General features: G+C 33.6%; 2 protein-coding genes and 1 pseudogene across 6 annotated transcripts; 2 read left to right on the top strand and 1 right to left on the bottom strand.

Moving 5' to 3' along the window:
- Positions 1-6,186: 6,186 nt before the first annotated feature.
- LOC118183368 (uncharacterized) lies at positions 6,187-78,179 on the bottom strand. 4 transcript variants are annotated; one of them, XR_015038702.1, is made up of 3 exons: positions 65,998-66,135; positions 13,673-13,879; positions 6,187-6,603 (listed from the first exon to the last, which is right to left on the bottom strand). XR_015038702.1 is itself a non-coding variant. In XM_085808096.1 (3 exons), exons 1-3 carry the CDS (start codon positions 78,136-78,138, stop codon positions 6,422-6,424), a joined length of 447 nt encoding a protein of 148 aa, XP_085664222.1. In that variant the 5' UTR covers positions 78,139-78,179; the 3' UTR covers positions 6,187-6,421. The 4 variants fall into 4 exon arrangements, 2 of the variants coding, with proteins under 2 accessions (XP_085664222.1, XP_035208771.2); XR_015038701.1 differs by lacking the exon at positions 65,998-66,135 and adding an exon at positions 36,922-37,127; XM_085808096.1 differs by lacking the exon at positions 65,998-66,135 and adding an exon at positions 78,081-78,179.
- Positions 24,854-67,278, top strand: LOC118183367 (cytochrome P450 18a1-like; annotated as a pseudogene). Its single transcript, XR_015038689.1, has 8 exons — positions 24,854-25,150; positions 28,612-28,736; positions 33,549-33,655; positions 37,764-38,065; positions 43,028-43,149; positions 46,077-46,332; positions 58,414-58,607; positions 62,925-67,278. The product of XR_015038689.1 is annotated as a cytochrome P450 18a1-like (transcript).
- LOC118187969 (lisH domain-containing protein ARMC9-like) lies at positions 71,904-119,855 on the top strand. The gene is made up of 23 exons (XM_035358285.2): positions 71,904-72,196; positions 74,688-74,813; positions 77,078-77,245; positions 80,831-80,986; positions 82,941-83,045; positions 85,812-85,836; positions 86,414-86,505; positions 86,663-86,737; positions 86,830-86,960; positions 88,753-88,861; positions 90,834-90,932; positions 91,035-91,125; positions 95,843-95,969; positions 99,347-99,486; positions 100,772-100,848; positions 103,524-103,598; positions 107,642-107,732; positions 109,076-109,122; positions 110,074-110,184; positions 113,822-113,880; positions 115,599-115,690; positions 115,803-115,917; positions 118,639-119,855. The coding sequence occupies exons 1-23, from the start codon at positions 72,143-72,145 to the stop codon at positions 118,805-118,807; spliced, it is 2,334 nt and encodes a 777-aa protein (XP_035214176.1). The 5' UTR covers positions 71,904-72,142; the 3' UTR covers positions 118,808-119,855.
- Positions 119,856-121,896: the final 2,041 nt, after the last annotated feature.

Genomic DNA, 121,896 nt, shown 5'->3' with positions numbered 1-121,896 from the left:
CTTTAAGACCTCAGAAAAACTACTTTTTCTTTTTTAAAGTTTCGACACCTCTTTAAGGTGTTGATTGTTTTCATTTAGCGGTTTTCGAGTTTTGGTAAAACAGCAAATACTGCTAATTGTAAGAAGTACTTTTTAAATATATGAATAATCCTCAAACTATTGGGTCAGCCCATAAATTCGTGCGCATTTTTTGGTTAATTTTTAAATAATATAAAAAAACACAATTTAACATTTTAATCAATTACATATTTTCCTCCATTATCTAGAATATCTCGCCATCTTACAGGCAGCTTTTTCATGCCATTGCTGTAGAAAAACTATGGCTTTGATGCAAAAAACTTGAAAGTTCTTTGTGCACATCCTGTTTAGAATTTAATTTTTTTCCCAGTAAAAAAATTTTTAAGGCAAGAAATAAGTGAAAATCACTAGGGGCAATATCTGGGGACTACGCAGGATGTGGCGAAAGCTCCCAATTAAATTCACTAATTTTTTGCAGCGTTGTTTGAGCCGTATGCGGTCTAGCGTTAGCATGATGAAACAACACTTTCTTGATATTCACCAATCGTGGGCATTTTTTTATCAATTCTGAGTTTAGACGGCAAAGTTGTTCACTATAAACTTCTGAATGAATCGTTTGATTTGGTTCTAACAGTTCAAAACGTCCTGAATGGGGTTCATCATCCATGGTGCTTTTTCCAACTTTAAATTTTTTAAACCATTTCTGGGCAGTCCTTACACTAATAGTGTGTTCACCATGTGCACTATTAATTTTTATCGCTGCAAACCTGTCAGATTCACCACAAGAAAATAAAAAATGTACCACAGCACGTTTGTACTGATTATCTATATTCATATTCTATGGATGCTAAAATGCGTTCGATATTTACGAAAGTTGGAGATGAACTGAATAATATGTTAGTCAAACGATGACAAGTTTCAACAGGTTCAAAATTGTATTGTTTTAGTAAATGCGTCATAGTGAATTCCACGCATACTCTTAATGCGCACGAACTTATGGACTGACCCGATAGTAAGCTAATCGTGGTGTTTACAGAATTAAATTGGAATCAATATACAAAATCAGGCTGTTATTTTTATTTATTATTATTTTTTGTAACTTTTATATCTTTAAAATTTCTAAATACACTGGTTATCATAAATTAAAGAAAAATCACGATTACTGAAAAAGTTACATGTAGAATTTAATGAAACTTACCCACAACATACAACACATAGTAAGGTATCAAATAACATAAAAAGAAATTACTAGACAAATATGGTAGTACAAAAATTAGCACATGCATAAAATGAACAAATCAAAGGTGTCAGATTGCTATAGGAAACGTACCTTCAATATGGAATATAATCGCCTCTAGAAGCAATACAGCACATACAGTGATGTGTGATGCTTTCAATTATGCGGTCTATCAATTCCATTGGAAGCGAGAGCCATTGCTCTTGCAAAGCAGTTGCAAGCGCGACAAGGGTCTGAGGGGGCGGATTGAAAGCAGCTAGACGTCTCCCTAAAGCATCCCAAACGTGCTCGATAGGAATTAACTCCGGGGATCGAGCTGGCCACTCTATGCGCATAATTGTTTCCTGTTGAAGATAATCATATACGATGCGAGTCCTGTGTGGTCTTGCATTTCGTCCTGTAACAGGAAAGCATCACCTATTGCCCCGGCATATGGGCGCACATAAGCATCAAGGATGTCATCTCTATAAACATGAGCATTCACGGTTCCCCTTGGAAAAATATGTAGGTCTGTGCGTCCACCCAAAGAGATGCCACCCCAAACACAGATACTACCTCTTCCGTATGCATCACTTTCACGAATGTTTGGCGGATGATAATGGGTTCTAGGTTCTCTCCATATCAAATAACGCCTACTGTCGCTTTCTAGACTAAACCTGGACTCATCCGTAAAGAGAACCGCCCTCCATTGATCAGGCGTCCAGTGGACATGTTGTCGTCCCCACTGAAAAATGTCCCTCCTATGGCGTGACGTGAGCGGTACACAAATGGCTGGTCGCCTCACATACAGACCACCTTCGTGAAGCCTTATACGCACAGTTGACATTGACACGAATCTTCCGGTGGCTGCAGCAAGGGAGGATCTAAGAAGAGTCGGAGTAGCGGTTCTATTCCTGCGTGCACATAATGTCAAATATCGGACATCGGCGCTCGTCGTAGCAGTTGGCCGTCCTAGGCTGAACCTCCTAGATGCCGAATCTGTGATTTGAAATTGCCTCCAAAGTCTATGAACCACAGAAGGACTCATATTTAGCCATCTGGCCACTTCTGTTTGATTTTGTCCTGCCTCTAGTCTTCCAATGTTTCTCCATCGCAGTTCTGCAGGCAAATGATGCCTGGAGGTCATAGTTACGAATTGGCTATCTCAGATTTCTGATGTCACTATCACAGTGAAATATGTGGGCTTGCTCTCAAACATGGACTTTTATGCTCCTCGCAGGTGACGTATTCTGAAAGCAGCACCACTAATTTGCATATCGCAGTTTTACTCAGCTACTCTTACTTGGCAACATATTCAAATTTTACACGGTTTGGCTTATTTTTGAGGGAGTTATTGCTATTTTTGTGATTTTCCCTTAATTTATGATAACCAATGTATCTTGTTAACGTTTTAGAATTTTATGAGGCTTTGTTCAAGTAGACATTATTTCCGAAGTATCCTATACTCGATCTACCAGAGTATGTAAATAAAAGCAATTTTAAATAGGTCTGTTAAGAGAGTAGATTAGCAGCTTCAGCCAGCTGTTGTGGGACTCTTCTGTTGTTGACCAGCATGCGCGTTATCGAGTGAGTGACTGTTGTTTTCACCTTCAAAGTTTCGTTACGAAGTTCTGCAAAAAGCCGAGCCAGTGATTTAGGCTCTAAATTTAAACATTTCATGTAACCTTTGCTGAAGTAAAAGCAAATCTCTAACCGTTGCATTTAAAAAAAATGATGATTTAAAATTGTCCGCATATAGACTTTCGGTAGGAGAAGCTCTAAATGTTCCATAATATATCCTCAAAGCCTGATGATTAATAGGATCTAGTTTCAGTAACACAGGAAACAGGGCTGAACCATAAACCATTGAGCCAACGTCCAGTTTAGAGCGGACTAGACTCCTGCAAACATGTAGAGTAGCGCAACAATCTGTACCCCAGTAGGTACTAAGACTTTATTTAATGTTTGTAAGTATTATTTCCTCAAGTATAGCACATGTGAAAGGAAGATCAGTTTTGGTTCGAATGGTTTCTCCTAGGAATTCCATTTCAGAATCAACAGGAATCAGTGATCCACGAGTATGCAGTTCAGGCTCAGGATGAATTCACTTTCTAAAAAAGTGTACGTAAACGATCTTCTGTCTTCGAAAACTGAAACAATGCTGGTTTGATCAGTTTAGGATCCTGTAATTGCGATCTGCAGTTGTTCTCTACATCCTCATATCCACACCTAACAACTTATCTGGAGGTAATTAATGCAGAATACACCTGAAACAGAATAAATTCTTTCAAAGAAAAATTTATTTTAAGGCTGAAAGACGTTACACTTACAAGATGCACCCACTTCTTTGTAAAAGATATTGGACAGCACAGAACCAATCCTCATTTAAAATGGCATATCTCCAATTCTTGCCATAAGCCGCCTTAGTATAAAAAATACTAAAACTAAGTGGTTTCTTTTCACGAAGGCTGAAGGATATATGTTTCTAGATGAAACATGTTGTCTACAGTTGGCCTACCCTTACAGAAACTATTCTGATTGCAGAGATTATGCTATTTTTCTCCAGATAGTAGACAAGGCAACAATTTATCATTTCTCAAACAGTTTTTAATGCAACTAGTAAATGCGATTAGTTGATATTTTGAGGAATTTTTGGGGTTCTTACATAACTTAGCAATTTGGATAGTCTCTTTCCACACTATATTGAACAAGAAAAGAAAGACATTCAATAACTTACCAGAAAGGTGCCTTATCTTATTGTAGTCAATTGCACCAGACCTGGCTTAGATCTATGTGTCTTCAGTTCAGCTCTTTTTCAGCTCAAACAGGGTAAAGTCAACGTTATAAGACTCTGAGTTTAGAGAATTAAACATTATAAAACGTTTCTCGGATGGAAAGAAATGAAGGTGGGTAAGTGCTGCTTCCAGATACGGCAGCAAAATACTCATAGAAATTTTTCTTTTGTGTTGCTTATCACTCGGACATCTTTACCCGGAATGGAAAATGAGTGCTTATTATACATTTCGGATGCTTTCTTTACTCTTCCCAGTGCTTTTGCTTGGTGTAGGGGATGTAATTTATGTAATACATACGATATCCAAGAATCCCTCTGGCTCCGCCTTCGTACACTTCGTGTATATGTATCCTCGAGCTTTCCATTGCAGTCTTTGAGGCTCTTGACACTGCCAGCTTCATGGTTTGGGGTATTTTGTAATTTTGTTGACGACACAGGGATGTAGAGGCTATCTGCCTGGATAATAACCTCAGTAAAGGCTTCCACTGAATTATCTGTAGATGCATCGTTCACCATTTCTTCAGTGAGCTCGGTATAAAAGTGAAAAGCGGAAATCTACAAATGAGCTTATGTCTTTATCTGAAAAGGTAATAAAAACAGGAAAATGGTTGTTGTTATGCAGATCTTTTCCGATATTAAACTTGTAAATTGGAAGCAGATATGGTAAACAAGTAGCTAGGTAAATTCTGTGAAAGGTCGGCGTAAAAATCTATAGAAGTATGTTTGTTCTTCATTAAGGAGGCAATGAGAATGGCTATTGATCATTTGCTCAATATGCCTGCAACAGGAGTTGCATGCAACGTAACTTATAAAGTTAAAAGAAAAAGCAGAAACGAGAATTCCATTCCGCGTTTCAGATCACTTTCTCTTCCATCACAATTTTTTAAAAATAAAACATGAAAATGATAATTTTATTTCATGTATTAGTTGCAATGGTTAGACAGAAATAATCATTGGACCAGGAGAATTTCAAAATACAATTATCTGCGTACAAGTGAATTATCTGTATACTGAAGGACAGGCATAAGACATGCTTCTTTTCCCTACCACCAGCATCTCAAGGGAACTTTTGGCTTTATCATATTTTAAGTGCCCACATACCACAAAGACACTTTGCACTCACAAACAACAATACCTTCTCTATAATTCGAACTCGGGTGGAGCGCTGTGATTGCTAGCAGAGTTAACTACCATGCCGATCAAAGACAGCCGCACTTTTACCTTAAGCAATGAAACCTAAGGAAAATATTTATTCCTGTTGCAAGAATCAAAGTATTCTAAAGTGCGAAATAGGATAGTGCTCTCCGTAATTAGACGCTAACTAGTCAATAGGAAATCTGATTTATTTTTCAAAACAAATATTATCTACTACCCAGTAGGGACGAATTTTTATTGTTTTTGTGATTTATCAAACAAGCTTGTGACAGAGTGTAACTTTTGCTACTTTCGAATGTTCATTTTATTCTTTTTCCCCTCACTATCACTGCATTTCTCCAGCTATTTTTTATTTGTCTACTTAAAAAATGAAGTACTTAAAAATTGTCATAAAATCAGCGAGAAGTTAGTTCACAAAGACAATTCACATATCAGAACATATCATATCATTCACATATCATATATTTCAACACATTTTTGAGTTCGAAAACTCTAAAATTTCTAAATAAGTTGATTTCCAAAAAATTAGTTATAAGGTATTTTCTCTCTCCTTTCCGTATGCCCTCGCGATGTAATGGAAAGCGTACTCGACGTGTATTCAAGAGGGCCAGGGTTCGAGTTCCGACAAAGACACTGCACAGTTTTCTTGACTCCAAAAACCCTAATGATTTTTCAAGTGGCGCCCGAACTATAAGGAAGTGAACGTTCCCAGTCGCCCTTTAAGGAGAGTATGTAAGGTATTTTCTCACTCCTTTTTACATGCTTCTGTGGTGTAATTGAAAGCATACTCGACGCGTGGTCGAGAGGTCCAGTGTTGGAGTCCCGATGAGAGCACTTCATATTTTTCATATCTCCTTTCCTTCAAAATAACCTAATGACTCTACAAATATTTTTCTAAATTGTTGGATAATGAACCGTACGCTTTAGCATCTTAGAAGCCAAAAGTGTTTACATTTTAGTTTTAAATATTACATTTTTAAAAGAAAGAATCAAGAATCATGTGTTAAGTGAACTTAGTTTATTTGGCTACAGTTCTTCAATTTCTTAAACATAACAAAAGAGTAAATGAATCATTGCCTCCTTCTTGCTATTCCACATTTTAGACAAATAATTTTAAATACTACTTCCGAAAGAGCACATTTTTGAGAAAATTTTACATTAAAATTTTTCACAACCGTTTCACGCCGTGAAAAATATACTTACTAATCATAGAAGGAAGGATAAGAAATGTTATTATGTTACACAGGAGAACAGAAAGGCAAAAAGTAAATCATCCTGCAGAGGTTTCTTTGCATCCATGGCATAGAATTCTCGGCAGCATTTTTTTTAAAAATCCAGAAGTATAGAAGAACTACTGTCATCCATAACGTACACAGCAGAGCATGTTTCCAGAATCTTGACATGAATCCCTTAATTTTTGCTGTGAAATAAAAATATGTATTTAAACAGCTGACATTCATATTTGCACTTTTTTTGAAAACTGAATTGTTAGTCTAACATTTTAGAGCTCCACGTATCTTTCTTGATTCTTTTCTGATGATACGTTACATTAAACCAATTATGTCAGAAAGATCAACTTCCGAAAATTAGCCCCAGAGTAATATTTGGAAACTTCGGCTTTCAGATATCCTCCGAGGAAAAAATCACGAATTTTGCTATCGTCTCGAAATATTTATTTTAACTAACATTTTTTTGGTTGATGTTAATATCTATTCAATATTCCTAATGTTTCGTTTACTTCATCAGGATACATAAATGAGAGATGTTTTAAACAGATTAAGAATTTAAATTAAAGAAGAAGGTCTGACAATGTGAAGCTAGACTTTAAAAACCTCGTCAATAATATTTTCTCTTAATTGATGAATTTGTCCTTTGCAGTACAATATTAGTTAATGAGCTCGCGAAATGTTACCGAGCCAGATACTAGCATATAATTTAGTTTGTAAACTGTAAATAATTTGATTTTTTACGTTGTTTGTTACTCCCTCGAAAAGTGATTTATGTTCAGTAGTTTTAGTTTCGTACTACAAATTGAAGGTACAGTAAAGTTTAGTTGTTATTTTTACTTCCTTGTACGAAGTAAAGGAAGTATTGTAGTCACGAAAAATTCCAGGTACCATATTTCAACGAAAATATCCATTTGACAGCTATCGAATGCAATTTAACGATGTTTTTGCGTAATATCTGCACGTAAGGACAGAATAAAATTTTCCTCCAAAAAAATTATAAAACTGCTTTAAAATGAATTCTGAAGAGAATTTTTCGCGGCGTCTGTACGTACGTACGTATCTCGCATAACTCAAAAACGAGTAGCCTCAGAATGTTGAAATTTTGTACATAGGACTACTATAGCATGTAGTTGTGCATCTCCCCTTGTGCACCTTTTGGTTGCAATCGCTCGCACTGAATCTATATAAATATATGTAAGATATAACAAAATACGATGGCTGCGCTAAGAAACGAGGCGACCTCAAAAATTGGCTATTCTAGATTTTGAGTTCTCCCCCTAAATTCATGTGTTAGCCCAAATTCGAGATCTTACCACGTTACATAACGACATAAAATTAACCAATAGCAGCTTAGTTATACTTATGCACCTACCTAGTATAAATAGCTATTAACTGCGTAACCTCTCTTTCGCTTCTTCACCTGCCTGTCGCTCAGCCTCTGCTAGCTATTCGCCATTATATATATAAAAGGTAATTGCATATCTAAATTTATGGAGCGCGTTTTAGCATCCTTAATTTTCTACCAGTTATAAATGTATGTGCTAAGAAATTCGTCATCCAAAAATAAATTATGTTTAACTATCAAGCTGGTCGTACGTCTTCTAAAGTTCCATCAGATCATTCCACTGTGCCCCAATTTTAAATCATCTACGCAGCAGTATTTTCGGCCGTAACTAGAACGTGAACAGTTTTTATCTTTCGCAAAATGTAAATCATTACACATATATACTAATCGCTACGCGGCCGTTCTTCATCTGGTTTTTAAATGTATCAGAAAAATGCCAAAAGGGAACACCAAACATTAAATTTAAAAATTGCATAGATTTTCGCCTTCATTTTTCCGAGTGGCAACAGTGCTGATATCAGCAACAACGGCTGCGTGCCATTGTTGCTATTGAATTATCGATTTGATGCGATTTCCTCAAGAAACAGAAAATAATAATAATAATAATAAACTCAGTTCGAATTTTGAAAAAAATCGCTTCTAGGTGCCCTGGCTCTTGTCTAGATGCACCTATGCACCAAATTTTGTAGTCCTGGGTCTATAAGCTTACGCGCAGCACGAACGAAAGACACATACACAAACAGACAGACTCTTCCTTATATATCTTATATATATGCGGCTTACGTGTCTGTTTCTCACCGATAGTTTATTGGTTGCTTGCATAACCGTACTAGCCAATGGGGTGAAGTTGTTCATATACGCTGATATATACATTCAAATGTACACATATACATTCGATATACACGTTCAAATAGCCCATATACACTGATACCGTACATGCAGTTTTCATTGTTTTAATTAAATTATCGTGGTATTTAAGAACATTTAAATATTTTTAATTCATACAATTGTTGCTTATTATGCATTTAACTATATTTACATATGAATTACCTAGAAACTTGCAAATATTGAGAAACTAAAGGAGACGAAACCAACTAACGAGTTCTGCGTAGTATATCTCATCAGGTAGGTTTACCCAAATTACCAGGTAGTTCTGATACATTTCCTATGCTAAATATCCTTTCGCGTAAATAGTTTAAAATTTTGCCCGATTTTACTCCCACATTGTATTTTAACCTGAATTTTCAGCTGAACGCAAATTGACCTTATCAGGGGGAACGTGAACATTTGTTTGCATTAGCAATCATCTGTTTTTAATATGGTTTACAACTGAACGCAAGAGTTCGTGAGCTCCTGTTCAAGAGTTCGTGAAAGAACGGACGTAAAATTAAAAATAATGGATGGTCCTCTCCAAGGCGAGCTTAAAAATGATGGAAAGATCTACACAACAAATGTTGTGCACAGAGAGATCTTTGACATGTGAATTAATATTTTATTATTTAAATCACTTTTATTTATTGAGCTAGCGGCGACTCTTAAGAAATGTACCGCCAGGGGTTTCCTTCATTGCATTCTACTTTAAGCAATTAAGCAAGTAGAAGGGGGAAATCCAGTGGGGCAGTAAGCAAAGGGGCTTTCTCGCTGCCTGCCCTGGGTAATTCAGTTTGAATTAGCAAACACCTTTGCACAAGCCATTTTAATTACAATTTATAATATATATAGAACAGCGGTCATTTCGTATGACCGCCGGAGCCGCTAAGCGGCCATCCTTCATCTGGCTTTTAAATATATCGGAAAAATGCCTAAAGGGAACAACACCAAGCATTAAATTTAAAAATTTCACAGGATTTTATTTTGCTCAACAAATTTATCCTTCCCCCCCCCGAAAAAAAAGGGGGGGTCTGAAAGGTTTTAAATTTTACATTACTTCCAAAGGGGCGTTTTTTTAGCATTTTGTGTTTTATCTTTATTTCTTAAATATCATGTTGTTCGCCCTTAAACCATAAAATTCAGTTCAAGAGTAATATCGCAAAATCATTTAAAATATAATAGAGTAATATAGCAAAAATTAGCATATCTTTAGAATTAATGTACAACTTTCCCATTGTTCACATTAAAATCCTTCATATTGTTAATCAAAATTTCGTTAAAAGTTTTACAAAATATGAAATTGATAAAACAAATTCCAAATTTCAAATTTGAGATAAAAATGATTTTCTGTAAAACGTTGCTATTGTTTCACTTTAAAATCCTTCAGATTGTTAATCAAAAATTCGTTAAAAGTTCTACAAAATATGAAATCGATAAAACAAATTCCAAATCTCAAATTTGGCCTTCCGAATGCCCATATTCGCAGGAGGATTACGTTATTCAAAATTTGATGGCTCTAGGTACCGTTGTTGTACCCCAATGCGAGAAACATACATACATTTATGCAGAGTTTTCATTATTTAATTTCTTTAAATATAATACAGGGCGATAATATTTGATGGCAACACTTTGATAAGTGAAACAACGCTTGTAGTGAATCAACGCAAAATGCTAAAACGAAATTAATAGCCCTTCTGGACAAATTGTCCCTTTGGACTAAAAAACCCAAATTTCAATAAAAATGCATTACATATAAAAAATACAATGATATAAGCAATATCCCTTAATACAAATATTCATTATTCTAATAAATAAATAAACAAACTTCCCGTTGCCTTGCCTCGACAAACGTCCAGTATCCAAGAGAACATTGAATTTAAAAACTGCACGGCATTATCTCCCTCATTTTTCCGGGTGGGAACAGTGCTGATACCAGCAATAATAGCAACAGTGATATATCAGCAACAATGGCTGCGTGCCATTGTTGCTGATATAATGACAGGTACCGATTTGTTGCGATTTCATCAAAAAGCATAAAATAAAAAAAAACTCATTCGAATTTTGAAAAAATCACTTCTAGGTGCACTCGCTCTTATCTAGATGCAACCTATCTTCCAAATTTCGTAGCCCTGGGTCTATTAGCTTGCTCACAGCACAAACGAATGACACACACACACACACACACTCTTCCTTATATATATATTTAAAAAATGTTAAAACCAAAATTTTTAAACAAGCAATACCCCAATTAAAAAAATTTAATGAAATTTAAAGAAAAAAGAACATAACAGAGGAGAAACTCGGTCAACTTCAATGGCACTTAATCAAGGGGAAGGAACATTGAAATCAATTGGAATCTCTCTTCTACAAAAATCCTTCCTTTTCTATATCCAGTATTAGCCGACGAACCGTTCCAATGTACTTTAATTATGATAGTTCACTCGAAAATGCTGGCCCTTCCACAAAGCAAGGTAAAAAACAAAGTAAATTCTAATAGAATCTTGTACCTTAATTAAAGAGAATTTTATTTTATTTAAAGAACTGAAAGTGAAATGATAAAACACTTAAGTGAAAAATGTAAATCAAAATTTTACCTTTAAACACATAAATTTAAAACGTTAGTGAAACTATAAAACTTAGGTTGAAAGACTTAATCTTTTCACCTATATATATATATATATATATATATATAAATTGTAGTAAGCTCGCCTAAAAGTTACCAAGAGCTGCTGCTCCAAAAGGTTCAACACGTTTTCAAAAAAATTAATACACATGAAAATCAAATCATTAGACATTTAAAACATTAAAAAAATATTAAAAAACAGAAAAAGTTAAAAGGTAAGCGGAAAATGGTAAATTAGCCCAATTCGATTTCCAAACAGGCTTTTCAAGGGAAATTTCATTTATTTGAACGTCGAATCAATCTAACCCCATTACGCGTTTCGCCGAAACAGACAATTGAAACTTTTTCGCTAAAATTTTTTTTAAAATTTAGACAAAGTGTCTTGGAAATTTTAATAGTCTCAATTCTCTGTTCCAATTTCCCGACGCGTCCGCACAGAATGACACATTAAGGTGTTAAAATATGTTAATCAAAACCTAAACTTCCTAAATCTAGACTAAAATTAAAATTAAAATCAAAAACGAAAATAAATAGCGATGAGCTATTAGTCCTAAAAATACAAAAACATACGGGCTGAGCCTGCAAGCTTAAAGATTAACAATTTAATTTTTAAATAATAGATTTTAGAAAACTGTAATGAAAACCTGTAATTAATATAAAATAAAACAAAAATTAAGAAGAGAACAAACTAAGTGGGTCTTGCTAAGACCAAGAAAAAGTTGTAACAAAAGAAACAAAAACTGACCTTTGGCGATGCAAAGCTGTCCCTCTTAAAACTTTGAAAACTTAAACCTTTGAAAACGTGTTGAACCTTTTGGAGCAGCAGCTCTTGGTAACTTTTAGGCGAGCTTACTACAATTTTTATATTTTACTTATTTTGCAGTATATTGCGCAAGATGTTTTCTAGACCAAAATTGGTTTTTTTAAAAATTGTTATTACTGCTTTGCTTGATAAATTATATATATATATATATACACGCTGTTACTCGGCTCCGTGAGCTCAGTTTTTTTATTCTTATATGTTTGTAAATTGAGCATTTTTTGCTTTAAAAATGATTGAATTATGTTGTTCTTATCTTCCGGATAAGGTTTTTATGCCTTTAGTTAATCTGCATACAATAGTTGTAGAATTATCAATAATTTAAAAGTTGTTTAAGCGCGGCAAATCTAACTTTTTCTAACCATAGCAGCCATATTTGTTTACATTTGAAACATAGCAGACTAGTGAAGTCAATTTGTGCATTTTCAATGTCTTTTTGCCGAGTGGGAGCAAAACGCAACTTAATTTTGTGCACCGAAAAATTTGCCATTTTGCCTGCTGACCGAATTGCTTTTTTTTTTTTTTTTTTTAATTGCACAGAAATTTTAATTTTAATTCTAAAAATTGTTTTTCTTAATTGTTTTAACTGTATTTGGTGTTTTGTGTTTTTCTATAAAGGACTGGTAAAGAGGACGTGACTGTATTGATGCTGTATCTAGTCTTTGTGTTCTCTACACCAGTGTAAACGGTTCTTCTGTTGGGCTGCTATCAATGGTACGCAGCGTTCAGGAAGGCCGGCAAATAGGCCACCTTTCCGAAATTGTCTGGCCACAATAAATCGGAACACCTGTCGTCCAGTTGCCGTGGGAAAGTTCTGAGCAATGCTTCATACTCTCTGGTTTCGATTTTTTTTTTTTTTTTTCCATTTGCACGGCGATTTATCGGTGATCATTCATCAATGTTCAATCAAAACCACATCATTTCCTCTGATATACCCTTTGACGTCATGGTGTTGATATCTGCATATGCATCACTTTTCTACTGAGCTGGTGTTTCATTGTACTGATCGCAAAAAGCCCTTATTATAATTTTGTGATTTCATGTTTAAAAATAAATTTGTTGCTTAAGGTTTGCACATTAGGGAAATTACAAGGAATCAAAAGCTTAAACCCAGATACATTCAGTGCAATACTATGGCAGGTAAAATCTGGGAGTTACAATTTTCCTGACAGAAGTTACCAACACTCCTTCACTCAACTTAGATATTCGCTTGTTATTTGAACTCACTCACTCTGCATTTTTGGTAGAGTAGACAACAAACAAAGATTTATCTTAAGAAGTAAGATTTATCTGAAGAAATAATTTGTTAATTAAAATAAATTTTACAGTTGCGTTGAATAAGTATTTCAATTTTGGCGAAATCTGTTTGTTTGAGATTGCGTCTTCTGGACAGAGGTTTAAGTAATTTTAATTATCTGATTAACAAAGAAATAAATGATTTTATTAAGATCATTAAAGGATGTATTACATGCGTTACACAAGTTAGTTTTATTTTAGTTCTTTTGTCTTTCATTCTGAGTGTGATTTATGCACGCAAATTTTCAATCAGGCCCTTGCAATCTTAATTTGTTCATTCAAAGAGAATAATCAAACAAATCTTACCAGCCATTAAAAGAATTATGCATGCTCCATTAAAGGCGGGAAATGAAAGCTGAACAGTTGTTGTGTGTACGTCATGTCTCGGAAACTTTGTCCAACAGGAACACTCATTAGAGGGCTCATGCTTAGCATCAGTCACAAGGATACCCAGTTCTCCATCCAGTTTTCCTATTTGCTGACGCAAAATCCTAAGCTTCTTATGGCCATACGCTAATGAATATTGTACACATATATAAATATAAACAAAAATATTTTTGAAAACTTATCTTTATAATTAAAATGCATAAAATTTAAAACCATCTGTATTTATTTTTAAAAAAATCCAAATTGTGCACACCGACAAGAAAATATTTTAAAACTAAATATGTAACTTTTATTTTACCACATTATAACTTATTTAATTAATTAAGAGGTAAAATAAGTTTTGATCTAGCAATAATTAGATACATTTTAATTAAAAGATACAAGCTTAATTATATTATTAAGCCAAGTACCACACAAAAATAAATAAATAAATGTTTTCCTCCAAGTTTCCGATATAAAGAGCCATTTTATGTGCACTTATGACAACTTTTAAAGCGAAAGTCTCCGCTGTGAACTTACGTATGCGTTAAAAGAGTTTTTTTTTTTTCCGTGTCGCAGCTTTCCTTGCAGATAGACCAGGGTGAATGTAGTTCAAAAGTCTTAATCGGAACCGTAGTAGTGAGCATCGAATGAAAAACATCGGAGCTGGGCTCTTGGAGCTGAATCAGCTGTTGGCGAAAGTTTGATGGTAAAATTGGCCACTGTAGACTAGTTTGTCGAAATACTTATCCAAATGGTAAGGCGCAACTGAAAGATTAAACGCATTACTATCGGCTAGAAAAAATTACATTTCCCATGAGATTCAAATGAATTATGGATTCGTTAAATTTATAAAATTTTATTCTACAACTACTGTCCATTCAAGTAAATTGTTGTCTTTGTAATATATTTAAGGTTAGACTTCTCAAGTAGAGACACATTTAAATTAATTTAGCTTAATTCGGTGTTTGTGTCTAAATGAACTTTGCACTTCACTCCCTTCACGAAAACTCGTGGCACGAAATTTATTTGGTCCCTGTTATAACTTACGCATAGGCATAAAGTGATCTGGTTACACTCAAGTACTTCAAATTTAACATAAGTGTCATAAATCTCCCAAATTATATCTCAATAATAAACATTCTGCAGCTGTAGGGGAATTTCAGCATTTTTAATACATTCTAAATTTGAACTGATTTCACAAAACACTGTACTTTAACGTTTCTAGCATTCAGTTACTTTAGCACTCAGCCACTGCGGGGTCTTGTTGCCAATGGATATCCATCTGGCCCGCAGAACGCAGTTTTGGTTATGATTCCGCGGGTAATAAATTTTTCTGACCACTACATATCAGTAGAGGTGAAGTTAGCTGATTTTAGGTAAGAATTCAAGGTTAAAATTTGAAACTAATATAGAATAAGGAGATTAACATACAGCCAAGAAAATAACGTAGAAATTTCTTTCCAAACAATTCCTTTTATATGCTAAATGAAATCTGAAAGATTTCTTTGAAAAATGAGGGTCTTCAAAAATTAAACATGGCTAAAATATATAGCAGGGTTGGCCAAACTTCATGCCAGTAAGAGCCACGCGTTTGAATTGAGGGATGTTCGAGAGCCGCATCTAGATTTTCTAAAAGCCACAAGTTCATATTTACATCGTTATAGAAGTAGTGGAGGAGGTTTTAAATAGAAAAATATCCTTGATAACTTTGTAAAATGAGTCTACACTAATTAAGTACTTCCTTTTGGACACTGAATAGTTTTAGTTTACCATATTTCATACATATATTTTAGATGCATGAGCCTCGCACAAATTCCCTGCGAGAGCCGTATCAGGCTCGCAAGACGCGCTTTGGCCACCCCTGATATATAGACTGTTTTGTGTTGTGCTGCCATATAGTAGAAATAAAGAAGGTTCAGAGTAACCTATGGTAACCTATACATCTTTTTTCATTCAATTTTTCTGTATGTACAGAGGAAAATTTTTAGGTGGGCCCAGACTCGGCACACCATGCCGCAAAGAGTTAAAGCCCAGGAAACGGGCTGCCTGCATGGGAGTTTTGGTAGTTTTCTTCTTGTGTAACGGGATTAAAGGCTATTTTTTTCCCTTAAAAAATTCTCTACAAAGGCATCTTCCCTTAGGCAGATAGCCCTCGCTTGCTTTATTAGAATCTAAATCTAAATAATCTTCAGCTTAATGTCTGCGCTCTTTTCCAAACTCCATAAATCGAAACAGTTAAACAATCTTCAGTGTAACTCTATGCATAACTATATAAGCAAGTCAAAATTTACGTGATATTTAAATATGATTAAAAAATTTCACCCTTTATTCTTCCGTCTCCAGGGCTGCAGCTGAAAGTTTCCGGTTGAGGTAGCATGCATTGAAATTCTAGAGCTCTACTTGTTTTGTTCGTTAATTGGATAACATACGATTCATCATTTTTCTTTAACGAAAACTCTAACGGAAAATTACTTAAAGGCATGTTACTTTCATAAGAAGACATCTTTATAATGAAATTATTTATGAGAACGTGGTTCAAACTTCTCGCGTTTCTTCAAATGAATTCAAGTGCATTTTCTAGATATTATATGATCACGTTTCTAAGAAATTTCACTTTGTATTACAAGTAAAATGGATCTACTGCGCTAATATAAAGCATTATCTTTTCGTTAGGAACTTCCTTATTAAAACAACCATTGCATCAGCCTTTGGTGATATTTGCATGTTATAAAAGGGTTATTAAATTCGCCCATTTTGGCAATTATGCGCTTTGACCGCTTTGTATTAGGTCATATATACTAATAAAAAATAAAGATATTTCCTTGTATATCTTTAGTTTTTATAAGGCATAGTGATTACAGAATCTAATGTAACAAGCCATTATAATACGTTGCAGCATATCACTACGCATAATTTAAGAATAATGTATTCATTCCAGTTCAAAATCACCAAACTAGCGTTAATTTGACAAACATAAAATGATTTTTCAATAAATATTTGACAAATTTTCGGATATTGTAATCCTTTAATTGTTCTTCATATATAGAATATATTGTAATAGCTTGTTATTTAATAAATAATTATATTTATTGTTGAAGTGGCAACGCCATATTTGTATTATGTAAACGTTGCTCAGCAACGTGAGAAATGATTAAAAATTTATAACTCTGAAGTTTTTACCACCTAGTACTAGTATGAAATTTTTGCCACTAAGAATTTTCTTCAAATTATCTACCTCCATGAATTAGAAATAAAATTTATGTTCTAATAAGAAGATTGCCTGTTTTTTCAATTACTGCAAAATACATTACAGTCTAATTTAATTGGAAGTTCCATCGAGATACTGGAAATTAGGAGTGCAATTATCAATTTCGATGGTGCTGGTCTCCTAATCCCAGAAATTTGCTGAATTTTTTAGAACACGATTGCCGAGTTTGTTTATTTCAAGGACAAACGGCCAGATTTGAAGAGGATCATTCAAAGGTTATCTTCTGTGCTTCTATAACTTACGTCTGAGAAAAAAAAGAAAAAAAAAATATTGTCAAATTAGGATACTGCTGATCTCCGAAGATAAGATTAACTTTTGGTTTTCATAAAAAAGTATTTATTGAAAAGTATTGAAAGTATTCTTTATTAGTATTTCATTTCAGAATTGTATTTAAATAGTAAAAGTTTCTGTGTAAAATAACTAATACTAAAAATATTAGGAGGAATTTTTAATTGATATTTGTGGTAGAAAAGTATTATTTAGCCTTTACTGTTATATGTATTGAATTTTTTTGTTGATAATTGATATATGGACACCATCCCGGCATTTATATAAAAAAAGATCTGCTAGCTGAGTTTTTGAATTTGTTGCCAAGCAGGCGTGTGGAAAATAAGTAGTAACGTCAAACGGACGTAGTGTGATTTGATTATACTGCAGAATTGGCAAAAGATTTTTCTTAGTTCTCGCCATCCAGGCGTGTAGTAGATAGTAACGTCATCTCGAAGTATTACGGATTGTATGTTGCAAAAATTGTTTTTGTTATCGTCAACCAGGAGTGGAGATAGATAGTAAAATCGTCAAACTGACGTGTGTAAAATTCCATTGTATTGCCTAACTGACAAAAGTGCTTATATAGTTATATAGCTAACGAGGCTTGTGAATAGTGAGTTAAAACATCGACTCGACGTAATATTATATTATTTTGTGCCAACCTGGCAAAGTTGTTTAAATAATTCTCTCCAATTGGTTAGTGTGAATTTCGTATTTGAGAAATTAAGTCTCGCCAGAAATTATACATTTGTAATACAAGTACGATCTTTTAGATTCAATTTCAAAAGGAAGCCTAATAAAGGTAACTTGTGTCAACATATCATTCTTAGCTAGGAGTAAAAAACAGGGTTTAAAAGTACTAGCAGAAGAGTTAGGTTTAACGGTGAAACCTGAATTTAAGATTGCTCAGTTGCATAAACTGATTATTGAAAGTCCCGGTTATGATGAGGAGTTTACTCGAGAACTACTGGCTGCAATTAGAGAAGAAAGGGGAAGAAAAGAAGAACGCGAAAAAGAAGAAAGAGAAAAAGAGCGCGAAATAGAAGAAAGAGAAAAGAAATGCGAAATAGAAGAAAGAGAAAAGGAACGCGAAAGAGAAGAAAGAAAAGAAGAGCTTGAAAGAGAAGAGCGAATTAGAGCCTTTGATCTACAGAAACTTCAGTTGGAAGCAATGGCTGCAACAGCACAGTCGGTAGAAACTACTAAAGATTATAAAATAAGTTTATTTCTGGTGTTATTTGAGCGTCAAGCTAAAATAATGAATATACCCGCTGAAAATCAAGTGACTCAACTTATTTCATTGCTGCCTCCTGACATTGTTCAGCTTATTGATAGAGAACCAGGACGCGAAAAAGTATGAATATGTAAAACCTTTACTGTTACAATGATTTAAATTGAGTGCGGAAAAATTTCGACAACTGTTTAATAAACACTAAAAATCTACTGAAAGTACTTGGTATGATTTCTACTATGAATTAAAGAATTATTTAGAAGGATGGCTTAACAGATTAAACATTAAAACTTTTGAAGAGCTAAAAGATCTCCTGCTAGTTGTTAAAATTAAAAAGCGTACTTCTCCTGATTTCAAAGAACATTTTATGGATGAATGGACTACCATAATTTCATCTACTGAGATGGTTAAGAAAATTGAAAATTTTGAAGATGTGAGTAAAACAATAAAACAGAAATTTTCTGCCAGTCAAACTGAGAGATTTTACAAAGCATCATTTAAACTTCGTTCCGATAATTTTGTGAAAACAATAGAACATCCGCCTCCTTTTAAGCATTCTGATAAATGGGTTGATTCAAAATACCAGAAAGAGCAACGACAAAACAATCAGTTCCAAAACAAAAACCAAGAAAATTTATACAACAAAAGATATCGACTACGTTGTTTCGAGTGTGGGTCATACGAACGTTTTAAGCCTCAGTGCCCTCGCTTAAAACCAAATGAAAAGGCAAATTGCGTATTTTCGAATGATGATTTGTTAAAGACATATACAATTAACGGTTTAGTTAATGGGTATGAAATGCTTATTCTTCGAGACACAGGAGCCACAGGAGATGTTATTTCTCGAAAATACATAGATAACGCAAAAATGACTGGAGAACATGTCTGGGTGCAATATCTTTTAAATGACCATGTAGTGTGTCTACCGTTAGCGGAAGTTGAAATTAATTGCGAACTTGGTCATATAAAGACAAAGGCAGCTGTTGGTACAAATGATCCTGGCAAATATGTATTGGGTAACAAAACTGCTCAGTTGTTCAAAGATAAACAATTCTTAAATTTAGAAAAAATAAATGCAGTTTTGACATGATCTAAAGTAAAAAGCTCTAATGAAGAAGATCGAAGCAGAGAAACCGAAATGGAGAAACTAGAAGAACTGACGTTTATTGAGAGTGACGAAGATATTTTACCGCAAGCTGTTGAGGAAGACAAGGAAATTAAGAAAATGATTAATGTTAATTCAAAGGAGTTAACTGAATCTCAGCATCAAAGAAGAGATTGCGTCATTGCTGAACGAAGCTAAAAATGAAAATTCCAGCGAGACAAATGATTTCAAAGTAAAGAAGAACAGGCTGTTGATGAAAAAGAAATGAAATAAAAATGAAAATGAAAGGGAATTAATTGTTATTTCTGAAAAATATAGGGATCAAATGCAGAAGTACACAACTTTGATGCTGAACCAAGCAAATAATAGTGCTAAAACTCAGGGTAATTTGGTTAATACTCACCCTCCTAAAGGTCAAGTTTGTGTCAATGATTCACAAAAGTCTGATAAACAATCTAAACGTTCATCTCCTGATGAGAAAACTGAAGTTATTGATATGGAAGTTGGCTCACTTTATTTACCTGCTGATTCATCTTCTGTAGATATAGTGTATATGATTATTCCTCTACAAGTTCCCCAGTTCCTTCTTCTCCAAAAGGAAACATGTGTTTGACAGTTTGTTAACAGCAGATAAAAGAGCTTCTGTTAAAAGAACTCATGAAGGTGCTTCTAAAGTTAAGAAATTAAACATACGTTCAGGATCTATGCACGCGTCAGAAAACTTAGCAAAGAGGCACAAACATGATGAAGGATACTCAAAGTTGCCATATTCAATGAGAGTGCAAGTAGCAGATAAGAAAAACGAATCGGTGAATCTGGATTATAGTAACTTGGCGATTTTTTGGCGACCAACCCTGCTACAGCAACCTGCTAGTTTTTTTTTTTTTTTTTTTTTTTTTTTTTAAGTCAACATTTTTTCCAACAATCTGCTAGCCGAATTGCGCTTATGCTAGAACTTTTATGGAACAAAAGTGCTTAATCATGACGAAGATTACGTGCGAAATTGTTTCTAAGTGCTTGTTAGCTAAAATCACGTGGGAAAGTGCAGAATCACTCACTACTTGTCGCGTTTTTAAGAATTGCACATGCTCGGTATCCGTGTACACGTCGACATATTTTCACTTAAAAAAACATCCCAGAATTGCACAAAATGGCATTGCGCATACTCTTGACTTTATCCATGTACACATCGACCTATTGTCACTTAATAAGTCAAAGAAAATTGACAAAAGTCCAATTCTTCCTACTTTTGTAAAAAGCGGCAAACAAATAAGTGGGCGATTCTGCACTTTAGCCAAATCACGATCGGAATTTTCCGGAAAGTAGTGGAACAAACGTGCACAGAAATGTTTTTTACAGGGCAAATTTGGAACTGTGTACTTCTCAGATTATTGCTCGTAACCATTATCGCCTTACCAAAATGTCGCCAAACTACCTGTTATCATATTCCAAAGATTAGCCAAAGATTCATCTCGCAAAAAGCAAAAACTATCTGACAAGAAAGAATTGACAAAAATTAAACGATTCTCAGTTAAAAGTTCTAGATGAATTGCCAAGTTCTGGAGTTGAGATGCAAGTCAAGGAGAAGTTTTTAAAGAAACTAAATAGACCAGAGCGTGTTGTTGAAGAAGCAAACCTACTACAAAACACAAAGCAAGCACACTCACTTGATTTCAATAAGGAGTTTATTTTGCAAATTGATGTTTCAGACTCTGTGTGTCATTTTAGCTCAAAAAGATGAACGAGACATTGAACATCTAGTATTATACATCAGTAAGAAGTTTACAGGAACTGAAAAAAAGTACTCTACCACAGAAAAGGAATGCGCCGCCATAATATTTGCTGTAAAGAAACTTCAATGCTACTTAGAAGGGCATACTAAATTCCTCATCATGACCGATCATAATCTCCTAGTTTGGCTCAAAAATAATGTGAGTCTAAATCCACGATTTATGAGATGGGCACTAGTACTATACAACCCTACAATTACACGGTCGTTTCTCGAAGTGGTAAAATCTATAAAAATGTAGACGCATTAATTCGTACTCCCTGGCCTGATTAAATAATCTCTTTCTCTATATAGATAAAAAAAAATATTTTGTTCCTTCCTCTCTTCCTCAGTGTATGTTATTATGTTATTTCTTGTATTTCAATTCTATATTGTGCTGATATTGCTGTTTTGAAAAAAAAAAAAAAAAAAAAAAAAAAACGTAAAGAAGAAGAGGAAGAATGACCTTGATTGTTTGCATTAGCTGTACATAAGTCATGTGATCTCTGAGGTCATCTGCATTGTTTGTTTACAAAAAGGTATACATAAGTCACGTGATCAATGAGGTCATCGGAATGTATCTCATTCTGAAGTTTTTACCAGCTAGTAGTAGTATGAAATTTTTGCCACTAAGAATTTTCTTCAAATTATCTATCTCCGTGAATTAGAAATAAAATTTATGTTCTAATAAGAAGATTGCCTGTTTTGTCAATTACTGCAAAATACATCACAATATAAAGAAGGAACTCTTCTGCAAGTTTTTCTTTTCTCCAAGGAAAGGCCGTTAATACAGGTATTTCATAAAAGTAAAAAGCTATCCGTTTCCACCTTTCAGTGTCCAATTAATCTATTCTCATCTTTCAATGTAAGTATTCAATTGAAGTATCATTTGGAAATTCAGTATAAATGATAAACAGATTTTTCAGACTTTTTTGTAATTCTTGAAAATAAAAGCATGAGGGAGGAAAAATTAATTCTATACAGTTTAATATATAAATGAAAAAACATAATCCAATTATTTTTAGAGTGTTAATGTAAAGTAAGTGCAAAGAGTGAATATATATACATATATATATATATAAAAATTTTAGATATATATTCGTACATAAAACCTAAAATTTTTAATTTTATTGTTATTGTTATTTCGATGAAGTAATGGGCTTTAATTTTTTGTTCCTTTGGAGATCTGAAATCGCGTTGGGGTATATATTTGACTCTAAGAATGAGGAATAAAAAATTATAAACACTTTTATTGCGTATTTAATTTTTTTCTTGTGTGTGTTTTTGTTCATTAAAATAGTCAAGAAGAACGAAGAGCGTTTTCAGATCTCTTCAGTTGTTCGTATTTTAATGTTTTAAATATATTATAGGCAAAATAGTAAGAAATCCATAACCAAATTCCAGATACATATTGCGTGGTAATAATATTGAGGTATTTTTTTATATAAAAAAATTGTAATACTGTTTATATACACTGCTCGACATTGTAAATGCAACACCAAGAAGGAGTGGTCAGAAAGTGATGAAATTTGGAAAAAAGACAGAGACAGCAGGCAGCAATAAGTGATCTTTATTTTCAAAATGATAGTCAGAGGCGTTATCCTACTGAAAAATTGCATTAGGCAGCCCCTGAAGGTAGGGGATTGCCACCGACCGCAGTACATTATCTAAGTATCGTTGGGCCGTCATAGCGCTCTGAATACGAACTAGAGGTGACCTGGAATCGTAGGCAATGGCGACCCAAACCATTATGCCACGTTGTCGCGCGGTGGGGCGTTCCACAGTTACTGCCGGATTAGATCTGTCTCCACGTCGACGCGACACACGTATGCGGTGACTGTCGCTGGATAAACAGAAGCGTGACTCATCTGAGTACACGACGTTTCGCCATTCTGTCATCCACATCGCTCCTGTCCAGCACCATTCTAAACGTTGGCGTTAATACTGTGGGTCAATGACAATCTTAACGGATGCCGTGAGTGCAGGCCACGTTCAACCAATCGACGGGAAATGCTTTTGGTCGACACGGGAATATCCAGGGTATCTTGCACACGCTGCAGAATGGCGGTGCAAGTGACTTGCGGGACCACCACAGCTTGTTGGCGGATGCTTCGATTTACGCCGAGGCCTACGTGATATACGTATCACGTAGGCCTCAATTTACGCGTGCTGACGTCACTCTGCTGCACCTGTACCCCTCCTTATTCCCACATTTCCTTGTTCCAACCATGTTCGCCATAGCCGATGTACTGTGCTCGCATCCATGTGGGTATCAGCTGCGATTTGACGTAAGGAGCAACCCGCTCTTCTTAGTCCGATCACCATACCCCTCGTAAAATCTTCGATAATTCTTCTGGCAGAAATAACGACACGAATATTGCGCATTCTGTACGTTCTTTCTCTTATATCTTACTTCAAGTGCGGCGGAGAGTTGCGCATTTCGCATCATTCGCATAACTCAGTGACGTGCGTCTACTCTAAAATTAGCATAAATTTCTGACCACTTCTTCTTGGTGTAGCATTTTCAATGTCGAACAATGTATATACAGAGAAAGAGATACAGATATAGATAAACACCCCTACTCCAAAACTCAGCAACAAAGATAAAACGAAAACTATTTAATAGATATGCGTGAAACTGATCCAAGAGGTTGGTGTGGCATTATGAGACCATACAGAAAACAAAAAAGCAAAGACGTACAAAAACCATATGTAATACGACCATCACATCGCGAAGGACCAAATGGGTCGGTAGAATGTGCAAAGGAAACATCACGCTAATAACGGGTATCATACTTTCTAGCTGATATGCAAGCTTGACAACGGCGGGCAAGCTGGCAGATACGGAATAAATTACTTGATATTTGTACTGCTTATTTAAAATTATATACTTAATAGATGCAAGGATGGGTTTTGCAAAATACTGAAAAAAAAAATTATTGGAAGGGAAAATGTAATTGAAATCATAATATTTTCAGTTTTTACATAAAAATGGTCTTTTACATTTTTTCTCAAAAGCTAATTCATTAATTGAAAAATCGATCCTTTAAAGTTATTAAGAACATTTTAATAAATACAATAAAATTTTGGAGCGAAACGTTGAAATTGTAGGGAAAGAAAAACATTTTAAATGCTCAATTTTTCTTCAAAAAATATTAATTTAAAAAATATTGCAGCAAAAATTTTTTTCAGCTTAAAATCATTTTGTTTTACAACACTATTTAATAATATTCATAAAAATAAACCTTTAAAAGTCCTTAAATAAAAAAAAGTTCTTAAATAAAAAAGTCCTTAAATAAAAAAAGTTCAAAAGGGGTCGAGTCCTAGGCTTTACACTTGATTGAAAAATTTTTGCTTGTAATCATAAAACTAAGCAATGAAATTAGAAATAAATCCGATAAAATATCATGATACAGCGTTCTCGTTATCTGTTCATTTTCCAGAAGCCTTGGCTCTCACTTCGTGCAATTGTTATACGTTTGTTCTCTTATCAATGAAATGATACTCTGTAGTATATATATATGCTAAATTTTGCTCTTTTAGATCGCTTTATTGTAGTATAGGATGGAATACTTAAAGGATTTAAACGTTACACCTATTCTTATAGGAATTCTGTTATCTGTTGCCACACTGTATTGGTGGTGCAGCAGACGCAGTTATAAACTTCCGCCTGGCCCCGTTGGTCTCCCTCTTGTAGGGTATCTACCATTCCTTGATAAAGAATCTTTCAAATCATTTAAGAAATTGACTGAAAAATACGGAAATATATTCAGGTCTGTAATTTTTTTATTTTGTGTTTATTATTAAGAAATGAAGTATGTGTGAGACAATTTGTCGCATTTTAGAAAAACGATGGTACTTAAAGACATCAAATTTCGAATACACGTAATTCTGCACAAAGATCAAATTTTAAATATTTTATTTTATTTTTTATCTTTTTATTTTATATTTTGAGCTAATTTAATGAATTATATATTTAAAAAGAGTCATAAAATCTTCATGTGTTATTTCAGCACTCATATACTTACAAATATGCACACGCCTTTTATGATTTCCAGCATAAAAAATTAAAATTTGAAAACTGAATAAAATAAAAATATGAAATAGCAAAAAAAATATAGTTTAAAGAAGAGAAAAGATCTTTGAGTAGTTCGTTAAGTAAAACAGAATCTCTCCTTTTAAATATCTTTTGTTTATTTGCGATAATTTACAAATATTATTTCAGCTACACTATTTTATTTTTCAGTGTATGAAAGAATCTAATTATTTCTATAACTGTTTACTACTGTTATTATTATTACTATTTATATTTCTGTCACTATTTCATTATTTCTTTGTCCACCAGCAGCCGAGCGGTAATGTCGCTGAACACTGGTAGTTCCGTCCGAGGTTCGAATCCCGCGAACGGGCTGGCTGCATGGGTGTTTTCGTGGTTTTCCCCATGTCTAACGTGTATACAAGCTAGTTCCCCTTAGAAAGTCCTCCACGAAGGCATCCCTCCCCTCAGACAGATAGCCCTCGAGGCTTTGCCGTAATTAAATAACCTAACCTACTAAAGATATGATCAACTTAAAACTATTTTGCGATATTGCTCTTGAATATAATTTTACGGTTTAAGTGCGAAGAACGTGATATTTAATCAATAAAGTTAACACGCAAAATGTTAAATAAGCGCCCCTTTGGACGTAATTTAAAATCTGAAACCTTTCAGATTTTTTTTTTATTTATTTATATAATTATTTTGAGTTGCTTGTATGTGAGATATATTTTCGTAATGAAGACATCGTTCGCTAGCCAATGAACCTAGGTATTGTCATTATGAGCATGCTAGATTATAAACAATGCTTTCCCATGTTGTTTCCTTGTATCTCGAAATACTTATCTAAGAATGCGGCATTCCAAAGAATGCGTAGCGATTAAAGAAAGTGCGGGTATGAATTACGGAAAACGATAAGATTTCCGGATAATTCAAACAGTCATTGTTTATAAAAATGCTACTTTAAATTGTTATTTTACCTTTCAGTTTTAATCTACAATCTAAAATTTTCATTTCCGACAAGAATTTGATTTATGAAAGTATTGATAAGCTTTCCGTTCATCCAGATAACAATCAAGTCACTTAAGCCTTATCAACCCAGATGATAAAAAAACTCTAAATTATATTTGCCATCTTTGTTGTAGAAATGTACTAATTAACATTGCAAAAACCTTCTATAGCTTGAATACAAAGTAATATTACAAAACTATGTTAATAAAAAATCCGATGCGGGCACCAGATGACTTTCTTCAATGGCATATTAAATTATACACATTTTTGATGCATTTCATTTAAACTTTTTTTTCATTATAGATGTATTGACCCCACTCGGCAAAAAGATATTGAAGGTGCAAAATCTGAATTAAATATTTTATTGAGTTTCAAATGTAAACAAATGGCGGTTCGTTAGACTTAATTCGCCACTTGTAAATGGATGATAATTCTACAACTATTGCATACAGAAAATCTAAAGGCTTAAAAGTCTTAACAGGAACATAAAAACCACATAATTCAATCACTTTTAAGCAAAAAATGCACAATTTACCAACAAATAACAATTAAAAAAGACTAAGCTCACCGAGCCAGGTAACAGAGTGGGTCTGTATATATATATGTGTGTGTGTGTGTGTGTGTGTGAGCGTGATTGGTGCATCCGATTGCAACGAAAAAGGGAAGTGCACAACTACATGTTATAGCAGTCCCATATACAAAATTTCAACATTCTACGGCTACTCGTTCTTGTCTAGTTGCAGAAGTGTTCATTTTATACTAATTTCTATAACACCATAATTGTCTAGTAAGGTGATTTCTTTTCATTTCCGTGTTATTTTACACCTTAGTAAGTATCGTATATTGTGGGTCAGTTTCATTAAATTCTGCATGTAACTTTTAGAGCAATCGTCATTTTTGTAATTTTTTCTTAAATAATGATAATCAGTGTACTTACGTACGTACCTACAGACGTCATAAAAAAGTCCTTTTAAATTCATTTTACAATCCATTACGGAAAATAGAATCATCTATTCTGTTCGTATGTACATTGCACTGGAGAAAGAACACAGATCTAGCTTTTAACACGAACACGAGTTACACTCCAACTGCAGAGGTGAGGCCGAAACCTCCAAAGACCACCCTTACAATTCAATATGTAGCGAACTCACATCCCGAGACAGACTTGCCAATAACCTTACAGTCCCTGTCAAGCCTGACTAGACCCACCGTAAAAGACGCGCTTTTAGGTCAGTGAACGCAGCTAATCTTCCTCATACTATCCACTCCCAACAAATGGACCCTACGAGTGGGTTGTCCATACCTACTAGAGACATAACGGGGAAAAAAAAAAAAAAAAAAAAAAAAAAAGATATTTTGGTTGAAACATGATACCCGAAATTTCTCTCGATTACAATGCATCTTTTACTTCGTACAAAGAAGTAAAAAAGCTGTCTGCTAGTTGAGAGCCCTAAAATACTACAGGGTTTAATCAGTATTAAATAAAACCAATCGTTCAGGCAAAGTCTTTTTAAGATTAACAATTACATCATAATTATTTAACACTTAATTACAGTGAATAAGGGTATTTAAAAAAGCCACGATTATTATTTTGTGTGATAACTGTATTTTTTCGGCTTTAGCCGTTTACAGGCGTTGGCCACTACTAAAGCCAAAAGCGGTGGTCTCTTTTTTCTGGAGGCACCTAATATGTGTTCTACTGTTGCCTCCTATGAAGGGACGGACTAATAACATGCATGCCGTCTCTGGGATTCGAACTCGATCCCTTCGGTATGGCAGTCAGAGTTACTAACCACTTCCCCGTCTGGGCGGCATTCTTTATTTCAATAAAGCATCAATTTCCTCCTCATCTGCCATAATTATTAATAAATTATATAATCCGGCATAGTTATTAATAAATTATAATGATTATTAAAGATATCTCCATGAAGCAGTAGCCCGCAAAAATATCAAATATTCATATGCATTATATGAAGTATAACACTTTTTTTAGGTATCTGAAAAACTAGCAAATAAATAAATTTATAACCTACCTACTATACCTAACCTTCCTAATATAACAAACCTTCCTAACCTACAAATTATTATTCATCATAATATCATTACAAATTGTTTTTCATTCCAATATCTTTGCTATTTATTATAATATCATTACAAAGTATTATATAGGTTTTTCTTTCTCCCCAGTCTATATCTTGGGAGGAATTTTACAGTTGTGCTCAACGACTACAAACTCATAAAAGAGGCTTTCAACCAACAGGCTCTTCTGGACCGGCCACCACATATATTTGATTTCCATCCTGATGGTTTCGGTAAGTTAGATTAACGTTCAAAGAAAATTATAAGCTTAGATTAGTAAAACAATGCTTTGGCTGTCTTTATCTTAATGCTATCTGTAGCTGTAACTTACTATTGTATAATCTGCAAACAAGTACTTTGACCACTGCCTAACAGAAACAGTAATTTTCTACGCTTATAATTTCGTTCAAATTTTAGCAGGCTGAATATGCTATATTAAACAGCACCTAATATTTTCATATTCCATGTGAACTGCATATCGGATTTCGATTGATTGAACAATGACAGTAATGTATAAAAGAACATACATTACTATTGACAACAGACAGTAGCCAATGTAGGAAGTCAAGATTTCCAATAGTCTTGAACAACTTAAAGAGCATAAAACCGAAAACGGATATAGCCACCAAAAAGGGTTTAGGGCTAACTTCATATAAAATCGAAAGGCGAAGATCAAAACATTTTTATTATTAAAAGCCTCCAATATGTAATTCTTATAATTCTACGCGTTCACACAACATAATGTTTGGCACATTCATACAACCGACTGACTTCTTCGTAAAGCCTATTTTAGGAATATTATTTAAGTTTTTGGTTACAGTCTTCTAAATCGCTTTAATGGTAAAACTAACGAATTTTCAGGTGGCACTTTACAACAGGCAAGATAATATGAGCCTATTAATCGTTAAAAAAGGCCCGGTGGCACAGTAGCTAGCGCATCGCGCAGCAGCACCACAGGTCAGGGGTTCGAACCCCAGGCTGGGCAAGTTCGACTCAGCCTTTCATCCCTTGATTTCCATCCCTTGGGTCGATAAAATGAGTACCAAGTTCGCTTGAGGACTAAACACTGGGGGTCCTGCGACCAGGCTGACCACTTGTTCAGGGCATATGCTTACGCACGCCGGGGCCCACGGTCAAGAAAGCAGATTTCGGGGCACTGCAGACCTTGGCCCATTAGGGCTGTTTGCGCCACTGAGTTTAGTTTAATCGTTAAAATCTTTCCTATCCGCTTTTTGCTTTAGTGTATGTACTGTATGTACTGTGTATAAAAAAAAAATTAAAACTAAAAAAAGATTATAAAATATATATAGATATAGCGGGATTCGAATGTATAAACGTTATATATTTTCATGCAGGTATGGGTAGAAGTGTGTGGAATACCAGAAGTTCACCATTGGTAGTACAAGTACACTACGAAAAAAAAAATTGGGACAGTTCCTATATCTTTCGTTCTAGTGGACCGATTGACGAAATTCAGCTTGCGTTTTTCATGTCTCGAAAGAACGATTTATATATAGCATTGTTCTAATACAGGTATTTTGACACAAAACCGTCCTTTTCCTGAAATAACATGCGCATGTTTTTCCATATTTCGATTCTGCGACTCAAATAATGCCAAACTGCCAAGTTTTGTAAAAATCGCACGAGTAGTTTTTAAAAAAGTACCTCGCAAACTTTTGGCTCCTCAATGTTAATTGAATTTGATACATATTTATTAATATCTCATTTTTTATTAAACTTTTTTTATTCTTCCTTTCATATTTTGGAATTCAGGTTCATTCCAAATAAAACTTGCCTATTTTTTTATGATTTATTTTTAAATTTTGTATTTTTAAATGATTTTTATAGATTTTTCAAAAAATATTTTGAATAGTAACCTATAAACATTTTGGCATTATATTAAAGTAGATATATTTCTAAATATACCTGGAAAAAATTAGAGTTTTTTATTCAAAATTTCCTAAGGTAAATGTAAATTTACATTTTGGCGTATTTTGAAATTTGCCGTATTTATCATAAACGATAATAACGAAAATGTGTTTTACGCACATTTTTGTTAAAATTATTTGGAAATATGAACGATAACTTTTTTCCGCTCGTGAACGATGAAGAAAAAGGAAAGAAAAATAGATTGCCATAAATTAAGAAGTTCGCCAAGTGAATTATTCTTGGCGCAAACTGAAGAAAAATTGCCAAAATAAATTTTTAAATTTCTCCGTAAACTTCTCACCAAAAATTACAAAATTTAATATCCAGGCATTATTTGAGTCATAGAATGGAAATATGTAAAAAAAAAAAAAAAAATAAACTGGCATGTCATTACAGAAAAAATCCGATTTTGTGCAAAATACCTATGTGAGAATAATGCTATATATAAATCTAATATATATCCTAAGTAGCGCTTTCGAGACATGAAGAACGCAAAGTTGAATTTCGTCAATCGGCGCAGTAGAACGGAAGATATAAAACTTTTTTTTTTTTTTTTCCTCCCGCAGTGTATAGTCCAAACTTACTAACTGTACAAATTCGCTCTAATTTTGAAAAAGAATATTTCAGAAGGAAGCAATCCGATGATCTTCCACTCCTTTTTTCCCTACCAGCAACCTATCTAGAGCAGCGGTCGTCAACCCTTAGAACTTCACGGACCATTACATATAATTTTATATTTGGTGAACCACTAATATGAATTAAAAAAACATCTTAAATCAGACCTTAAAAACAACATATTAATACGCAAAAACACCCTGATTATGGGTAACAATTAAAACACTATTAACATCTCACAAAAGCAAGAACAAATCGGCAAACGCAAAGCAATATCAATAAACTGAAAGTGTTATGCTACCAATTTTTAATTATTGTAAGCATAATAATATCGCTTACTCAGCAATGGCGCCATCGATCAACAGTCAGAAAAAACAAAAACGGAAACTTCCAGTGATGCAATTATAAACAAGAATGCAGATGGATCTCTTAAAAATCCATCAAGTTGTCTATTGACACGGAGAAAAACTGTATTATTAACAACTACAATAGCATATGTTTGAATTCAAAAGGAAAGGGAATTCTAGTTTGCGCTATTATTGATAACAGCAGCATGTCCATGGATGCCAACTCTCACTTTCAAATGTCGCTAGATACACCTGCAAAAGAAGCTAAATTCAGAAGGAATTTCGCTAAAAATAATAGCTAAATTTTAAAAAAAGTATAATCCACATTCCATAATTACTCGTCATTTTTTAAACTGAACTTCATAAAAATATGAATAATGCCTCAATTTTTCTGCAGACCATCAAAACGTTTTCACGAACCACCGGTTGGCGACCGCTGAACTAGAGGATCTTCTGCTCACGGTGTATTTTGAGTGCTCCCTTGCCGCACAGATACCATACGAACGTCAAACATGTTGTTTTCTCCGGGATTCGATCCTGCAGCCATCGGTACTTTGTATCCCAGGTCATCGTTGAGAAAGCATCACTAATCACTATATCATTATATAATCTAAATATTAAGAATAGATTATTTATGTTTCTATTTATTTAAATATATTTTATAACAAAAACAATTTTTTTACAAAACTGAGCGACAATTTAGGAATAATTGTAAAGTTTATGTTAATTAACCCTCTGTCTTATTATTTTACATTTACTATCTCTTCTGCTTTCGTCAGCTCCCCACCAGGATGCAAATTAGCTCGTAGCTGGGAATATTTCAGAAAATTTACTAAAAACACAAACACCCGACTTGCAAAAGTCACGCATCGGTGGCTAAATCTACACATGTCGAAGCAAATCCTCAACCAAACGATAATATCAGAAAAATACCTCTATTACAAACGCCCTCAATTTAAGTAAAAATCCTACGAAAAATTTTATCACTAAAGACCTTAAAATTATTTCAGATCTTCTACATCTTTTTTAACAAATCCGAGAAATTTTTTATTCTTTATTGAGCACATTGATCAGACGAACTGTGACTGTTAATTCATCTTTAGTTTCTATTCGAAAATAAAAGTGAAAATATTATCAAATGAAAGGGCACTTTTGGAACTAATAGCACTTTTGGAATTAATTCTTTCTCAATTCTATTACGAGAATTCAAGTTCCTTTAGAAAGTCCTCCACGAAGACATTCCTTTCCTTAGGCAGATAGCTCTCGAGTGCTTTGACGTAATCAAATAAACAAAACCTGTTCTCAATTCTGTCAAATTTAGGGCATGCACGTCATTTGGCTCTTTCGTAATAATATGGCGAATTTTACTTCGGCTCTGAACTGTGATAACCGTTCTGAAGCAATCACAGGATTTTCTTCGCTGAATTGAGCTACTTCTTTTACGAGTAAAATGCAGTTCTTCACTTCTGGTAGACTCTAAAAGATGCCCGGTCAAAAGTGGGCAGCACACTCTACTAGTTTCAAACTTAAAATTATCACTTTTGTTGAATTCTGTAAACGGAACTGAAGATATTATTAGCTGCAACAGTGGAAGTGGGTGATAAAAATGTCACGCGCAAGTAGACAACTGGCCTTCACCTGCTTCTGGCAGAAAGAGACATCTAAGAATTGCTAGAAAAATTTTAATCGGGCCCGATGTTGAACAATTTAGTTAATGTATATTAAGATTTAATTAAATAAAAATTATACTTTTCCAATTACAACTTATATCTTTTCTTCTTCTTTTTTTTTCCCATCATTTTGTAAATTATTTTGTAATCACTTTGAACATGCGTATAATTTTACTTTCAAGCTGCTGCAGTTAAAAAAGGCAAGTTAAATTTACAGCTTATACACGGAAATATAAAGTAAATGAAAAATTTACCCTCTATGATGGCTATGGTAGACAATACTTCTCATGATAACATTAAGTTAGGCCTTTGATTTAAGTATCTTAAATCAGCAGACAGTGGTGTTCACACAATCTTTCATTTTTCATTTAAAATGCCAAAAGTTAAAATACGATTATAGTATGCAAGATATGGTCATCGATGACATTAAACATACAATATCTACAGCCTAAACAGTTCGCAATCCTTTTTTTATAATTCCCAGGTTTTGTAGGAACCAACGGTGAAGAATGGACAGACCAAAGAAGATATACTATGAAGATTATGAGGGATATTGGACTCGGGAAGAGCCAGTGGGAAAATTTGTTAATGGTAATTAAATATTTTTCAAAAAGTTCGAGTACAATTTGCAGTAAATTTATTAGTGTGTGTGTATGTCTCTATTAAAACTGTTAAATTGTTGTGTCTAGAACCTTCAGAAATATGATACAAGACATTCATATTCATCTGTGTCCTTCAAAAGTCAACCTAACTAGCAGCGGTGTTCATTTTTGTCTAATTCTTCGTTCAAGCAAGTTGATGCGTTCCTTATTATACATATGTTTAAAAACTTAAATTTGCAATCCATTTCTAAGGTTGAATTGCCCTTAACAAAATGCAGAAATTAATTTGAAATAAATATATGCATAAAAGTCTGTATCAGTATTAAACTACAATTCTTAAATGTGCTTCTGAAGAACGCTCCTTTTACACTCATGTCCATAAATTAAGGATAATTCGGAGTCACGCGGAAATCGAACTCTAAAATAAATACATCACCTGTAAAATCACTACACACATCTTCAAGAATCATATGCAAATTTCAGGAAGTAACTAGATGACACCGATGGTACGTCACAATGACGAGAGTGTAAGAGAGTGATATATAAGGAATACAGGCAAAGAAGTAAAATTGTTCGCAGGCGCTTTATAAGCATTTCAGTGCAATAACCGAATAGTTATGACACAAAGGACGCATTTGGATGATTTTTTACGTGGTAGAATTATCGGCCGTTTGGAATATGAGCGTACTCAACTGGAGGTAACAGACAAACTTGGAATTGCCCAGAGTGTCATCTCCAGGCTTTGGCAACGATTCCAAGATGACGGTTATGTGAGTAGACGTTACAGCACAGGTCGCCCCAGAGTTACAACGCCGAATGAGGACCGGTATTTGGCAGTTACTGCCAAAAGAAACAGGCGGAGCACAGCCTCAGACCTGTCTCGTCAGCTCTCTTCAGCCACTGGTACGACAATTTCAAGGCAGACCGTGTACAGACGCTTAGGGCAGACTGGTCTATATGCTCGTAGAGTCAGATGCGTTCCATTTACTGCAACTCACTGTCTCCTGTCACTGTCACTGACTTACTGTCTCCTGCGGTTAGTCTGGAGTAGAGAGCATGCATTGTGGACACCGCAACAGTGGGCTTGTGTGATATTTTCCGACGAGTCCAGGTTTAGCTTGCAGTCTGATTCTCGCCGGACTTTTATATGGAGAGCTCCAGGTACCCATTACCACCAAGAAAACATCATTGAACGACACCGTTACGGTGGTGCAGGAGTGCTCGTTTGGGGTGGAATTATTCTGGGTTCCAGACCTGACCTGCAAGTTCAAATTGGAACCATGACAAGCCAAATCTATCGGGACGTCTTTCTGGAACAACATGTACGTTTGTTTCGAGACGCCACGGGCGCATAATTTGTGTTTATGGATGACAATGCCCGTCCTCACCGTGCAAACATCGTAAGCGAATGCCTTCAATCTGAGGATATCACCCGTATGGACTGGCCAACATTCTCACCGGACTTGAATCCAGTAGAGCACGTGTGGGACATGCTTGGTCGACGAGTTGCAACCCATCAACCTCCTCCTACATGTCTACCGGAACTTCGGAGAGCATTGCTTTTTGAGTGGTGTCATATTCCCCAAGATCAGATCGATAATTTGATACTCAGCATGCCTAGGCGTTGTACGGACTGTATTGCATCGTCTGGGAGACATACAATGTATTAACAATCATACCAACCATGTAATATTGGTTTTTTGTAAATAGGTGTTTTTTGTAATTTGCTCCAGGGAGAAAAAAATCGCTAATTTTTTTAATAATATCAAACATATACCATCATTTTTTGCTCTTTACCTTTTGTTTAATAAATAATCTTTGCAAATAAGTTAAACTCTTCCTTTGCCTGATTTCGCATTATCCTTAATTTATGGACATGAGTGTAGATTTAAAAGGGTATACTCAGTTTGTCTTACAATTAAAAAGTAGTCTAACCCAGAGTTTCAACTGTTTCAACTGTGGGTCGCGACCCACAGTTTAATGACACCATCCCCATGGGGGTCGCGGGACCTGCAGCAGTGGTTCGTCAAACATTTTAGCCATTTTGATAATTTTTTAACTTATTATAATAATTTTACAATTGCAATATGTTTTTGCGCCATGTATCGGAAAATTGAAAAAGATAAGACAATAAAGATAAAGAAAAAACGAAAACGTTTACGATACATTCTTTTTATAATATAAACGTTCGTTTTACTTGCTTTGCACGTGACACTGTCATTTCGTCTGTTACTTATTTAAAATTTTCACACTGTTCTATATTTCAAAATTAGAAATGAAAGTTAATGACCTAAAACTGCAATTTTTTAACCGGTATTTCCAAAACTCAAGACAGGGTAGGTGCAGGGTTTGCAATTATTATCAATAATGTTGTTACAGAATATCAATTAGACTTAACGATATTTCTTGAGTCTTTCAAGTCAAATTAGTTGCAATAAAAGAAGCTTTCAACTAGATAATAAATAATCTGTAATATTTTAAGATAATGATGCTATTAAATTTTTAGTCGAAGAGTTTTTCAAAATTTGCCATTGTATGCAAATAGAATCTGCAATATTTCGTAGCTTAAAATATTTTTTGCTTCAAAAAACCGATGTAAAATTATTCTAGATTCATGATCATTGTGACATTTGCGGTAATGAGATGTTTGATTTTTTTCTTATATATGCAACTGTTTCGACTGATATCCTTATTACCACTCCTTTTTCAGAGAGAATCATCAGAAGTTTGTTAAAAAAGAATTCAAAGAAAACTACAATGAAGAATAGGTTAATGGATCTACAAGGCAAAAAGTATAAAACATAATATCATAAGTTTCAGAATCTCTATTATGATGAGGTTTTTAATTGGCTCAAGCTGTTACATGACTGCAATTCTTAAAAGTGCCTGTGAAGAACGCTTCTTTTAGATTTACAAAGATATACTCAATTTGTCTTACAGCTAAAGAGTAGCCTTTTACACTGCCAGATAAATTCTCGTCCGTTTTTACAAAAATGCAAAGATTGGCTTTGGTAATAAAGCCAATCTTTGCATTTTTGACCAAAGCCTATAATACTCATTTGCTCAAAGTGACTATACAATGTAAATGCGGAAAACTAAATCAAGAGGACGGAATTATAGTCAGAAATATTACATTATTATATTATCAGAAATATTACAATATAAACATTATATTCAGAAATGTCCAATTACGTTAACATTTAGAAGAGAGTTCTCTAATAAAATATCTTCTTATAACAGTAAATTATTATTTACCTCTCCCAAAGTACGCAGATTAATGGAGTACTTTACTGGCGCAGATACATAGAACGCAATGATAGCATAGAACGTAGAATGTTGAATCCGTAGTGAAGAACAAACTTTGCAGCCGAGGCAGACTGAAAAATTAACTTTTTTTTTAATATACTGTTGCGACAGGACGAGAGCACAGTGAAATAGCGTGTTTACAGGAAGGGAGGTAGAAGCGAAAGTGCTCAGTCATCCAATACGGAAGCTCACCAAGAGAAAAGTTTCAGTTCACGAAATTTTCAGTTCATGTTTTAAATTAGCTATAACATCAGCGTTATTCAGGTCATATGGATTGATCTAGAAATTATTTAAATCAACAGCGTCTTGATTTTTATAAAATGGTTTTTCAGGTAATTTATACAAAACACCTTCCTTCTGATTATTTATTATTGTTTGTCTGTCTTAGTGAACTTTCTGTTTTTTCTTGTCATGTAAATAAGTTTTTTATCAGATGTATACAAATTTATAAGTTCTTACCTAATTTTTAAAGATTTAATAAGATATGGAAATAATTTATAAGTACTTTATACTTAGATAACTCCAAAATTCTTGTCTTTATAAAAAATCACGTTAGGTTTGTCAAAGATGTTAAGAAAAATATAAACGTTGTTACATGAAAACCCTTGTAAATATTTCTACGATCTCTGTAGTTGTTACAGTGATTTCAACGGCCAGAACTTGCACTGCAAAAGTTATCTATTTTATTTTATTTATTTTATTTATTTTATTTTATTTCATTTTATTTATTATTTATTTATTTATTTATTTATTTTGTCGAAAGTAAGTACTAAATTAATTTCTATTTGCAGGCAGAAGTGGAGGAATTCAGAGACTAGCTCAAGACCCATGATGGAAAACCTGTAAATATCTATAGATTCCTTTCTGCAAGTGTCTCTAACAATATGACGACTTTGGTCTTTGGGAAACGTCTCCCAGCTGGCGATCCTGCGAGAATTCTAGTGGATAAAAACGTGGAAGTCAGCGCTCGAGTGTTTTTGCAATCTGGATTCGTCAGCTTCTTTCCAAAACTATTATCATTAATTGCTAAGATTAGATTCACACAACTTGGGAAAGACAGAAAATTTTTGGTACAGTTTAGCAGTTTTTTGAAGTAAGTTAGAAAATATTGCCCTTTTTTATTTATTTCTGTACATTTCAGAATTCATGTTCCCTCTTTCTCCTCATTATGCAATATTTGTTCATAGATCATAAAAAGGGCGACATAAAAATTAAAAAAAAATTAAATAATTTTAAAGAAGGTCATTAAAAAAGGAAGAAACTAAAATACAAAATTTTAAATTTTGTTTCCATTTCTGATTTTACACTTTTAAAAACAAGAAATGAAAGCAATATGTTAAATTTTACATATTTAAAATTCTGTAGAAGAAATTGGAGCCCTCTTGAAAGTGGAACTCTAGGGCCTATTTTCCCTTGCGGAAATCAGGCTCCAAAGAAATGAAAAATAAATATTGAACTAAAAACCATAGATTTGTAAAATGTGTCATCACTGCGTAATAACTTACAGAACTAATAATAACGCCTAAAATGTTCGTCCGATCTGTATGAGTCATAAATAACGTACAATATAGAGATCACTAATCTTTATATAAAATTGAATAAAACGTTGAAACTTTGAGTCTGAAGTGTTACTTCTTGATTTATCAAAACTTACGTAGGAAAAATGATTAGATTTATGTGGCAAACAAGCTTTAATATGTTTCCTAACTGGCACTTTTTGCTTCAAACACTAAAGAGTAGGAAGCCTCACAGAACATTGATTTGTCGCTTTCGATGCGAGAAGTTGGATTAAATTGTTCGGAAAATCGAAACTGCTCTAAGGTTATTTAATTAAAAGAAGAAGACTTTGTAGAGGATTTTTCTGAGGACAAGTGGCTCATATTGGCTTTACATATGGAGAAAACCACGAAATGTTTCATGGAACAAGCCTGTACTCTGGGTTTAACGCGGGTGAAATACCAAAGTTCACCGGTCTCAGTACTCACTGGCGGTCTGAATGCAAGCAACTAAGCTGTTGTAATTCCTTTTATAAACTAAACTATATGTATTTTAACGCTTTATGCGTCTTACTTTATCCTTTTAACCGAATATTTCTTAACTTGATCTGAAAAAAAAAAAAAAAAAAAAATAAGGGAAAGCACTTAGTTATACAGCAGATTTTTTTTTTTTTTTTTTTTTTTTTTTTTTTTTTTTTTTTTTTTTTAAGTTCAGTAAAAAATCGTACATACGAAAACGATTTTTATTATTTACCATGTTTAGTTATACTTATATGCGTATCGACATTAGAAACGTCTATAGCTTGGGTGCTTCCATTTTTATTTTTTATATTTTTTAATAGTTTATGAGCGCAACTACGTATTTATCGTTCGTAAGGTTTAATGAATGCTCACGTTCCACGAGGTATGAGAACTTTCGTTTATCATTTGTGCGTGCTGGTAAATGACTTGCTTTCAGTTTTCTTTGCTTTATTTGGTTTTGACAAATAATACGAAGGCTGTCTGCCTAAGGGAAGGGATGCTCTCATAGAGGAATTTCTGAGGGAAACTGGCTTATATCCACGTTACGCATGGGAAAAAAACACAAAAAGTAGTACAAATGCAGTTAGTAATTCGGTCTTTTATCGAAATTAGATTGAACTACCAGTGTTCTGCGACCACCCGGCCGCTGGTGTTAATTTTGGTGTAATTTATTTATTAGAATAATTAATATTTGTATTAAGGGATATTGCTTATTTCATTGTAAGTTTGTTATATGTGATACATTTTTTTTTTTTTAATTTGTGGTTTTTTACTCCAAAGCAGCTATGTCCCTGATGGACTATTGTTTTCGTTTTGCGATTTTGCGTTGGTTCACTATAAATGCCCGTTTCACCTTTCAAACTGTTGCCACCAAATTTTAGAGTCCTGCATTATATTTGAAGAAATTAAATAATGAAAAATCTGCATAAATGTATGTCTATTTCTCGCATTGTGATAAAACAACGGTACATAGAGCCATCGAATTTTGAATGAAGTAATCGTACTGCGAATATGGGCATGTGGAAGACCAAATTTGAAATTTGGAATTTGTTTTATGATCAATTTCATATTTTGTAAAACTTGAACGAATTTTTGATTAACAAATTCAAGGATTTCAAAACGAGTCATGGCAACGTTGTACAGAAGAAACATTTTTTATTTCCAGCGCGGGAGACTCTGTATCGGAAATTCTAAAGATATGCTCAATTTAAAAGTATTTTGCAATATTGCTCTTGAACTGAATTTTATGGTTTAAGCAGACAAATGTTAAAAAAAAATGCTCTTTTGGACGTAATTTAAAATCTGAAACCTTTCAGATTTTTATTTTATTTTTGATGAAGTTGTTCTACAGAGTAAAATTCTGCGCAGTTTTTAGAGTTTTTTTAGTTAGGTATTCCCTTCAGCCATTTTTCCGGTACATTTAAAAAGCCAGACGAACGCTGCTAGTTATAAATATTATGGAGTTACGTATAATAACTGATTCAGACAACTCTCACGTCGTTGACAGAAGAAAAGAAAAAAGAAAAAAGCTCGCAATTACAGAAATGATTTGCAGAATCAATCTATTAGGGAAACACTACGTGGTTTGTACGTTGATGGAAAAAAAGACGACACAACGGTAATTAAAAAAAAATAATTCAAAGCTTTTCGAAGAACTGGAACACAGGACTATATTCTATCGTACAAGAACCAGGCTCAAAATATATCGGCCACGTTTCTCTCTCCGCAGGACTTGCTATTGAATAAGATTTTTCAACTTTTGTTGTAAATGCTGTTATTTAATGTCATTTAGAATTTTTTTCTCTTTATTCTTCATTCTTCCTTTACTCACTAGGGTTGTACGATCCGCTTGCGAACTGATTCAAAGAATCGATTCACTTTATTAAGTGAGTGATCGGCGATTCCACAAAACTAAGCGGTATCTCACTTGAGACTTCTCCGTGTAAGCGTGCCAGATTCTCATTTTAAAGAAGAAATGAATGCTGTCTTCTAAATGGAGAATGAGTTTACTTTTTGAAACTTCCCAATCTTTTTTATCATCCAGAATTTTACGTTATTTCTATGTAGAAAGGAGGTTTCTATGAAATCTCGAAACTACCTTGCACGAAACCTATCCAAGCAGTTAGCGGTTCAATTGAGTACATTCTTCCAATCCCACTCTTCGTTTGATTCTTTTAGCTGTTAGCTCCATTTTCACTCACCGCTCTTGATTCACTTAACGTTCACAATCTTGTTCAGGAATGTTGGTGTTAGTGAGCGGTGAGTCATAAAAAATTATTCATTTGAGTGAGCTAATGGTTTTGATCTGATCCCTTAAAGGAGCGGTTTTGTCCACCTTTATTTACTCACTATGTGATATGTTCGTTTTGAATACTGATTTAATTTACGCAAAGAACGAACTTATTCTCCAGTTTAAAGTGGTTTAAAATAGACGTGATAAGCTGTTAATAGTATTTTTCTGTCCATTATAATATGGGTTTTTCTTCTTCTTCTTTTTTTTTTTTTTTTTTTTTTTTTTCTAAGCTGTGACTCTGATTAATTATGAATGAGTTAATGGCGTCTTCACGTCGGTTAATGATGAGTTTACTTATGGAGCGTGCCTGTACAGTAAACAGATAGTAAGTAAAAATTATACTTACTATCAGGATATTGATCGCTACTTCACCCAAAACTACTAGGAATCTCTTCCAAAGCAGTATATTTTCAGAAACCCCGGTAGAGAAACACTGTGCTGGATTAAGTCATAAAACCCCATAGTAACATAAATGGGTGAAATATTCTAGCCTATTTAAATTTATTCATGTAATTTTAAACTAATGAAACCTGTTTTGAATCTTCTTTCTTTGAATGAAAAATATAGCTTGACCACTTAACTTTCTCTTATACATGTGAAACAAAAGTCAATACACATGTTATCAGTACATATTGGTGGGTTTCTGAAATGTGTTTACTCGTTCTTTAAGTGCAAGGAGTATAACAAACAGAACAATTTTCATTCTTCTCGACAAATACGGAATACATGATGAAATAAATATGCAAAAATGTCAGAAGGACACGCCAATTACGTTGACTTTAATTGTAGAACTGTAATTAATTGTATGTAAGTAAGTATTAATTGTATGTATGTAATTGTATGTAAGGCTTACATAAGCAACTGAGTTAAATAGGATAATTCTGTGTAATGTTCTTAACTAGGAATTTATTAAGTGTTGTAAGTTATTCAGAAGAAAAATTACCAAGTCTCATTTTATCTCATTTGAGGCACGAAAAATCATAATACACAGTTTAGTACTGATAGTGTGTCAGGACTTTGTGACAGTTCTGAAGGTAGATATTGCTGTTGCGAACTGAAAGAACAGTAAAAAGAAACAATTTGGGTTTTGACCTCGTATGATTTACAGGTAAAAAAATGGCCTTTCAGTAGATTGAGATAACAAATTAAGCCATAAATGTAGCTTTAAAGTTTCTTCGTACTGACAAAGAGCAGCCGGTGCTAATCCACTGATATCTGGAACATTGATGGTTGCCCAGAAAATTTTCAAGAGACTGTCGTCTATTCATACTGACATCATGTCCTCTATCAACACCACGATGGTTCTCATGTCCTATGTTCACACTATGCTCTCAAGTCCTCTATTCGTACTCACACTGAGAGATACTTCCTGAAGGAATTTCCTTTGGAATTGTTGCAATATCTAAATATCCTTCAATCTTCAGACTCTGCGTAAATATTTCAGAACAGTCACTTCTGAAGTCTTTATATTTGATAGATTGAAGAAATACCAGTGTGCTTTGAATTTGTCAATCATTCAATACATAAACCCATAATCTCTAAGCAACACACAGGCCTTTACAAGCAAAGAATGGAAAGGTTGGCTGTTCACTAGAAAGGCCTTTAATAACCATTGCTATTGTTTTTAATACACTGACAGTATAAAAATCTTGTATAATTCGATATAATTTCATTTATATGCTCCTTGTATTTAAATATTTAAAAATTATTATAAGTTTTATGTCGTAATTTTTATTCTTTTTAGAAGACAGATAGAAAGTCGCAAGAAAGCCCTGATGGTTGAAGACAGCGAAGACGTATTCATAGACGGTTATTTGAAAGAAATTGAAAAGAATAAACAAAGACATATCAAAAACACATTTAATGGTAATAACTCTAAAATATTTTTAAAAATTCTACCTCTTATTAAAATTAGAGCACTAAATGAAATATAATGTTTCCTAACAATATTTCTGTAAATTATAAGAAAAACTCTTAATATCTTTCGATTTTTATTGTTAGTTTATTCCATTTTAATTAAAAATCTGTATTTTAAAATTTGTCATCTCAAGTATTTTATCACTAATGTAACACTCAACCAATTAATTGGAAATATTCCGTATTTTAATCTAAAAACATTTTTTAAGACAGATATGATTTTATCCTTCCATATGAATTACAATTTTATCAAATAAGTTTTTAATTTTGTTTAAATATGAATACGTGTTTTCTGTATTGAATATTTTTCCATTTTAAATTCTATATTTACTTTGTACAAACTGTTTGTTATATCATTTCTGTTTCCATATCACAACATTATTTTGTGGTTTTTATTCGTATTTTTAGTTACCGATATTTATCATGTATTTGACTTATGAATAGCCTTTTCAGGTTATGTGCCAATAAATTACTAGCACTGCATTTTGTCCATGATCAAATTCTCTGGTGCAACCTTTGACATGATTATGTTGTGATAATCATTTGTAAGTTTTATTAATAGTTAAATATAATTTACAGATATTCCCTATGTTTTCTTTGATTCATATCACTGCTACATATATTAAGACCAGAAATTTATGCAGATTGGAAACATGCGAAGGAGAATTCAGTGTTAGTTAAATTAACTGCCGCTTATACCTTGCACAGTAACAGGCGCCGCACTGCTTACAAATATTTTTATAATTATTATTATTTATTACGTGCTCCGCCTTTTGACGTTACGCGTAAGTGGAAGGATGTCCCGTGGAGGACTTTTTAAGAGCAACTGGCACGTAGCACTTTACACATGGGGAAACCACGAAAACGCCCATGCAGCTGGCCTGTTCGTTGAGACTCGAACCTCGGAACGAACTATCACTCTTCCAAATGCTGTCTGAAGTTGGCAAGTGACTTTATTGTGTTTAACTTGTACAGACATTAGGTTATTGCGAAGCAGGAAACATGAAAAATGAGCAATGCCTTCGCCAGGACTTGAACCTCGGACATCTGGAATACGCGCCGAGTGTACTGATTATTACACCAAGAAAGCATGCAGAAAGGAGAGAGAAAATACCCTATAAACTTGGAGAAATAAACAAGTGTCTTGTTTATAGCCTGACTATAAACAATCCACCTTGTTTAAGAGAATTTTGATAACTGCAATCCTCCAAAACAGATCACCAAACTTTTCAATGCTGTTGCTGAGAGGAACTCGAAATTTTTGTTTCACACTTCTGGTTTCAGTTGTAACCCATCAGAAGAGGACATGGTTTTTGTTTAATTTTTAATTATGTGTTTCTATGCACGCTGATCGTAACCAAGGCGTTGACGATTCGCAGACAATAAGAATTAGCTCTGGGTATCATAGGTAAGCATACTTAAGTTCATTTAATTAATTCGTAAACGGAGACGGGCTGGTTGCATGGGCGTTTTCGTGTTTTTTCCCATGTGTAATGTGTATACGAGCCAGTTTCCCTTAGAAAGTCCTCCCCGAAGGCATACCTCCCCTTAGGCAGATAGCCCTCGAGGCTTTGCCATAATCACACACAACATAAACGGAGCTGTCCGAGAGTCTACTATCCCTCTTCTCCTACTATCAATCTCTCGAGAGGATATATGGTTCGACAGTATTTTTAGAGTTTCCATACCACACGATCACTATGCACTTACAAACATTCATACCTTCTCCGGGGTTCGAATTTGGACCCGGCTAGCCATGTAATTTGAATGCCCTCTTACCACACAGACACTATATGCTTTAAGAACATCGATGATTTTTTCGGGATTAGAACCCGGTCCCATCGGTACGGCAGCGTCGCTAACCACTATACCAGCTGTGTGGCATTAAATTTAAGCAGCCGGGTTATAACGTTCCCGTATTTTTTTTCCGATGTTTAAAGATCTGCTCTTTCAATATCCATTTTCAGCATATCATCTAATATGGCATCATACTACTTTACATGTTACTATCAAATCGTGTATATAAAGCGAAACTACGGTAAGATTCTGTGCTGCGTACTTTTAAGTTACAGTTGAAGTTGAAGAATCTTAAGAAATGGTAAGCGGATAATCGCTTGAATTCGTGAGACAGAAAATGAAACTTGGGAAGAGTTAAATACACTTTATTATTCCAAGTTAAATTCACAAAACTCATTCTTGGAGTTTTACAATAAAACCTCTAATCGGGCTGAAACTCAGGAACTAAGAAATGAAACCTAACTAATCTTAACTAAAAAGATATAGCCGAAGCTATCAAGATCCTAACAGAGTTGGCCCCTTAACGCTAAATAACGGCGAAGCTATCAAGGGCCTAAAGTACGGCCGAGCTTAATAATAACTTAATAGAGAATAGCCTAAAAAGGCGAACGCGAGCTAGTCAGAATCACTGGTTCAGCAGAACTTCACAGTTAAATACTTCTCCTCATTTGCATTCAAACGCGATTCTAAAAATACGTTCTCGTGGGAAGTTGTAAGCTTGAAATTTAGAAAGGATAGGAAAGTAACTTTAACTCAAAATTAACTGTTAGATAAATTAACATAATCCTTACACTACTATAAAAAGTTAAAATAACATAGTCGTTTAATAAGTTTAAATAGCTAGAAGATTTTGGTTTTTTATATTTTGGATTTTGGTCTGAGGAAGTAATCGATTTAAAGCCTCTCTGCATGCAATTATCTCTGGCCGTCTGCTGCGCCTGCACCAATTCATCTGCACAGGGAAATATATCGCGAGCGCATGAAATGCATATCTGGGGCGACTGCGCTAGGAGTCGTTATCACTGACCATGAGAAGAATGTTGCTGGAGACATATTTGGACTTTCTTATTTATTTTCAGAAAAAAATCTAATTGGCAGTTGCCAAGCAATGGTTAGTGCAGGTAGTGAGACCACACGGACCGCGATTTTGTGGCTGCTACTGGCGATGGTCACATATCCTGTAGTTCAGAAGAAAGTGCACGAGGAACTAGACACGGTTTTACGGAAGGATGGAAAAATCACGTGGAAGGAGCGCTCTAAATTGCCGTATGTCAGTGCGACTATAATGGAATCCCTAAGGTGGAAGACTGTGGCCCCCTTAAACATTTTACATTAGTAAGTCTAGCGTTAATTATGTTTAATGTTTTTCTAAGGCATCAAATATGTTCTCAGATTTGTTCATATGTTTTTTTTTTTTTCTTTTTTTTTATTGTTACAATTTGCAGTGTACTGTATGTTGACAAGTAAAATGATGTCGAGTTTGTTTGAAGCCTTGTAATATTGTTATTAAAAGGAAAATGTTATTTTTTTACTTATGCATCATATTTTGCAATCTCAATGTGTTAATTTTGTGGTAAAATTTATGGTAATTTGCAAAGCAATAGTTAACAGTCTAAATTTAAGTGATATATACAGTAACTGAATAATGCTTTCAATAATATGAAGAATATTGCTCAAACTAAGGGCTGAAGTTCGGTTCGGATTTTTCAAATCTTTAGGGCTATATTATAAATTGTGTGGTGAGAAAATAATTTAAAAAACCTATTCTTAGCACATATCAGCTATTTACAGAAGTTAATTTAATATTTGGCATGTTATGATTGAGTCTGTAACTGCTTAATTGTCATAGTTAAACAGTACGCTAACTCCTTTGACTATATCAAGTTTCTTAATTTCTTCCTGCTTCTTCAGAAAAATACAAATCATCGATGTTAAAGTCTTCGCCAATTCTATCACTCTTGCACCACTCTTGTTTATTTATGATTTGTTCCCTAATTTCAACAGCCGTAGCTCCCTTTTTTTTTTCTTTGCAGCGCTATCTGAGGCAACAATCCTCTTGAGAGGCATCGTCAAATAATTATTTTTACGTTAAATGTAATGAATAATTGACTCAAAGCGCACAAACACGTAGATCAAAGAACAGCAAGTGATCTGACGAGGGTGTTCCACGAGTGGAGCCGGATAGGAAAATGGCGCCACGCATACCAACAGCCTGGCTCATTGTTCGTTACTCGAGTCAATGCTGGTATTTAGAGACACATTTTTCGTTCATACTTTCCTCGTATATCGAATTTCTCGTATAAAGAGGTGCTCGTATCTCGAGATTCCACTGTATATACGTTTTGGTTCTGCCGATTAAAATAAAAAATCTGATGTATACACCACATGACTTCCTTGTACGGAATATTAAATTATACTCATTTTTTCTTGCATATTTGTTTAAGATAGCGACACTCTGGCCCTAGGTGGTTAAATTAACAGCGTTACATTTCATTCATTTTAGCACAATCATAATCATAATAATCTCTGGTATACTGGTACACAATCACATTAGGATTTTAACCAGTTCATTTGGTCAACTGCGTATGTAAATAAATCAAGGTGCCAACGCACCCACCCGAAGGCGAAGATACTGCGGCCGTGGAAGGGCAGTCAAGGTTTCGTGAAAACAATTAAGCTGCATGAGGATCATTTTTTAACTCAGAATGCACAAAATTTATAACATCTTAAGAATTATCTAATCGTTGCCACAGAGACGCCGGAGCATGCAACGAGGAAGCACGCCATCACGCCGAGCTCTTGGTTTTTGCCCAATTTTCAGTGGAAGTTTTTGAGTGCGACGTGTGTATTATATATCAAAATGTGCGTGAATATCTCCTGCATCCTTGGATACATCGTTTAAGTGTGTGTGAGTGATATTTCTCCAGATTTTTGTGTTTTAGTGCTTCTAACAAAAGAAAATAGGCAGTCGCAATTTACCGTGTTTTTGTTCACCACTTCTGCCGCTACAGCAACGGAAGGGTCCCGCCTACCTGCCACGTGGTTCCCCTGGTAGGCCTAGGAAATCGGCCAAATATTCCATGTCCAGAAATTAATTTTTAATTAAAATATATGTATATATCTTCGGATCTATTGCAACCAGGAATTTCAAGAACTGGTATGTTTATTTTTTTTTCAAAATGTTTAACATTTTTACAGGATTTGCATAGTGTTTTTAATTCCATCGTTTTCATCTTCAGTTTCGACATTATAGCTCTCGTCGTCGAATAACTTTTCGATAACTTTGAACACTATTTGACAAACTCTAAAAATTTAGTTTTAAAGCTCTAGTTGCGTGCTTTTGATGTGTTTTACATGAGAACTGATCTTTATGCACTCTGTATTTTACCTTTAATTACTTGAAATGTTTATTTAATCTTTTAATTACTGTATTAATTGCTGTATTTTAATTACTTGTATTTTTATGTTTCTACTTGCACTTAAAAATCAGTCAGTTTGATTGTATTTAGAGAATTTTTAGTCATAGTTCATCTGTTAATTATGTTTAGTATCTTACTTATTCTACTACATGTTTTAATTACTGTAATTTCTTGTTACTGGGTGTGAAAGGGACCTATTGTTACCAAATTTTATCATATATTGGTTGTTATACAGCAATAAGCAATAGCTATTTTACGTTAAGTATTTGATAAAGAGTTACACTACGAGTGTGATAATTTGCAACTCTGAGAAAGTTCTTGGACAGCATGTCCTGTCAATCAGTGATTCCAACTGACGGTGATTCCGCGCATTCACAAAGTGACGTAGACGCCACTAATTTATTGACCTCTGATTTGCCTTACGCAGAGAAAGTAGCTATTTTGTGTGAGGATATTAGACAGGTAGCGGCCAGCACCAGAAGTACTAAATATCTTTTACCTACAGTTCTTCGCACCAGACTATTAGACATCCTGGTTGCGTTGCAGACGCTGGCCTTACAAGGTGCAGAATTAGCAGCCAAGCCAACAAAGATAGGCACAGGTGTTAATACATCAACAGTGCTTTGCTGTGAATTGGCTCGCTCTCAGCCTCTACCGATAGCACAACAACCACCTGATTTACAGGCACCTCCACCTTTGCCAACAGCTTCTCGACCAACTTTTGCAGAGATTATAAAGAAACATAAGAATCCAAGTCTATACATACGTCCCAAAGCGGACGTCACAGAGACTGAGCTAAAGGCGCAGCTAAACGCTAAAGTACCACTTTCCAAGCTACAGGCAGGTATAGAAAGAATTTCTAAGCTCAACAAAGGAGGTTTCGAGGTTGTCTGTAAATCCACTGAAGATGTCGAAATCATCGAACAACAGCTTCAACAACAAGATATCCCAGCGGAAGTCACCCGTCCATGGAAACGTAAGCCAAGATGCACCGTCCATGACTTGCCGGTATCCACACAATCAGAAGAAGTACTCGCAGAACTCAGCGGCGTCACTGGAATGCCTAGCACTACCTTTAAACCCCTATTCCGATTACAAGAACGTCGTAAAGGCAAAATCAAGTGGGTTTTTGAGTGTGAGCCGACAGGCTTTGCAGCCATCATGCAGCACAGAAAAATCTTCCTCGGCTCGCAGGCTCATAGAGTCTCAGAGCATATTGGCCTCCAGCGATGTTTTAGATGCCAGCAATATGGGCATAAGCAAGCTGACTGCAGAAGTAGAAAACAATATTGCTCCTACTGTGCAGAAGAACATGGGAACCGTGATTGCACAGCCCAACAACCACAGTGTATCAACTGTGGTGAGGCCAACTCCCGCTATGGCACCAAATACAGCTACTTCCATCCAGCCTATGCTCCAGAATGCCCACAATACCAGCGCAAGGTACAGTCAATCCGAGATAATACAGAATACTGCTAATCTTGATTTATCAAACATCATAAATAAAGATACAATATGCAGTACATTATCTATCAAATGTATACAAATAAATTTACAGCGAGCAAAAGCAGCAGTTGCTCAACTAGCACAATTTGCAGCAGAATTTGGTGCTGACCTGATAATGGCTCAGGAACCTTACACGCGAGACGGAATTGCAGTGGGATTTCCATTGCAATGGACAATTTATCAACAAGGAAATGTAGAATATCCTCCTAGGGCCATTATTATTAACTGCAACAAAAAATGGTCTCCGGCTATCGTAGCAATTGAACGCGATAATGTTGCAATCATTATAGAAGCACAAGAAGCATCTTTACTGTTTATCTCACAATACTCTCCTCCTTCTGCAGATATTTTGGCTACTACACAGTTTCTTACAGATACCCTGCAAAAGATTAAAATTCCTCTTAAAATAATTACAGGCGATTATAATGCCCACAACACGGTTTGGGGGTATGCTTCTACGAATGACAAAGGAAGCCTTCTGGAGGATTTTCTGTCTGCTAATCATCTTGTTTTACATAACACAGCAGACGCTCCTCCGACATATGACAGAATCTACGCACAAGGCTGGACTGATTTGACGGTCAGCTCAGCCTCAGCTGCGCCATTAATACAAAACTGGAGGGTTAATGATGAAATTAGCTTAAGCGACCATCGTTACATTACTTTCTCAATAGAGCAACCGACGACAATTAATATTATTCGTCGTTACAACCTACCTGGTAGGCGTAAACGTGCTTTTACTACCAGAGTCAAGAATTTGTTTGAAGGTATTGAACAACAGCTAACTCAAGCGAACTCTAGAGACGAATTGGAGAATTTCACAGTGACTCTACAAAAGTGTATACAGCAAGCGTGTGATGACATATTGCCACAGCGTAGTACTAAAAAACTGACTACGATCAATTGGTGGAGTAGTGAACTACGTATTCAGCAGAGGCAATGTCGCGCATTACGTCGAAGGTTAAAGACTGAGCGTAGACTAAACCTTCCAGCTAAGACCCTCCCAATTTATCAACAGGCAAGAGCGAAGTACAAACGTTCAATTTTGCAGGCTAAAATCAATTCATGGCATGCTTTTTGTACAGAGTCACAAAACATCTATGGTATTCATCATAAGATTATGACTGGAAAGCTGTTTAGGCCTGCCCAGTTACACATCGCTACACGAATAAATGTTACTCAGGACTACACAAGGGAAACATTAATACAGATCCTGGATTCCGTCTTCAGTCAGGATGACCCAACCGAAGATTCTAAGCAACAAGCAACTATACGTACAGAACAGATGTCTACCAACGTGCCACCGGATAGGGATATTACATTGAAAGAACTAAAACATATATTAGCGCATTTGCCAAAGAAAAAGGCCCCTGGCCCTGATGGCATTGATTATGCAATCGTTAAAACAGTCGTTTTGGCCAAGCCAACAATCTTTGTTAGCTTTTTCAATAAATTGCTAGCTACGGGTACATTCCCGAAATCGTTTAAAATCGGACAAGTGGTGTTGTTTTTGAAAAAAGATCGCAATCCAGCGGAACCCACATCTTTCCGACCAATCTGTTTACTTCCGGCTCTTGGTAAACTGTTTGAAAAACTCCTTATGACCAGACTACGCTATTATCTACACGTTAATAATATCCTCAGTCCCAGGCAATATGGATTTAGGCCAGGAACTTCCACTTTACACGCTTTGCATGATATCAAAGAGGCTATCATGGACAACAAATATCACGGTCTCCATACAGCACTCATCAGCTTAGACCTGAAGAGTGCATTTGACAACTTATGGTGGCCAGCGATCTTGCAGGCTCTAAGAAGTTCTGGCTGCCCAAGCAATATCTTTAATACTATAAATCATTATCTACAGGATCGAAGAATAATGATTATACATTCAGCGGGAATTATTGAAAAGTCACAGACGAGAGGATGCCCGCAGGGTTCCTGTGCAGGTCCTCAACTCTGGAATTTAACCTTCAATAAGCTACTCAATGCTTCCTGGCCTGCGCATACGAACATTTTTGCCTATGCCGATGACGCGGCCTTGGTTGTCAAGGGACATTCTCGTGAAGAATTGCAAAAGAACTGCAATGAGGCCTGTCAAATTTTCCAGCGAAATTGTGACGAACTGAAATTAGTCATAGCAGAAAATAAGTGTCAAATTTTACTGGTGCCTAAGAAGGGAGGCTCTTTGGCAAGGAGACCGCGTATTGTACTCAATGGTCAGAGGCTCAAAATTGTAAAAGAATTAAAATATCTTGGTGTTACCTTTGATGAAAAACTTACGTGGATTCCTCATGTTCTCTCTATTAAAAAGCGTACCCTGGCCATCGCCAAACAACTAAGACAATTTTATGGATACAAGTGGGGTTTGAACCACCACATTCAAAAGATCTTATACACAACGGTTGTAGAAAAGTTAGTAACTTATGCAGCAGCAATTTGGGCTCTCCCTATGCAGAGGAGAAAAATCAAGCATCTCTCTACTATTCAGCGCCCTTTTGCCTTAGGAATAACTCGGGCATATATTACTACTTCCACTGATGCAATAAATGTCTTGGCTGGTTTGCTCCCACTGCATATTAGAACTGAGGAGGAAGCAGCACGACAAATGTTAATACAGCTACACAAGCCAATAGCATTTGCTGAAGAAAATTTTACTTCGGAGGAATATGAAACCAAACTAACATCTGACAGCATTCACCCTGCGGATTATGGTGTTGGCATTAGACTACATGTCCCGCTTACAGAATACCGTAGCCCCTCGAGTATAGTAATTTATACGGATGGATCTAAAATTGAAGGAAATGTGGGGAGCGCATTTGCTGTCTTACAAAAAAATAGTGTCATTGCACAATGGAAGGGCCATTTGGCTAACAATAACAGTGTCTTTCAAGGGGAAGCAGTAGCAATAGCGCAAGCTATTCGCTACTTGCTAACCCACCAAATCCTAAAGGCTACTATAAAGTCTGATAGCCTTTCAGCTATTTATGCGATTAGTAATCCAGAACACCCATCCAAAATCATTAGAGATATTCAACAAGACCTTAGAAAACATCAACGCCATGACATCCACTTAGCTTGGATAAAGGCACATATGGGTGAATATGGAAACGAAGTTGCAGATACTCTCGCCAAGGAGGCCGCTTTTGGAATTGCTGCTGAACAAATTCACATACCTTGGCCGCATTCACATTTAAAATCTGTATTACATCTCAAAGCAATCAGTAAGTGGCAAGTAGAATGGGATTATAGTACCACTGGTCGTCGTACTTATTACCATATTTCTTACGTTACACAAGATAGATGCTGTGGAAATCCCCATCTGACACGTTATATTTCAGGGCATGGCCCTTTTCCTCTTTATTTTGAGAGATTTAAAATAAGCGATTCCAGCTTTTGCACCTGCGGAGAGTTAGGCTCTCCGGAGCATTACCTTGAAAAATGCCCTCTTACAGAAGGCTTACATATCAGATTCCCTTCGCAAAATCGTCAAGCCTTTTGCAAATTTCTAATCAAGCAGAGGCACTTGATTAATAAAATTAACAAGGTTATGGAAAAGGTTACAGGTCTTGGAATAGACCTGTGCCAGGTGTAGCATTCATAGGCATAATGCATTGATGCAAAGTACATAATCTTCGTGGTAAACTCTGGTTTAATGCTACATTTATAAATTTTAGTGATATTCTTATAACGGACTGATCTAATGAAATGATCATTGTACTGTATCTTATGCACCCCCTATGAAAAACAATAGGTTTACTTTGCTTATTAGTTACCACAGTCTTAACGTACCCTTTCAAATAGTCACTCAGTACAAATTCTATCAAATTTTGTGTCTCTGAAATGTAAAAGTAAAATATTTCATAAGAAATTACTGTACCAGTGTAGTGTATTGTAGCAAATATGAGGGTACACCATTATTGGTTTTTGTTGTTCCAGAATGCTTACATTTGTATGAATGATACTTATGGCTGAATTTGTGAAGCACATTAAGTATGTACTTTTCAATGATCCTCACGACTTGATCCTGTATTTGTATGATCCTATATTCCACATTCTGCTCCTAATTATGTGTATTATTTTGTATGGCATATTCTATGTATATATATATACAGCGCATTATTTATTTACTTATTTTTATTTATTTATTTATTTATTTTATTTTTTTATTTATTTTTTTTGAATGTTTTTATGTATGAATAATATAATAATATTTAATCATATAATTAATTGATACTTAGTATTTTGCATTTTAACCTTTTGCATTTTAACTGTACACGCACCAGCATTATGTTTTAATAATCCTGTTTGATTATATACTGTATCATGCATATGTAGGATATTGTATTTTTTTTTTTTTTAATTTTCTTTCTTTACTTTTTTAAAATTTTTTTTAAGGTTTTTATGGATGAATAATATAATATTATTTAGTCATATAACTTAAATCGATACTTAGTATTTTACATCTTAACTTTTGCATTTTAACTGTATACGCACCAGCATTATGCTTTAATAATCCTGTTTGATTATATACTGTATCATGCATATGTAGGAAATTGTATGGTTTATTTATATTGTACGATATCGTAAGTGCTGTAAAGTATGACCTGTAGTCCCACTAGTCTCTAGATAAGGGTGGACGTGGTGCTATTACCAATTAACCATAACGGTAAAGGGATGGTGCCCACGTCCTCCGTCACTAAACTAAACACTAAACTAATCGTTGCCACATGTTCTATTCAAATACTATAATAACTCTAAAACCATATATGAAAGAAATTAAGCAAACAACAAAAAAGCAAACAATTTTTCACAGACGATTCAGTATTTCTCATTCAATTAATTCAGTTTTCTCTTCGCGACAAGGCAAAAATACATAAAAACGCAAAATATCTGTATTGAAAATTATGAAATAAATCTTAAACACTTATTTCCTTGAATAAATTCCAGAATGGATTCAGCATGATTTAATTCGCAATAATAAAAGAAGACGTTATCTTTGTTATTGCGATGCTTACCTTCTCTAGATTGACAATAAATTTATTATTCTGCTGTTTCAAATGTAAACAAGCAATGACCGTCATGGCAAAAATAATTAGGCTTAACCGTACTTAAACAACTTTTAAATTGTTGATAATTCTAAAAATATTGCATCCAGATTTACTAAAGGCATCAAAACCTTAACCGGAAGATAAGAACAACATAATTCAATCATTTTTAAAGCAAAAAATGCTTAATTTACAAACATATAAGAATAAAGAAACTGAGATTACTGAGCCGAGTAACAGAGTGAATATATATACACATATATTTATATACTTTTGGCGCGGCCGATTGCAACCAGAATACGAGATGCACATCTACATATTATAGCAGTCCCTATATACAAACTTTCAACGTTCTGAGGCTACTCGTTTTTGAGTTGTGCGAGATACGTACGTACGCACAGACGCCACGAAAATTTCTCTTCGGAATTCATTTTAAATCAGTTTTATAATTTTTTGGGATAAAACAGTCCTTTATTCTGTCCTTATGTACGGATAATATCACTAAATTGCATTTGATAGCGATCAAGATGGATATTTTCGTTGAAATATGATGCCTGAAGCTTTTCGCGATTACAATAGTTCCTTTTTACTTCGTACAAGGAAGTAAAAAGGGAGATGCTCAACTAGATGTTATAGAAAGCCCCTACACAAAATTTTAACATTTTACGACTAATCGTTTATGATTTATGCAAGATACATACCATACTACATACATTCGTACAGATATCACGAAAAAAAAAAAACTCATCCGAATCCATTTTGCAATCGGTTTTAGATAAGTGTCCTTTATTCTGTATGCAAAGGAATCTTTCAAATGGATTCGAGAACGGTCAAAATGATTATTTCCGCTGAACTATTATACCCGAAATTGTTTGCGAATTTAATACTTCCTTTACTTCGTGCAAGGAATGAAAACGACCTCCTCTCGTACAAAAACGTGTACAAAATAAAAAGTACCTAGATTTGAAATGGATATCTAACTTCTTAAATAACTTACCCAAGTGCGCCTAAATTTCTTGGTACCTTTCTTGCAATTATTGCATTCGAACTTTCACAGACAATGTGGTAGGAAGAGGATGGATGTCCTCTAGGCTAACGGTAAAGATTAACATTCTAATTTTAAACTATGCCACCTGCCATTCAGTTTGCATGAACTTCTGGTATAAGCGAATATCATGACAAGCCAAGAAGAATAGCCTAGATTTTAACTTTAATCTAACTCTTAGTAAAACAAAAGAATAATTGTCCCAAAGTAATATCAAACATAAACAGGAATTATTACAAATGTAACGAAGTCCCAACCCTTTCACAGAGAAGTCTCCCGAAATCTCCGTGCGTTCAGAAATCGGCAAGTATAAAAAGTGAATCAACGCAGAAAGTGAAACAACGCAAAATGCCGTTTTGAGACTAATAGCCCTTTGGATCTAACGCCCCTTTGAGCTAATAAACTAAACAATTTTTTCAGTTATTACAAAAACTAATTAAATATTTTTAAAATAATTGTTGGATCAAATAAAATGATTATGAAAAGTCATCGGAAGGTTAGCAAGAGGAATCAAAAGACGTGTCGTTAAACAATGTCCTTTCTGGCCCTTATTGTCATCGTATATGATTGTTATAGCAAATTCTATAAAAATATCTGCAGTATTTTGCTCCTTTATAATGCAGATATAGTAACTGGAAGATATTTATAATGTTAAGAGATTTTTTATCATTTCCTACACACAGAATCGGAAATATATACATAACAATCACTATAGGTAAAAAACAAAATTCGAGAAAGAAAATCTTGCAAAAATTTAGCAATTTTAAAGTTGCACAAGCAGTAAAAAAACTGCAAAAAATAAAATGTACAAGCGATTAAGAATATGTTTTGTGGCTTATGCTTGTCTTCAAATTTTATTTTTTCAGATTTACGTGTACAAATCCTTTGTAGTGCTAATTTCAGTTTATTTTTGCTTTCAGTTAAAATGGTAACTTCATTAACTCCTAGAAGAATTTTATGGAACATCTTCAGTTAAAAATCCAAATTTACAACCGACTTTTGACATGCTTACTGTTCAAACTTCTTTGCATTTACTAAATTTCAAAATGCTAGTGTTTGATTTTATGTTTTCGAGATAAAATTCTTTCCCCGAAATATATGAATGAAAATACGTCATAAGGGCAAATTAAAAGCTGTTCAAGCTATTTACTGTTCTTTCAGTCTAGTTTTTTGTAGTATCTTGGCTGAACATCAGTAATTTTCTCACTTTCTGTTTCGTTGTTCTTTAATCTTCTTGGTATATTTATCATTATTTATTACTATTTAACCTACAAATATACTTATTATTAATTTATTATTATTTAGCATTTATTTTTATATTTTACTTTAATTGCTTACACACTGCTTGAGAAGAAATTGTCTGGGGATTTGGAGGGAAATAATTTACACAACTTTCCACAGATCGAAAATTTTAATTCAAAATTAGTCTCTGAAGGCAAGACAGAATCCGGATTTAGAAAGCGAGAAAAATTAAAAACTGACAAATTATAGATTAATCTCTAGATGATTGTGGGAGAAGCTTATTACTGCTGTTTCGCTTCGGTCTTTTACTCGTGACGTCACTGACCAGTCAGCATGAATCTTATAAGGTCCATGTCAGTCAGCCGCTCGTACTCGGGCCTTATTCTTCGAGACGGTGTTGCACTATGGCGCGGCGGGGCACATTTGAGAACTACTAGTCTGTGTGTTTTGGTGTTATTTAAACTCTCATTGGATGATGTGTGGAATTTAGTTAGATTTCAGAAACGCACAAAATACTAGTCATATTTTATACAGAACGATATATATCTATATATGAAGGTATTATGGCTGTGTTAGTAGTATTCCCAAACGGGTGAAGGTAATAATTGCAGTTTTCATCATTTACAGTTTCAGTGTATGTTCTTTAGCTAACGCTAATGATTTTTGGAGAAATTAGGCAGGAATTAAATATAAATATAACGCTAAAATTATTCAAATGTACACTAAATTTCGCTTAACCTTCAGATGGTAGTGTTTCTAAAGCTTTTCTAAGCGTAAAGGCTCATCAAAACTGATAGTTTTCAAGTCACATTGCTTATAATTGCATAAATAAGTATAATTTGCTTTCTATCGATTTAATTTTTATATTCATTTATTAATACCACCACTTTATTTTACTGCGATTACCTAACACGGATTTGCATTCTAAATACAAGCTTTTAATACAGAAATTCGCAAAAAAAAACAATAAAAAATAATTTTCTTAATATTTTTAATTTTTAGAAAATAATGGCAAAATAATAGTACAAAAATAATTTTTTTGTGGTAGAATCGGGTGTTTTGCTAAAGGTAACATCTTTATTTCTCTCATAGCAAAGTATAAGATATTTTAATAGCTAGTGACTATAGTAAATACATCATGATTTTATCCTAATAGTGCAAATGCAGATGTCGTCGTTAGTGGATATGATATTCCGAAGGGATCTGTGGTCGTTTCTAATTTATGGGAGGTTCATAATGATCCTGAATACTGGAAAGATCCTGAGAAGTTCCTTCCAGAGAGATTCCTTGTTGAAGAAGATGGGAAATTAACGACGATTAAACCTGATGGATTTATTCCATTCTCCATTGGTAAGTCTAGTTGTGTATCAAAACACGTGTAATGAAATTTTTTCTGGTTTGTAGAATCTAGAAGAAAGTTTCGATGATTAATAATATGCAAACGTTTCCTACGTTTTAGCTCTTGCTTTTCGATTGCCAGTTCTATAATTTTGAGTTATAACCCAACACCATACATTCATACATTCAGCGTCGCCTGGAATAACCACCGACTTTGTTGTAAAACTCTTACATTATTAATAGTCATAGTAGAAGGGAATATTTCTTCCATATATAAATATTACATGGACATAGAAGGCCTGTGTATAAGCATGGATACGTTAATTACAAGCATTGTCTTGTACACAGTTATGTGAGATACTTAGATATATTCATGTCGATTATGTGTACATTTAAACATTATCTAATTTCATACTTACAATACTGTTACTGAGATAATCACAGTAAACTTGTAATTCAGTAACACATTGACTAAAGTTTCTTTGTTATTTTAACTGTTTTACAACATTATTGTTAATAAGTGCATACAAAATGCATAGCATTAAGCTTACATTGGAATAGTTTGTGCTCTTAGAATCCAGTTACTATTCTACGGGGGGAGCTATTTTTTGTAATGTTGATTTTCAATTGCTGTAATTGAAATTGTCTGGCTTAGTCTGGGTAGGGAGTTACGTGACTCAGTTTTCTGGTACTTTAGCTAATTTGCTTGGAATTGTTGTAAGTGCTATTATATAGTTGTAGTACCTCTCAAGGAAGTATCTTTGTTATTGCTCAATTACTTGGGTATTAGCATTCATATACTGATGACCATTAAAAATATAATATCATGAAGGAAGCATTCGATCAAAGTAAAATTTGCGTAATAGTTAAAACAAATTAGGACATAAAAGTGATTATCAATGTAGCGCATTTGTAAATTATAAGCGCTTGTAACACCACCTAGAATTAGTGTAAAGCAAAACAGAAAATGAATGTTCCTATAGGATTCGTGTTTCTTTCTGGTTTTTAGTTGGAAGTGTAGAGTATACCAAGAATAAGTAGACGGAACGTATGCAGTTTGTGCTTAGAAATGATAGCTGGAAAGTAATAGAGTATTATTTTAGTTTATCATATCATTAAACTACTGTTCGCATGCGTCGAAATTCGATTCACTGCCGTGCGAATACGAAGTAGAGAGGTCCACGAAGAGCGGGAGACGGGACATGTAAACTCACAATGATTTCGGCCCTCCAGGGCATCTTATGTGAAACGGGCATCTTATGTGAAAAGCCCTCACGGATCGTGCAACCTCATCACGCACCTTAAGACAAAAATGAGGTAAATGGCATAATAAGAAGTATTCGCGCATTAGGTTATAACTTTTTTTGGAGGATGAAGGGCTGTTTTCCCGAATGTGGTTGCTTAATACGGCACAGCATCTGCGATTGCAGCGGTATTTCAAACGACGCATGTAGACGTACGAGTTGAGCAACCTTGTTTTTCAGACGAATTGGGCTTCTGCATGCAACATCTTGATGAAGGTGTGCGTGCACGGGACTATCAAGAAAAGCGTCTTCTTTGGAATCTTGCTCAAACCCACAAACTAGATATGAACACCGTTTGCATCTGGTACGCATATCTAATACTCTGATCAATCAGCAATACATTACAAATATGTTAAAAGACATCTGTGCATGCCGTATATCTTCAAGTACATTCTAGAGAAACCTTCAAAAGGACAGTTTTTAAACATACTTAACATTCATCATCGGTTACTTCCTCGACACACCACAGGTTATGGTTCTAATGTGGCCAACGCATTCACTAGATAATTCGCTGAATAAAAACGACCGTGACGTCATGCACACTGGCATGATAGGGACCTCTTACCACAGTGATGATCGCTGGTAATGAATTGAAATATCCTACCCAGCAATATCCTAGATTTCCATTCAAACTAATCTGCAGAATAATGATCATCAGGGTTTCAACATATGGGTATGAATTACAACTTCCTAGGCTGCACTATCTCAAAATATCAAGTTTGTCCGATTATATGTCTCAGTGTATGGCATCAGGTATTAATTGTTGATTTTGTTCAGCCCATTTGGAAATAATCACAGAATATTAGAGATTAGAATTGATAGACATTTAGATCATAGAAATTTAGATATAAAATTTTAGAGATTTCATTTCTGTATTAATTTTAGAGATTTCATTTCTGTATTATACAATTGTCAAAAATTAAATTGTGTTGTCTTCTATTCTTGTTAGGGTTGCAGTTTTCATATCTAGCAATGTATTTTGCGAACTTTTACAACTTAAGTCACATATTCGATCAGGTAAACGTGTCATTATTAGAAATGTTATGTAACATTTGTCTAAGACCCTGTACCAAATGACAATTAGCATTTAACTGACCTTTCTTCGATTCTAGTGACAGCAGCAATTCGCCATGGTATAAACTATTCAAATCTGTGGATGATGTTAATATTGAAGCCATTCCTCCATCAGTCGGTCCCAAATTTCGATAAAATTTCTAGAATGACTTTGGCTTCTCTTGACTTTCGTTCTAGGTGATCCCATGGATTTTCGGCAGGAACAAGTCGGAAACTTTGCTGGCGAACAATGTTACTCGGAGTGTCTCTTTCTTGGAATCCTTACGGAGTTAGCTGGTGACAATTTAGGCCTGATACATTTTGCAGATATCATCTTTTAAAACTGTTTTTTCCTTAATTGGGTTATTTAAAAGATAACAAACAAAAAGCAGTACTTCTTCACACAAAATCTGAATATGCTTTTGATGGTTCAAGCACACGCGTCAACGGTGACAAGGAAGCCTAGTTTAAAACTCATGAGATAGTCTCGCAACATGAAGGACTGACTTTCAACACAGTCATTATTTTAACACCACACTTCGTTGAACACAGTCTTGATTGAAAATTTGCACTATACATTTGGCATCATTACTGTAAAAGCAGAATTGAGAATCAGCAGACTTAAAGACTCGTTTCCGTTCTTTTACAAACCGATTTTATTGAAGCTTAGTCCATTGTAACCCTACCCCTTAGGCATTCGCACTGGTATTTTCAGAAGCAACCTAGCCCGTATATGTATAGCATTGATTCTAAAATTAAAATATGTAATCTGTTATTGATTTTTCTACAACTATTTTATTGTTACCAGGTCATCATGTGACAATCTCCGGTGATCGCGATTAATGATCGGTACTTGAGTATTTTCCCGTAAACTATGAAACTATAGCCAAGCAGCGCGAGTTGTTGATAAGAGTGACGTCACAATACACTCATAACGTCTAGTAGTCAGATATGTATATAACTGTATGTTATAATATATTTATACTATATATTAATGATCTTTATCTTCACACATATATATATATACACGCACATATATATATATATATATACTTGATATATATTATATATCAAGTATATAATATATAGTATAAGTATATAATATCAAGTATATTAATATATAGTATAAATATAGTATAACATACAGTTATATACATATCTGACTACTACACAACTATATAAATATATACTGTATAAATATAGACAATTGTATATATATATATATATATTTGCTTCTGCTTTTGTTGCTACTAATACTCTGCCGCGCTGCTTTATTCCTATCGCAACAGTATCAAATAAGGATAAACAAAGGTAAATGTTAAGGATAAGGAGAATCGTCAAGTTACGGGATTACCACAGATAGTACGGTCCTGGCACCTTACGCTTGCAAGTACGGATCTCCTTATATGTTTGCTTGACTGTTACATACAGTGATCTCTTATGGGGCAAAATAGAACTGTTATGCATCATCTACGAAAGGTTTAGTGTTTCAAGTACAGCTAATGTCAAAGCCTTCCAAAAAATTGTTTTTTCCAGCCATTCTTCTCTTTTTTCCATTTCGTCAACTTCTTACTTTACGCAACAGACAAAATAAAAACCTCTTGCTCTGAATAAGAGATAGAACAAAACTTCTTACTCCGATTAAGAGACATTTTAAAGCTGTCGTGCCATTACACATAGCATGGCCTCTTTAATTCTAATTATTATTAGTCATATTTTTTTATGATTCGCTTATTCTAGGTTTTTATTAGTTTCAATTTACAAGATTCCAGATTTTTATTCCGTATACATTGTGTAAAATAGATAAGGAAAAAATGCTAAGATTATTCATCAAAATTTTCCAAATTCTTTCACTTTGAAATTTTGTAATTTATGTATATTTATTGTATACTGTATCCAATATTAGAATAGATTGCAATTTTATTTTTAAGCTATTTGAACTCCAAAACTTTTGTTTTGTGCTCATTTATAGGTAGACGTAACTGCCCTGGGGAACAGGTTGCTATGATTGAAATTTTGCACTACTTTGTGACGATCATGCAAAACTTCCAACTGTTGCCAGAATTCGATGGAAAACTACCGGATTTAAGTGGAAACCTAGGAATTACCTATCAGTGCAAACCACAGAAATTACGTTTCGTTCCAAGAGACTAGACGATACGAAAGATGATTCCATTATTTTCATTATTATGTCAATCATCCTTATTTTTACTGTCTGTTTTCTGTAAATAATCTTTATAAAAAGTCACAGAAGAATGATAAATATTCCATATAGAACTTAGAATACCATTCACTTTTTGATTATCTTCTTCTTACTAACTCCTCTGATCTGAATCAGATCAGATCCACAGTTCAGTCGCCATCATAACTTCCGTCACAAAATTAGGTATCCTCAGCAGGTTTTCACGCACCAAGGCAACACAACTAAATAGACGTCTCGCAGTAGCTTCATGGTTTTTACATTTGGCTCAAGTGAGAAAGGTTTTAGTACCACGAGAATATCTGAGAGTCCTTAAATTGTCTTGAAGTCAACAAAGCCTGCCACCCTTGAAACCAATACGTTTTTATTATATATTTATCAGTCATCGTTCAATCAAATCTCTGATATTTGCAAGTAAAAATCTTCGTATTTGAAACTCAATTTTGAAACATTTTTTAAGGCTTTCTAATTCCTTTCTTAAAAAATAAGTTTTGGAAAAAGTTCACAGCTTTATATTTTCAATATAACCAAATGATTATGTTACATCTGAGTTTTAATGTAGTGCATTAAAATTTTTAAAGTAAATTTAACGACCTATTATTAATCCTATTACAGATAAAAGATTAAACTGCAGTTGATTCAAACTAGCCTAGAGTGCTTCAAGTATGGCAGACCAATTTTGGTCCTAGCTCCTACTACAATCCCAGAATACTACAATGAACGGAATAATTATTATAGTGTGGGGTTTTATTTAATTTTATGAATAGTACATTTATTTTATTTCGGAAGCAACCTTTCCTACAAACACTCGTTTTCAACCCACGCTTTCTATCCAGACTGTAAATGTAAGATTCTAGCTAATTTAAAATTACTTGAAAGGCTAGATCAAGATTAATCATTCGTTAAAATCGTAGCTTCACAGTTATAATTTTTGATTTCAAACCTTTATTTCCCCTTTCATAACTCTTATTTAACTTTTCATTAATGTGTTTCATGATATTATTTTCAGCCCCTTGTAATGGGATGATTTATCATTTGATGTCTCATATAAACCTAATCCATTAATAGAATGCATTAAGCCATAATATAACTATCCAAAAATTATATAAGTATGAAATACTGATTCTATCTCTGTTTAAATATTAAATACTTAAAATCGTTAATCCGTTTGCTATGATTTGGATGTCAGTTGAACTACCAGCAAACATATCCACTTTATCAATGGCGAGCAAATAAATCTTTCATTACATTTAATTTGTGTTGTTTCAAGAATTTTAGTCATTACTGACTATTTCTGTAACTTAATTTCTATTTTAATAAAAATTTTAATAAAGAAAAGCTTCTTTTAAATTTTTTTTTATTTAAGATTTTTTTTACTTCGTATTATAGTTACTTTAATAAAATAGCATTTATTTACTACATAATAGAATAGTTTGTTCTGATTCTTCCATAAGAAAATTCGAAATTTTAAACATTTTTGTTTCTTTGATAATAAATCATTAATTTTTCTTATACATTACAATAATAGCTCCAAAAAGAAAACATACGTCTTTTCACATTCCAGGCTTAATAAAAAATTAAAGTAATAAATGAATTCGTTTAATTAGTCTAGTACCAACAGTAAATATTCCAGGAATAATCAGAAATACTTCTGATGAAAATTAAATATGCGTATAACAGAACAAAAACTTATAATATATATTTTGCTCCAATGTGAATATTATAACGAGGAATGAATCAAGGCAAACTTTGTATAGTTAGTATAACTTTTTTCCCTCCAAATGTCGGGCACTTGCCTATAACGGCATTGGCCACTAGTAAAGCCGGAAGTGGTGGCCATTTTATTGTGGAGGCACCTAATAGGCGGCCACCGTTACCTCCTATGAAGAGACAGACAATTTTTACATCCAAATGCCTTCCCCGAGATTCGAACTTGGACCATTCGGTATTACAGTCAGGCTTCCCTAACCACTATACAGTGTGGGCGGCTAGTTAGTATAACTTTATACAAGAAAAATAGATAAAGAGACTGATAATAGTTAATATAATTTTATACAGAAAAAATAGATAAAGAGACTGATAACTGTATATATAACTTTAAACAAGAAAAATAGATAAGGAAACAGACAATAGTTAATATAACTGTATGCAGTAAAAACAGAATAGTTAGTATAACTTTAAATAAGAAAAAAACGAATAGTTCATATAACTTAGAAATAATAAGAAAAAAAGAATAGTTAATATAACTTTATATCAGAAAACTAGATAAATATACTAATAAAAATTAATGTAACCTTATGCAGAAAAAATAGATAAAGGGACGGGTAATACTTAATATAATTTTATACAGGAAAAATAGATAAAGAGACTGATAATGATTAATATATCTTGATACAGGAAAAATAGATAAAGAGATTGATCTCAGTTAATATAACATTATGCAAGAAAGATGGATAAAGAGACTGATAATAATTAATGTAACTTTATGCAGAAAAAACAGAATAGTTAATATGACTTTATACAGAAAAAAATAGATAAAGAGACTGACAGAAGTTAATATAACTTTATGCAGAAAAAAAGATAAAGAGACTGATAACAATTAATATAAATTTATACAGGGAAAATAGATAAAGTCACTGATAATAGGTAATATATCTTTATATAGGAAAAATAGATAAGAATACTGATAACAGTTAATGTAATGTTTCAAATAATGTTAAATAATATCAAATAATGTTAAATAATTTATTTAAATAATGTTAATTAATAATTATGTTTCAATTAAAGTTTTCTTTAAATAAATGTATAATTTTCCATAGTTTATTTGGTGCTGCTAATTGCAAACCTGAGGGAATGAGACGCTTGCCTCTTCCTTTGTATAGCCTTTGCAGTTCATGTTGTGTACAACCAGTGGATTGTTGTAGTGTTGCTGGCGATGTCAGTTCTCAGTTAACTTATAGCTTCATAGTCTATTCATCAAACTAAAATTTTGAAACAAAAGCCGACTGCTTGCAATCTTAATACAATTATTAGTGTATACACACTTCATAGAAACAAAGATAGAATTATTAGTGTAGAATATTACAATAACAATTATTAGTATATACACACTTCGCTTAGTTCACTTAATACAATTATTAGTGTATACACACTTCATAGAAACAAAGGTAAAGCTAGAATTATTAGTGTACAATAACAATACAATTATTAGTGTATACACACTTCACTAATACACTTTATACAATTATTAGTATATACACACTTCATAGAGACAAAGGTAAAGAGTCTGCCCTCTCAGTGTAAGGTCAGACTGAAATTCTAGCAACGTATGGTACTAAAAAGCAAAGGTCTTCCACCCTTGATTTCTCAGTTTTCTCAGAAAAATATATATGAATGAACTCATTGCGATGTATGTACGTAATATTAAAAGGATTTTACACACGTAATAGTAAAAGATACGTACACGTAATAGTTATCTTTCACGTAATAGTAAAAAGATCAGCTGCTAATATTCTGAAGAGCATTTTTTAAATGCTAAATGGGGCACATTTGATTGTCAATGCTGAACTTTCTGACGAATTTGATAATTTTTCAGTTTTCTGGCGAAATTTTTAAAATTTTCTGAAACCTCCAAACAGAGTTAGATTTGTAAATTTTCAGTTTCTTATTCACATCTATCTTTAACATTATGCACTATCTTGTGTACTGTTTATTTTTCAAAATTTTCAGTGTTTTTTTGAAAACGTTTCTTTGGTACTTATCAGTGAGCTTTAAAAGAATTGGGGGAAAAGAATGCATAGGATTCCACACTTTCAAAAAGAAAATTAACAGATCAGTTGAGCTAAAGCTAACAGAGCTGGAGGTCTGTAATTATAATTAAAATATCTTTATACACTCTAATCGAATGGAAATGCTTTCGATAAATGCCTTGTTGATGTGTGCTATTATATGTCAATTTTAATTCACGTTTAATTCCATATCTTGTTGATTTGTGCTGTTATATATCAATTTTTATTCATGTTTAACCCTATTAAGGAAAAAAAATATGATATCCGAAGCTATTTGATGTCAAACAAAGTGTAATGTGAAACATATGCAATATGAATAAAATGAAATATTTCTTAACAAATTATTCAATATACTTTATTCTTACACTGAGATTATAAAAATCTCTGTTTTATGTAATCTCTGTCAGACTTACTAATTATTTTATATTGGTTAATTTTTTGGGCCCAGTTATTCTCAACTAAGAGCAAAGCTAAACCGGCTAGCCTATCTTGTCAAATACTTCGCAAAGAGCTTTTTTATTAATTTCTATTTTGAGAATTATAATTCAGCCTTAGTTGCAGTCACAGAAACCGTTAAGTATAGGATGCATGTTATACGTACATCAGAAAAACTCTATGAAAGTGAACTCTGGTGTATCTTCATTAATTCTCCTAATCTTTTGATATTAATATTTTAAGCTTCTCTTTAAATGATAACTTAACCAGTGTTTCTCAAACTTTTCTCATTGAGGAGCACTTTTTTTAGTTCTAAACTTCATAAGAAACATCAGATAAATTTGGGTTTTATTTATAAGAAATGATAACACTGGTGCATAATATTGAAAAAAGTCATATATGTGTATATAAACTCATTTCGTCTTAATCAAAGATCAACTTTTAGATGAAGTCAGATTGAAGTCCTCGATGAAAGCTATGAAAATATAATTGACATATGACTAGAATGGTGACCTCTGGACAACGCTAAATCAGCTTTTGTGAAAATTTTTAAGTCGCAAATCCTCTTGGGATTTCAAAACCAGAAGTTATGGATTCCACTGGCTTTCATCCTCAGGATTACAAATAAGTCATAATGATAGATTATATTATGGTTTTGTTTTCTTTTATCCTTCATTTTGTTATGGGCGTACAGGTTCGTAATGACCTGAATAAGCACAAAACCGATGATAGCTTGATAAAATTGACCTTTTCAAAAGCAACACTTTACAGTTCTGGAGCTTTTCACAACAATACGCGGATTGCTCATCACAGAGTTACTAATTCAAAAAATTGCTGTCTCCGAAATTGGCGAAATTTTTAGTACCTCCGATTTCTCGAAATTGCTGGAAGGCATATATACAGTTACATAGGGCAGGATACAGTTACAGTTACATATGGAAGGACAAGTTACAGTTATACAGAGATCGGGTTAAAATGTCGCCATATAATATACCATTGAAGACTTCTGGCGAATTCTCATCATAGCCAAGTTGGCACCTTTTCGGCAATTTAGGAAAATAGCCATATATCTCAATGTTAAATGTATTTGCCCCTGTAGTCTTACTTTTTCGGCAAAGCGTCACTCTTTTCAGGCTTTCATGTTACATTATGCAAGAGATACTTACAAGTAATTTAATTAAAATTATTTACATTTACATGAAATTCGTAACAATATTTCATTTTATTTAGATGAATTGTTATTTTTATTTTCGAATAAACCTTGCACAATATCTGACACACATGTCGTTCAAACTTCGGTTTACAATTGATCAAATCCAGCCTTACGGTTTATTATGTGTGACAGCATGTTTGCTGTTGCCACCTCCAAATCTATCACATAATCAATTACCAAATATAATTATGTAGTTTCTCCTCTTCCACCAGATGCAGCGTCAATAGTTCGGAGATTTACTTATGAAATCAAACCTTACTGCCCGTTATACAAAATTCAAAGCTGAATTAATAAACCGATTGAAGGGAATTCTTTCCAGCAAGAGATCTCTGACATTTATCACCTGGAGAGGATCTGATGGCTCTCGAGAAACCTTACGATTTACTTAGGAACATGAAAAGATGATCAGATTCCTTAAATGTTCTCGATAACTTAATGTTAGAATTATTCCCTCAGCGTTTGCCTTCAGCCTTTTAGTTTAATTTACCCGCGGTTTCTGTTTAACCAAAATTAAACAAACCTGTATTGATCGTACCCTTCCGTATGTATATTGATCGTATCCACAACATTGATGAAACAAACGTTTATTGAAAGCTTACTGAAACAAATGTATATTGATCACCTCGTTCGTTGTGGTCATTCGCCATATTGTGAAATAGCAATAAATCTCGATAAAGAAGCAGTTCCAAAACAAAAAAACAGATTAACCTATTTGCGGGTGTAGTACGCATTCTGGGAAAACTATAGAGAAGACAAATGCACCAAACCTTTGTTTACGGGAGGCAAAAACGAGACCATCAAAAGAACGCAGGCGACTTATTCTTTGCCTTCAATGATCGAAACGGCTTTCGACATCTGGCTGTTGGGCTGTTTAAGCCCTACCCCCAATAAAACCCAATTAAAAATTTCGAAATTTTGTATGTTAACTTTAAAGGTATATTAAATATAGGAGAAGAAAAAAATCAACTTGCAGCTACGTACGTAAATTATTTGAATATTATTAAATAATAATAATGTTCAAACGTAAATTATTTGAACAGAAAGCCATCGGTGACTAAACAGTAATAAGGTAAGTTCAAATTAAATCGTGCCAATAGCAAAATAATAAGAAAGAAAAACAATTAAAGGAATTATGGAAATTAAAATCCTTCTAGTCAGAGTAGCAAAGGAGTAGGGGTGACATCGGGCCTGGTTCCAAGCATAGGTGATATAGGTAGCTGCATAAGGCGCTCCAAAGTTAATCGTGTTCAAAAATCTCGCCCACGGTTTCTGTGGTTAATGAAAATCTTAGTCTGAATTCTTAAAAATTCTGAATTCCTCGTGTGAAATCTTAGTCTGAATTCCAAAAGACGTGGATGTTTGACTTTTTATAGGAATAGTGGATTTAAAAACCGTTTGAGCTTTCATATTCATCAGAAACGATAGATATTAAACATGCACTATTAAAGAAAGAAAGTAAACACGTAAATGATTCTATAAACATTTCGATAACTCTTCAGTGCATCCGTAAAAGCCGTTCCAGCTCAGCAATGATTAGAGCTGTTCAACATAGTGAAAGTACATTACTCATTGATTTATGGTCTTAAAAATTTCGATATGCCTTGATTAGTGAGAAATTACGAAAATCTACAGCGTGCTTTAATTGAAGGTAGAGTAAGTAGCCATCAGTCTGATGATAATTCTCAAGAGATGACTATAGAATTGTATACTTACAGAATCTCATTTTCAAAGTAGCAAAAATTCCAAAACAAGTTGTTTCCTATATTCCTATGTACTGTTTACAATCTTAGCCTATGGGTTGTGGTATGAAATGTTTTGACAGTTTAGGTATCAGCAGCTGCAGCGGAAAGCAATTTTTCTAAGCTGTAATAGATCAAAATTTATTTCAGGTCATGTTTTCAGAAGAGTTGAATTTCCTTGCATTTTTATCTATAAAAAAATCATACGCCTTACGAAATGCATCTAGATTTATTTAAGTTGCATTTGTAAACAGATTGTAAACTTTAAAAAGGTTGTACATTTAATTAATTAAATAAAAGCATGTTATGGTTTGAAGTATTAATAGAATTAATTTCTAGAAGATGCCAAATGTACTGTTCGCCTAGGGCTCCAAAAATGATACAACTAGACCTGCTTAACCTTATCGTTTTCCAAGATTTTCCAGTCTATTTGATGTAAGATTGCACCGAATTCGGTAAAAGTTTACAATTGGGTGCCCCTTGTTTCTTGGCGATTCTTTTTTGACGCCAAGATTGGCGCCAGGAAGGCACAACTTCAAGATGGCCACTACAGAAAACCAAATTAAGAAGTCAAAGAATTGCACAAACTCTGTGTCCATGTACACATCGATCTGTTTTCACTTAAAAGAACATCCTAGAATTGCACAAACTAGGCATTGCGCACTGCCTTAAATTTGTCCATGTACACATCAATATATTTTCATTTAAATAAAATCAGGAAGTTAAAATAAAGTTAAAACTATCATGGTAACGAGAAGTGAGGTTTCATCGCCAAAATTTTTTAAAAAATGTCGCTAACCGAAGGGGCACCCAATTCTACACTACAGCCCCGAATTCAATTAAATTGTTCGATTTACAAAACTGATCTCAAGTAAACTCATTGTGCTGCTAATAATACAATATTAGATCATTTGATTAGCAGCTGGACATTAACTAAAAAACATCGAGTAAGTTTAAAAAATGTTTACATAATTTTTTAACATTAAAACAAAATTAAGATGATTTGATAAATTACCCTAAAATGTTATAAAATCTTCATTTGGCCCATTATTTTTTGATTTGTCAGATCTTATAAGGATAGAAATTCTTATCATTACTTTAACTATAAAGGAAGGATTATGTGAACAACACTACATAAAAATAAAGCTTCTTTTTTTAAATTTTAATAAAATTTCTGTATAATATTCTATTATCATCAGAAATACTCCCGTGTAAAAAATTTTGAGAAACTTATATCGGTTAAAGAGCATCAGATATTAATTTTAAATTTTATCTATACAGGTCAGCAGTGAAACCAGGTTAAATAAAACCATGATAAAAAGGGCTTTTGAGCCAAAATTTATCGCTATAATACGGGTTCTTTTCATTATGGATTATGAAATGTTCCATAATAAAAGATTACATTATGATTAAAAGAGAATTTTTGTAATCAGCGAGTTCTTTCCATGCATTGAAATAGAACATATAATAATGTTTTCGAATCACTTTCACTTTCTGACTTGAAGTTCGTTCGCCTTCTCCGACACAAGCGCCATTAATCAAGCTGCCTATCCTCATCCCCCTCTTTTTCTGTTGTTTTGTCTCCATGGCTACCTGATACAAGGTGCAAAGAAACATAAAGCATGAGGGTTGCGTTATGATAGCAGACGAAATATGTAGCCCTACAATGGCGTTCTATAGAATATAGATGACACGTTTTAATTATTGAAAATGTTTAACATTTGGAGAACTCTTTGGGGTTAAAATGCCCTCATATTGCAGAACCAAATGTTGTATAATCCGAACAGTGATGTGACATATTGCCTTTTATAGAAAATGTCGGGATCTGTTTCTTCTGTAGAAGGTGAATTAAATGCCATAATTAAAGAGGTATGTATAATATTAATGTAGCTGAAACACAGATATGCATTCTTTTTTTCTTAATAGACAGTAAATTCCTGTTTTTTTGTTTAAAATAAAATCTTAAATATGAAAAAAAATTAAGCAACTATGTTTTTGTTACGTTTGTATCTATAAAAATTACAAACATATACAAAATTTGAAGTAATGTATAATTAGCTATTTTATGATCAATTTAAATTTAAAGTATATTTTTGTTTTGAAATTATTTTAACATTAAATAAAAAAATTATTTCTTATAAAGTGACTGAATTTTTTTAAAATTTTAATAAAATTTCCCCTCTAATTTGTATCTCAAAACTTCATTTTAAAAATGCGTCAAGCATTTTGAAATGATTTATATGCTTGCGTATGAAATACATTTTAATAAAACTATTGATTAATGGCAGGTTTTATAAAATAAAGGCAATATTTGCTCTATCTGGTCTTCAGTTATTTTATTCAAAACATTTTCTCAAAAGATTAAATAGTATATATCTAAATTTGTATAAGAAAAGCTGGAAAAATTCATGTATAATTAATTCTGATTTACAATTGTACGCATCAGAGTTTTTCTTTAGTATATACATAATCAGATGATTGTTAATATTACTATCATTCAAGGCTTAATTTCATTAACAACGCTTGGAATCTGTCTTCGGTATTTCCTCATTTCAAATGAAAATCATATTAATTATCACAGTTCTCATTTACATCCTGGGAATTATTTTGCATAAGTTTTAATTACTAGAGTTTTCATTTTAATCAGTTGCAATGCCTTATCATTTTACATTCAAATCATTCAAAAATCATACGAAATTGTACGCATTTTTTAAAATCTGTAAAAATGTTACTCATACGTTACTGAAAATTAAGAGAAAAACAGCAATTCTGCGACTTTTTGGTAAGAAGAAATTATTCCCAAACTAAAAATAAATAAGTATATGCATTTAAATTTAGAACACAGTCACCAGGATAGTTGGAAACAAAAATACTATTGGACTCAATGAAACAATTAAAGGCACACCTGAAAGTAATATCTAAAGAATTTTCTATCAACTTTCATATTTTATATTCTCAGAAATTTTATAATGAAAAAAACAGAGTTTTTTAAGTACAATAGTGTATGTTTTAAAGTAAATGCTTTTAATATATATGCTCTTAAGTTATAAACGTAAACCTGATGCAAAATGTAATCGTTTCAGTATCATGATTTATCTTTAATTCCCCTTCTTTTTTTGTAAACAAAAGCGGATGAATCCAAAATTTTCATGAATCCGATTCAGAAATGTTCTCTGATCCTTCATATAAAAATAATAATAAGTATAAAGAAATCTGCATTTAATATTAAAAATCTTTTAATTTAAAAAAATCAGAATGCCCATTTTAATTTAAAATACACGTTTAAAAATATCCTCATATTTATATAGAAATATAAATAAAGTGCCTAATTAAAACTCTTTAATCTTGACATTCATTTTCTCAACATAGTTTGAAAAACATTTTGAGTAGCCGTTAAATCAGGTCTTCATACAGTAAAAATAAAAATATACTGGCCAAATTATGCTACAAGATATTTTTTGACTTTTCAGTTTTTCAAGAAACAATGTTTGCCATTTTGGTTAAACTGCTTTAAATAAACTATTACGTAGGCATAATACACTGTAAAAAACTTATTATACTACTCTATATGTAAATGTGTAATAATAATTAAAACTTCAAAAAGTTAAAAGTAAAACGAAGAAAAACTTATCAATATTTCTTAGATGATGTTAAAGTTAAAACATTATGCGGATTTGCAAGAAACTGGTTTACTATTTCTGGTTTGAATTTGATGATGTATATATATATAAATTACAAAACAATTCTTTTGAAAACAGCAAATGATTTTACTACATGTCATTAATACTAATTTTGCAAAAGTTAGAGTTAAAACGGTTGATAGTTCTTAGCTTAAGATTAGAGAGATTCGAATGGCGAAAAAAGCTCAAAGATTTCAGTTTTCGAATCTTGAACTTTTTTCAATATTCATGGGATTTCGAAAATTATAATATACCATCCCTCTTAAAAGTGTATTTATATTTTATACTTAATTTTTACAAACCAGTTTTTTTATTATTTTAATTTCTGAATGACTAGCTTACACATTTATTTTAGAAATTCAGTCCTGCTCTGGTTTTCTGATGTAATTAACTGAATTTCTTTGTCATTTATCTCGCATTAAAACAAAAGTTAATATGATTAATTTTTCTTCAGAGTAAAGGATTAGATAATTTACTGAATATTAATAAAATTATATATGGAACATATATCAACAATTTTAATTCGCATTCACAGATGTATAACAAAAGATAACCAATTATCTTGTGTTTTACATCATAACAAAAAGTATCCTTCGTAAAATATATGTACAAAATCGTAACACAGGAATTTTTTATTTTGTTTTTAGATTTTAGATGATTTTCTTAAATTTTGTTTTTAGTTTTTAGAATATTCTAAGTTGAGTAAAACACTTGCAACATTTGAAGAGGAATGCCGAAAACTTGGCAAGCCTATACAGGACCATGCTGGAAAGAACAGGAAGGATGAGAGGATTTCAAAAATTAAAGTGAGTCATGTTTCATATTTTTATGATTATTTAGTATATAATAAAAACTAACATTTTTATGCAACATGCATATTCTTATAACTTTAAAGAGAATATGCTCTAAAATTTCCTTTTAAGTCTATAATCCAACAAAATATATGGGAAATTAATTGTTTCATGCCGTGAAAGCTTATCACAGTTACTGAAAAGTAGATAAATTAGTTTCCTAGGGGTTATTAACAATGTTGGTGAAATGCTGGGAAGAATAATCTAAAAATGAACAAGACGCAAATTTTTCAGATGGGAGGGAAACCATTGCGTCGAGGTCGGTATTGCGATAAATATTTAAATAATTCTAAAAATATTTTGAAAAGAAAAACTTACCGCTAAAACTTCATAGAGATATCCTTAAATACCTAAGCCAAGTGAACAGGAAGAACTTGAAACTTCCCTAAGATAAATCCCAGCTCATGCACAAGATCAAAAGCTATAAATAGCCCAAGTTTAAAAAAAAATAGAGAATAGAGAAAAAATTTTAACACCCAAAGAATATGGTAGAGCAAAGTGTAAAGCGTATTCGCGAACAAAAGCTTAACAATGTAAACTCACTGTAGACACATTAGGTTATTTAGAAACAGGAGAGATGAAAAATGAATGAAACAGGAGAAATGGTTTACGTGCTTTGGTTAAAACTATTTCAGAGATACAAAGATGCACTTTTTTTTCAGCTCGTACACAGTTAAATGGAAAGAAAAATAGGTTAGCGTAAATTAAGAATTGGGTGAATTATTCTCGGTTCAAACTGAAGAAAGTACGCCAAGATAACTTCTTAAATTTCTCGGAAAATTCCTAACCAAATTTTAAAAATTTAACATTTAGGCGTAATTAGAATGTAGAATCGAAATTTGGAAAAAAAATTGGTATGTCATTTCAGAAAAAGTCTTGATTGGTGTCAAAATACCTATATTAGAACAACGCTATGTATAAATCTAATATATATCCTAAGTCACGCTTTTGAGAAACAAAAAGTGTAAATTAAATTTCATCGATCGGTCTAGTAGAATGAGAGATATAGAACTGTCCTTTTTTTCCGCAGAGTTATTTGGAAATCATAAAATGTGTAAGATCTATCTCTACTTGTCCACATACACTAACTTAGATCCTACAATGAACCTGGCGAATTCTCGCACAGGTGTGATTAAATACCATCACAGAAGAAGGGTTAAAAATAACTCTTTATTAAATCAAACTAATTTAACAGAAAGCACGGACTTCGGAAGTTACAAAACACCGTTCACTTGCGACGGTAACTAAACGTAGACTATAATACAAATCCAATTCTGAAAAATAAACGAGTGCAAGAACGCACTTCAAAATTACTCCTAAGAAATGGAATCATAGAAATCTAACCGGCGTGATACTAAACTGATATGGCCAAGAGGCTTACTAGCGTGACCGCGAAATAACAATAACAACGAAACGTGCGCTTGGCTAGCGAAACACGCTCTGAATAAATTGAGATAATCACACGTTTAAATAGCACTTCACTTAATTTTAAATTTATATCCTGACGAGAGAATGTGAGGGGAAGTTGAGAACAGGAAAACTTAAAAGAAATTTGTTATGCAGAATAAGAAAAACCCTACAAGTGTTTATGTAAAGATTTAGTTCATATCAAATAGTTTTCTTTTTTCTTTTCTTTTTGGTGTGTATGTGTGTGTGCGTGTTTGCGTGTGCGTGAAAATTGTGTACCGATTGTTTTAATAGAATCAATGCTATTAAATACTGCATTCCTGCAAAAGTTTTGTTTCAATTTCTTTCCTTCCAAACAGATCTCACAAACGCTTATTTTAAAATTGAATTTAAGACAGAAAAGTACCATGATTTATTAATAAAAACAGTTAGAACTCAGATTAGAAGAAAAAGAAAGCAAAAGATAAAGACATTGCTTATTAAAACTGGAAAATTGTTATGGACTCCATTGCACAATGGCCCAAAAAATTTTTACGCTTAACATGGTTGCCAAACTTTGGCAGTTTGAATGATTGATGATTCTACTGTAAATGTATGTCGTATTAATGGTTGTATTAATTCGTAAATAAATAAATTATATTTTGATAATTTCAAAGTGAAAATTTTGCATGTATCATACATTTGCATCCGTAAGGTTGACTGATTTTCTTTTAGATGGATATCTGAAAAATTACTTTCTCTCGTGAGGTGAAATTTTAATGTCGCACATTAAAAATTAATTCTGTTGTATACATGTGTATTTCTTTTTCTAGAATGAATTACTTCAGCATTTTGACAATGGAAGGCGAACTGAATTTTTCTCTGAATGGGAAACACATATCAATCCTGAAAGTAGGGGAAATAACTTGTTTTGCCAAAAATTAGAGTTTAACTTACAGATACATTTTGCTGTTTTGCCAATGAGAAAAGTGGATCATTGGGTAAGAGTATTTTATAAATTATCAGAAAATCATGCATCACATTTAATAATATACTTGCAATTTTAAAATAATCAATCTTTAGACAACTTTATAAGCCCTTATTATAATTATTATTATAATAAGGGCTTATATATTATATATATATTATAATTATTATTTTCTTTGGCGTAATTTCTGCATTTTTCTAATTATTATTTTTGATTCTAAAAAATCGTAATTTATGCTATGGAAGTTACATTTTTGTAAATGTAGTTATTAATATCTATATAGAACATTATTTGCTAAAATAATTTATTAATTTTATTACCAATTTAGAAAAAGGTTCCTGATTTCACTAGATTCAGTAGCTAGCATTACCATGCAGACTGGTAAAAAGTTTTCATAGATAGAAATTTTTTAGAAAAAGAATTTCTTATTCACAGAATCTTACAGAATTCGTGGTCTGTAAAACACAGTAAGCTCTAGATATTGGTAACGGTTAACTCGTAACATTATTTGCATAAATTAAAAATGAAAATTACTTTAGAGTAATTTGAGCAATAGCGATTTTTTGTATGGTTATTAGATTGTAAAGCTAAAAGCTTACGTTGCAAGATATCCGTCCGTTTGAAACAAAAGCAAGATTTAAATAAAAAATTAACTATAGATTTTGCTCGGAATACTTAAAATAAAAACTTTCGTGTCAAAAAAGATTTTATTATACAGTATGTCCATGCTGTATAATAATTTTTTATATTACTATAAACTATTTTTATACTTTATTTCTTTTTTTAAAGAAATAAATTGTATGTGAATATTTTGAAGTGTTTTTAGCATTTGAAAATTTTTAAATTACCTGTGTGAAAAGCTTCCGTTATACCTGATGTAAGAAACAGTAAATTATAGAACAACATGCCAAATGGCCAACTTCAGGTCAGTAAGAGCTGCATGTTGGAATTCAAGAAAATTCAAGAGACGAAAAGAGATTTTCCAAAAGCTACAAGGCCATATTTAAATAATTTTAAAAGTAGTGAAACAGGTTTCAAATGGAAAGAAACGTCTGATAAATTTGTAGAAAAGAATGAAATAAATTCATTACTTTTTTTTTTACAATGAGTAATGTTAGTTTACCATATTTTGCACATGTATTGCATTTATGCACATGTACCACTAGCCTGCGAGAGCCGCATGCGTCCCGTGAATCGCGTTACGCCCACTCCTGTTATAGAATGTTACATACTAGCGGTTTCCTAAGGAATATCACTGAACAGCATACAACGTGGAAAAAAATCAAACATGAATTATTATTATTTACGTATAAACCGATCTCTCAAGAAAAGCTGAATCTGACAGTGAAAATTCTAAACAAAAAAGAAAAAAAAAATTAATGTTGAAATTAATATTTCGGCTAATTTTTAATTTTGCGTTAAAAAGTTAGACTTCGAATTTTTCCAAAGGCGATTTTTTTTTAATTTTAAACTACGTAACATGAAGATTTGAGTCATTTAAAGTACTTTTGCATTTGGAAGTATGTTGGTATTCAAATTTAAGAAATTTTTTACATTTCATCGATTATCCATAAAACTGATGGATAGATTTGAATGAAATGTTTCATATAATACAAAAATGTATCATGACACAGTTATAATTCACACATATTATGATGCGTAAGGCATCTCAGCGCAAGAAAGTCTAAAACAGAGACTGCAAGATCGAGCTAAATAGAAAGCTAATAGGGAGTATGGTTCCTCCCTAATATAGGAACGCTATGAAAGCTATCCCTAATATAGCTTTCATAGTGCGATTTCATGCTGGAAGTGAAACAGTTTTTTTTAATCCCTGCTAGTCGATCTCATTCTTATAGTAATGCTGTTTTCAGATCGTAGATGGTTCTGAGAGCAGGAAAGGAAAGTGAGTTGCAGCTGCTACGAAGGACCAGACACGCTTTAATTAGCTTCGGAGATCTGCCTGGTCCATATATTTAGTTAATATCTTTATTTTTCAGAAAAATGTGCACCAGATTTACCCTCTGAGGACGAGAGTTGACATCCATAAAAATGAGTTGGAAGCCAACTGCAGCCCTGAAAAGGGGAACATAGGCCTGTAAGATCTCTTCACTATATTTCTCAGCAGTCACAGAGCTTCTCTCAAAGGCATGATGTTCTTTGCACACATACAACTCGACGCCTGCGGAGACTATTGCTATGCTAGCCATTTTTTTTTTTTTTTCGAATATTGGAAGACAGATAGCGGGTCCTTGGTTCTCTCCAGGTGAAGGTACTTTGAGAATCAGCGCATAGGTTGAATCGAACTCCTTTGTGAAGAGAATAATCCTACATTTTTTCTTAGTCAAACTTTGATGTTCTGTGTAGAATGTTAAACGGGCTGTCTTGTGAGTGGGACACAGACAGCAAAATCGCTTCTTGCAAATGAGCGATATCTTACAACCCTACATTTCCCTTTTCAGGGGAACGTTGGCCTTCAGTTCATTTTTATGTATAACAGTACTCGTCCATATAGTGCTTATACGGTGGATAATTTTCTGTAAAGTGAGAATATCACCTGGACGAAGTGGTCATTTAGATCTCCAGAACACTATAGTTCATGTTTGGGACGCTCTTAAGAAAGCATTTGCAACTATCTTTTTCATTTCTCAAAGCTGTCAGGACTTAAAAGTGCTTACCACAGGAATGAGACTGATTGCTACAGGGATCCATAAAGTGCCTCAGCCTCATTTACTGTACAAACTGACGTTGTGACACCTTACGGCTGTTAGAAGAGATCACACCCCCATTAGCCTCCTTTTTGTTTGATCCTGAAACCTCTGTTTTAGACCTTCTCGCACTGAAGAACTTTACGCGTCATGCATCTGCCTCATGACTGTTGCATGATATATGTTTTTGCATTATATCAATCTATGCTGATATCAAATTTCATCTGGAGGTAATTAAAAGAAGCGAAATTTTTTTAAATGAACACCTGCCTTCAATGATTGCAAAAGTAGAGGCTGCCTAAGGATTTCTCTGAACATGCTGTATAATGCAGTAATGTAATATATTTATATTACTATTTGAAGCTGCATTTTTTTTAATTAACTGTGAGTAATTTTCAGAGTAATTTTTTAATCTCTAGAGAGTCGCTTTAGGCATTCAGTTAAGTTGCCACTCAGCTCAAATTAAATTCAATAATAACTCAAAGAAAATTTCATCAAGGAAAATCTTACAATACATTTCCATCAGTATCCCATAATTGTGAAAATATACAGTGCATTCCCAGTCAGATATCCCGAAAATCTGGATAAGCCTTCATCAAAAAGCATGAAATCAAGATTCTTCTTTCCTAGTCTAATCTGAATCCTATAGGACAGCGGAAAGATCTCGCTGATTAATAAAATGCACGAGTGTTTCAACATGGACTTTGATTGTTTATTTAACCACACTCGATGGATTATTACAAATACATTTTCTGGTCAGAATGCTTAATTAAATGGAATGATTTTAGAGTTCTCTTTCACTATTACTTGATATTTAAATTAATTTTACTTTTATATTTACATTTTTTTTTTATCTTCTCTCCTTTATGATAAAACTTCATTCCTCATTCTAGTGTAAAGAAGAGGTTGATGAGGCAATGCTTCACTTCCATTATTATCTGGAAAGTAAAGGATCGGTTCTGAGTGACTGTGCAGAACTTCTACCGTATTACGCTTTACCCTATGTACCCCGCCCAAACACGCATCCGTCATTTGCGGAGTTGTTCCAGGTATATATCGATGCATACTTTTTAATTATCGTCCTGGTCTGCTGCTGATTTTTTTCTGGTATTTACAAATATGAAATAAAATTTCGCGATTCTAATCAGTACTCTTAAACGGTCCGTTTCAGGCCTTTTTATAAAATAAAATCTCAAGAAATTTGATTATAATTTTTATGTGTAAAATTAACATGATAAATAATTAACGAAAAGAACCTAAAAGTTGCCGCCCAACCGGGATGGTGGTTAGCAACGCTTACTGCCGTACCAAAAGGCCCGGGCTCGAATCCTAGAGAAGGCATGGATGCTTGTCAATGTATAGTGCGGAATAGGGGCACTCTAAATATGGGACGAACCAAAAGTTCTTTCAAGGGGTTGGTAAGGGAAAACGGTCGGAATTGAGCAAAGTCGTACTGAATGTGGTTTAATACAGAAATTTGAAATCAGGCTTACTATAGAAGTCTTTTGCTGTTTTGTATATGTTAATTAAAAAATAAGAAGAAGAAAAGGATGAGGGAGAAAAGGTTTTGCATTTAATATTCATTTTAATTTATTAATCTCATTTTTCCTGTCAAATTTACTACATAAAACAATATAGATTAACTGCCGGCCATTTGCAATGGAATCTGCCGTACCATTTATGATTTTTTCCATTATGCACACTTTTAAAAGCTCATTTTAAAAAAATGTTTTATCGTGATACATAATATTACATTTTTCACTTTGGGCTTTATATATCGAAAAATGCATCTATTATGAAATTTTGAAAATTTCTCAAACGAAGTAGTTTAGGTAAATGTGAAGAGTGTCATAAAACAAAATCTTCGCCTTCTTTTAAAATAATAATAAAAATGTATTAATTAAGTGATTTTCTAGATTTTTTTTAACTAATCGTTTAAGCGGCAACCTCCAATCTAGCACGCTTAACTTGCCAGGCCCAATGCATGCCAGACTGCCGGCTGGCACAACACCTCGTGCTTCTCAAAGTTTATATTTTCCTACGAGAGTCAATGTACATTTTAGGAGCATGAAATTAATATTCTTTCTAAAAGAAATAACAACGTTTAGAAAACACTTACTGTATGGAATTGGCGAAGTAATTAATTATTTTTTTAGTTTTATCTAAAAACCATTGCGTTCATTCGTAGTGACCCGTTCTATATTTTTTGCGGAGCCAGGAAAACCACTAAACGGATTGTGTCATCGCCAGGATTTCGAATGATGGATCTTTCAGCTGCTGCCTGAACACCCCAGAAACATGCATGAGAGAATGCGATCATTTTTTATATAATAAAAGCAAAAGGTAAAGTTCTCTAAGCATTCGTTTTTTTTATCCGCCCCTGGAGTTACTGTTACTGGAGTTGTTTACTGTACTGGTGTCGTCTCATATACAGACAGCTTTCCCTCCTTCATCTGGTTTCAAAGGGGATGAGTTCCCCCTTCAACATGGTGCAATAACAGTTGGATGAGATCAGTACTTTGACGACTCTGGATGTTAAATATACTAAACTAAGTTTCCTGTAACCTGAGGGAGTGGGGTAAAGCCTAGAACTTTTTTAATTCGGGGGCTCACATATGGGTTGATGTCGAAAGTCCACTTGGCAGGAGGGAAATTAGACGACCAGTCTAGCTCTAGTTTCACAGGTTGCACATCATCCGCGTTGTGACTGAAGAATTATTTAATCCGCCGCCCAGAGGCTGGGATGCGTAGAACGTGCGGTGTAGTTTTGCTTTCGAAATTCGAGCTTTGCTAAGATCGCGTCTCCTATCTATGGAGAGCACCAAAAGGTAGACCGTGTAGTGCGGTCAAATAGACACACAAGACAAGTATACAATTTACTTTACTTTACTTACTTGCTTTATAAAGGCAGAGAAATGTACGATCGCGGTGCTTACTTTTAACCTGTTTTGTAATTTCATTTAAGTAAAAATTTTTATTAACATTTATGAAAATTTTTTACAGGAATCTTGGGTGAAGAAACTGAGAAACAATTTAGAAGCCTTTTTATTTGAAGGTTTGAGAGGGAAAGACGATGAACTGCAGGAACCTAGATTAATAGAATTATATGTATCCTTCACCTTTAATAAATGTGATACGATATTCAAAATAAATATACAGAAGGTATTTATACACTTTTAGAACGATTTCTCATTTAATTAATATTTAAAGAGTAAAGAGTGTTTTTTTAAATATTCAATGGCATAGTCTTTTTTCTGGGTTTATCTGCTTTGTGATTTTGATGATAGAAGAGCTTTTCATAAAATTTCCAGGGTTATTGATTTGTATTCCTCTTCTACTACTTTTTACAGTGTTCCGATCTTGGTGGCTATCCAGCTGGATAAGGATCTTTTCAAGAATCTAAAAGTTTAGTAGGTGAAACGTTAGTGGCCTTCTCAGGAATAAGTTGAAAAGTTAAATATGCAGTACCTATATCAGTCTTCATTTTTTAAGGAGTAAAGTGGTACTTTCCAAAGAATGACTTGTTGCTTTGTCTTGATGAACTTTCACTCTATGAAAGTAATTGGTATAAAGAACTAGAATTTCTTCTGCAAATATCGCACTTAAACTTTTCTATTGATAGTACATTGAGTTGATTTTAACACTTTTTTTAACTTTTCTTGTTTTTAATTTCCCTCTGTAAGAGAATCTTGTGACAGTTATAAATCTCTTACTGAAACTTTCTGTACACTGACAGAACTAGGTTTGTACATTTTTCTTCTGTCGCTTTCTGATAATAAATACCCTTCTTTGGTTGCAATCATTTGAATAAATCCGTTCTTTGTTAACGGTTACGATGTATTTTTATTTATTTCTCTCTAAATAGTTTTCATATGGAATTCTACAAATTGCTCTGCGTTGAGCCACATGCCTTGGCCAAATCTGGTGAACATTATTTTTTTTTAACCTTTAAGTTGTAAATCTTCGTGTTCCGGCCTCTCGATAGACAGTGTCGTAGTGACCTTAGTCACCATTTTCCTACCCTCGGAGTTTGATTTACTTTTTGAATCTGGCAACACAAAATCGTAAGAATGAAATGTTTATGCTTAGAACAGTTGCATGTATAATAACGAAAATAAAATGCGTAAGGCAATTACTTGGTTTATTATTTCATTTATTGTTGTTACAGACGTACTTAAAAAGACTTTACAATGGATTTCTGCGTCGGCGGATTTTCTGTTGTTACCAATGGCTTCATTTTCGAAACATTACAAACAGTGTGTACCTTTTTCAGGTATTCATTTGGAAGTTTATTTCCACGTAAAAGTAATGGATGAAGGGTTTTTTTTTTTTTTTTTTCCCTTTCCGATTATGCTGATTTTGCACATAAAAATATTAATAGCATGCATTTCGCAACATTTTTGAGTTATGCAATGGGGATATTTCTCATCGGGGGGGGGGGGAAGCACAAAAATTTGTCTTTTAATCCTCAGCTTGCTTACATGCGACAGTTTGAGAGAAGAATAAATTTAAAAGTAACAGGTGATATTTCTCATTTCAAACACTTAGCTTTCCAATTTTTTTTTATTCTAAGATATTTGCTTTATTTAATTCTTTATCGAAATCGTTCTAAAAATGTATAAACACTATATATATATATATATATATATATGTAAGATATAACAAAATATGATAGCTGTTTCAAAAAAAATAATTGACGACCTCAAAATTAACATTTTAAATTTGGTAATCTGCCCCTAAATTCATCTCTTCTCACAGGTTCCAGACTTTTCTATCTTATGTAACGTTTTAATGCAGATGCCTCTCGTCCAATCAAATTAATTCTAAACCAAAACTGTGAACTGAAACTTCAGCCTTCTTGCTATGAAAGTACTATAACCTTGCCCTTTTTTCCGCGTTAGCTCTCCTGCTGTTAAGACGCTTTTCATCCATGCTGCTGCCGCTTACTTGCGTAAGATGACGTCGTACTTCAAAATGAGAGTTATTCTATTCAAATATTATTAAGAAGTATCTTGTCCGAAAAAGGATGATTTGATATGCATGGAAAAAGTAAAGATTGTGATTTTTCAAGATATGTTGTGCTAAATTGCGTCATCATGCCACCTTCAAACCACAGTTTCATTACATATATATACACAAAATGTTGAGAAATTTCAAATTAAAATGATGCTTTTGATTTATTCCTGGTTCTTACCGGACAATTCATGTTATTACCCTTTTCAAATGTTTATCATTTTTATTGTGGAGTCGCCTCTGAGCAGGCTATTTCTTGATGATTAATTAAATTAAAATGTGTCTAAAAGTTTTCTTTCATTCAATTTTAAACCACTTTAATTATTTTAATTTTATCTAATCTTAGTTGGCATTTTCTTTTAATTTTATTAACTGACATTTTCTTTTACTTTTGATAATTGGCATTTGCTTTTATTTTTTTTTAATGTTTCCAATGTTAACAATTGCCTAGATATAATTCGAAAATGTGGCTCTGTTGAAATTTCTTGGACATCTTAAAAAAAGACTAAGGAATTTTCAACAGTGTTTTATATTTTTTTATCATTTTAATAATTTTATTGAATTGTTTTGTTTCATTCTGAAGTATTTATATTTTTGTTTTAATTCTGATATGTGCAATTCCTGTTAGAGGTTGCCCCATCTTTTATGATCTAATTTTGATTTAATAATTATCTCTTGATTATATGTATATTTTAGGTTGTTTCTTGATTTTCTTATGCTATATGACTAACGGATTGCAAGAACAACTTCGAATTATTTTTATGTTTTTAGATATTAAATTCTTTATTGAAGAATTAATAATTATCAACTATAAGTACTATTTTCAAGGATCCCAAAAAATTCCTTGACTTCTTATCATAGCATAATAGAGATTTAGATTTGCAAGGTATGCACATCACATTTATCTTTTAAATTTTAATTTTCAAGTACAGGAGATAGATCTAGGTCACTCCATCTTTTCTATTTTTCTTTTTTAATGCATTTGAATTACAAATATTTGAACTTTTCGCAACTAGTAAGAATATTTATCTCAAGAACAAAATTAGTCATAACAGAACTTCTCGAAGCGACCACTTCTCTTATATGACCACTTTAAAATGTAACCAGTATTTCTGATAATAAAAATATACATCAGTATTGAACATAAGCTCTCTATGACGACCACCTGCATAAAAGACCAATATCGCTTGTTATCTTCTAAAGCTAAACTTTCTTCTAAAATAACTAGTTTTTGCATAAACTAGTTTTTGAATAAAGTTACGCCACCACCTTATCACATGACTGCAATATGGCTTCACAAGACACGTCCCTATCATGGACCTTATAAGAATATCTTAGGGTCCATGGTCCCTATTCTATGACCTCACTTCCGCCGATTAAGGAGCTGAGCTTACTTCTTATATAGCTAACGTCAAATTGTTTTCAATAAAGCTGCGAATTATCACATACGCATTCTTTTCCAGATGCTCGTAAAGAATTACAGTATTTGGAAAGGCACATTGAGGAATCTGAAAAAAGATCTGTTCTTCACGCAAAAAAATGTGAGAAATTGCAGGTAAGTAACATTTACGTGCGATGTATCAGGCTTCAAATTACTTTTACAATTTTTCTATTCTTATTTCATTCTGGCAATTATATATTTTTCATATGCAAATTTGATACGTCCCTTTAAACTTCTGAAATGTCGTCTTTTGTTTTAATGTTTGTTACAGGAAGAATGCAGACAATTGATGGCTGTAGCTTCACTTTTAGTTACAGCTCTGGAAAATGCTGTCAAAGGGAATCTGGTTAGACTATTTTTGTGAACTTCAAAATTACAACTAAATTCTTGCTATTAAAAATTGGAATTTTAAAAATACCGATTGCATAATTCTTATAGGTAGATATGGATTGTGTTTTAGCTGCATGCACTACTCATCTTCCTGATTTAGGAAAACTTAGAAGTGAATCACCCAATTCAGTCGACCAAGGAAGTGAATCTCATATTTCCACAAAAATACCTATAGATAAGTTAGTAATGAACTCGATAAATTAATAAATTAAAATATTGATAATAACTCATAAATCAATTTGAATGAGTTTGTCTTATAGGTTAAAATGAATCATTTTGTTAATTTGTCTCAATTTAAATGTTGTCTGTATTCATAAATTTTTCTGAATTTAATTTTCCATTAAGTTTCCTCTTCCTCCAAGAATATGACTTTTTAAAAAATTCATTCGTTTATGAAATAGATATAAAAGAGTTTTTCTCGCTTATAGGGAGTCATTTCATAAATTCATCAAAGTTTTCGAAATAGATTAAATTTCACTTTCATTAATTTCTCTATTCCCTCATGTTCGTCTTGATTTCAAAAACTAACTTCATTTAACCATGAATCTTTATGAAGGAATTTCAATGACGTCATTTTAGTTTCAAATGAATCGTTTAATGAATTTGTCGCAATTTAATCTAATTTATGGATTTGTTTGATTTTTTGTTAGTGTTAGTTTCTCTTTTCCTCCACGAATTTTCCTTAGTTTTGTAGAGATATTAGGTATTTTTGTTTTTGGAAGCAAGCAAGATGAAAAATATGCAACGCATTCGCCGGCAATTGAACCACGGACTTATCAATTACGCGCTGAGCGTGCAGACCACCACACCACGAAGGCATGCCAAGAAGGCGGGAGAAATACCTTATAGTTTTTCTAGTTCATGAGTTTTTTATGAGCGAATTTAAAGAAATAAATCTTAGCTTCAAGTGAAGAAATAAATCTTAGTTTCATTTCAGAAAATTGTCACAATCTAATTTGGTTTCGGAATTTTTTTGAATTCCAGATCGTTATAAGGTATTTTCTCCCTCTTTCCAACATGCCTTTGTGGTGTAACTGTATGACACGCGGCGCGTATTCGAGATGTCCAGGTCCGAGTCCCGGCGAGGGCATTGCACATTTTTCACATCTCCAGTTTCAAAAAATCCTAATGACTATAGCATTAGTTTCCCCTTTTATCCCATAAATATATATTTTGTGTAAAAACTTCACTTACTCATGAATTTTCACCAATGAATTCCAATAGACTTAGCTTCAAGAGAACTATTTCATGAAATTATGACATTCTAGTTGTGGTCCTTGATTTTGTTTGAATTCTAGTTAGCATTAGTTTTCTTTTAGCCTATGAATTTGTTTTGGTTTCACTCGTTGATAGACAGGTATGAGTGAATTTCAATGAATACCTTAGCTTCAAGTGAATCATTTCATGCATTTGTCCTAATTCATTCTTGTTTTATGAATTTGCTTGAATTTCAATGTGCTTTCGTTTTCTCCTCTTCCGTGCCTCTCCCCCCCCCTTTCTCGTGAATTTGCCTTGGTTTCAAAAATTCACTTATTCATGACATTTTATAAAAGAATTTGAATGAATTTTTCTGAATTTCAATAGAAACATTTCATGTACTTTTCGCAATTTAGTCTTAGTTTGAATTAAGTTCCTTCTTTCCCGATGAATTTACCTTCGTTTCAAAAAATTCCTTCAATGACTGAAATCATAGCTTGAAATGAATCAGTCTTTTCATTTGTCACAATTTAATTTTAATTCATGAATTTGACGTAATTTATTCTTTGTTCATGAATTTTTCAAAATATTATAATCTTGATTCATGGTTGAGTTTCATTTTGCATAAGTTTCTTTCTTTTCCCATTAATTTATCTTGGTTTAACAAATTCCCTCATTCATGAATTTGTTTTTCCAAGTAAGCAAATTTTCATAAAATATATTGCTTATCACTTATTACCTGATTTAACTTTTTCAATGTGTATTAAATTTTAGGAAACAGAAAATCTCAGAAACAGAAAAACTCAATTTTGAAAGACTGAAACAAGATTTAAGAGGTGCTGAAGATTATAAAAGATCACTTCTTTTACAGGCTCTTCGATGGGTAAGCATAATTTTTCGCCTTTATTATCAAAACGAAATGAATATGCAGTGGTGACTCCGCATACGTCCACTTCGAAATACGACCAACTTGGTATACGTGCTGTGTGGACTCGAATTTCGGGCATTATATTTCAGCTGGAAATACCTATTTTGACCTCTCTCGAATCCATTTAAACATTTTTTTGCGTTAAATGTATACGTACAGACAGAATAAAGAACTATTTTTTTTTTCCAAAATGGATTGTAAAATGGATTTTAAATGGATTCAGACAGAAAAAGATTTTTTTTTCCATATGACGTCTGTACTAACATATGCAAGCATGTATGTACACTGCAAAAAAAAAGGGGGCGAACAGTTCTATGTCTCCCGTTCTACTGGGCCGATTAACGAAATTCAAATTGCGTTTTTCATGTCTCGAAAGCGGGACTTAGGATATATATTAGATTTACATATAGCATTGTTCTGCCATAGTTATTTTGACACAAAATCGGACTTTTTCTGAAATAACATGCCACTTCTGTGAAGTGTGGTTCCTTCCAGAATCAGTAGCCAGAGTAGCCGCCATTGTTGGAGATCACCGCTGCCACACGCCTCGGCATTGATTCAGAGAGACTTTGGATGTGTTCTTGGGGTGCAGCAGACCAAGCAGCTTCCACATATTGCCAAAGTTGATCTGGTGTGGCAGCTTGGGATGTAATCTGAGTCAATGTTTAGCAACCATGGACCACAAGTTTTCTATCGGCAAAAGATTCGGAGAGCTAGCCGTCCAGGGAAGCAATCGCGCATTATCGTGTTGAAATATATATGGCTGTGGGCAAGGCCTGAAGGTAAGGAAGGACAACTGGCTCCAACACCTCGGAGATGTAGCACAGGCTGTTTAAAGTACCGACAATGCGTACTAGAGGAGTGCGAGAGTTATGATATCCAATACCGCCCCATACCATAATACCCGGTGTACGACCAGTGTGGCGGTGCATAACGCAGCTGTTCAGCATCATCTCTCCGCGGTATCTCCAGACTCGAATCCGACCATCAGACAGAAGCGCGTATCTGTTGCAGACAGAAGCGTGACTCGTCAGTAAAGACAATTTCATTCCATTCTGCCATCCACATCCTTCTTTCATCGCACCATTGGCGGCGGAGACGTCTGTGTTTCTGTGTGAAGGGTAGACAAAGCAATGGACGTCTTGCGGACAGACCACTCTGCTGTAAACGGCGTGGAACTGTACGCGCAGACACTGGATGATGCGTTACAGACTGAATATGCTGTGCTATGGTTCGTGATGTGACTGGCGATCCGTCACTGCCATGTGCACAATGTTCCTGTCATCACGTGAAGGGGTGCACTGAGGTGGATGCGATCGAACTCGTCGGTCCCTCGTACCCTCCTGCATCCAACGGTCACATATCCGCATTACAGTTGTTTGGCTTCGTCCAACACGACTACCGATTTCCCTGAAAGATAACCCACATTCTCGATAAGCCACTATCCTTCCTCTGTCGAACTCGGATACTTGATCAAACGATGATCGCTGTTTACTACGAGGCATAATTGATCGGTTTCTTTTTTCTTTTCTTTTTTTTTTTTTTTTTTTCTTTTTTGAAAAAAACCACAAGAAAAATACAATTGTCGAACTTGAAATCTTCGAAAACTCCAAGCCTTAAATAGCGCTTTGAGGTGGCGGCACAGGCGCGCGTGATATGTGTGCGTCTGCGCTGAAATTCTAATCAATTGCATACCTCACCTCCGCTAATGCATGTTGTAAATTTCATGTTATTTGCATGCTTCCTTCAGGGTGTCGCATTTAGGTGGCCAGCAGTGTATATGTAGAGACTGGTATACGTCCAAGTATCTGGAACGGATGTATACCGAGATACCACTGCATTAGTTAACAACAGTGTGAACAGTGTGAATAGTGAAATTTAGTAAGAATGTTTTGGAATGATTTTTTTTTTTTTTTTTTTTTTAAAGAGATTGACTAAAGCAAGTAACTGGCAAAAGAAGGAAGAAGCTGTTCTTGAATATGTGGATAACGATTTACTTGATTTGCATTCTACAACTACGGAACCGGTACCAGTGAAAATTTTTTAATAATGTTTTAATATTATTTTTTATGAATTAGGAGATAAACTAATAATATATTATTTTTCTTGTGTTGATTTGCTTTACCAGGTGAAAGTTTTAATGCTGATACGATCAAATGATAGTCTACTCATAGAAAGTTTTACCCGCTTCCTAAATGCATTATCTTCCTTTGTTTTAGGTACAGATATTTCTCTTTCTGTTCTCTTTTCATAGAAAATATAAAAGTATATACTGTATTTTTAATATTTTATATATTTTAAATCGTTGATATTTTACAGCTGATGCAAAATCACCTTACGTATGCCTTTAATAACATTTAAATTATCTTAATGTCAAAAACTTTTATTAAACATTATAGAAATGCAGCATTGTGTCAAATTGAATCGGTAACGTAATGAATTATGAATAAAAATAAATACACTGAACATATGAATAAATTTAAATACATTAACTACATATATAAGTATAAATACATTGAATATACGAATAAATGTAAATTCATTAAATTTATGAATATATTAAATAATACTTCATGTATACAAATCAGACTTATCGCATGACTATATTAATCTTATTATAAATATTAAAGTAACAAATGAAAGAATTAAGCGCAAACTAATGTATGACTTAAAAAACGCGCTAAAAATTGAAGTAAATTTAATAGGAAAAATACAATAAAGAAAAAAATGTAATATTTTTTATTTTTATTATTTATTAATTATTAATAGCTAGAAAAATAAAACGAAAACATGGCTATTCTGTCATATCATCTAGTTACGCCGATGTCCCGAAAAGAAGCTACAAGAAATGTTTTATTTGTTTATGTATTTATCTTAATTTTCATATAAATACTTTGATATATCGAGTTCTTGTTTTAATCTTTACTTTTTAGTTTGTTGTTCTTTCCCTGTTTACTTTATAGCAGTGGTCTTCAAACTTTGTTGACTCATGGAACCCTTAACACAATAAGGTTTTTTTGGGGGGGAGGGGGAACGTCCAACCCATCCTTAGAAAGATATATCTTAAAATAGTATCAAAAGTATATAATATGTTACAGATATTTTATGTAAAGACAACTGAAGAAATGTATTGTAGTTCTTATTAAAAAATTTAACATAAAATTAATGTAATTTACTCATTAATAGCATTAACTCGTGCTCCAGGTGATACTTATCTCCGCATTATATTTAGCGATTGAGGTGTGCTTGCATATTTTTTGCACAAACTATCGAACTCTGTAGTTCTCTTAACCCCTTCGCGCCGACTGTCACGTATACGTGCCAGCAACGAACACACTTATCTACCGGCCGACACGCAGGCGTGCCAGAGCATTGTTGCGTTTACTACCGACTGTCACGTATTTGTGCCAGTACCTTGGAACGTTTTTCAAACTATAATTTCTGCCACAAGATGGCACTGTATGTCCATATGGTTTCAGATACATGTACATTAGACCTTCTACTCGAAATGAGAGAAGCATGACTCACATACACGTGTTTTTGATTATATAAACAAACGGGGAACTAAATGTTTCCGAATGGCGTGATTTATGACGTCTCTTTAAATCGCACTTTATTCGCACGTGGTAGTTGTTTATTGTGAGTAGAAGTTTTATATGCGCTAAAGCGTTGAGTATTTCGGTTTACAGTTCAGTTTTTAGAAAATAATTAGATCTTGTTAGACGTGAATTCTTTCTGTTTTTACCGTTTCAATGTCGAAGCGTCGAAAATGTTTAACAGAGCATGAAATAGCAGAAATGATGCAAAATATTTCAGATATTGATTCTGAAATTCTGATATTCTGATATTGATTCTGAAAGATTAACTGAAAGACATTTTCCAAAACTTTGTTCAGAAGAGACTGATAAGAAAATGAGACGACGATGCTTCGTTTGTTCACATTCCCGGAAAAATCCTCCAAAACGGCAAATGAGTTATTACGAGTTCAAGGAATGTAACGTAGGACTGTGTGTAGATCCCTGTTTTAAAATTTTTTATACAAAAAGAGAATTTTAAGTAATATATTTAGTTTTCAGATGTATAATGTTAAAAGTTATAAAATGGTGAGTAATTAAAATAAAATGTGTAAAATATGCATTTAAACAAGAAATAAGGTAATTAAAGTATATATATAAAAAATATTTATAAAGCATAAGCCGTTTAAATACTCTAAAGAGCATTATTAAACAATGCGTTGATACTTCGGAAATTTCATGGATTTAGGCTTAGTAGCAAAAAAGCCCCCGGCCCTGGAGAGACGCTCGCGGAAGAAACTGCCGGCCTCCGCGATAAGCGCGCGTTTTCGCTACCCGGCTTGAAGGGGTTTTAATGTTATCTGCAGTCATATTTCATATTCTGCATTTAATTTGTTTCTATACTTTGTTTTTTTTGCCACGTACGTTGACAAACATTTTCCCCCTAAATACATTGCCCCGAATGGCATGAAAATATTTACAGTTGTATGAGAAATTTTTGGGTGTTCTGCATGAATCTCTAACTAAACCTTTAGGAGCTGCTCTTGCTTAAATTTAGATTTTAATGTCGAATCTGTTGGTATGTAAATAAGTTCCTTCATTGGCAAACCTTCTAATTTAGCGTAGTACTCGAACGAATTTTTATCCAGTGGTACTTAGTTTTTCCTTCTGGGAAATATTCTTTTATAGCTTTCTTCAAATGAAAAGAGTGCTCCATTGTACACTGGTGAAATAAATTAAGAGAATTTGCACATTTTATCGAATTGCATGAAAAGAACCGAATTGAAGAAAAAACCACCGCTTCTAGATAAAAATGCAAATTTTGTACGGCAAATATTTAAGCGTACACGTGTATATAGGCGGAGTCAGCAGAAAAACAGACTTTATAAGCGCGTGAAAGGTAAGACGAATTGTGTTCACTAGCACACCTCGGCGAATTTCTTGGTGTTATCTTGCAGCAATCCGTTAAATTCACATCAGAACAGTAAAAATGAGTAACCACCAACATTTAGATGATGGAATGATGTGGAGAATTGTGGGGAGGCTAGAGGCAGGCAAATTGCAAGTCCAGATATGCAGAGAGTTTAATTTAACTCCCAGCGTTGTGTGCAACCTATGGAAACAGTTCCAGAATCCTGGATCCATCGAGCGAAAGCCTGGGCAAGGTCGTCCAAGAGAAGATCGCTATTTGTCCATTTTAGCGAGGCGTAACAGAGGGGCTACAGCTTCTCAGCTCTCTCGGGACCTGTATGCAGCCACAGAAACCCGAGTAACAAGGGTGACTGTATCCAAAAGACTGAATGAGAGAGGGTTATTTGCCAAAAGACCGGCTGTTTGCGTCCTGCTCACATCTACGGACAGAAGAATCCGATTTTCATGGTGCAGGTAGCATAGTGATTGGAGTACGGAGCAATGGGCGACCGTTTTGTTCACCGACGAGTCCCGTTTTAGCCTAAACATCGATTCTCGCCATACTTTCATATGGAGAGAGCCAGGGACCCGCTGTCTACGCTCCAATGTTCGCGAAATCAACAATTACGGCGGTGGCGGTGTAATGGTCTGGACAGGCATCATGTTAGATGGCCGCACATATCTCCACGTCTTTGACAGAGGCTCTGTAACTGGTGTGAGGTATAGAGATGAGATCTTGGAGCTCTATGTTCGCCTTTTCCGAGGTGCAGTGGGCGCCCAATTCATCTTACAGGACGATAACGCGAGGCCACATAGAGCTCTTTTGGTCGAAGAACTTCTTGAGAGTAAGGATATTCGCCGGATGGATTGTCCAGCCTGGTCTCCAGAGTTCAACCCTATACAGCATGTCTGGGACGCTTTGGGGAGGGCAATTGCAACTCGAAACCCCCCCTTCCTAGAACCTATTAACCCATTTCTTTTCTGTCTTCTGCAACTGCTGTTTCAGACCTCCAGAGTCCCATGAGTGTTACACACGAACATATGTGTCTAATATAACTGTTGAATGTTTATTTTGTTTATATTATATCAACTTATGTTCACACCAACTTTTATTAAAATCTCTCCAGTAGTTCTAGTTCTGGAGATCGTAGATCAAATATGCAAATTCTCTTAACTTATTTCACCAGTGTAAAATGTTTAATACCGACATCTAAACTCAATTTATTTTCCACTAAAAAATTGTTCAGATTTGCAAAGCATTGCACGTCAGTCTCTTTCTCATAGTATGTCGAATTTATAATTTGATTAGTGGAACCCCTGGGTTTGACTCGCGGAACCCTGTGGTTCCAGGGAACAGAGTGGGAATATCACTGCTTTATAGCATAAAATTTTGGCTGTTCCTAAACGATTACAATTATTTTTTTCTTTATTCTATAATCTTATTACATATGCATCATAAACTGAATTTTTTAAAAGGTTTTTGTTTAATTTACCTGGGGGTCTTAAACAGGTTTGAACTCACAAATTGTTAATAAGGGGTCTCAGATCGGCTCTTTATAAGGTCATTTCCCCAGCACATAGGAATCTTTAAAAATCAGAAAGCCATATAAAATTTAAGAAATAAATTTGAATTACGTTGAAAATACCGTATTTAGTAGTTTATAATATATCGTGTTAAAATACCATGGTTAATTTGGCATATTTTACATCAGCAAAATCTAACATCATTAATTATTTATTCACATTAAAATATGTTTCTTATTAATGAAATTTTCATTGACATCAATAAAGAACAAATAAATTTTAATGTAATAAAAGTGTAGATTTTTTACAATAACAAACTTTTTACTCAGTCGATACTTGAAGGAAAATTAATAATATTTAACTTTTTTATCTCTTCACTAATATCTCTTTGGCCACTTTTATCATCACATGGTTTGAGACATTTGAAGTGCATCATTATGATACAATAAATATTTTTAAGAAATATAATGCTTATAACTTTTAACAGGACGACAGTATTTGACGTCCAATACAAAACTTTTAGAACTTCTCGTCGAATACCTTTTAACCAATGAGCCTAAGGAGGATATTGTACTTGATATGATACTGGGAACCCTAAAGAAGCTTAGTATTAGGTAATTTTATTATTTGGATACTTATTTTTAGCAAAACTTTAAGTATAATTACTTTTGCTACTCTTTACGTAGTGATACACTAGTAATATTTTGGTTATAACTATGTTAATCGTAAGGATTATAAAAGTGTAAAAATGAAAACAGAAATGTACATTCTTGTTTATTGATATTAATGTACATATGCAGTACATTGTATGTAATACTTTACTTATTACTTATTTATTAAGTAAAATACTCGCACATGTAATAAATAAAGTAATACTCGTACAGTTGTCTTGTGTGTAGATAAAACCTTTTTGTTAGATCAGTGGAGATTAATGAATTACTGAAACTTAGGCCCGAGCGGTAGCCTAGAAGCCGAACATGTTAGGCAACAATACTAGAAGATTAACAGTCATATTTGGTGTTCAAACTGGTTCCTTCATTTGATTGTTTTGATTTATCATGTTTGCATACATTAGTTACTGAATTTTATTGGCAAATTACAAGGTATCGAGTGGTCAGGCAGGACAGCCAGCGGCCCAGCCGATTCTCCAAGACTCTAAAAAACCGGTCAGTTAGTTAAACAAAATAATGTAATAAAAAAAAAAAGAGAGAAAATCATCCTACTACTCCACCCCAAGGAAATCAGGCCAAATGTTCCGAGTAACCAAAATATTAGTAGGAAGTAAATGAAAATACAATAAAAATACATCTCACCAGGTTGCAAAGTAAGGTGGTGTGGTGTATTTAATTATGGCAAAGCAAACTAGGGCTACCTGCCTTAGTGGAGGACTTTCTAAGGGGAACTGGCTCGTATACACGTTACACATGGGGAAAACCGCGAAAACACCCATGCAGCCAGCCCGTTCGCGGGATTCGAACCTCCGACCGAACTACCAGTGCTCCGCTCGGCCTTTACCGCTCGGCCGCTGGTGAGCTGCAAAGTAAGGAATAGGACTATTCGCCGTGGTCGTTTCGACGTGGCCGTTTTGTCGTCCGGCTGTTTCGCCGTCAAGACATATTTTTCTTTACACGATTGTATTATATCTTGCAGTATTATATTGATTTAAATTAATCATTAGTTTAATAATTTAATTTAATTTAATAAACATTTTATATAAAATAATATATAAAATTTTTTTGTGTACAGTTTCATACAAATACACCGTTACACATGACATATTAATTTTAAGAGAGTAATGTGCTGACGAGATTCCAGAGTCATACCGGTTTCCATTCAGATTTCATGAAGCTGTCAATTTCCTGCTTGTACGAGGGATTTCTCTGAACTAGCTGATTAAAGTTCAAGAAATGTTGGCGAATCATGTAAATATTGTGCCCGGATAGTTTTAAAATCGATAATATAAATTCTGTTATATTAGAAGTTTAGCCCCAGTTTTCTTTAATGCTGACATAATCTTCCAACTATGCGTAATTTCTTTATATCTCATACTTGTAAATATCAATATATAGTACAAGCAATCTTTATTAAGTATACAAAAGGCAAACAGAATTATTAAACTAAATAAATATAATACGAGTATAATACGGCAAAATATAATACCGTCATATAAAAAAAAATATGTCTTGACGGCGAAACACCCCGACGGCGAAACGTCCCCGATGACGAAACGGCCACGGTGAAATGGCGACGGCAAAAAGTCCTAGACCCGCAAAGTATGACTCACTACAAACACATATTTACGACTGGAAAAATGACACAAAAGGGAAGAAGAAAACAAGATAAAACTAAGGAAAATAAGCTGTTAATAAACAACTAAAGAATCAAGAAACACGTACAAAAAAAAAAAAAAAAAAAAAAAAAAAAAAACTCCACAAAATGCATACAACAAACACAAAACAAGAGCACCACCAAGTAATTCAAGCTACAATAACAACCGTTCTCCTAGTTTCGTTGATAAATTTCATGATAATTCTTGCATATAACTCAAAAATTTTTAAATCAGCTTTTAAATAATTAAAATTCTGCAAATCAAAATGTTTTATAATAAAAGTTTTCCACCCCAAAGTGTTTTGCATCCCCTTGCTGGATCCCTTTACCTTGCTTCTTTGTGAGCAAAATTTCGTGTATTTTAAGCACATTTTCATAGTGTTGCATTCTGACTACGCAGAATTATATTTTAAATATTTTAAAGTTGTTTCAACTGTTGTTTTTAAATGATTAAAATTCGCATAGATTTGATTTAGCAGTCAGCAAATTATAAATAAAATTTCTTGAACTTTTTATAAAATATGTTCGTAAATTTGCGGTTATTCAGTACAGATGCTTCGCTCATCAAAAAAAGACTTTTCAGAAAGTATAGCAATTTTTTCTAACTTTCTTTGATTGGATGTCTTTTAAAGTTTTGCCTTGGTTCTAATATTATATAATAGATAATTTATCTTCTTCTTGTTAGATTTCGCTAATTCTAAATTATTTCATTCTATTTAAAAGTAAATTTTGTTTTTAATTTTAAGAATTATAATTCCTTAAGAAATTTGTATGTGCTTTTAATTATTCTGAATTCAGTTATAATGTATATTTTCACAATTTTGAAAAACGAAGTAGGAAAGTTTTTTGCGTTTTTATTGGATTCATTTTTAGGAACTTATATCTCAGTGTATATGCGTATAATTTTTTATCTATCTGAACTTTTCATTCGCTTATCAGTGTCCGGGTGACTAAACTCATGGAATACAAATAGCTCATTCTAAACTTGATTCCTGGTAGTTCAAGCGAATGGAGAGAAGGTTAACTGGTTTTCTCATGTATAACTCAAAGCAAATTTCCTCACAGATTCGTTTCCGAGTAAAGTCAGATATCTTTAAGGTTTTGCTGTTGATATAATAAACAACTAATTGGTTAATCTAAATTATAAATCTTGATGATTTTCTTGGTAATACATTAAAGGCATTCAAGCGAATCATTTTGAATACAATGAATTCTTTCTAATACAACAAGCCACGGTTCCAAATAATATTGGTCTCTTGTTAGAGAGATACCAGTTCAATGTTATTCACACTCTCAAATTAATCACCTTCAGATGTGGTCGTCTACGGGAGGTAGCAGCGAACGAGAGAGCTCATTGCATTTGAAAATCAATTTTTCGTGCGTTATGCATTTCATATAATGAATGTTTTGCATATTATGAATTTCATAAAATAGTGTTTTGCAAATTTATTAATTAAAATGTATTTTATTCACATTGTGCATCTCATGTAATCAATATTTTGTAAACTAATTAATAAAAAATTAATTTTTATAAATCATACATTACGTTTCGTTTGGTAACTTTTTGTCAAAATTTCGTACTTTAATATTCGTTAAATATTCTTATTTATAGCGTTCTTATTTAAAGAGATTATTCTTACTTTTTAAAATATTCTTATTTAAGGAGAACTTCTCAAGCATATATGGTTGAAGGAGGAGTGATTGAGTGGCTGGCTGGAGCTTTTCATTCCAATGCAGCGGTTTCAAACTATGCTACATCTTCTTCAATTGCGCTGTTATTCAATTTGAGTCTTTGTCCAATGGGTACTCTTACGTATACATACATAGCTTGAGTCTTTTATGCTTATTTTTTGCCTCGTTTATCCTCGAATATTGCATGTGCAGTGCGTTTACAAAGTTTTAGGACTAAATTCGTACAAAGTGGAAAGTTGAAGCAAACAACATTCTTACTACAGAACTTTCGATATACAACGCTTTGTAAATCGAGACAACGCTTGCCATATTCATGAAGTAGCTTGATTTCTCCGCAGAACTTATATTTTTCAAATATTGCTTAAATTCTGGTTATGGTTTTCTGAATATCTTCAGTGCTGTTAAAATTGTTACCCTTAAGGTGAAGCTTTTCTATAGAAAAGAGAAAGTAGCCTCAAGGCAAGGTCCGTAAAGTGTTGATTTAACTAACCTTGGTCTCAAGGTGCCCAGTTTTCTCAATAAAGAGGGTATTTGAGAAATGTGAATTTTTGTCCCCACTAGAAACGTTTCTTTTTTTCTTTAATAGCCATTAGCCTTGCACCACTACAAGGGCCGAAAGTGATGGCCATTTCATTATGGAAGTACCTAATAGATGGCCACCTTTGCCTACTATGAAGGGACGGATAGTTACATACCTTCTTCGGGATTCGAACCCAGACCGATCTCTACGGTAGCTAGGGTCATTAACCGCTATACCAACTGGGCGGCCTTTCCCCCACTAGAACTTGCTTGACGAGAATGGAACACCTATGGTAGTGTGGCAAAAACTAGTTATTCAGTTAACTACCCTAAATTCTCTTCAGAAATCTGTCCTAAAACATGATCCTTACTCCGGATTTCTAAACTAAAATCGCCGTGGCTCTGGCGAACCTATGTCAACCCAAGCAGCTGACTATCATTTTATCTCAGGATTATAAAGAAAACTTAAAATTTCACCTCTTGTTAATCTTTGTTTAAAAACTTTACTGTTTTTCACTCTTTACAGTAAAATTTTATTGTTATTATCTGCTGACCTTTCGAAGCCATGACAGCAGACGGTTAGCAGATCAAAGCAAATGATTAACAGCACAGAAAGTCTGACACTAGTTAGACAATAATTTAGGAAAAACAAATTGAGATGCCATGGTAATAAATGATGTCAGTTATCGTCTGCCAAATTTGCTGGAATTTATTAAATAATTACTCCTAAAACTTTGCAGACGCACTGTTTTATATATACTTGCATATATATATGTGTGTGTGTGTGTTACATTCTTATTTGCAGATGATTAATGTTAAAAATAGCTTATCCATGCTTTTAAATTAATAAATTTATGTATTATTGCGTCTTACGCAGGCAAAAAACGGTGCGAGCCATTAAAAGTAGAACTTATATCTGGCCTAGGACGCCTTTTGCAACTTCAAGATTCAAAAGTAAGATATAATTTTTTTTATTTTTATAAATTCTAAATAGATAGAATAAAGAAAAATAGAGTTTAAACAAATAGTGTGGATCACCTTAAGGTCAAAATATCATTGTGCTTTAGGAATTGTCTTTTATCTACCAAACAAAAGGAATAAAATTTTGCAAATTTTACAGACATTTATGTATTTTAAAATTTAATAAATAATATTTAAATGAAACTATAATATACAAAACATAAAATTTATTACTGAGATGAAAATTTGATGATCACATTTTTCAGACATATTTCTGTGCTTTATTCTTCCAGAGTTAAATTACTTGATCCCTTGACATATTATCAGAAAAATCATTGTACAGGCAATCGAATTAAAAGTCAGTAACAATAGATTAAAAATGTACAGATTTATTTTTTATTTTTATTTTTTATTTTTTTAAATTTATTTATTTATTTTTTTGTGAAAAACAAACGCAAGGTTTCTTTTCCCTTGAGCTTCATTTGATAGAAGAACTTCCAGCGGAAGCTTTGTAGAAGTTTGTGGGCAATATGGTGCAGAATAAAAACCTGAATATATGGTGCCCGGGGTAGGAATGTAACATCATATTGCTCGGCAGTTAATTTAACGAGATAATTCTCTCCTGTGACCTTTTTACCTTAAGCCAAAAGTCGTTTATATCATTAAATCCTTACTATTCGGCTAGGTAAGCCCCGTACAGCATAAGCATGTTGAGTATCTTCAGGATATAATTTTGCTCATTAATAAAATTTTTAGGGAAAACAGTGCTTTTGAAGGCTCGCAGGCAGTGAATATCTTAGTTTGTGTCTGTTGCGTGAGTATGCAATATGAAACATTAGTATTAACCTCTGACTGTATTAAACTCTGGCATGGGACCATAAACGTTTTCTGCATGGAAGATCTGTTTCTTCACAAACACAAGATCAGTAACAGTCTGGTTGTGAGTGCCTATGGTTGCGGATGTTGTATTCATATTAGCATTGTCAGCTTGTGAATTGCTGGAATTGGTTCATCGTCAAGTAAAAGAATGCTGAATTTATGACTTTTCCTAAATCTAACACTAAAAGCGATGAAAAAGAATCTATAAATTTTCCGAGAAACTAAAAAAAAAAAAAAAAAAAAAAAAAAAAATACATAAGTCGTAATTTCTGAGTAAAATGTGATGTTTGTAGGTATAAATTCAGACGTTACCTTCACAGAAATAAACGAAATTTCTACTTTCAGAGTTAATCAATTCTAATTTTTTCCTTAAATAACATTCTTAAAAAATTGTAATACATTCATAATTTAGAAAAAAATTTTAATTTCATGTTCTTTTTAATTAAAATATTATGATAATTTAAGTAAGTATATTTTAATTGATTAACAAATTGATTTACAATTTAACGAAAGAAATTTTTTACGAGTGTATATTCTCGTAAAAATCAATTTGTTAAATTTCGTTGAAAGTAAAATGGAACTAAAAATAAGTCCAGGTGAAGTAACCTAAAGAGTCTAAAATGAAATAATGTTTAGATTTGGCATTGTCATTGCTTTTAGTCCTGCTCCAGCTTTGAAATCATCGGTAAGCATGTTTAATACTTACTGTATTTGCGTATATCTCCGATATGTTTTAATAAAATAGTCTGATTTGGGGTATCTATGCTTAAAAAGGAGAAGATGTGCACATTTTTTAACGATTTTAATCCAAATTTTCCTTTCAAAAATTTATAATAATTATTTTTAAATAAAAAAGTGTACAAATAAGCCGGAGAAAACAAACTTTTATTTGAGTTAAGCCTAAATTTTAGATTGTCAAAGAAACATTGAAGTTTAATTTAAAAAAGAAATTTCATCAAATATAGACGAAATCTAATTATTTACATTTACAGATTGAACATTTTGATGAGTGCTAATTAAAAAATGCTTATGTATTTTTATTAATATTTACACTTGCCATAATTTCAGAGGCAGAATCGAACTAGGCCGGGAATCGAACCACGGACCTCTGGAATACCAGCCCAGTGTGCAGACCACCACACCACGAAGGCTCGCCAAGAAGTTGGAAGAAATACCTTATATTCTCCCCCTTTTAAAGGGCGACTGGGGATTTTAGGGAACACAATCGCCAAATCCTGGGTGAGGAGAAACATCATCCACCACCCTTTTAGTTCGGGCGCCACTGTAGAGACATTAGTTTTTTTGGGGGGAAGCAGGCAAGATGAAAAATGAGCAAACACCTTCGCCGGGAATCGAACCACGGACCTCTGGAATGCCGGCCCAGTGTGTAGACCACCACACCACGAAGGCTCGCCAAATATCTTATAATATTATGCATTCAACTAAGGAGAAATACTTCCCTAAGGAGAAATCCCTTATAATATTATGCATTCAACTTTAATGGAAATCGCCATATAAATATGTGTGCAGAATTTTTATGTTTCATTCCATACTTGTCTGTTCTAATTACCTCCCGTTTTAGCGAATAAAATGAAAGAATTTTATCCCCCATTTCCGATAAATTCGTTAAATTCGGCTTCTAATGTTATTATTTCTTAACTAAACTTTCTTAATTAAGCTAAGACACAATATTAGTACAACTCAATGATTAAAATTTAAATAAGAAATTGCCAGCTATTTTATTTTTTATGTAAAATTTATAATATATATATTTTTTTCCTTACTTTCAGATTTCTCCGTATGTAAATGGAACTTTGTACCGCATTCTTTCCATTCCAAGTGTTCGAGAATATGCTAAAGAGCAGGTTATATATTCGATATATATACGTGTGTCTGTGTGCTTTGTTGAATTAAGTATTTTATTACGATTAAATTTTAAGATACTTTTGTGTGACAAGGCGCAGTAATTTTCGCTATTATTAACTGTTAAATGGTTACGTGAAGTACACTTCGACAGCAAATAAATGTAGAATTTTCCTTCAGTTGCATGTATGTAATGAAACAATTTCTTTTTTCTAAAGCTATAACTTTCTGCACATATTTTCTTTTGTGTTAAATTAAATTTGCTTTATAAAACGTCGCTGATGCTATAGTACAGTGATGACGAACCTATGGCTCGCGTGCCGCACGCAGAACCTCATCAGCCGGCATGCGACTAAATCAATAATCACAATAAAATGATACTATTTAATTTAAATAAGTGTTTTAGTATGTGCTTGAACGTTTCGCTTACTTATCGCATAATGCCACTGGCATAGGGCCTAAGCCTAGATACAAGATTTTCATTTATCTCCATAGAAATGACATAGATATTTATTGACCCAATTTATGACGTTTCAATTGTTTGGGCCAATCATATTACTTGTTACATGGCAAAGAATACGCCAAAGTTGAAGCAGCTAATGTTTGCTAAATGAATTCAAATTTATTGCAGACTGCCGGTGAGTTTTAATACTTTCATTGTTAAATGGATTCCAGTTTTCAGATCTAAGCATTTTGAGGTAACTCATGTTCTAATTTAATATCTTAAACGGAATGTACAAATATAATGTAAAAGCATGCAATTTCACAATGTAGCAAAACACGGAAGCTTAGTATTGAAACCAAGCTTATTCACATGCGCTCAGCCAAAATAAACCCAGTGAAGCCGAAATAAAGCTACGCCCAATAAAGCATATGAAATCTAAAGTTAAAAGGTTAGCAAAGAGATGTCCGGGTTAACGGTTACTGCTGTCCTGGTGTTGAACAATCTAACGAACTTGAACCCTCACAAATGACCCCAGCAAAAAGGGCAAAATTAAACATTGCCAGTGGAAGATCATTTCAACAGACCTGGACAGAATCATTTGGAGTTATTGAACACAACAGGAAAGCATTATCCATTCTGTGCGGGGAAAGTGTTGTGTGCCACACATCTAGTGTCAGACGGCACTTTAACACCAACCACAAGATTGTTTCCGAAAATTATGAAGCTGAACAGAAGGTGTTTATTGAAGGTAAATTCAGGAATTATAATTACCCGAAAGTTGGTTTCTGCAATTACCTTCCTAAAACAAACCATCTAACAACGGCCAGCTTTCAAATTTCATTGTGCTTTTCAAAACATGGTAAACCGCTCTCCGATGGGGATTTAATCAAAGAGGTTTTGGGCACGTGACCCCAAAAAGGTTCGCCCACCACTGCTATAGTATGTGATCTAACCGCTTTTAGTTAGCTATTTAATTTTTAGATTGCGTCTCTGAAATTGGTCCTTGTTTTAATCGTTTCTTTGCTCAACCATTCTACTGCATGTTCGAATATGAAGCTGTCGAATTTTTTATTTTATGAAGCTATTAGTACTAAATTATGTTATGAAGTTATTCAAATTTAATGAGTTAATAAATTAATTAACGAAATAGTTTTCATTTATTTGTTCTTGATCATTTGGTATATATTTTCCTACTGTATAATGTATACTGCGGAACAACTCATAAAAAGGTCCTTCTAAAGGCCATTTTTGCATTTGCTGTGTAAAACTGAAATAAATTTATATTTAGTGGAATTAAAAATTTAATAGTTATCAAATTAATTAATGCAACCAGTTTCATTCATATATTAATTATTTGTATTCATTTTCATATTTAAAAATAACTTTTTAGTGGCGCCATATTATCTATATCTAACTAAAAGTGAAAAATCGCATACTACATCATTACCGAGAAATCTATATATTAAGTGAGAGATAATAACTTTATGACGCAAGAGATTATAAATGAGCGATATGTAGCTTTATGGAGCAAGAGAAGCCGTGCGTCATTTAAAAGCAAAACTAACTGCAGTGAATCATAGCCTAAGTTTGCGTTGCTTGTTAGCTTAAGAGAACCCACTATGCAGTTAATATCCACGTCATCATTGGTATATTGGTTTTCGCCACTGCAGATGACATTAGTCAAGCATTCGTTGTCTACATGCCACAGCATCTAAGTTTCAAATACACCCAAGATCACCACCGCAAGCAGTGAAGTATAACAGTCACTGGATTCTAGACATACATTATACATTTTAAAGTATATTAAAGTCTGAACTCCAGTAGGATTCAGTGCCCATGCAGTCAGACAACATTCACTGAGTGTTTTTGGTGCCAGAGACTTAAGCATTACAGCTACTCCTGCTGCTCACCTTATGCCTATTACAACTGCGGTCAGGAGCAGATTTCGAAGCACTGCTGATCAGACATACTCAACTAACTGCAGTGTATCAACTGTGTAAATGATGCTACGCTGAGTACAGGGAAAAACGTAATTTTTGACACAGCACAGGAGTGCGCTGCTTCAGCTGAAGAGCACAGTTTAGAATTGAATGGCTTTTTTGGACACAGTATGTAAAAGCAGCAAGATTTAATAGCTTCTCTGCATTCAGGAACCTTCGATGTGGAGGCCAGATGTACTGAAACGCTCACAGGGAACTGGGCGCAGCCCAGCCCACCCAAACAAACACGTCAGGTATAGAGCAAACGATTACAGGGTACAGGATATCCTAAGATCCTGTTTATCCTGGTCAAAAGCATGCTTATTTTTCTATATAAGCATCAAGAACCTATACCTTGCATCAGCCTCAATAGGAAGAACGTCAAAATAGTGAAAGCCGTGAAGTAATATAACGTAATAATTGATGACATTCTCTCTTGGATCTCCCATTTAATAGTACGCCCTCACAAATTATCTAACTCGATGATATCCCAACTTTAATGTTTATTCTCGAGGAAGCTTAAGATTTGTTACGCAGGTGTAGCACAATACATTGTGCTGCACAGGGCCTCCATATGAAATTCCACTAATACGATAAAAATCTTTTGAATTCAGCAAAATTTTTTTCAAGTATCTGCATAGACTCCAGAACCTCGCCCACAAATTCTTTAAGCTCTCTCCCAGGCAACAGTGCAGCGCGAAAATGCAGCAGTACGAGTGCTTCGTTTTAAAAATATAGTGTTTGGGGGTAAGAATTATATTCATGCAGATATTTAACACAGTACTTCTCTACCGTCCCTCAGAATTTAGCATCTCAGCAGTCTGTAATCCACCAACTAAAGTAAAACCCTTGGCTGTTCACACTGATGACTCAAAAGGAGAGTATGAGATTGACAGGAGATACCTTCTAATGAATGAAAATGAAGAGATTAAAATTTGATAGAGAACATTAAACTTATAACAACTCAGTCTTCCAGACTGAGTTGGTTGCACTGAAAGAAGTATTAGCCTTCACCACAGAAAATCATCATTATAGCAATTTATATACACTGCTGAAACAGTTGCGTAGAACTGATTGCATGCAGTCAATTCTACGCAGTTGCCGCAATCCACCTGTGAGGGTCAAAAAAATTTCTCATTGCAGTGCCGATCATTAGCAAATCTAATCTCCATTGAATTTCGCTTCACACTCGAATATTGGGTAATGTGACCGCTGACGGCTAGGAGAACAGCCACAGATGACACACAACATGGGCTACTCCAGGACTCGCTTCATTTAGCATTGTTAAACTTGGATATAGAGCTACCAGTACGTTAAAATGATTAACTTTTCTCTTTGGTAGAAATAGGTGCAAGTTAATCATTGGTTCGAATGTTAATGCTTTTTGTTGTTATTGTGTTTTACTTTTCTATGTAAATTACAATCATAATAAAGTAATATTCAACCAATTGTTAACGATTTATTTAATAAATATTGTTAAACTTGACCGTGGAATCGAGTTTTAAACTGAAATATTCTTTAATGAAATAACTAACTTTGCGATTATTTTTCTCATTCTTATGACTGCCATTAGCAGTATAGCAGGGGAATTATTCATTCTATTTTAATATGATATTTTCAGGCATTGCCAAACGCTCTTCAGAAACTTTTACAGAAAGCAGAAGGAGAACCGAAAAAACAGCTTGAGACGATTTTGGAACTTTTCGTAACAGGTATAATTTAAATATTTAAAAATAAAATTTATTTAATTTATGTGTTTTATGCAATCATCAACGATACTTTTTTATCAAAAAAGAATGTTCCAAAGCACAACATTCAATTAGATCATCTACTTGTGTATTTATAACCATTTCACTGTTATCCGAATTTTAAAAAAAACTGGCAATGCTTTACACTGAATTGTTTCACAGGTACTTTTCTTCGGACTTCTTTTAAATTTTATTTACACATAAAATATGCAAATATTTGTTGATGTGTTATAGAGTTTATGTATCAAAATTTAAATTTCTGGGAAACCCCTTTCCTATATGTTACAGATAATGGCCTCTCAATGGAGAATCAAAATAAGAATCTCTCTCCCTTGTAAAAGGCCAAAGCTCAAAAACTACAATAATTTACCATTATTTTACTTCTAACATATCAGTAGTATCTGATGAAGAATCTACATAAATAGTTTATAAATATATAAATTATAGAGCATTGAAATAAAATATAATAAATGTTTTTAATAAAATTAAAAAAGAAAGCCACAGCATCCACCAAAACTGCAGGTGACGGTGATCAACATGCTAGTTACTAGTGACCACTTACAAGTTGGTCACCAGTAACATGTAGTAGTTACTGGCGATCAACCTATAAGGTCACTGATGTGGTCACTGATGCTTCTATAAAATTAAACCGAAGGATAGGATTGACTGTAACCGATGGAGCCAGCGACCATCAAACTCGTAGTCATCAGCTATTTTTGAGAGGCAGTAAATTTAAATAAATTGTGAAATTAAATGAAACCGAAGGATAGGATTGACTGTAACCGATGGAGCCAGCGACCATCAAACTCGTAGTCATCAGCTGTTTTTGAGAGGCAGTACATTTAAATAAATTGTGAAATTAAATGAAACCGAAGGATAGGATTGACTGTAACTGATGGAGCCAGCGACCATCAAACTCGTAGTCACCGATGAACTTAAAGGCCGTTTGGCACTTGTGAGTTGTGAGTTTTCAATCATCAGTGTAGGGCAGTGAATTGTGGTCGATTGGCAACATAACACAATGTATCAATAATATGATAGCTTCAACTGATAACATCAAGCTAGCAATGTGTGCAATGTTAAAATGAAATATAAAATAAAATGAATGTTACTCAGAACTTAAGCCTTGATGTTCTAGCTATTTTTGAGAGGCACATACTTTTTCACGAACATATTTTCTTTAAGCTTCTGTAAAATTAAACCGGATTTGGTTAAAACTGGTGACAAGAAAGTAGCATAGCTCGCTTTTCCTTAATTGATTAAAAAACCTGAAACGGTATTTATTTACTTTCTTTTCACTTTCTCAGATGTTCAAATTGAAGATGGAAGTTCTGATGAAGAAGACGATGACCAAGTGAGTCTCTCTATTCTGTTGCGCATTTTACCAATCTCTTTTACTGGTTTATAATAATATTTTATGTTTGTTTAACAGGCACAAATAGTTGGACATCATCAGCACAAATTTATTAAATAGATCATGCTTTCACTATACCATAATTAAAACCTGTTTAAATTGTACCTTTCAGGAGTGTACATTACAAAAAATACATTTACAAAGAAACCAAATCTCGCGCAATAACATTGTAAAACTTATACGTCAAATCAATAAATATAACTATAATTTCTATCAATAATGAAGCTGTATATTTCAAACAATAGCAATGTAAACATTTCGTATTAAATCACTTAAAGCATAATTGTAATCTGCTCCAAGCAATATTCTAGGATTGTACGTCATAAGAAAATATCCAGTCATAGCATAAGTATCATCTACCGTTTGTACAATGTCTAATAGTTTTCATGAAATTTTTGCATTTTTTAAAATTATCTTTATTGATTATGCTTCTCAGATTTATAAGTAACGTAAAATAAGGGCAGAAACTCGGAGTAAAATAAATTATCATCATTAAGATGTAACTGAACGGTGTGAAGCAGCTTAACCTTAACCACCTAACGGCTGTCCACAGAATTTACTAAAATTAACTGTCAGTAAAACTTTATAGAATATATTTTAAAAATTAACTGTCAGTAAAACTTAAGAATAATTTTTAGATTTTATGCATATTTTATACATTGTATATAAACTGTTTCTATTAATGTTTTTCAATTCTTTTTTAACTGTAGCTATTTAAATACTGAATCCTGATTTTTATATTTTAAAAAGTGGATAAAACATTGCATACATTTTTGTATTTAAATATTTAAATTTCATTTTAAAGAATCATTCCTTCTTTGAAATTTAAATATTTAAAATGAAATTTAAATATTTAAATTTGAATATATTTAACACTATTTTAATTTTTAGGAGGATGACAGCTTAGAACCAGAGATAGATTCTAGTGACAAAGTGAAATCTGAAAACAACGAACCAAATGGGGAAGTTCTACTAAACTTCTACTATAAGACTCTGCAAGATGTAAGTCAACTTTTAAATTATATACTGCTTTTACATCTACAGTGCACAGTAAAATTCCGACTGTCCAGCATCTAATTGTTCGGCACTCTTTTTGTCGACAGGATTATTTAATGTTTGAGATTAAACATAAAATAAAAAATTATGTTTAAAAATACGCATATGTATATAAAGAAATGAAAATAAATTGACATTTCGCTTTTAAACTAGTGCAGACGATAATGAATGTTTACGTTTACAAGTAAAATTTTTTCGAAAACGGGAGTCAACAAAAACAGTCTGAGAGAAAGATCATTGAACAGTCAAAAAATTTTATTTTTCTCTGTGCGCCTGACGAATCAACATCAACACTGAGCAGCCAAAAAAGGTTTCCCAATCAAGAGGCTTAAAAAGATTAGACTCGACAAGAGCTGACATCAATATTAACGTATCAAAAACATTATTCGGGACAGATCACTGCAGATTGGAAACCAGGATTGAACATTTTATAGAACACAGATACGTTGGGTAGTCATTTTAATTTAGAGCATTATTCAATCTGTTAGAGAATTGGATAAGGTATTTTCTCCCTCATTCCAGCATGCCTTCGTGGCATAACAGTTAGCACACTCGGTGCGTACTCAAGAAGTCGAGGTTCGAGTCCCGTGGAGGGCATTGCTCATTTTTCACGTCTCCAGCATCAAAATAACCTAATGACGCTACAGGCTTACTGGAGAACTACTTAACGGACGCTCTCTGAAAATCGGCGTTTTAAGCGACTGCCTGTGATGTTGCCTACATTTGAAACTAACCTTACAAGTTACCATTTTATAAAACGCACTCCTAGAACTCACTTTCGCTTCAGTCTTGCTCAGACTAGAGCGAGAGAGATTTTCTGAAGATCATGTTTATCGTTTCACCTTGTCCAGTACATTTTCCAATGAATGTTCCTTATGATAGGAAAGTTTTCATAATGCGAGAGTGGAACCTAAAAAGTATATGCGGCTACTGGCTGCGGTAATAGAGAAAGTGTAATCTCTAGTTCTCGCTGGAAAGCTACTTCATGCGAAAAGAAGAGGGAAATAGATTTTCTCTTGCTGCACCAAGGTGATAGTTTAACAATCAAGTAGCTTATTTTTCCTCAGGACAAACCAGCTATAACCATCATAACCAACGAAGCTGGCCGTGATGCTAAACAGAACAAAAATAAACAGGAATCCATAAAACCTACAGAACTGTCCTCACAGAAAAAATATCTTCGACGGATTCGCAAAGCAGATACGTTTCTCCCAGGGAACACACAAACCACTGTCCTCCCTTCGGAGGATATTCAGGCTCCAGATTCCGGTCTCAAATCAGTTTGACTCTCTGTCTAGAAGCTGAAGCTCCTGGTACTCCACAAAAAATTCTCTCCTCAGTTTGAAAGAAAATACAGATAAAATGGATGTGGTTTCGACCAGCTGATCCTGTTCCCACTACTCAGCCAGGGAAAATTCGGTTGTCCTCGGACATCTTCCTACGCCAGGAAGTGACTTGAAAAGAAATTAAATCTCTTTTCTCGCAGCAGAACATAGATTACCCTGGTACCTTTACGAAAGATGAAATCAGACTGACGTTTTCCTCGAGCGCTATGCGTGAAAGAGCGTTAGTCTGCATTTTGAAAGTAGACATTTGCTTTAACACTTTTAGGAATAAAGCCAAGTTTTCGATTAAGGTAGTCATCAAAGGTCTTTCTGCTGACAATAATTCCAAAGAAATACTAAAGAAACACAAGGAAAATAATTTCCAATTCTCAAAGAAGAAATCCAGAGATTCTGAGTTACTGCCTATTTCTTTACGGGAGTGCAACGCAGTATTACCTCCAGACCATGTATCGTGGGAAGGCAAGTAGACTATCTCAAGACCCTCTTTAGAGTTAATATTAATATTAGAAAGAAACCTGTGAAACAGGTACATAACATATACCTGGAAAACACCCATTATGTGCTTTCGATGCCAGAGGTTCGACAACCGACATATTAGATCGGGGACAGATCGGATGCAATAATAATCTAAGATGTTAACTTACACATTCAATCTTCTCAAGGATGAAAAACCAAAGTGTGGGAGATGTAGTTCTAATCAGTTCCTCAAAATCCTGTCCGAGCTACCCAAAAGACAACTTGCCAGAAAAGCTTAATTTCTACTAAGGTAAAATCCACAGGTGATGCTGTTTCTGCTCAAAGGAAGAGATCGCGAAAGCTGGATTCGACTGTGCATGCGCCGGTTTAAAACATGTTAACGCTGTTAAAGAACTACTAGCAAATTCTGGACACAAAAATCTTATCAGTGACATTATGACCCTTATTAATAAAAAAAGACTAAATCATCACTTGAAATAACAAAAATGTCTATAATGAACCTACTTGAACAGGCAGAAAAGAAATAATTTTAGTAATTTATTCGGCACCAAAAAAAAAAAAAAAGACTCGTCAGAAGAGACCTCGTGACCAATTTTTCCCGTTAATGATTTCCCTTGCGAAGATACGAAACCAACTCAGAGTCTAGATGCTGGCCGAAGACTTGATCAGATGCTGCAGGCAACTTAGCTCCATAAGATCATCTAAATTCACATTCAAGCAATATATTGGGAATTCAGAAGTAAAAGGACGTCACTTTGTTTTTCTACTTAGGAATTCAATTCAGAAACTTTCAATTTCTGCCCTAAATATTGGGTTAATCTCGATAACTGGAAAGAGTTGCTCGAAGGAAACAGCTGAATGCCAGTATAAATCCAAGCATCTAAATATCCAAGTTTCGCTCTATCATGATTCGAAAATTACTGAAAATCCTACAACATATTTGTAACATATGCCCTAACATATTCGTTTACAAGACTTTTAAGAGATACTAGCTGGTATTTACTTTACACATGGAGAAAACCATGAAAACTTCCATGCAGCCAAGGCGTTCCCCAGGAACGCCTTGGCTGCATAAAATTCGTTTGAACTACCAGTGTTTAGTGGTTTTACACTCTTCTTCTGGTGGGCTGGTTCAACAACACCAAGGAAATTCCCATTGCCCTAAAATACAAATAATTAAAAAGACCAGAAAGAAGAAGAAGAAAATATAGTTAATAGTGCTTCGTTTAACTTAGCTATGCACTGCATTTTCTAAATGCGTGAAACAAGTACAAATTTTAACATAGCATAGCGGAGCTAGTCGAGTCGACACATGGAAGTGACTCCGTTAGCTCAGATAAAACCCTGTGAGAACGTACCTTAATAGCGCAGCAAGAACTCTTCTTGATGTTTTACGAGAAAGGTCTTACACTGGCTCTAATGAAACAAGAAATTTGTTACCAGTCTTCTTGAACCACTTTTGGATAGTTCCTTCATTTTTAAAACTGATGCTCGCTTAAAATTGCAATGCACATTCAAATTTTCTTTGGTATTCAACCTATTTATTCAAAAGGCGGACTAAGAAGGCCTTTAGAAGGCTGAATATGCATGAACATTAACATATAACAATGCCAAATTTTGAATAATTCCACTGACAGTATACAATCGTGAAATATTTATTAAAACACAATCATTTGTTTTTGTTTTGACCATATACAGTACAAAACGTTTTCTCTATTTGGCATCTTTTTCTCTATATAACATTAGGTCATAAATTTCAGATTCCAGAAGAAAAGTCAAGTAGCAGTTCTCAGTTAAAAACAGAATCTTCACCTGTGGCGTAAGTACTTTTATATGAGCTGAATGTAATTAGAAGTTAATGACACTGTTAAATTGAAATTTTGAATAATATAATCAGTGTAATGTATTTAGTCTAAGCAATGATCGCTTCATTTCATTTCTTAAACTTGTGTGACTAATTTAGTGCAAATGCTTGCGTCCATAATTTATAATTAAATGTGTTACTATAAATATATATGTTTGTTTGTATATCAGTTTTCTTTTGTAGTGCTAAGTGTTGTTTCTGTTTGTTAATTTGGTGCCCTTTGCGTAATAATTTTAGCGTATAGTTTTTAAATCGAATTTGTAGTCATGCATTGTGTAATATTCGTCAGTGTTTATTTTATGTATAATCTTGTAGATATGGAAATTCTGAATCGATCAGCGATTATATTTTTATTTTTAAAATAACTTCACTAAAAATCGAGATATAAAGCAAAATTCCCCTGGCAGGTCTTGGCAAGAGATTTTGGTCTCCAAATTGACGACATATGTTGATTTCCCACCAACTTAACAATATTATGGAAGTTTCTGGAAAACGTATTTTCGATTCGGTAAATTTCTAAGAGCAATTTTTATTGAAGGCTGGGTAACATTATATACATGGCTGCATCTGAGCTGTGACAGCCAGTTTAATTCAAGGGGTTAGCTGAGTAATTTAGTTTAGAATTAGTCGACAACTGTGAACAGAACTGAGTGAGTACTTCAGTTCAGAATTCTACTTTAGTGTTTACTCTGTGAGTGATACCGGTAATTTGTAATATGTTCCGTGTGTGAAAGAGGATACACCTCAGAGCTATTTATAGTTGAGATCCCCTCCCTCTATGAGCTGTATTTTATTTCAATAAAATATCGGTATCTTCTTATTCATTTGGCCCAGTTATTAAAGAGATCTCTGAGATGTGCTAGCTATTTCTTTTTATGAAAATCACCCCCCCCCCAATTTCGACAGAAATTTTCTTTACCTTTTCAGATTTTATTTTAACAATGAATAAGACTTAAAAATCGATAATAATTTCTGAATTATATCGCTCTTTTCCAGGGAAACAAACTCACGGAATGAAGCTAAAATGTTTAAGGAAAGAAAACTTCCCAACCATAAGTCGAAAGCTCACCCTTTAGGAAATACTATAAATTTACCAGAGGAATGGTAAAATTTCTCGTGGTAATCCTGGTCGTGCCGTAGAGTCCGCTGATTCAGTTTCGGCAGTTGCAGTTATTCGCACTTTTCAACAGGATGAGGAAGAGAAATCATCCTTTATGTGCCTCAAATGTGGGTCTAACATAGTGAAATACTCAAATGACCAGTTCAAACACATCTAACGCTAATGAACTCCCATAGAAGAGAACACCCGCTAACTTAACGGTCCGATACAACCGAATATGGGGTATGAAAAGGTTTCACTTATACAGAACCTTACATTTTTTCCCCATCTTATTCCTCGAATTCCAAGTTAGCGCCAATCCGTCCTGACAGTGATCGTCATTGGATCTTGGCCAGAGAGACAGAGAATTTGACTCTTCTTTGTTTTCATTCCTACGTACTTTTATCAAAAGTATCTTGTTATTTCTATACCGTCTGCCGAAATGGACTTGTGACCACACATTCGGTGGTTGAAAAGTTTTTGATTCGGTGTGTTCTATCATCTCTTAATATGTATTGCATCAGTTTAGAAACAACTCGCATTACTAATAATTGACTATAATTGCGTTTTTTAGAAAATGCAGATCTGAAGCTAAAAGTGCAGCAAGTGAAGTGTCAGTCAAACAGAATTCAACCATGAGTTCATTAGAACAACCTCTGACACCAAGTAAGATTCACAGTTTTTTTTTTTTTTTTTACAAAGTAAATGTAAACCCTTATATTCAAAATTTGTAGCAGACGAAAGTTCTAATGTTTACATTCTATTTTCATTTTCTTAGAGCTAGACATGGAAGCAACTCAGTTAGTACGCAAAATAGTGGGAATGCCTTCAACTACTCTTGTCGAAGCTGCAGTCATTCCAGATCCTGCTGCTGTCTCCATCAAAGGACTGAAGTGAGTTTTTGACAGGAAATGAAAATAAAAAGATGCTATGATTAAGCTACAAATCTAAGGAAAGGAAACTTCTGTTACATATCAGTTATTTATTAAATCATTCGTGTATTCCTTCTCAATGTAAGGGATAACATAAAAATGATAAATCTATTAGTTCCTTCTTATTGGTTGGACTACGAAACACTTGACAAATGAAATCCTCCAAATATTAAGCCAGTATGCACACTTTTTGTAGACCCCGAATTGTTTCGAATTTTGTCAACAAAAGCTGAATGTTTAGTTTGAATTCGAGTCAGACAGTACTGACGCCAAATAATCAAGAATTATAGGGCATGAATGGGAGATATAATGGAGTTCAAAAGAGAAGAAATTCTTTCCGTACTTCTAGTGATATATGAGCTACCAATATATCTAGTGATATATATGCTGGGGGTAGAGGCATAATGGTATGTATCGCTGCCTCTGGAATAAGATAGTTAGTGTTTATCGAAAAGAATACAGATAAGCATAAATATATAAATATTCTTAATTAAAACTGATAACATCTACAAGAAAACTTGGAATGCAAAATACATATACGTTTTATCCTAACATATATCCCTTATAAGGTATTTGTCCCGGTTTCCTAGCGTGCCTTCGAGGTGTAGTGGTTCTGCACGCTGGGCCGGTATTCCAGAGGTCCGTGGTTCGATTCCCGGCGAAGGCGGTTGCTAATTTTTCATCTCTCCGGCTTTTCCAAAAAATACCAAATGTCTCTACACAATAATTGCTCGCTCGTGGTTATTATTATACAACTGTCCTGAAGTTATCAAACTTCTCCATATTTTCTAGATTTAAATCCTATAGAACAGGAATGAATGAAGTAAGTTAGAGGGGCAAAAAGTAAAGAAATATGATACTTCTTTGGAAACTCTATTAACAGAAAATCTCATGTAATAATGGAACAAACGGAACATTCTCTCATGAAAAAATTAGAATCAATGCCTAAGCCCATAAGAAGTGTAATTTTAGCTAAAGGATATCCAACGAAATATTGAATGTCCCGTTACTTTAATGTTTTTATTAAATATAAACTGTTCAATCAAAGTGTCGAATATTTATAGAAGTTCATTTTCAGAGCTTTTTTAATAAATTACTTTTACCAAAAATATTTTAGGTAATTTTTTTTAGTTCAAAGGGGCTTTTGTCCCTGAAAAACTATTGTTTTCGTTTTGCGATTTTGCGTTGAATCACTACAAATGTCCGTTGCACTTTTCAAACTGTTGCCACCAATTGTTAGAGTCCTGCATTATATTTGAAGAAATTAAATAATAAAAAATATGCATAAATGTATGCATATTTCTCGCATTGTGATAAAACAACAGTCCATAGAGACATCGAATTTTGAATGACGTAATCCTCCTACGAATATGGGCATGTGGAAGACCAAATTTGAAATTTAGAATTTGTTTTATTATCGGTTTCATATTTTTTAAAACTTTAACGAATTTTTGAGTAACAAACTCAAAGGTTTAAAAGCGAGCACTGGCAACACTCTACGGGGGGGGGGACCTTTTTGACTCCAGCGGGAGCGAAATTGTGTATCGGAAATTCTAAAGATATGCTCATTTTAAAATTATTTTGCGACATTGCTACTGAACTGAATTTTATGGTTTAAATGCAAAGAACATGGCATTTAATAAATAGAGGTAACACACGAAATGTTAAAAAAAAAACGCCTCTTTGGACATAATTTAAAATCTGAAACCTTTCAGATTTGGGGAGGGGGTGGACTCTTTTTTTCTTTCCCAAAAAAAACATGCGGGTTTTAAAATAGATGCTCATTAACATATATGAAAAAACATTTGCTAATATTTAGCAACTGATATTTTCAAATAAAACAGAAAAACACAAATATCCGAAAAATTTGAGCCATTGTAAGCAGCTGTAATAATTACACAAGAATAGTATTCATCGTTTTCACAAAGAATTACTGCAGCATTGACCTCCAAATTAACAAAATACGACCCTTACCTCGTATGACATTTAAGATGCAAGCATTCCATTTTCATTGTTCGAATGCCAGCAAAATAGATTATCTGCATGATTGTTTCTGTGTTTTTTCCCGTGCGCAGTGTGCTATTTGACCCCAGCTAGTATGACTGCTTCCTGGCATTCTGTCCTGTTCAGCAGAAATGTCAGTTAGGAAAACATATTTCTAAAGTGTAGCTTGAGATTATATAAAATCTTGCGGCAATCTGTTTATGACTTCTGCATCAATTGTTTTAATATATCTGTCCTGACTCTCCTACATTCTGTTTCTTGAATCTGCTTCAAAAATCGCAAATTTATTTTGCATAGGTCATATTCCATTATTAAGTTCTGTAAATACATCAGTTCAAATCGTGCATGTACATTTGTGTTCAGACAGTAAATCAGCTTTTCTTTATTGAGAGTATGTATGACTTCCGAGGAAGATAGTTTTGTATGTGTGCAATAATTATCTATCTGTTGTCTAATTTAGATGGACAGCAGAAAATTAAATTGTAGAATTAAGGAAATGACACAAAATTTCTCTTAACTTCCTCTCATTTTCGATTCTTATTGATTTTCTCCAATCATAAAAACTGTCAGCATTTATTATTTTATTTAGTAAATAAATCATTAACTGCTTATAAAGCAAATTATGCTTATAAAGGTAAAGTAGTTCTTATTTATCATTATTATTATTATTATTTTCAGTGCAAATGAGTACACTGTTGCATTTAGTTCTCGACCCAAGATCCCTCGTACTCCTGAACCTGCTGATGCTGTATCGCCAAAAGTTGCTGCAAGCAGCCCTTTGCGTAATATATTACAGAGAGACTTCAACTCTTCAGCTAGTAATCATGGAATTTACTGTAACAATTAGCTCTATTATGCAGGATTAGCCTAAAGAAAATAGATAACTCCAGAAACAAAAAGCTTTGACAACATGTCTCAAACATACCCTACAGTTTAGATGGCTAAGCTTCAAATGGTTTACATGTAACTCTTTTCAATGCAATTTATATCAATAGGATCGTCAAATGCTTTTCCAAATTCCATGTGAAGAGACATAACAGCTGTCTTTTCATTTAATTATTTCCAAATTTCCAAAGTTTCAGCATGTTCATGTGAGGAGACATAACAGCTGTTTGCGATGCATTATTTAAGAATGTTGAGAAGGGAAGCAGAAAAACGAAAGATTAGTTTTTAATGTATCCCCACAAAAAGTAATCACATGATATTAAGTCTGGTCTTATCTGTGGCCAACACACCACAGCCACATTCTGGTTGATTAAATGTCCAATCCAACAATGAGGCAGATTGTCGTCTATATTGTGCTCTAAAATAATACCGTGCAGCAGTAATAAAAAAATTCGTTTTTACATATTCAAGTACACAAAAAGATTTTTCCGCCTGATTACTTCCCATACTGTTTGAACTGGTGTCAAGAGTGCTCAAATGATGCTGATTACAAAAATACACAAGAGAAGGAGGTCGTCAATTTGAGAACTTCCTCTAAAAAATGACACAAAATGCTTCCTAATAAAAAACAACCCATTTTTTTATTTAATGGCATTTAATAATTTCTTTAAGGCTAATCCTGAATAATGTAAAACATGGAATAATTTTTTTTTGTGAATTTATATTTACTATTTTATAACTGGCAATACCTTTATTTAAGAAAAGCTGTGCATATGTAATTTACATCAATCTTTTTCTAAATTTCTATTTCTCTATTTTCTAGATCTCTGTTTTAAAGAACTGAATATAATTTTGAAAAATTCATTTTGAATATTTGCTATTAATATGAACCATGTATTTTTATTAAAAAAATCTGCTGTCAACAACTAAATGCTTTATACTTTTCATAAAAGTAATTTCGGTGCTTACTTGAATATGGCAAAATAAATATTTACTACCTGCTCCTATAATCTTAGGCTTTGTTCTTTAGAATTGTACATAAGACATACTTTGTTCTTTAGAATCATTGCATAACTATCTATGTAAGATCAAATAATTTCAATAGCAAAATTTCCTTTTATAGTATCAAAATAGGTGTCCCAGAAAAAATATTAATTTATATGGCATATTCAAGAGGTTAAGAGAAACAAAATGCTACTGGAATGGTTTTTTGTGTAACACTTTATTTAGGAGATAGTGGTTTCATAATTTTGTAATCTCACGTCAAGTGGCCAAATGAAAACACACATATCTAGGAAGCAACAATGGATACAGTTATTGAGCCTTAAACAACATTTCAAGATGCCAGGTAACTATGAATATGATAATCTATAATCCAACAATGCAATGCAGCTCCTGCTGCCTTTACCAGTCAACAACTTGAGCACTTGAGATACATCATATGCAACACTGGAAGTCCACGATTACATCAGAGCACCCCTCAGTCAACTGGCTAGATATGACATAGCAAAATTTTCACATAATACCTGAATAAAGCAATATTCCAAAATCATTTCAACAGCATTTTGTTTCTTTCAATTTCTCAAATATATCTCATAGACCTGTCATACTTTTTGAAAGATACTCTGCATAAATATTTTTATTACTGTGAAATCTGTGTGTGTCTCCAGAATTGGAAACTCTTTTCGATATAATCGAAAGTTCAGGCTTTGTTTTTATAAAATTGCCGTAATAATAACAGTCTGCAAAAAATAATAAGCTGGATCAAATTGGAAGATTAGCGAGCAGCACAGTCTGCTACATTAACTGAAATGCCTTAGAATCAGTAAAGATAATTTTAGCCTAGCTTAATAGCTTCGTTATACATTATTGGCTGTGTATCACAAGATTGGCGACGAAAGCCAAGTTGTTTCGCTAAATTTTGTCTTGCTCCTATTGCGTACTGAAATTAAGCCTGAATTGCATTAGTTATTTACTATACCTACGTTTATTTCTTGCATATGCTTATAACTAATCTGAGTCCTGAATAAATAAAGACCCATATATACTTAAGGTTTTATCTAGGGCCAGCGCTAGGTACCACCTGGTGCAGTCTCTACGCGTCCTAAATTCTGCTACAAAGCGCCTTCCTAAGTTCTAAATTTTCACGCCGCCTAACTTTGGATCCTAGTGCTTTCCCTAAATCGTAAAAAATTTCTCATTCCTTAATTTTGCCACTCGGTGCTTTTCCCAAATCCAAAAATTTTGTCTTCCCTAAATTCTGCCGTCCGGTGCCGACATAATCTGCCGCCGCTTCTGGGTTTATGGTGAATGACATATCAGTTATTCTTAATTAAAATACCTTTAAATATAATCTTTTGGCCTATGAGTTTCATTACCAAAATATATTTTTAGCATAGGAAAAGAAATTTTTTGTTGAGTTCTTCCTCGTCAACATTTCCTAGGGCATTGAAAAATCTATAATCATCGCCAAGCGTAATGTTAGCAAAAAGCTTGCTATTCAGTTACCAATATAAAAAAAAGTGTAGGCATCACTGCATGAGTTATTACTGAAGCTGCCATGTATTGATAAACATGCGGTGCGCCAGGTCGGCGTCAGGGATATAAAATAGATGTATGTTTCGGTTTGAGATGTATGCCAAATAGATACTCAGCTACGGAGCCAAATTATTAATCTCACAAATTTATGCTTACATGATTCTTTTTCCATAACGAGGTATTTTATTTAGTGCCTAAGTGAAATTAAGAATCGGAATTTTTAAGTGAAAATCTTCACATGTTTTATTATGGAAGAAAAAAATCAAATGCGCATGCGTAAAGCATACCCCCCCCCAAAAAAAGTGTTTGTGACTTTGAGATCCGGATTTTAGATCATTCCGGATAATGGACGTCCGGATTACGGACAAATTACTGTATTATAATTTGTAAAATTGAATGAATAATTATTCTGCTTCACAGTAATGTTCTATGTTTATTCAAAATGTCATCAAGAAATTCTTAATCACCAATTTAAATTTTTTTAGGTTGAATAAGGTTTAAAAATTATTAAAA

The sequence above is a fragment of the Stegodyphus dumicola genome, chromosome 1 (assembly GCF_044657685.1).
Source record: "Stegodyphus dumicola isolate Sdum_Otavi_A_Nest chromosome 1, ASM4465768v1".
Lineage (NCBI taxonomy): Eukaryota > Metazoa > Arthropoda > Arachnida > Araneae > Eresidae > Stegodyphus > Stegodyphus dumicola.
This window is presented reverse-complemented; position numbering and strand designations above follow the sequence as displayed.

Coding starts and splice junctions, on each gene's coding strand:
- LOC118183368 (XM_035352880.2), bottom strand. CDS start 16,217: ATGCCTTTAAGTAATTTTCCGTTAGAGTTTTCGTTAAAGAAAAATGAT. Junction 13,880..16,057: donor TGGAGACGGAAGAATAAAGG/GTGAAATTTTTT, acceptor AATATTCATTAG/CGTATGGCCATAAGAAGCTT. Junction 6,604..13,672: donor CATAATTCTTTTAATGGCTG/GTAAGATTTGTT, acceptor TTTATTTCACAG/CAAAAATTAAGGGATTCATG.
- LOC118187969 (XM_035358285.2), top strand. CDS start 72,143: ATGTCGGGATCTGTTTCTTCTGTAGAAGGTGAATTAAATGCCATAATT. Junction 90,933..91,034: donor ATTCTACAACTACGGAACCG/GTACCAGTGAAA, acceptor TTGCTTTACCAG/GTGAAAGTTTTAATGCTGAT. Junction 115,918..118,638: donor GTCTCCATCAAAGGACTGAA/GTGAGTTTTTGA, acceptor TATTATTTTCAG/TGCAAATGAGTACACTGTTG.